Source organism: Melozone crissalis, unplaced genomic scaffold (assembly GCF_028551555.1).
Source record: "Melozone crissalis strain CALT ecotype California unplaced genomic scaffold, PUWL_Pcris_2 ptg000004l_1, whole genome shotgun sequence".
Classification (NCBI taxonomy): Eukaryota; Metazoa; Chordata; class Aves; order Passeriformes; family Passerellidae; genus Melozone; species Melozone crissalis.
This window is the reverse complement of record NW_026535782.1, coordinates 27,814,813-27,958,991: the sequence shown is the minus strand read 5'-3', so window position 1 is coordinate 27,958,991 and position 144,179 is coordinate 27,814,813. Positions and strand designations below refer to the sequence as shown.

At 39.2% G+C, this 144,179-nt stretch overlaps 3 protein-coding genes across 3 annotated transcripts in view; all 3 read right to left on the bottom strand.

The window, feature by feature from the left end:
• Positions 1-27,868: 27,868 nt before the first annotated feature.
• Positions 27,869-77,542, bottom strand: TPH2 (tryptophan hydroxylase 2). Its single transcript, XM_054277033.1, has 11 exons — positions 77,438-77,542; positions 74,496-74,648; positions 72,126-72,309; positions 71,917-72,017; positions 68,958-69,025; positions 63,019-63,215; positions 61,117-61,252; positions 56,468-56,594; positions 36,596-36,691; positions 28,343-28,476; positions 27,869-28,251 (listed from the first exon to the last, which is right to left on the bottom strand). The coding sequence occupies exons 1-11, from the start codon at positions 77,540-77,542 to the stop codon at positions 28,077-28,079; spliced, it is 1,476 nt and encodes a 491-aa protein (XP_054133008.1). The 3' UTR covers positions 27,869-28,076.
• Positions 77,543-86,776: 9,234 nt separating this feature from the next.
• TBC1D15 (TBC1 domain family member 15) lies at positions 86,777-122,581 on the bottom strand. The gene is made up of 17 exons (XM_054278326.1): positions 122,504-122,581; positions 111,363-111,461; positions 111,049-111,123; positions 110,254-110,392; positions 108,263-108,473; positions 104,107-104,206; positions 102,912-103,109; positions 101,318-101,446; positions 99,706-99,809; positions 99,339-99,433; positions 97,826-97,942; positions 94,912-95,012; positions 94,116-94,215; positions 93,677-93,774; positions 89,580-89,696; positions 88,866-88,952; positions 86,777-88,183 (listed from the first exon to the last, which is right to left on the bottom strand). The coding sequence occupies exons 1-17, from the start codon at positions 122,525-122,527 to the stop codon at positions 87,977-87,979; spliced, it is 2,001 nt and encodes a 666-aa protein (XP_054134301.1). The 5' UTR covers positions 122,528-122,581; the 3' UTR covers positions 86,777-87,976.
• A 13,101-nt stretch (positions 122,582-135,682) lies between these two features.
• The window catches only part of RAB21 (RAB21, member RAS oncogene family), an 11,783-nt gene continuing 3,286 nt past the window's right edge, over positions 135,683-144,179 (bottom strand). Inside the window, exons 2-7 of the mRNA XM_054277923.1 lie at positions 140,609-140,668; positions 140,332-140,439; positions 138,617-138,680; positions 137,794-137,848; positions 137,270-137,358; positions 135,683-136,370 (exon numbers count right to left, since the gene is read on the bottom strand). Coding sequence (XP_054133898.1) covers positions 136,231-136,370; positions 137,270-137,358; positions 137,794-137,848; positions 138,617-138,680; positions 140,332-140,439; positions 140,609-140,668 — 516 coding nt within the window. The 3' untranslated portion in view covers positions 135,683-136,230. The remainder of the gene's footprint in view (positions 136,371-137,269; positions 137,359-137,793; positions 137,849-138,616; positions 138,681-140,331; positions 140,440-140,608; positions 140,669-144,179) is intronic.

Genomic DNA, 144,179 nt, shown 5'->3' with positions numbered 1-144,179 from the left:
ACACTTGATTGTGTCCGACCGACCAGGCTATTTTAGGCTTTAATTATATGAGTTGTCCTTGCTCATTAGCCATATACTACTGAAGTGCAACAAAAATAAGTGATTCATTGCTGACACATGGCATTTCATGAGCAGTCATTAATTAGCAAAGTAGCACTTGTATATAAATTGGTGAAGAGCATCAGCAAATGGAACTTTAATCAGAGATCACCCTTAACCCTCCTCTTCGTGTGCACCTCCGTGGCATCCAGAGGCTGATCTCCAGCGGAAGCACAGCACAGCCCCCAGCAGCAGAGCAGTCCTTGCAAATCATCACCAGTGCTGTGAGCTCCAGCTGCAGCTATGTTCACAGACACCAGTCAGCGCCAACACCTGCTGGAATGGGGCAAGCCCACCAAGCAGGAAAGGGAGTGTTTTCTTTCTGAAATCAAGAAGAAAGGAAATTTGCTCCTAGTCAAGGGCTTGCCTGCTGCATGCAGTCCTTTCCTTCTCTGCAATCCTTCTGAAGACTGGCAAACATGTTCATTCAGCATTGATGTATTTGCATTTTTGACATAAAGTGCATTGAGTGTAATGGAAAAGAAGCAGCAGAAGGCATCACAGTAAACCACTCTAGGTTCTTTACAGGATACACAAAGCAGGCTCCTCTGCCTAAGTGGGGGTAAAACAGCTCAAACTTTACCCTATTTGCATCAGTGGACATAGAAGGGAGGTCATGCTGCTTTTGCTGTTGAAGAATGCTGAGGCCAGACTGAAAACAACCCCAAAGTTAAACACTTTGAGAATGTGAAAAACAATGTATCCTGACAGGAACTTTCACTGGTGAGGATGTGGCAGAAAAAGTTCCTGATAAAGGAACCAACAAGTGATAGTAGTGATAACTTATCTAAAGCTGCTGAGCTAAAGGCTGCAGAGCTGATGTAGCTGGCCAAGAAATACATGAATGACGGTCAATCACTTCATATAATTAAGGCACAGTCCCACTTTTTAACAGCAAGGACTTCTAGCATACTCCTGTTAGGAGTGCATGTGGAGATTGCTCCCTTGGGAGGGGATGTTCCTCAAGGTTACACCTCGAGGCTGAATGAAAGATATTTGACCACAGTCATTGGTCGTGGTAAATCAGTCTCTCTTAATAATTATTTTGCTAGCTTAGAAATTATTTATTTAATTAATAGTTTACTATTACTATCTATACTGTGGTAACTTATTCAGACTAAAGTCTTTTAGTCAAATCATTATTATCATCAATTTAAATAAACAATTCATTGGTTTGCCATCCTTAATCCTGAAGGATGAAGTAGTATAAAGGCTCAGTTATGCCTATATAATCCTTTAGACATAAATCATTGACCAAGTCTGGGACTAGAACTGGATCCAGCCACACATAGATTCCACTCTGAGAAGGAGTTCAGAAAGCCAGGGGGTGCTTTCTGCACCTCATGACTCAACAGGAGTTTCTCACTGATAATCTATGTCTGAAGCTTCTGTGAACAAGACAATATGTAACAGTGCTTTAAAAAGAACAAATAAATAAAGTGAAAGTATAAAAGCAAAAGCATGAGAAGAGACCTTTCAATGCCATGGCTTTGCTAATACAAATGGACTTCTGTCTGATAAATTTCACTACCATGGAATTAATGCTTCGTCAATTCTGCCAGAAGGCTAGGACAAGTCTCTATTCTATTTTCCAGTCCCAAGAATTGGAAAATCAAACCTTTACAACACCAGAGCTTTGTCGTCCCCTCACAGTTAGTGAAAGAGGCATTTATCCAGATGACATTACAAAACTGGAGAATGCAGTTTACTCAAAATAACTATACTTTCAGAGTTTGTAAGTTCATGCAGTGATTTGGTGTATTGCAGTTGGGCAACCAGCCTTTGTAGGAATTGTATTTACAAGAGAGATATGAAAACTGTGCTGGTTTCAGCGTAGGCTGATTATGTATTCAGGATATATTTGCAGATACCTAAGGCTACTGGGTATTGAACCAGAAGAGTATAAAAATCAAATCCTCTTCTAAAAGTTACTGTTATTTTTCTCAGCTGGAACATCAATTTAAAATTTATGGGGAACTGCTTTCTTTTTAAAGTGATGCTGCGAAGAGAAATTTCCACTGGTAGGTGACTGAGAACAATTTATTCATCCTGTTGTAGCTATGCTAAGTTCTATCATAGATGAAGAGTTATTAGACAGCAGAACAAGGCAACCCCCTTCCTGCAATGGTCCTAGTCTCTCTGCAGGAACTTATCACATAGAAAACCTCAGGGAGATTTTTTAGAGGAGCTGTGAGGAGCAGGCATTCCTTTAGAAAAAACTATAGGTTCCACTAAAACAACTACAAAACAAGGAGAGATCTTATAATGTAAGTAGGGAATTTTGGTGGTTCCTGCCCTGAGCTGACTTTTAAAGTGTTAATCTGGACTAACAGAGGAGAGAAGATGTTTACAGATGCCACAGCCTACTAAGTCTACAGGTAAACAGTTTGTTATTTGAGAATTCATACTTGTAACATCATGACTATATACATGAACAGTGGAATCTAAAGCAGAGACACCTGAAAAGGATCCATGCAGTAGGCACTGGCTCATGGGTTTCAACCAAGGCAGCCCCAGGTGCAGTTTGGAGAATAGCCAGTCTATCCTGACAGGGAGGACCAGGAAAGGTCAGAGGCATGAGGTCCAGCTCCCTCAGCTACATCAATTCAGATCCATAGCAAAGTTTACCCATCACAATGAGATGTGGCTCAGCTGGGGGGATCAGGGGATCAATAAGCAAATGCAAACCCCTTTACTCTCAAACAACCAGTTAAATTCTTTTTCTAAACATTGTCATCACTTGACCCAAGCCTTTCATTTGCTTTCTGAGCCAGAGTGAGGGTGTTTTGAATTCAGTTTCACAGACAGATGCAATGCCATGGCTGCAGACCCTGAATGGCAATAGTAAGACCGAGACCAATGATTTAACAAGCACAAAAACACTTCACTTTCTGTGGTGGATAATGAAAAATAAAGGTGATGCTTATAGAGTCAGGCATGGATTCAAATTTGGCTTCCTTGCACAGACACCCTTCTTTTCCAAACTGCCTCACAGTACAATTCCTCTTTTACAAATGTGGAGAACAAACAGACCTGCATTTCCAACTCTCCAGTATTCCCTACAAAAGCCAAAGCTATACAAGAAACACTGGTATGGAACTCTGCAATATTTTTATTCAAAACAAACTGCCTGAGGAGTGAAATTTAATTGCTGCACTTGCGGCAATGATTCATCAAATGGTTGCTACTTACTTCTGTGCAAGAAAAAAATCTTTTTACTGTGTGTTATTATCCTTTAAAACTAAATAGCTTGCAAGAAAAAGATACTTTTTTTTTTCTCCAACATAATGATCAATCCTGTAAAAACCCAGGGAGGGCTACTATTGAAGTTTCACACTAAATGAAAAGTATACTGTCTTTTGATACAACTTGAGGCACATTTACCTCACCATTAAAATGGACCAGGAGTACTATCAGGTCAGTAATTATTTAGACAAAATAATAAGCAGTATAGAACTTAGTAGCCATTAGGTCAGTTCTAAATTTTGCACTAAAATTTTAGCATACAGCTAAGTTCAACCCTTGTGTTTCCTGAAGACATAGGTCAGCCTCTGCAAATTAATAAGAAATACACTTCATACTCAGTACATTTTTGTGCATATAAAGTTTGTTAGTTTATGAATGTCTCATTTAAAATCATGCTTAGAACACCTCTAAGAACATTACTATTATTCTGACAAACAAATCAATTCCAGGCCTTCTAGAGGTATCAACTGACCTACCTAGTTTGTATGGGCTTCTAATGCATGCTGCTTAATTGTATTTGTGATTTGGTTTATGATCTAGGTATTTCCGTGTAACAAGAAATTGAAGACATTTTATAAAATGAAGACCAGGGAAATTCAGCGCCTCAACCTGTAATTGAGGCTAAGCAAATATCACAATTCAAAACTTATTTCTCTGTGAGTTTTTAAGGGTGTTACTTTAAGATCATGTAGATCTCTATTTGAGACTCAGATGCAATATCACATGGAAGCCAAGTCCTGCACATGTTTGATACAGAATTGCTTCACCTGCTTTTAAAGCACAAAAGACAGGACATAGGACTGTAAATCTATATTTAGATATATTCTTATATATCTATATTTTCCTATATTATTATGATTCTCGGAAACTCATTAATGGTTTCCGTAAATGCATTGTATTACCATGTTGTAAACTAGTGTTCAAACACACACATGCTAAACCGCAAGTACCCTCAAATTTTGTTCTGGTTGGTTGCTGGCAATCACAGACATATATCTAAAAATCTACCAAAGAAATTCACTGCAGCTCCTGTGCCTGCTGAAATACCACATATGACTTTAGAGAACTCACTTACTGCATCTCAGTTATCGTGGACTTTTGTGAGACTGAGCAGAACACCCCACCCAGATGCCTGGAGACTGCACTCACTCACATGCTGTGCTTATTGTGAGTATAACCAAGAAACAGGGAATGGATAGATTTCAGTATGACAGCTTGTCCAGATCTAAGCATGACACTTAGGTGAGTACCTAAGCCATTGCAGCCACACTCCTGAGCTTTGCTGCTCACAAACAGGCAGGCAGACAACAGGCAGGCAGAACGAGTGCACCTGAACAGGCAGATGGACTGATACACTTGTAAGAGCCACAAACAGTTTAAAACAACAACCTCTTAAAAAAACTTTGAGAACCATGACACACATCTTTGTTGAAGAAATGGGCCAAACTCCTTGTACTCTGTGTCACCATGCCCCCCCCCCCCCCCACCACCTCATGGAGGATGGAATTATATATTATCTTAGCACTTGTCATGTCTCAAACGCGGTGAACTCTGCAGCTGCTCAGCCACAAAACACAGCAGGCAGAGGAGGAGACTGAAATTGTGAAACAGGACAAAAATACAACATGAGCAAAAATTGTGCCAAGAGCTCTGACTCTGAAATGCTCCTTGTCCCTGCATCTGAGCTAACAATGGTGAGTTTCAAAGAGAACAGCATGGCTACTATGGAATGACATCAAACCCCAGAGAAAGGAAATATGAGACCAATGCTGATACATCCTAGATATATCTATTTTATTTCTCTGATGGAAAGCTGTATTCCCTGAATGTATGAAGTATTTTCTAACTCTCTTCAGACAACTGATTTGAATTATACAGAGGTCTCAGGGGTATATGTATTGTTTCTCTTCTTTATTTTTGATGCATATATCCTTATTTTCATCTGTGATATAGGATCTATTGTTCCAAGAAGGCAGATTTGCCACTAAGTCTCTACATATTTACTAGTCATATCCTAAGAAACTAGCATACATTCCCCCAGTTGCATATTTAAGAGAGATTGAGTGTGTATTGTTATTCATTGGTCCATTTTAGATTTTTTTCTTTTGCCTATTTTTATGACATTTCATTGTTAAAAGAAAAAGAAAAAAAGATACAACTACCAGTAAATCATCTGTTACCATTTACATATACATAGCATAGCTGCAGATAAGTCTTTCTTTTCCTTCTGGATTTCAGATTTTATCTTTCTATAACATCTGTACATCCTGAATTCAAAATATAACATGACCTTTATTTTCTTAGTCAGCTCCAACCTCTGGGATAGAACCAATAGCCTTTTTTTTATAAAAGCCAATTCAGATGTTAATTGAGCTGGATCCAGCAATTGGCTGATTCATATTAGTGAAGTGAACATACAAAGCTCTCAGTCAGACCCATTTTATGAGTTTACAAAAGAAAAAAATACTGAAAAAATTATACACATCTATTATTGAAACCAGAACTGCATTCATGAAAATGAGTACAGTTAACAGATTGGATCCTAGGTTTAAGAAGAATCCAGATCTAGACCCACCAGACATGACAATCTGGAAGCTCTCACCACTGCCCCACAAAAAAACTGACAGATGCTCATCAGAATCGTTACAAAATGTTCTGGCTAATCCCTAACAATTTCAAAACAGATGCTTAAGTCCCTACTTTAACTCAAGCTGAATCCAGCAACTGAGGACATAATGAAACTGGATCAGGTGGGTTTTTAAAAGTATAAATCATAAAATGGTATGTCAAAGGGCTGTTTTCCTAGTGATAAGAGAGTAGGGAAATATAATAGTGGATAAATGGTCTGTGTGGGAAGAAGATATAATACATTGTAGCCAGCTTCGCGTTGATGTTAAAAATGAAGGGCATTGAATTTAAAGGAGAGGCAGGAGAAAATACATCTTACAGGATTTAAATGGCACATTCCAGAGACCATTTCATTAGCAGTTTTGAATAATATGACACTCATTTGCCAAAGTTTATGACTAAAAAAAATCAAAATAATTTATGAAACCATTATTAAAACATTTCAGCTTCTGAAAGCTTCTTTTACAGGGTATCTCTTTTTCTTTTATTAAACCATAAATATGTCAATGCAATTTCATTAAAGCCATAATGAAAGACATTACTAGCAACGGTGGGAAATGGATTCATTTGACAATTTGCAAAACAAGAACTGTCAGTATTCCTCTTGCTTTTCCTAATGACACTTAAGGTATTTGGACTACTTTTCCAGGGGAAAAAGCAGATAAAATGAATAAATGGCTTCCCCCAAGTACTGTGAGAGTGTGTTGAATGGCTTTGTGACTGGGCGCTTTCTAGGAGCAGGCATTTGGCACTGTGGAAGGCAACAACCTCTTCTGAAATAAATCAGGCCAGATTCAGGCCCCAAAAGGGGCTTAAAACCTGCCTTCTCTCCATGTGGCTCCCCTTCAAGGGGGAAGCACAGCAGCTCATTTCCAAAGGCACAAGGAGCTCTTGGGTAGAGGAGTTCCACGTGGGCAGAGGAAAGAGGGGTTGGTGAGTGACAAAGGACACAAAAGGCCAACACGCACCCCCAGATCAGCTCCCCAGGGAGGAGAGGGGCTCCCCCCAGAGAGGCTGAGCACCAGGAGCTGGGCCACCAGAGCTGCGTGCTGGCAAGCTCTCTAGGGGTCTGCCCAGCTTCTTTTGCTCTCTCCCTGAGGTCTCACTGACAGCCAACAGCAGGAACAAGCTATTTAGCACTCTTCATTTCTCACAGGACCATGGCTTGGTAAGGCAAACTGTTAATTTTTCCATCCCCGAATCCAGAAACTGTAGGACATGGCAAAAGCAGCACAGAATTGCTAGAAAACATTTTTTAAATAATCTCTACTGAATCCAGTGCATTTTAGGGGTCTTGTTTTGACCAAAATGCTCTTAAAATCTTGACAAACCATCTCCTTTTCTAAATATACTTCTTCTTCCCACTTCCCCTACATCCCAAGGGGGAAACAGTCTAGGATATTAAATGACATGGACTGAAGCTACATTATAGATATAATTTTTCCTACCAGCAGAGAGAAATTAGAGGAAAAGAGAGGAACACATATTAATTCACGATTCCCTTAGGAGAAATAGCTCCAGCCTCAGCCTCCCCCATATATACTATTACTCCAAGGGTTGCCTTCATTAAAGAATATTCCAAGGGTAAACAAGTCTCTATTTCCTCAATATTGAAAAAACACATTTTAGCTCTGATTCATCTGAATTCTTCTGGCCTCTTCTAACCTAAGGAAAATCAAGCAAGAAAGCAGCAAACAAACACACCATACTTCTGCCATCTTCACACTGTGCATTTTAATCTTACAATCACTAAATACTTGAAACCTGTCACATCATGAAGCACTACAAAAAGCCCAGCAGAATGAAAATACTGTGTCACTAGAGATACACAGCTCAAGCTCAGGCTCATGAAGGAAAATATTTTTACGTCTTTTCCTGAAAAATTAGACTTAATTGGATAGCCCCTATAGTGGAGTTGCCTCTTTCTCTGCTGGGACTGAACAAACCACTTGCTGCAAGGGATGACTTAGTGTCTGGCAGTGGGATTAGCAATACCCTCTCTGTGTGCTGTGACTGAGATTGGAAATGGCCTTTGTGTTAACACATCCTGTGTTTGAGCTCCTGCAGTCCACATGCAGGCAGTTTTTGTGATGGAATTCATTCACAGGAAAGCATAGTCTGGGACAGTTAAGGGTTTGCTTTATGAAAGTTCTCTATTACCACTTACTATGAAATATATAGAAATTGCCTCAGTGCTGGTCAGACCATTTAAGAATTGACTGTTCTTTTTCCATGAATTCAAGAGTGGAACCATTTTTGAAAGGTTTTCTGATCACATACAGGCAAGATATTAAATTAAATTGGAGAATACTCCAAAGGGCCAGCAAGGAGGTAACATGAGCACTTAGATTGTGGGAAATCTTCAGAATTGTTTGAAGACATTGTCAAAACACATATTAGTCCAAAAATACCACCCTCTGCAACCCAAAATGTGCCAGACACACATTTCAAGCTATTGCTTAATCCAAGGCAGTCCTCAGAGATCAGTCATCCTGACTACTGGCACACCTGCCCCAGAATGGAGATGCTGGAAGCTGTGTGGTCCCTCAGCTGGAGTCAGTCTGCTGGTGGATTCCCTCAGAGTCCCTTTTGGAGGCAGATGCCAGCAGCTGCAGAGGGAAATTGGCATTGCTGCCCATTTGTGCTGGAGGTGGCAGTAAAAATGACAAGAACATCAGTCTCAGTGAGCCGAAATGCCCTGTCCTGGGAGCTTGTCATTTGGCACAAGTTTCAAAATCAGAAAATTGCTTCTACCCCAAATAATACTCAGATTAAACTCAGAGGGGGAGGGAAGGGGAGGTTATTTCATATTATGGAAGCTTCTCTTTTAGGTTAGAACCTCTCAGAGGTCGCAAATATCTCTACAGTACCTGTAGTTTGCAAACACACCCTTTACCTGGCTCCAAAACTGCCACGCCATCTTTCAGTTCCCCCCTGCTTGCCTCCTCCAAGGAGTAAAGAGCTTTCCAACTCATCCCAATTAATTTGGACGCGATGAATTTCTATCAAAAAAAGCTTCCAAAAATACATTTTTAACACTTCTGATTGAACAATGCAATGAGTAGAAATGGTCAGGAGGACTGACAGAGACCTACTTGGGGAATTTCTCCTGCAAAGGAAATAACTAGAAGGTTGTTAGGTACTTTTGAAGTGCATAACCAGTTTGCAATGCTAGCATCCCCAGACAGTGATATGTGTACAGAGGGTGCTGCATTTGGGATCATTACTCCTCGCTGGCAAAAGCTGCAGCAGCATCTTTCTGACACCAGTTTCCTGCAAGAGACCCAGAGGACGGAACAGCAGTAGATTATAAAATTGCTGTGAGCATACAGTTATTGTCCTCTCTCCAGAGTCTGACCTCCACAAGCAAAAGGTCCTGAAGGTGTAGTTAATAAACTTCAGATCTCTGTCCTGCCAGTGAGAATGCTGTCCTGGAAAAGAAGACTTGGATCCTACTCCAACTCCAAGGATCATCCACACATTTTACATTAAACAGTCATTGGGTAAAACAAACAGAATGACAAGGTGCTGCCAGCCAGGAATTCCCAGAAGTCCACTCTCTTCTCTGTGCATCTCCCTCCTGCCCTGCAGAGTCCCCAGTGCACTCTCCTTATTTTAGTACCAGATTGTAGCCTTCTCCACTCTGGAAAGGTCTCTCCTGATATTGCACCCTGTTGTGCTGGGCTCCTCCAGGAGGAGAATGAGGCACTCACTGTGAATATGCTGAGTAGGAAAAGAATTTTTTTGCTGTAGCACAGCCTGAGATTTCAAAACAGAACCTCGTTCTGTAGCAGAGTTAAAGCAAAGACTGGAGGATTTTTGTGGTGCAAGTTCCTCTACGAAGTGGAAAGCACAGAATGGGTAGGAGCTGGGTCCAAGTCTTTCACCATCATGCAGAAAAATAAAACCTCCACAACAATATTCCAGATCTATGATGTCATTTTCCTACATTTGCAAACTGCTCCCACTTCATGGCATTTGAACCATGTCTGTCTTCATTACAGAGACTTCCAATCTTCCACATCAATACATTTAATTGTATTGTGTTCTGGTGTCAGCAAGGACATTGTTTAGAACTGTTATGAAACAAGTCAGTAAAACATATGCCCATTACATAAATTTCTATGAATGCAGCAGAACTAAAACTGTGCCATTATGCCAATACATTATGCTAATAGAAAACATCTATCTATATGTATATGAATAGATATATGTATGTGTGAATAGCTATAAAGTGTATGTGTGAAATCCAGCCTACTGCTTCCAGTAGCAAAATTCCTGGTGGATCCAAATTGCATAGAATTTCATCTTACTTCTAATAAATACATTTACAGGTATCCTAGCTGAGATTTTGAAGACCACTGGGAGGAACTGGCATCCAAATTCCATATGGAATTTCAATAGTCTTTTCTTTGCTTTAAAAATTTGTGTCTGTGTAGTCAACTGCAAAGATCAGTTGTCCTATTCAACTCCAGGTTGCTGTCAAATTATTGTTCAGTAGCTGCAAAGAATTTCATGTGCACATTTGTATGAATTTTACTTATGAACATGTTTTCCCAAGAAGCACAGCTGTGAGTGCAAATGTGCACATCCTGTCCTGACAATTTGGTCCTCATCTTGGACCTGCAATTTAGCCCCTCAAAAAAAAACCACAGCAAACAAACAAAAAAGAATTTAAAAGCCTTTCCTCAGAGTTCCCCTGGAGTAATATCCAAAATGTACTGTTGGGTTTATCTCTGATGAAATCTCAAAACAAAACAAGAAAATCCCTTAGATGAACTCCCTGGGCCTGAGCAGATTTAGTTTAATTTGCCACAGTCCTTTGTGGAGCTGCTGTTCCCAGGGAAGCAGCAGGTCTTGATCTTGGCCTCTAACAGATGGCCCCAGCAATATGACAGTAATAGCATCTGACATGTGTTGTTCCAATGATCTCCCTAACTCTCGGAGAAGTATGCAAGCGTTACATACCGTGTGCTGCTTCAGATTGCTATTTTTGGCATGCTTCTGCTGGCATATGTTATGATGAACCATTCACAACATCTTACATTTCCATCATAAAATAAAGGGGAAATAAGAGAGTAGGTCCATAAGCCTATCATTTAACCTTGTTCCCAAGGTAACCTTTCCTTCACATAAGGATCAGCGCCACCAAAGCAAAACCTAAACTGCATTTTGAGGGGTTACCTGTATTGCAGAAGTGGAATCTGGGGGGTGGAAGAGACAGAGGTTGATGGAAATATTTATGGCCCAGCTCTTTCAGCATTTCACAGTGAAATATAATCAGAGTTTCCTACAACACATATTAAATAGTGACAATCTACAATCTGAATGGCACCTAGTGATTAAGGAGCTGTGAGGAAGGTAACTAGAGGGGACTGAGTACCCTGTCAAGATTAAGTCTTCCTGCTAATTACAAGGGTAATGAACACATCCCTTTAAAAGCCTAGAGGATTTTCTTAAGGAACTTTTGATTTTACTGATTGCCAGGTTTAACAAAATAGGATTTAAGACAGGGAAATTCTTTCAGCTCTGAGCAGAAAAACCTAGCTAAAGGAGAAATATCAAGTATTTTCACTGAGTGTAAGTCACTGAAATGTCTTAGCATCATAAACTACTCTTCAGTGCTTTTTTCACAAATGAGCTGCTGCCAAATAGAGGACAGACGGCAACAGGGAAACCCATCTCAGCTGCTTTCCTCCTCAATTTGCAGTTACACCCCCTACCATTTTTCTCCTTAAAAGCATATCTAACTCCTCATAAAATTATTTATTGTTATTGCCATGTGGGTTATTTATTGGGTCAATGAAGGACAGGTTCCAATAGCCCTCCCTTCCCTATTCCTCCAGGCCCTTACCTCTCCTTGACTTCAGCTGATGCTGCCTCTTCGTCTGCTTTGAGTCAGCCTTGCTCAGCTCCATAGCCCCATCTCCCCCTCATAGTCCTGTGCCTTTTTAACAACCTCTTATCCAAAGAAGTAGGAACTCCTTTTAGTGCTTCTGAAGGAGTTCTTCAGTGGAGAGGTGTGAAAAAGCTACAGCACAGAGGGAGAGGAGGAAAAAATCATGGGGTTTGGTTGTTAGCCTTAAAAGAAGAAAGAAAAACAGTTTGTAGCATAGCCTTGAATTTTTCTGTCATGCATCCAGAACAAAGTACCAAAGCTGGAGCACACAAAGTTACAATATTCACCACCTGAAGCATTAGAGAAGAGACTAGATTATGTAGTCACTTTTATAATTCTGGGTATAGCCCAAGTGAACAGCTTAGAAAAAAGTGGAAACTAAAAGCAAAGGATCCCATTCAAGTGACATGGAGAAGATTGTCTGACTGCCGTGTATTGAAAACTCTCAGGAAAAAGGTGAGGGCAAACTCAGAGGAGAGTGGGGAAGGGGAGGTTTTCTGTAGAAGAACCCGGGCAGGAAAGGAGCCACTGTGATGGAGACACTGGCAAATGCAGACTGCTCTTTGGATACAGGGAAGACTGAAGACTTGAGCCTCCAGGGAGCTGCTGGGTGTCACTACCAACACCTCTGGTTAACAGCACTCAGGGTATTCACAATACTCACTGATGCTACTTTCTATGATGGCTCAAATTACAGCAGCAGAAAGAGTGGGACAAGGCAGAAGGGCAAGAGACAACCAGCCCAGATTGCAGGAAGGATGATCTCAGCTGATGTTGGGGAAAGATTTCTACCTTTAACAGCAGTGGAATATGTGAAGGGGCTGCTCTGAGGGGAGGTTGTGATGGATGAGCTGGTCAGAGCTCCAGCCCCCATTTGTTCTACTGTCACCAGAGGGGCTTAATCCATCAACCACATGTGGAGGATGGCTGCATGGATGGTCTTCCTTTCCATGGCATTGCTCTTCTTTCCCTCCCTGCATGCCCCTCTAAACCATCAGATAAAACACCCAGCAATACAAGTGGCACAGATACTGAGTGAAACCAGTTGAGTGAGAGGTTGATACTCCACTGAGATGAATGGTCAGGAAAGGTTCGCCCTTTTCTGATGAGGCTGTCTGCAGACTCAGACAGCATTATGTTAGAATACGGGAAGATTATCTTGGCAAACAAAATGGTTAGAAATTCACTTGTTTTAACAGAAACTTAGGTTTGGTGCTCTGATGCAGTCATGTCAGCCTTGCTAACTCGTCAAATGGCTGATGGACACATTGGAGTTAGAACATCCAGAAATTGTTAATTTTTTTAATCAGGGAAAGATAATGTCCATGTTAATTCAAATTCCCACTGTACTTCTGGGAGGAATATTCACTCTAAACAGTGATAGTTAAGGTCAAGCAGAAGTAAAATTCAAGTAACTCTGTCCGTACATCAGAATTCAACTTGCTCCCTCCAGTTCTTAATCCACAGAGCCCAAGTGCAGGGCAGAGATTGGTGGCTGGGATCCCCAGCCCAGATACGCAGAGCTGGGTTCTCCTCCTTTAGGCAGAAAGCTTCTTATGCCTTTGGTCAATTCTGCTTCCAGACTGCTACTGTATTCAGAGGAGGAGGGAGATTTTTCCTCACCTGAGTTTTAAAAAGGAACACATTCCTAATTTTGTGAAGTTGGTACTCCTGTTCCAATCAAGTCATTCATGACTTTCAGGAGACTTGCTAAGGGAGAAGCCTGACTGGAAACCCCACTTGAACCTAAGCAATTTCCTAGTCCTAATAATGAGACTTCTGGGTTTTTCCAGAGATTTAGGCATTGGAAAATACCTAAAGAGTCAAGCCTTAGGACCCTTAGGGAATTCAAACACCTTCAGTGGGTAAATTTGAAAGGAGGTGGCATTTTCCATGCTTTTTGACTTAGGTGTCTACACTTCACTTAAACTACACTTTTGCATCCTCTGTTTTGACATTGATGAGTAAGTTCAGGGAAAGTCCTGTTGAAGAAACAGCTGTTCTCCTACAAATGGGCTGCCACTTTAACTCTTACATGAACAGAACATTGACAGCCTGAGATGTCAATGCTATTGATATTAAGTATGTGTTTCCCTGTTCCATAATGAGATTGGAACTTCACTGCCTCATAAAAGCAATGACCAGCAAGATTGGGCTGATGGAAGATGAAAATTTATTGGTAGAAGCAATCAAGAAACATTATACACAGTCTTTGAGTAGCAGGAAGATTACTTTGGTTTGCAACTGAAAGGCCTGGTTAGCTGCTCAGCCAGCACCTGACAATCATGTAAGTGTATTAGCTAGCATGGGGTCTTTCTACTCCAGCTGGTCAGGAGCTTGCAAAACTACTGTCCATTACAATTATTATCTCCTGATTATTCTATTTACAAGATGCTCTCCCCAGGGGCCCCCTGGACAAGCTGCTGCAGAAGCACTGAATGCAGCAGTTGTGCTGGGAAGGCTCCTACTGTAAGCACACGCCTTGGGCACTCAAGAATCTGCACTGGCAAGCTGTTAGTTTTCACCTATAATTACTAAAATGGCTTGGGATCTGCCTGTCTGTAAGACACTACTCTCCCCAGGTGATGAGACTGTCACAGTGGCACTCAGAGGATGAGCTCAAGCTGTCACCATACCAATTTAAGAAAGGGCAGGACCTGCTTGCAATGATTTTGCTGAAAAGGGCTGCAAGCTTTGATATATTTTACCTTAGCTTGAATAGAAAGGTAAAATTCTCTGGAATCTCTTGACTTTTACAAATACCCCATAAAATCTAACAAAGCTTTTGTCAAGAAGTTCTAAAGAGCAGCAGCAGTAAAGAGGAGGCATGCAAAACAGTACCTGTGTGTTGGGCAGATTATTGTTTACCTACATTTCTCTAGTCAACACCTAGTCTGTAAATAAAAAGAACATCACTGGATTAGGCACCCAAATTGGTGAAACTGAAGGCCTAAATCTTTTTGCAGAATTTGAGGGAGAGTTGATAAGGAAGGAAAAAGAGAGCGTTGAAAGAAATAAATCTAATCAATGGTAAGACTTGCACAGGCAAAGATTTTACATTTAAGAGTGGGACAAAAGAGGCCTCCACATTTTCATTAACAAAAGAACTCATCATCTACTATTTCCAAACAATCTGCCCACATGCAGACACAGACCAAACACTCAAACTATCAACACAATGAGAAGAAAAAAATTAGCTTGAGCTTAATTTGGTTCAATTTTTTCCTTTGTAAATCACCACACATCTTAGCCTGATATTCGTTTTGCCTACAGCTCTCTACCTAATTTACAGTCACATGCCAATATACCTGCTATCAAATTTGCTCACACCATTTCCTTGCAGACCCCAAGAGCTGAGCACAGAAAGTTAATGTTGGTAGTTTAATACCCTGAGAAGGGGAATTAAAAGCTGTTCTCCTGTTCTCCAAATTAACCCCAGGTTGTTTGAATATAAGCAAGGGGTGTGTCCCTTGATCCTTATCAGATGGATGAAATATGCCCACATTTAGAGAGATTGAGATTAGCATGAATTTACATAAACCAATATGGCCCTCTGTGGAAGTGTGGGCTGTAGGAGGGAATATAAGCACACACACACTACCCACAGGCAGTTGCTATTCAGTGGGAGCAGTCACATTCCTGCCATGTGATCCATGAACAGCAGAGGGACTGGCTTGTTCCAAAAACTGTGTTTTGAAACAGACTGGCTTTGGAACAGACTTTTGAAATTAGCTGAAGTCTAAATAATGGGGTTAAACAGATTGAGGATATATGAACTTACTGACTTCAGATAATAATTTTTTCATCAATAAAGCCATATCCTTGCTGTATGTCCTGCTTCACCACCTCCAGAACTTCAGGAGAATGAGGTTCCATCTCTGGCTTTCTGGAAGCTCTGCTTATCCAAGAGATTTGAACTATCTCAGAGCAGGACAAAGTGACCTGGCCTTTGGACTTCGGGCTTTAACACACAAAGCACTAAGAAAATTCTTCTGAACTTTTTCACAGTGGGAGAATTTTCACAGGATATCCTTGCTAAGCTGAAGGGGTTGTTAGACTCTCAACTCAAAGCTGCAGTGCACTCTTAGGAATAAACTAGCACCAGCCCTATAAACTTAATGAGCTCTGACTTGCTGTTTTCTTCTGCAAAATTTTACTGTTCCACACAAAATTTTGTTTCAAATAAATTTAAGTTTTCCCACATCCCCATGAGAAGGAGGAAAGAAGAGAGATGTCCTGGCACCACCTTGAGCTGTAGCATCTCCTGCCCACTCCTGCCCAAGCAGACCAGACAGGGAGCAGGAATTAAAAGGCCACCCACCCTTTGTGCAGTTATGGTTGTATTTGATGGTTTCACAATAGCAAAATACAGCCTCCTTACACCTTCACACATGCATCAGCCCTGTTCAGTCAGCTAAATATTTTCCTCTGAGGATTCCCATGGGGAGAGCTCCCTGTACACAACCCAAGGACATGAGCCGCTCTCTGTCATCAGTGGTTCCCTCAGGTTAATTACCTCCTTTAACATAGAGCTCTAAGATCTTCAGGATTATATAAACAATGCCTCTCTCCTTATCTATTGAAGTTCCAATCTAGCCTCTCATCACCGTACTTTCCCAGGCTGTAATTGTAACACTATTATTGGTTATCGCTCCTCTGTGAAGTAAAGTAATCTTGACTGCACCAGTTAATCAATACTTGGACCAATGAGCTGAGCCTTTTCTCTGGGCTAGGACAGCAATTGTAATTATGACACAATCAGCTGGCAAAGAATGGTTACCAACACTTGCATCTGACAGAGAAGTGCAGTTTTAAATATCTGTCTGAAGACTCTGGTTTCACAGAGACAGTATTTCTTTAAGTCTAGTTAACTACTTGTCAGAAACCATTAGCTTTAGCTGATCAGTTACCATCCTTCTGAGGAATGACAAGCACAGTCTAGTGGGTTGGCTCTTGAGATTCCTTGTTGGCACCACCGTCCATCTGTCCAAGAGCACTGAGCAGAAGGCATTGCATTTGCAGTGAGGTCACAGGGCATCAAAGGGAAAAGCATCAGAAGGCAGAGTGGAGACAGACCAAAGAAAACTGTATTTTACTACAAGTCTTGAACACTTTGAGGCATCTGGTAGTCAATATGGGTTAGTTACATTATGTTTGCTCTGTTTTCTGCACGAGAACCACGCGTGCAGCTTCTTAGAACCCTGCACAGCAATTGAGACATAGGAGAACATGGAAAAATCTACTCAGAAATAATCTGGCCTCTTTTTATTTTACATGTACATACATACACACACTGAAAAAATATATTGCCTAGCCAAGGAGCCACACACAAGATTAATTAGGGCAAATGGCAATTTAAACACTGAAGGAAAAGAGATCAGCAAAATATCAGCTTGTTTGTTTGCTTTAATCTTCTGAAAAGACCAAAATAGATTAGTTTTGTTGAGGATTTTACATGTCCCAGAACTGTGAAATGTCCGAGAATGAAGCACTTAGGCAAATGTGTGAAAGTAGATGTACTGGTATCTTACCAAACAACTTTTTTACAAATCTGTGAGAAAGAAAGGCCCTTTCTGCAGTACCAAAATGAAACCATCTTTTGAAAAGGAAACACAAGTCACCTTGCACCACGCTCCAGGCAACTGAAAATAAGGTTGCTACAGGGAATCACAGGAAACAAGTGCTGTCTACACCAGCTTCTGAGGTGAGAGTGCCAGGGAAGTGGAGCAGTCAGTCTCTTGAACTTGCTGATGCTGAAAAGGGAAGTTTTCTGTTTGCACCAGTTGCTTACCAAGAGAGGGGAAACATTTTTTCCCCAGTTTGTGATTTCTGGCCTTATACCATGCTCAGTAGAAAGCCGACACTCAGGAATTCAAGCGAATCCAGAGAAATCTGCTGTAGCTCCTAAGTCACAGCAATGGTTTTGTGCAAATTCTGCCCAGACAGCTTCAGAGTCACCATAATATATGCTTTTAGCCTCAAAGAGTTACTGCCAAAGACTACCACAGATTTCTTTGGGCAGATTTCTCCTGCTCCTCCATATATGTGATTTATTTCAGAGCTAACCAAATGGCTGATTTCACTTAAATTCAGACAACTGCCAAGCTTTGCCTGGAACCTGATAAAGTCAGAAAGATACAGAGTGAGAGCCAACCAACTGAATGGAGGCACAAACTAATGTTACATTTGCAGGAGCTGTACCCAGGACTAACTTTACAGAGAAAAACACTCACAGGTTACGTTCCTTTTCACCCTGTAGTAAACATCTAATTCAAATTTGTTCCTGTTGCCCCATATTCAATCCTGTAATTCAAGAAGAGTGCTGAATTTCTCTGTTTTGCAGGGAGCAGATTATTGTGCAGTGCAAATCTCACCCATGAAGCCAGCACTGCTGGCTTGCCCAGCAAACCCAGACCCAGAGCAGTGCTTCCAGAAAGAACAGCAGAAAACTCACACAGAGACTCAGCAGACATTGAACCCAACACCTCTCTCCCCTCTTGCCCAGTGTCATTGAGGGAGCTCTGGAACTGGGGATACTCACTCCTCCTGTGCATAGACACTGGTACTCACAGCTTAGGACTTGCAAGGAATTTTTAAGGATTTATAAGGATTTTTTAAATGAGGATTTTCTTTTCCTTAATAGGCTAGGATTAGGGAACTCTTCTGCTATTGATAATCTTAAATTTCTCTCCCCTACCAAAGTTATGCAGGACTGTCTGTCCCTTTTCTGTTATACCCAAAAAGCAGATACTTTCTGCCTTGTTGTAGTGTGTTCGGTTAGTTTATTCAATTGCTCCCCCATGTTTTCTAATGGTTCTGCCCTCAATTGTTTTTCCCGCCACTGTTATGTCAGTTATAATGTTGCCTTAGTTACCCCCGCCTCATGTTATGTCAATCCCCTGGTTATGTAAGCTCTCCTCCCCTTGCTTCCCTATATGGGAGCATACTCCTCCCTCCCTGGGCCCAGTCAGTCACTCCCTCTTCCACCCTTCTTTCCAGAGAGTTCTCCACTCTGGGGGCTATGATTGGCTGTGGTGCCGGGGCCCCTCCCTGACTGTGTAACTATTGGCTTTCCTTGTATGTCTGTTAGTCCAAGTTCACTCCCTCACCTCCCTTGATTGGTCCTTTGTGGACCCCACCCCTGGATTCCTCCCTCCTTTATAATTCTCTGTAACTTGTTACTCTTGGTCACTCCCTGTTGGATATATGTTGAGTTCAGGCTGGGATCACTCCCTGGCTGACCTCCACCAATAAACCTGACAGTCCCCAGAGGGTGTCTGGCTCTTTCCTCGTCTTCCCTAGCAGCGATCTCTGCAGCCCGAGGCCACTGCTGCCAAGGGGCATTCGTAGGAGCAACCCTGGGGCCCTGCCACCGCTGCAGCTGCCCGCTGGCCGCCTTCAGCTAGCCGGACGAACCACCTACAAAGGCCGCCTCGCTGCACTCCCTGTTATACAAAGTTCCCTCCTGAGTCTCCAGGAACACTGTGCAAAACAGTAGTATGAAATTCCTGCACTTTAGGGGCTCTGAAAGCACTAGTGGAGATGCCATTCCCAACAAAGGCAGCTGCCCACTGCTACCCACCCTACATCTTCAGCCAGATCCCAGACTTCAGCCCCCATGTTAACTGCTGCTGCTGCCACCAATTTAAGTGGCTCTCAGACTAACAGCATTTTTAGCATCAACTTTCTATTCATATTTTATGCTAAGCAAAAGCCACAGACTCAGGTTCTTCCATGAAGTGACAGTCTCGTCACCATCTGTCCAAAGGGACTACAATAGGTAATTGCTGCTACTGACGTCTAATTTTTCTCTATTTTACCTATGCAATTTGAAATAAGACTCCTAAATCCTCAAATTTTCATCCTGTAATCCTTATTAATAGCTTTTATACTCATTTTTATGGCCATTATCTTTTTTTCACCAACCCCTTTTCACTGACTAGATTTTAAAAGCTCTACTGAATTGGTATTTTGGGACTTTGAAAATATATTTCTCCAGAATATCCTTCCAAATAGCCTTGATAAACACTGATAGATCATAAATAATCAAACTTAACAAGTAACTAATTATGCTCTTCTGGAGGCTGCTCCATTCAAACACATTGATCCCATGAGCAAGAGGTGTGCAGCCAGGGCTGGCTCACAAACATTTTGAGATTAAAAACTGAAACTCCTCATAGTCCAAGTGATTTCTATTCTCAATAAAACTGGGGTTAAAGGCAGAAAAATGTCATCCTGTCTTGTAAAGCAGCTTAGCACATTTACTAAATGCCTCTGGGAGAAGCATCCCTTTTTCACCAGAGTTTTATGTGACCAATTCAGCTGTAACAGTTCTGGCTACTTTACTATCGACAATTTGACAAGTGGACTCAAACGAGAAATATTTTGTGATTTCCTTTCACAAACCTAGATGGGGGAAACATTAAATAGAAATTGAAAACCAAGTTCCATTGGCATTTTTCTTTTGGACCTATTTTCCCTGGGAATTTAACTTTATTTTTAGAGGAATGTTCCAATAGACTGCAGGAAAGATAACACTTGCTTCATTTCCCTTCCCTCCAGCCTTAAACATTCAGGATTTATACAGTTATTTTTATTCTTTTCAGATCCTGAAGCCTTGCCTGCTTACAAAGTGTAAGAGGTAGACAGATAATTGTACTATTTCACTAGTAAACAGGGAGCTGAACATGAAACTGAGCTCAGAATTGGAAACCCTGTCAAAGTGTTGGTGAATCATTGTATGAAATAAATTGTTCACTTTCTGTTCAGTCCATTAGCTACAAGGATGGAAAGAATTGCTCTCACAACGCATAATGCTGCAATTTCCTATATTCACTTAGCACTTCCCCTTTCTCTTCTGCAAATCAGAGGCATTACATTTGAGGTTTAATTTGCTGCCTCTAACCATGTTTTCATTCCTAACTTTGACAGACCAAGCTATCACTCAGGGAAAATGCTCCAGCTTTTACATAGCATTCATGAGTACAGTGCTCTTCCTCCCCACTGGAAATAAGGTAATGGCAAGAAAACAGAGAATTAAATAGAGGTCCCTGTGCCTGTCCAGCTGCAAACAGACTGCCTTTTGTTTCTCCTGAGCTTTTTGAGAGACAGTGTAACAAAACTGAATCCACATGAATCCCACATCATCTGTATGCCAGATTTTGTGATGGCATTCTGATGAGAAAATCAATACTTGCCTATAGGTACCACACAGTTGCCCATGCCCTTTTGTTATAAGTCTGAGGACGCCACTGGCTTTTTTTTAACAGTCCCAAGTGTTAGGCTTCCTAAGCAACTGCTTATTTAAAGCAGTTCTGCCTTTGAAATGGGGCAAGGGAGATTGTGTTGGCCCCACTGAGCATCCTGAGTACCCTGGAAAGCTTCACTCCAGCAGTGAGGCTGGGCTTAGCACCTCAGAGCTGTGCACCACCACACTGTGCTCATGTAACTCCCCCATGGAGCCGCACAAGGCTGCCTAGCTCCGCACAGCTGATGAGAAGGGACAGTCAAGAATGATGCCCTTCAGAACACCTGCCCAAGGACCACAGTGGGAAGGGGGCATAGATGGATGATGCTGGTGGGCCTCTATTTCGCTTGTTTTTTTAAAAAGCATTAGCCAGGTATGAGATTATTTGAAAAGAAGAGCTATGGAATAAAATTTTTGGAACTTCCCAACCTCTCTCTACTACTTTCCCTGTACATATGACAGTATGTGTTAAGCGATCCCGCTACAGAGACACCCACAGACAAAGCCTGAGGAGCTACTCTGTACAAACAAGTCACAGAAGACAAGCAGTGGCCTTCTGAGGCCTCAGGAGCAGCTCAGAGCAGGAACTCTTCTCTGGGATTAAGACAGCTTCGTAACTCCTGCCCCTGTCAATTAGCTCAGGCCAAGACTTCCCTTGGGTGCATGAACTGTGATGACCAGCATTGGGAAGGAGCAGTGAATGACATCTCAGAAAACAGCAGACTGTGTTGCCTCTTCACCTTCTGTCCACTGCATTTTTATTCTGAAGACAACATTTTCTTTTTAAAAAATGTCTGCAAATTAAGTAAGGAACAGGCTTTGCATGTTTGACTTAACAGCTCTAGCTCCTGTTCCAGCAGACATGGATCTGTCTCAGAAAACAGTGGCTGGATTGAGACCTGCAGGTAAAATGTAGCTTTTCAGTTCAGCAACTAGAAAATCTATTTTGAGCAAATTCCAATTGAACTGACTGATGCTGGCACTAAAACATCGCTTGGAACATGTGCTGGCTTTGCAGCAGTTGAGATTTTGGTTCCTATCTGATGAGAGACGCTTGCTTTTTCAAAACTCCACCTTCAAATGATCTAGAGGGGTAATCATTAAAAGGGAACTCAACCAAATAGTTCCTCCTGAGAAATTCTGCTGGAGTGGCAAATCCACTGTGTGTATAACCTTAAACTCATTTACCATTAACTGACCTTATTCACATCTCTGAGGTTTGCAATTCACTGCAAGGAGGGTGCTGAAGGAGGGTAGCACTAGGCGTAGCCATCAATTGTAAAGCCCTGGGAAATGCAGCATCACATCTTCAGCATTACTCTACTTTCACATAAAGGAGCAAGACTGGGTAGGGAGTTTGGTGACAGCTAGAAAAGTTCAAGGCAGAAAAGAGCATCAACCATTTCATAATTAACATATCTCTTTATAATTCTTATCAAAAATGAAATAGTACCATATTCTAAAACATTTTATAAGAAATAAAAGTGATTTTATTTGTGTCATGCTGGTCTTAAATCACCCACATTTTCTCCTGTGGGAAAACAGGGCTGTTTGGCTCTAGGGTGCTTTATTGCAGTTCTGTTACCAGGATTGTATTCACACAGGAGCTCACACACAGCCAGTGATGTAGGCACATTTGGGTTGTGTTTCAGGTCATGGGCCAGTTTAACGTGGACTGAAATCTCCCTCCTGCTGCTTCACAAACTCAACTCCTTACCTCCAAAGATGGAGTGTGGCAAGGGCAGCTTCCTCTCCATTATTTTTTCTGGACATTTGAGATTTCTGACTACATTAAAAAAATGTCCACCAGAATATCCATCACCCACTTACATCTCAAAATATGGGACTGTATAACCCATTTCACACTTATTCCACCTGAATAGTCCCATGTGGCCCAAATTCCAAGTAGATGCCAGCACTTATTTTCAGTCTTACCTTAACATCTCAGCAGTTGGCAAGGAAACATGAATTCTTACTCTAAGGTGTTGGAGGGTCTTTTTAAACTAAATATAGTTGTTTTGAATAGATATTACTAAATTCTGATTTTTTTTTTGTCTACGTACCTTTTCTAGAGAACCACAAACAAAATATATCAACAGAGATTTCATAGAGCATTTCAATTGAGGATTTCATTGTTTAGCCTTTAAGATCATTTAAATTACAGGAAATTACCAATAAGAATGCCATGGACATCTCTACAGCCTTTGGTATGACAACTGGAGGTACTCATTTTTAGTAACTTATTTCCTGAGATGTATATTTTTAATAGCTAATAATTTCTAGTATAACCAAGACTTTTCTCTTAGAATCCTGTCTCAAACACACTTTGAAGCCCACAAGAGGAATCTGTCATTGTTGTCCAACTCTTCACTGAGAAGGCAAGAATTTGTCCATGAAATATCTCCAGAGCTGGAGTGACTGATACCACGGAGCATGGCCATTATATAAATATTGCAGAATTACTCCCTTCACAAATGATCTGGAAACATGATCATGGGTCCTACTGAGATACAAGGGAAGCTGTCATAATTCTAAAAAGACATAGACTGTTCTGATAAAACAAGAAGAAAAGTTTCCAGGCTGAGAAAGCTCGTTTCCTGAGTAGAAGAGCATTGCACTGATCCTTACCTAGCTCTTAATGAGACACTAGGCTGGACAGCAGGTGCAATCCCCAAGTTTCCTGGGAAACTACAGCAGGGGCCTAGACCAAAGTTCCCTTCTGGACTAGAGCAGTGGGTTTCTTTTCCTTGGCAATCAGGTACTTAGGGAGAGCAGCCTGCTCTGTGTCCAGCTTCCACCAAGACACAAGGCTGATATCTGGCTAGAGCACTCAAGTTCAGCAGCTTGGGAGAGCTCCAAGTTTGCTAGTGTTCAAGGGAACACAGTGTTCCTGACAAATTCAGGCACAGACAGAATGAAATACAATATTCTATTTTGCTTATGAAGATGAGCAGCTTTAAGCCTTGTTTGTAAAAACTACAAATGTTGGTTGCTCACTCTTGGTCTTCTGCCTCTGGCAGCTGTAACTAGCAGGTGAGTCACACACAGAGCTCTCCCAAATGGCTGATGAACTTGAAATAGAGTACTACAGTGATCATATATAGGGCTACACTCAGACCATGGATCCTATTCATTCTCTAAGGAAAGACAGAAAGATGAAGAGCCACTCTTTAGGGTTGGTGAAAGACTGAAGTAGGAGGCAAAAGTGTGGTTGACATATAAATACTCCACAGTGGTGGCTGTTGGTCATTACTGCTGTTCTGAGCTGTCTGAAACCTTTTCCAGGCTGGGACTTCAAGATATTGTATGGCCTCTCCTCTGGTCTCAAGATGGGACTGAGTGTGCCAGTCTCTCTCCTGAGAGACAGCAGCCTGAACTGTTCTCTTGAAAAATTATGGAGGCTCTGCAGCTTCCCCAGGCAATGTCCCCCACATTTCACTGTTACATAACTGAATGCTCCTTTCCTGCAAGTTAAGTCCATTAGTTCTTGAAGTTGGAGAACAGCTTGTCCCTTCCATTTTGCAGCTATTTCTATGTGTTTGAAAAAGGTTATTGCATCTCCCCTCAGCCTCCTCGACTCCAAACTATGCAATCACAGCCTCCCAGTTGATCACACAGAAGCCAAGCTGCTGCTGGCTGGTGATAGCTTTCAGTAACTGCTGACTGGACTGGATTTGTACCAGCAGCCTGTAGGTGAAAGCCTTCAGCATCTTAAGCCCTCTGAGCCAGGCTGTCCTTTCAAAGATGTGAAACTTTTTTCCGCAATCCATTATAGCACGTCACTAAATACTTACTACAGTACAATAAATTTCTGGAATTTTTTCCATCACATTAGGATATCCTAACAAGAGGAAAGGAAAAGACACCTTATTTCATGAAAGCACATTTTAGGGCCAAACTTAAAACAGGATTCCCAACAGGTCTTGAAGAGTGGAGAGGGAAAACACAATATTTTATGTTAACACCTTCTGCATTCCACCCCCTTTACTGAGCAAATTAAATGAAACGCATGAACCATGTCTTGGTTTGCAATTGAAACTTGGTATTTGTATTTGCTGTCATGTCTCAGAGTGTTGTTTTTCATTTTAGGCTTTGCATGGTAGTAAACACTGCAACGGTTTACATTCATTAAGCTCGGGCCCATTTACTCTGTGCAGGCAAAGCAAGTGCATATATCTCAGACCCATAAAGCATCAGTTCAGAATTACACAGGAAATAAATGAGACTAAGCCAGAAGTCCAATTTCCAGAGTCCAGCTCACTAAAGCTAAACAAGTATCATATATAAATACGGCCTTTTCCAAATAAAATGTTAGTGTAATTTGATAACTGTCAATAATTCCCTCATTATGCCTAAATGAGCTTGTCATCCAAGGAGATTGCTGCATGGCTGATCTTAATTTGCTAATAAAAACCACAGAGAAGAATTTCAGCTAAGCTGAAACTATGTGATTCATAAAAGTGCAACAGTGCACTTTTTAAAGCATTCCTTCCTAGTCCTGGCTCCTGACTGGCTGAAGCCCAAAGCCAGTTTGCTCTGCAGCCTGTAAGATGGCAGCTTTGCTATGTAACAACAATGAGTGATTGTCTCTCTAAATCACTATTATTCCTTGGCCCATTATAGTTAATTTATTTTTAATCATGTTGTATAATAGAAATAAAATCATTGGATTAAGCATATATCTAGCAGTGGGAGCCCATTATCTTTTGACAATGTTCTGTGTCATTGACATTATATCTTCACTGTAGACAGTTTCCTTGCCATCATTAGTCCTAGAATGACTATTGGATTTCAAGGGTTTCTCCCTAATCCATAATGAGATTTACTTGCTAACAGCACAAAACAAAACAAAGATATGCTTCTGTTGTTTTACTGCTATGGAATCCTTATTTTAAGCTATTCAGAAAAGTCAAATATAAATCCAGATATTATAAGTATTTAAAGTTTTCTTGCATAATTCTGATTCAAGGGAAAGCCTTGGTAACTTTGCAAGCTTTGAATCTTTGTTGCTTATTGTGGCTTTATTTTACTTAAGCAAGCAACAATACCTTGCCAGTTCTTGAACTAAGTAAGAGTTACTATTTCTTGCAGAATGATTTTTTCAGACTGGTTAAAGCAAATCTCAGTACAGTCCATTTTCTACAGAAGGGGCTACAAGGGGTTCATCTGATTCCATGGAAAGAAAGAGGGAGAAAGTTTCCTGCTAAGGTTGTCAGCAATTCCTCTGTGTTAAGGGCTAGCTAACAGTCAGCACTAATGTTGGGAGGTTAAAAACTCCTCCAGCATGCTGATCCCCATGGGATAACTCATCAGCTCTTCGTTTGTACCAACGCAGTCACTGTTGAATCTAAAAGTAGATTTTTCCACACCCTATTAACAGCAGCATTAGAATGCAGCAGGGACCATCCACAGAAAAAAGCCTTTTCTGTTATCTCACAGTTATCTTTGAGGAGGTGGCAGACATCCCTGTGAAAATTATCCTTATAGCTTGCCTCTTATTTAAGGATATGCTGGTACTATCAAGTGGTGCCTTTTTAATGCTGAAATTGCTAGCAATATTTAAGAGTCTCTGCACGACTCTTTCAGCTGGGAGAGCAGCTTCAATAGTTACCTATTTTCCATATATGTAGACAAGCTGTGACACTTTCACCCTTATTGACATGATCTGCATAAGCCATGTGGTTTCCATTAAGAAGGGTCCACACAATATAGTCAACTCTCCATTATCTTGGCTAATAGGAGAATAGAATAACCCAGATAAAGGAAAGACATGCATAATTATTACTTCCAGATAAGAACAGAAATATTTCTGCACTGTGCTCCCCAGACAGAGCTTGTACTTCTGTCAGAGCTTGCCAGCTTAGAGTTTATTAAGTCAGGCATTACCTGCATCCATCTGATACAAGCAAGGCAGCTTGGGTGTTCCTGTGATTTAATCACACCACAAATACTCTAGTAACTGAAAATCATCTCAGCCATAATTAAATAACAACTTCCTTATTCACCCTTTTATATGTTCTGATACTGGCACAGTGCAGACCCAGTCAAGCATGGCCAAGTCAAGGTTGACTGTAGAATAATGAGGGAAGGCAAACTATGCCTGAAACACAAGAGGAGTTAAGTTCAGGACACAAGGGAATGCAGAAGACATACAAGGATGTAGAAGGACTTTGGATTCACATGTAACAGTGACATTAAAACAAGTGCTTAATCTCTTATTTGCAGATAGCAATCTCAGAGGAAGCACTCTCGGGACTGTCACAGGTAACACATGTGAACTACAACTACCTTTCTACATGAACTGTCAGAGGTTTCTCTTTTTAGTGTCTTGCAATTGCTCAGCCACATTGAACATTTGTGGGTTCTAATTATGTATAATCTTCACAGACCTCTTGATATGTACCAATACATATCCTTCCTGATCTCTGGTAACTACTGGCACACAAATTGTATTGTTCAGTCACAAGAGACAAAGTTCTGTAACAGATATAGGGACAACAGAGTGTCTTTACCATTAGAGAAAGAAATAATGTTTTCTTACAGAGAAAATTAAAATCAGGCAAACAATTTTTTTCCGGATTCTTATGGAAGGGAAGGGATAATGAAGGGATAATGAAGAAATAAACTCAGGCCTAATGAAATCAGCAACACCATTTCTTAAACATTGAAGTGAATCATTTTGTGGAAACCAAACTGTTGCCAGGAAAGTTTTTTAATGGTATACTTGTACATGACATTGTGCTGAAGAATTGATGATTACATTCTGCCACATTCCATGTTTCATTACAAATTAGCATTGCCTTGGTTTGTCTGCACATTACAGTTAGACAGAGCTACACAATAATGCAAGCCACAGGCCAAGCTGTAAAGGGAAAACTGATGGCTCTGATAAATTAGCCATCTCATGTAACTGGTTACAGAAAGAGCAACTGACAGCAAATCACAGTGCCAAACATATCAAATCCCTAAATATCTGTTCATTTTGCTTAAAGCATCACATACAGTGTTTAGATCACTGCGGAGGTCCTGGACAACATTTTCTATACTCCTGGTATCCTTCAGAATCTCAATGCTTTGCGTATATGGATTGAAATACACAGAGAAGGGACGATTGATTGATTTGGCGAAGTCCCTGAAAGGAAAAAGAGAAAATTAACCCCTTTTTTTTCCCCAGCTACTAAAGAAGAGAAAATCAGATTTTTGAGTCAGGGAAAATAATTTACCTCATCTTTTCTTTGGCCTCTTCAAAACTCTCTGAAACAAAGTAAACTTCCTGGAAAGTAGTGATAAGGCATTCTTGCAAACAGGTTGTCTTTGGATCAAATGTTTTCACATTGGCCTTGTCAGAGAGAGCATGCTGCAAAATATACCACAGAATCTGTTAAACTGGATTTTGATTATGCTGTGTATCTACATCAGCTGCTCACATATACAGCTTTTATATCACTGTCCTGTATGTTTCCCACTAATTGGTAGCTCATCTTATTTTACATATAGCATTTTTTCCGTTTGAACAGTCAACAGAATTTGTTATTTAAAAGGCTCTTACTATGGGAGATGGTTTTTCCCCTTAATAATAAAATAATAAAGAGGGTGTTAGAAATGCACCTGCCATGAACATATACAAATATAAATGTTCAGATGGAAAAAGAAAAATCATCAAATAACCATTTTTGAAAAATTATCTATACAATTACAAACATATATTGTCCCCAAAATCTCATTTAACTAGCAAAATTCATCTTCTTCTTGGTGGGTAAATTGGGTCTGACTAAACCATTCATGTAATTTGTACTTAACATTTTCAAGTTAAAATCATATAGTATTTTCCTGACAGCAAAAGTGAAACTACATATCTGAAAACCCATTCAATAATGGCAATGTATTGCAAGACAATGAAATACATTACTCTTCTGCCACACAACCTGAGCAATAATGCTTCACATAGTACTGCAAAGAAAAAATAACTAAACAGATATAGATAAGTACAAGAGACATTGGGCAGATAAGGCAAATGCTACACAAAGTAGAGATTTCTGATCAGCCTTTCTCTTTATATGACTTTCACAAGTCACTAGAAAAGAGAGGTTCAGAACTGAAAATCAGGTACCATTTTTCCAGGAAACATTTTTCCAGAGACATTTTTCCAGGAAAATGTTTTCTTACTCCCCTTTCAAGTTGAATACTTGGGTTGGCTTTTGCATCTATCTTATCTTCTAGAACACACATATTTTCATTCTCAGTCCTCTGTTACAGTAGTATAAGGTAAGAAAGCAGAGCATATTTAGGTCACCTTTCAACCTTCTTTAGTCCCCTGATACCTATATAGAGTGAAGATGTGAAAAGCATAAAGAAATGACAGGGAGGAAGAAGATCCCTGAGGTCCGAAGGTGTCTCTGATTTCTTTACTTTCCATCTGCATGGACGTTCTTTATAGTGGAGTAAAGTACTAACCTTAAGGTATTCACAACTTTTACCCTTGCTCTTGCTTATACTCATTCCTAAATCCCTTTGAAAGGCTCTGAAAATATCACACTAACTCTCAACCTGAAGTCTCCAAATAGCAGGACAGAAAACTGGAACAAGAGCCTCTTCCTCCCACCTCCTCTCTCTCCAAAAATAAATACATGAAAAATTAATGCATGGAATCTTAAAATGTCAGGGAATTAACTTTCTTTAGTACATGTATATTTTCCTTCTCTCAAAACACAAGGTTTGCTGTTTCTAGCCAGCCATAAGTCAAACAGGTTTGAAAACAAATATAAACAATAGTCTCTCAACCATCATCTTCTTCTAAAAGGACTGCAGGAACAGACTCACCTTATTAGGTCCCTGTCTATATCCCTGTTGTCACTTTCTCTTTGCAGAACCATGGCGTGGTTGAATGCTTATAAATTAAGGCATTTACCTCCTTTTCTTGAAATGAATTTGCCTTTTCTCACTTGGAATTATAATAGATTCCCTGGGAGGGTATCTATAGATAAAAATCTCCTCTTAAGGTGCCTTTGTGCTTCCAGGTGAGACTTGGTGGCTTAGATGTCTAAAGCACAAAGTTTCAAAACTCTGAGTGGACTGAGTGAGGTTGATTCCTTGCAGGGAATGAAGATGATGATAGAGGCCATGATTCCATAGGAACTGACTACTTCTGGCTCATGGATTCTTTGCTGTACTGTGAAAGGTTCAACAGAAAGGGGGATGCTGTTAACTTCTCTACTTACTAATGGCCTCTGATGGGCCAGGTCTAGTCCTTGGGACTGAAGTTATCAGCATCAAGAAGGGATCCAGCCTGTGGATCCAACATTGTGAACAACTGTTCTAGTCACTGAACCCTAATTCTATAAAAGGAGAAACTTTAAAGAGAAGGAAAGGCTTATGCTATCACAGGGGATGGCCCCTGAGAAAGCCTTTCTAGTTATTCTCCTTAGATAATCCATATGAAATGACTGATTCTTTCTGGATCCCAGTTTAGTTATACATTAACAGAGCTGCTGTTTCACAAAGCAACTCTGCAGAGAGTGGAATGTGAGGACAGCAGCACATGTGCACTCTGGAAACCAAGGGTAAAGTATTCAGACATGCCTACAAAATTAGGTGACAACAGATCAGTTATTCTTAGGATTACAGTTTGGAAACAAAAGATGTAAATTCTGGTGAATTCCCACCCAAGATCCCTGTCTCTGTCTCCCCTCCAAGTTCTTTTGGCTCTTAGATCAAGTAGGAATTGTCTTGGCTACCAAAGCAATGTTTCCATCTTTGCAAGTCTGGATGGCGTCTTCAAATTGCACAGCCTGGCATCTGTAACATCTGCAATTGAGGTGATATTCTGATGCCAGTAATGCCAGAGATCAGCAATTGAAATGAGCCTACAGACAAACCTTCAGAGAGACCATAATCTCATGTGAAATAGCATGGTCAAGACACTGACTCAAAGCTGACCAGAGCATTTATCAGAAACTTTACAGTGCTGTAAAATGCTGGTCCTGGCAATGTCAACATTTTGAAGTACATAAAAAAACAAAAAAAAATTGTCTGGTGAGTCCAAAAGCTTTCAGCTTCCAGCCTGTGTTTTTTAAATACATGCTATTCACTTATGGTTTGGTTGGACATTCAGTTCTTTAGTGAACTCAAATGAATAAGTACCCAATATGTATTTCGCCATGAGAGACCTCTATGTTATCCACCTCCAATGAGATGTTAGGGCTAGCACTCATGGAAAATAGCTTTTGGTAAAATAGGGCATCTCACCATCATGTGGATCTGTGGTAATGGTCTCTAACAGCCCATTCATACAGACTGTACTGCTAATGCTTGTAGTATTGGTGAGTCTTCTTCAGTTCAAGAAATAAAAATTTGGAGTGAAACTTTGAAATGAATCATCACTGATTCTCAGGCAAAGTAGCACTATCAGACAGATTAAGAAGTAGACAATCATTTGTACTGAAAATAAGCATAACAATAAAGAAATGCCTCCACTTCCTGCCAGATGAAAGCTTCAAAGAGTGATTGAGGTGCCTAACAACAGGTGCTTAAGGCCTAGGCTGCCTGATGTATTATACTGAGAATGGAAGATACAGCACAGGATCTAAAGAAGCCTTTTACACATTTCTGTGGTGGCGGCTGGTCAGAAATACTAGGGCATGTCAGATGGCAGATATGCATTTACACTGCACAACTGTGAATCATTTCCTAAGTGACCACTATCACTGACACATGAAAAAAGAGTTTGGTCTTGTAATTCCTCCTTTGAGTATAAAAATGGATTGCAATAATACAACTCAGACCTTTTCAGGTTTGAGAAAGAAAATAAATGAAACAAAACCCAAAAAGTAAAATCTTCAGCTAGCAAGGGGAAAACTTGAGATGAGTTATAAATACTGCACTGTCTGAGAAGTACAGGAGGGCAGAATAGGAACACAGGTGAGAAGCTGTGTGAGTGCCAGTACTGATTTTATCACCTTGTTTTCCCAGGGGGAGTGCATAGAGTCTTGAAAAACCTGCTCTTAAATGTTTTCCTGCTTGTCTGCAAAATGTGTTGTGAATCTGACAGTGTCCTGTATTACCAGAAAATTTTGTTCAATTGTGTAATTTTATAGAAATTCTAGAAAAATATGGAAAATCTCTCTATTGAAAGATTCTAAAAATTAACACCTGGGATCCAGCAGTTGTCTTCTTCATCCTCTTCAGAAAACAGAGCCAAATTTTTTTTTTAAATTTTTTTTTTATGAAGTCCAATGCCGGCACTTCTTAAATTATCATTAAAAAAATACAATTGGATACTGTACTTGACTTTAAAAATTTATAGAGAGATTTTAAGTCTACCTCTCTGTTCAGTATAGAAGCATACAACAGGGATGTATGACTTGATCTACAGCCAACTGAAGTTGATAGGAGACTCCTTTAATGAAAGAGTTCAAGAGAGCATCATACAAATTAAATGGATTAAAGTTTCCAAAGACATTTGAACTGCTTTTTAGAAACAGTTTTAATAATTGAAATGTACATTATTTCCGCCTTATCTCTAAGCCCCAAATACATACTGTGTAATAGTGTTAGCTAGAGTTAACCTGACTATATTAGGCAGAACATTTTATAACTACTTACTGTATTATTCTATTCCCCCCAGGCTTCATTTTTAATCTTCTCTTTCTCGTTATTTTGTTGTGCTTTTAATTTTTATTTTTTTTTTACTTGATGCTTTCATAGCATGCACATAAGGAGAGGCATTTTTCATTATCTGAAATTTTAGGTCTAAATACTGAGTGGGGAAAAAGATTTTATGGGAATCCTATAGCGATGGGCTGCTGCACACATTTCTCTAGCTGTTTTTTTTTTTATTTGTTACTAGAATTGTTGACCAGATTTGTGAAGTGGAGCAGTGTAATACAGAAACAGGGATGACTGAACAAGCCATTCAGTCCTCCAAACAACCCAAATATTGCTTGCCATTTCTGCCCTGCAAACAGACTCATGTACTTCTAGAAATTTATACAAATTATACGTAAAATTGGCCACCATTTTATTTCCTGTGCATACTGCCGCATTGAAAAGAGAGCTGATAGGGACAGAAGCTGGAGAAAGGCTTTTCTTCTTGCTCGCAAAAGGACATTAATAAAATATGCCAGTGCAGTCTCAAGGGCACCCTCAGTAAATTTGCTGAGAACACCAATTTGGGCAGGAGCACTGTTCTAATGGAGAACAGGAAGGCTCTGCAGAGGATCTGGACAGGATGGATCAATGGACGGAGGCCAGTGGTTGAGGTTCAACAAGCCCAAGTGCCAGGTTCTGCACTTGGGTGCCATCAAGCCCAAGCAGCAAGGAGTGGCTGGAAAGTATCACATCAGAAAAGGACACAAGGGTGCTAGTCAACAGCAGAACATGAGCCAGCAGTGTGCCCAAGTGGCCAAGAAGGCCAATGGCATCCTGGTCTGTATCTGCAATGGTGTGGCCAGCAGGAGCAGGGCAGTGACCCTCAGTGCTGGTGAGGCTATACCTCAAATCCTTGTCCAGTTTTGGGCCTCTCAGTCAAAGAAAAACATTGAGGCTCTGGAGGGTGTCCAGAGAAGGGTAGTGGAGCTGGGGAAGGGTCTGGAGCACAATGATGAGGAGCAGCTGAGGGAACTGGGTTTGTTTGGCCTGGAGAAAAGGGATCTCAGGGGAGACCTTTTCACTCCCTATAGTTACCTACAAGGAGATTGTAGCCAGGTGGGGGTTGGTCTCTTGTCCCAAGTGAAAAGTGGCAGGAGAAGTAGAAATGTCTTCAAGTTGTGCCAGGGGAGGTTTAGATGGGACATTAAGAAACATTTCTTCACCAAAATGGTTGCCAAACATTGGAGTAGGCTGCCCAGGAAAGTGGTTGAGTTACCATCCCTGGAAGTATTTAAATGATGTGTGGATATGGCACTTGAGGGCATAACCTAGTGGCATATGTGGCAGTGCTGGGTTAACAATTGGACTTGGTCATCTTAGAGAACTTTTCCAACCTAAACTAGTCTATGACTCTAAACTCAAGTTAGCAAAACTCAACATTTCAAGATCTGCCTTCCTAGTGGGAGGGATACATAAGTATTTGAGCTTCTATGGACCACAGCCATCCCCATCTAAAGCATGGCAGAAGTTATTTCTGAAAGGATGTCTTCACTCTGACGCCTGTGAGAAGTATGAGTGTTGCACACATGACAGGGACGTGTCATGGCCATGCACACTGAGTCTCCTCCTCCTCCCCACTCACCAATGCTGAAATAGCCAGCATTGTTCTCATCATTTTCAGAGCAATTGCTGCCATCAATAAGGATTTCAGTTACAATCAGGATCTCAACAACAGTCTATTAGCATGACCTTCCTTCAGGTCAAGGAAGAAAATTGCCCTCCCAGTAGAAGCTAGCAGGGAGATTGTTTTCTCAAAAAACAGGAGAAAGTGACAATGGCTTGATGCAAGGCTGTGCACCAAAGTCATGGGTGCCCAGACATTCTCCTTCCCAAACACCTCCCTGATAATATTTTGTTGGCAAGAAGCACATTCATGCCAGGATTACAGTCCAGAAATGGCTTCTCCCATGGTCATTTTATCAGAAAACTTAGTCATTTTTTAAATTTTTTTCCTTAACTTTTACCTTGCTTTCTACCCTGGAGCATATTTCCACAGACTTTTCAATATTTTTCACCTTATCAGTCCCTTCATGGAGACTATGTCTACTTTTGGTATGCTGCTGTTGTGTTCACACAGCACAAAAGTGCTTAGTTTATCAGTAACTGAAATTTCTAACTTAAGATCAGTATATGCAAGATCTAGTGAAATTTAGTACCTTATGATACACAAGAGGTCAAATCAGATGATCTAGTAGTCCCTTCTGGCATCATATCTACAAAATATATATGTAGTGTAACAGAAAATTGTATAATATTATTGACTTAGAGCAAAATTATTATGATATATATCTGGCCATAACACTGTGCAGATCAATATAGTCCGTTAATGTGCAGATTATTTAGCTTTTAGCATTGCTTTTCAAAGTGATTATTTTTTGTGTTTATACTCTGAGTTTACTGCTGAGCAAAGAACCCAGATCTGGGGTCACAAATGTGTGGTACCAAATATGCACACTTGACAAGAATAATGCATTTGTTTATGACATTGATGGTAGAAGATTTATTATGTTCTAGACTATCCATTTCTTCTTTTTATGCCCTTAGATTTTGTAAATGATATGGTAGGTATTTTCAGGGTCATCACATAGCAACCTTAACTGTTAGTTTAAATAAAAGGTCTGATTCTTTAGAGAATCCTGCAGAGTTTGGGGCATAGCACTGAAAGTTGCTGAGCCAAAGCAAAACACGTGGGGCATCTTCATCTCTTTTCATTCAAACAACTTTGCACTGTGAGTATAAAATATTGCCAGGCAGATATGGAATGTTTCAGTGGCTGGAGTATGCACAGAACTGAGAGCAACTCTAATGCAATCAAAGAAAAAGCACTAGAGAAGGTAAATTTCTTCAACATTGTTTACTACTGGAAGTATAGCAGTTTCACTAATGAGCTTCACCCCAAATATTCACAGTTACAAGCAAAACAAATAGCAGAAAGAGACTGAGATACTTCTATTAAACTGCCAAGTAGCTCACTGAAAGCCAGCCGTGGAGGGTGGGAAGATGTGGAAACCCAAATAAACAATGCTGCAAAATAGTTTTCAATACTCTTCCATATGTGCCTTCTAAGTCCAAATGTTTACCTGCAAAGCCACTGAGAGTTCATTTGGGTCTCTGAAGGTGGTACTCCTCCCTCTCTTTACCCTTCCCTTCCCCCTTGCTGAGAGATGTATTATGTCCCAAAATACTACAGCTGTGACAAAATACCTTTTGCCCATTCCCCGTGTTTTCTAGGCATTAAAAGAGGCAATAAATTATCCACTTCAACTACTCACACCATGCAAGGTTAAACACTTTCACCCTTAAAAGAATAGGGCTCTAGGTATTGTGACATAGGCAAGTTCAATGTGAGTTCATATGCATTCCTTAATTTTAAATATGACTAATCATATCAGGACCTTAATGAATGCTGTTCTTTTCATATCAATAATGAATCCACTCAAGTACACTGGATTACTTAGACCAGAATCATGTCTGATTTCTAGCACTTTTTTGTGGGTATTAAAAATACGTGCTCCACATCCAAACAAAGCTTTTAGAGCCCAAGGCACTCTTACCTGCTAGAACCCTTGAGCCCCCTTTGACAAGAAATAAAAATTCAAACAGAAATCAGTTTTTTAGTTTATGGTTGCTTTGGTACTTTGGGCCTTACAAGTCCATTTCATGCTTCAAGTGCCAGCTGATATTTCAAACAAAGCTTTTAGGTCAATACTGTATTTTAAATACAAGCTTTTTATCTTGAGAATTTTAACTGTTATTTGAAAGTCAATATATTTATATACACCTATTTTTTTGTTAAGATTAAAATTTTACTATGCTTTAAGGATACATACCTTTAACTCTCCAATAGAAGACAGAAGTCCTGCCCCATAAGCACGCAGTTGTCCTTCTTGCTTGCAAAGGCCAAATTCAATGGTAAAGAAATAGCACTGTAAAATATACAGATATTCAGTACAAATAGTATAGTTGCAAACAGGCACTTCAGCAATAACAATCATACCATATTCACTTGCCTGTCCCACTTCTTTAGAATTACCTACTTTGAACATAATCTCAGATAACGTGTATTGTTGCTGCTAAGTAATTTAAATGTCATGTTCAGCAGTAAGGAAGCTTTGCACAAAAATTTGGGATTTTGTTCTTTGTCTGGGTACACAAGCAGTTCACAGGAATGGCCAGTTAGGAACAGACAAGCAAGATCATTTTTAGGTATCAAAGGTACTGACAGTAACCTACAGAGGTTTTTGAAACCTTCAGAAATAAATGAGATGCCTCAAAACAGAATCCTGCAAGGCAGTTGGTCTGACTGTCTAGGAGCATTTGAAGATCTCTAAGATGTAGTTCAGAGCACTTAGTTTTAAGCTCAAGGTGATATCACTTTAAAGTCTGAAACATACTTGAGTTGAATTAAAATTAATTTACTTATATGTATGTGCTTAAGAGCATTCCTGAGTTGAGGCCTTAGTCTTCACTAGATTTTATTCTGTCATAACTAAAGAATGAATATGGCATTTGGCTTCTTAAATTCCAGAAAGAAAATTATATTCAGTCAAATGAATTCACTTGATCAATGAATTCATTTGAACAATAACATAGTTTTTTAGGTCTGCATTCCATCTGGTAATGTATCTGACCTGTAAAAGTGATGACAAGCTGCAAAAAGAGATCTGTTAAATCAATATCGTACAGTATCGTATCTAATTTTGCTGTACCCACCTAACAAAGTTAAATGTTAGGAAGACCATAAGAAGTACTGACAGCCTACTGTCCACTAAATGCTAAAGATCACAGTCACTTCTGCTCTTAGGGTACTGGATTTTACTTTGTTTTTTACAACACATCACATGCTTTTTGATATTGGATCAAACATTTGAGATTAAGATGGTAACTATTCCATATTGTAAACATATGAAGGTTTTAGGAAGTTGAGATCTAAGTTATGCAAAAATATTGCACGTATATATACACATATCCCTATATATATTTGTTTTTATTACATCATCTGACAATTTCAAGCTTTGCACAAAGAGGCATAACTCCGCTGTACCTAGAAGATTTATATGTCTTTGCAGGAGATATAAATTTAGGATAAGAAATTATCCAATATTTTGTAGTAAATTTTAATCTTTTTAAGTAACTTCAGAATACATTCTAATACAATGTTGGTTTTTTTCCATTCACTTCCTCCTTAATCCCAACTGGTTTTCATATTAAATATAGAAGACTCCAAATTAACAGCTCTTTTAAGTTCAACCAATCTTTAGAAATTCAAAAATTATTAGTTGCTTAGCCTCATAAAAGTTTCTGTACAGCTAGTGATTCATACAGCATAGCACTATGCAGAAGGGTATAATAAAAAAAAGAATAAAAACTGATGAGCCCCATGTCTGATCCAAACCTGTTCAGTCAGCTGAGAAGAAGGAACCAGCGGCAGAGACTTCAAACATCTCAAGTCTGATTCCATCACAGTAGTCAAATGCAGAGATATCCATAAAGGAAGGTGAAAGCACATCATCATCAAATAAAACAAAACAAAGAAACAAACCCAAAAAAATCAAATTTCCACCTCTGGCTTTGGTATTGACTCAGGGAAATCAAGCTGGCATAAAATTTTTCAGTACATCAATTGATATCACCACTTAGAAGGTAGGTGATATCAGACAACTGGTTTCTAAAAATATTGTGTCAGGGACAAACAGCCAATAAGACAAAATGACAAAGGCATCACAGAAGTAATGAGAGAAGCTGAGAGACCTATCACAAAGAGTACCAATTTTGCTTCCCTGCCTGAATATTTTGCCAAAGCAGCTATCAGTAAGCCACAGTCCTGCTTGTATACATGCTGACACAGCTAGAAACTAACTACTCAGCTTTACACTTAATTCCTGCTAGTATCTTTGAATTTGTCCCCTCTCCCTCAGGGTTCCATAGAGGAATCTATCAGGTAGTAGTTCTTATGCTACAAACATTAACATTCTGACAGACATACAGCAGGATTAGACTCCTGATAAAACACAGTGATCATGCTCATTTTCGTTTTTAAAGCCAACAGCAGCTAAACAGGAGTCTGGTGTTTGTATGTTTTAGATCCGTAAGAGCTGCACTTAGTGCCCACATGTGGGGCACCTCTACTGTTGACCTTTCTTAGGCTGAAGACGACCAAACCAATGTCATGCTGCTCCCAGGAGAAAGTCAAATGCCCATTTAGCAATCTATAGGGCCAGCAGAGGGAAGGAGCAGAAACGTTCTCCACTCCTCCGAGGATGTGCACTCTGGGGGCTGGGAAGCACAGAAGGCAGAGGAGCCAACACAGGCACTGGACAGAGCAATCCCTGCTGTCCAGGGTGAGCAGTACCCACAAGATAGGTAGGACTTGATTCCACTTCCTCCCTGATGGATAGACAATACTTAAAGAAGGAGCTTCTTTTGCATTGGTTCAAAAAATATTATAATTGTTACTGTAATAAAAGGGAGTCATATTTATGAGCTAGGGCTTGCTGGTGAGAGCCAATCTTTACTAAGACTTGTACTCTCAGTATAACTAAATAAAACACAGAAATGGCAATGTGTCTGCCTACTACTAACTTGTGATATCTAACTGCAGCATTAAGAAAAGCCTTTCAAATTAGAAGCTGATTTATAAATTTGCCACATGCAACAACTACAATTTAGTATTTAAGAGTGCCCTGCTTAGCCAAGAAAGTGCAAAGCTCACCCAATGCTGCCATCTTCAGATCGGTACTCAGCAATACACGATTCCCCCCACAGGTCTACTCACACCTGAAAGGTGGCTCAGTGCACTAGAGTTTGCAGGCTTTGGTAAGTTGTGTTCTCAAGCCTACAAACATCGAGGCAAACTGATAAGGAGTTTAAATATTAACTGTAAAGCGACACTTTTTATTGACCAGACACATAGATACCCCAGTAAATGTCTCTTTGTATGGTAAACTACAATTGTGATATTCTATATTTCACACAGGATAAGTGCCCTGGAGTGGGAATGACTGAACAAAGCAATGGCTGTTGAGATGAATATATCTTTTGAAGCCTCACCTGAAGACAAATTTGATTATTACACTGCTGTTACATGTAGGCTGGTGCAGGCACAAACAGGATGGTCCAGGCTCTCCTGGTCTGATTTGAAATCTTGGACTTGTCTCTGGCATACTCCCTAGACCGTGGCCCCAGATATTTGGTTCCTCTACAAACCACAGCAATATCTGTACTTTACTTTCAGCTCCACTTCACCTTTGGGGTGAAGTGTGTGTTTGCTACAATTATAGATAGGCTCTTGAAGTAGAAAATGTGGCTTTCCATGTTGTATAAATGCTGAAGTTCTCAAAGACACTTACAGTAAAACGCTGCTCTGTTAGTCAAATCAGCAAAATGAGACGAAAAATCAAAATGCCAAATGAGGGATTAGAAATAATTTTTATACCAAGTGACATCAATCAACACTGTGCCAGGAGCACAAGACTGTCTTTAGTATCATTTAATTATATTTCTCTTATTTATTCAAAAATATATGAGATACTTTACAGACATGCTCATGAAACATTATCTAATGGGTTCAAAATTATTCAACAGATGCATGGAAGAAAACCCAATTAAGGGCTATAAAATACTAATATAGCAGATTTCTTCTTTCAAAGCCCTTGAATCAAAAGTCATTGGCAAGTAAAGCAGCATATCAGGAAAATACCACAATATGGCTTTGGACATATGCTGTCCTACAGACGTCTGCAATTGCCTGGGTCACAGACAAGATACTGGGGTACCTCGTCTGGCCAAGTGTATATGTGATTTAAGGAGTCAGATCAGTTGTCCTGCTATTGATAGGAAAGATATAAAGAACGTCAAGCCCTGGCAAACTCCAAACCTGGTCTCCAGGGTAAACATAGTGTCTCTTCTTTGTATTCAGATACTGCCCTGCATTATAAACTGGACTACCATAAGAAAAAGAAAAAATCAGTGACAGCTATGACAGCTAACAGAAAAAATCGTTATTTGAGGATGCTTAGATATTTTCAAAGGCAGGAAAAAAGGTCTGATAGGCTCAATTCTCCTCACCTGTCTGGTTTCTAAGCCTTTGAAAATCCCTTCTCACACCACATCCTTTTGCATTTGAGAATCTCCCTCTTGGGATCTGTGCAAAAAACTTGTGCATAGTGTTGAGTCCTAGTGTCCCAGAGTCAGTAGAAAATCTGACTTGTTCATAAAAAGGCCTTTCAAGCCATTCCACTTTGCTTCATTTTCTTATGGTATAGCTGGAGACTGATACTTACATCACTTGGCAATTTTCAGCACAAAGTATAGCATGAGATTTTATCTGTTTTCTGAAAGTACCTTATAAAAATGTTGCCAGGATGAGTCCTGAGAACACCAAGCATGTAAAGAGCTAATTCACTTGTGCTCCCTTGTGCCACAAGTGGGGAAGAATGAGAAATTCGTGTAATTGCACGACTGCAGTCCTGGTACATGGGCAGAAGACTCACCACTGCATGAACTGCCAACATCATGGGCCTACAGCTCCAAACTGATGTGTAATAGCACAAGCAATCATTTTATATGTGTATAAAATTAGTTGCCCTGAAGACAATACAACTTTTAATACATGTAAGTACTTGAAAGACCAGCGCCAAATAAATACCCTTAAGAAAATATATTTACCTTGTTTCTACAGGATGTCAGATTTCAAAGGATATTTGACTGTACCACTCAATTCAAATGCATGTGATATGTTCACAATATGCAGAGATTAATTCCTTTTTCTTTAGGAGTCCTTTGGTATTTTTGCTCTAAAAATATTCACCTAGAGATTAAATCTCTCATATAGCTGTAATTATCTCATAAATAAATAATTATATACCACTGAAAGACTTTTAAATATCCCATTGTTAGAAATTAATCCTAAGAATTAATGAAATAAAAGTGTTTTCATTCCCCCTGTGAAAGGTGCTCAAATTGCAAGCAACTCTCAACTCAGAAATATATGTGACTCTCATTTGTGCTTTCTTTCTTCATTCAGAGCTGATGCAAATAAATTTTTGAATAGTTGTTTATTTTTCAATCTCAAAAATATCAATAGTCACAAAAAAATAAACCAAAACACAGCTGGCATTTCACATTTGACTGAATTATTCAAAATTCAGTGTGTTGACTAGTATCAGGAATGCTCTACTACAAGAAACAGATAGATGTAACAAAGGTAACCCAGGCAACTGGCCAATACAGCCCAGTGTTGGAGCCCAGACCTCAAGCAATAGCAGCTATTTGACAGCTATTCATGCGGGAACATTACTGAGCAGAAATGCAGGGAGATTTTTGAACAACAAATAAATCTCATTATGAGCTTGTGAATAGATCAAAAGCAGAGGAGTAAAATTCGATAGCCAAGTCTCATTATAGGTGATTCACTTACCTCCAACAAAGGCAGTGACCCTATTCACAACCAACAGCATTTCTAAATAAAAAAACAAAGTTTAATTCTTCAGATTTACCTTCTTGAAGAATTTTTTTTTAGTCTGCCACTTTGAAAAGCATTTAGGCTCAGTGAAATGAGGTTTCCTTGAGGGATTGCAAAGTGAATATATTTAACAATGGCCTTCCTTTTCCCCTCATCTCGCTTCTTCGCATTCAGACCTTTCACTAAGGGTGAATGCTTGGAACAATTTCTTTCTAAACAATAGTTTGAGTGGATGTGGTGCTGCTCATTAGAGCACTCTGGGACACACACACCAGCCTTCGCATTTCTGACAGTCACAGCACACAGCATCACTACATGCAAATTCCTCTAATGCAAGGCTTGACATACTCAGAGAAAGCATGGCCTATAGTGAGCTCTGGGAGGCTTAACCGCTCGTGAATATTTTGAAATTATGCTTGTTTTTTCAGGAGTTTCTGCAGAAAAACTCATAATGGTACCCAAAATAAAATCACCATCATGCATTGTTTAGGGAGCAGAAAATGTACTGACCTCAAGCAGCACAAGTAAAGAGGTAACACTATACTTCCAACACTGGGGAGCCCAGCCAAGACAAGACAATGTGTATGGCAGCTGCCAACTTTACAGGTGCAATATGACTTCCAGAATAAGACCTGGAGAACACTCCTACTAACAATTTTGTGTCTCTTGAGAGAATATTTCTGTTGTTCATTCTCACATGAAGGAGGCCCTCTTGCTGCTCTAAAGAGCAAGCAGAGAGAGAGGAGGAGGATGAAGCACTTCTGGGATTTTTCTGCTGTTGCAAAAGTTACTTCCCACATAGCTGAAGTCACATAATATCCCACTCCATGTTTGAATTACTTCAGAATAATCTGAACTTAGGTTTGCTCTGTGCAAAGATGATGTCTGTCCAGCCCACTCATTTTATCTCAGTCAAAAACTCTGGAGCTCTTTGAGGGTGAAGAATCAGGAACTTATGCAGAAAATCTGGTGTTTCCTGGCAAGGCAGCAATTCCCTTTCACCAAAGCTAGTGGTCACAGAGATGGTGCAAAAAACCAATCCCACAAAAAGCACACTTGCTCAACACTGCCAGAAAAAGAACTCCTAGGTTTTTTCAACATAATTAACTAACAGTGCTGAAGCTTAGTATGCAGCTAAGAAGATGAGATCACTGAAACTAGAAACTGCTGCTTAGATAATTGTTAAACATAAGTCATTGAAGCCCTAATGCTTTGCCCTTCCTATTTCTCCTTCCCTGTCATTAGATTCTTATCTAGAACAACTTCTAAAACATGGGGGTTTAAGGTTTATTAATTTCATGTGGAGTTATTAAGAAAAAATGATGTGCAATAATGAGCCATTTCCTTTCCACTGTATTTTACAACATATAACATGAATTCACATTCAGTGCTCCTATTTTAGCTGAAGAGAGTATTTGCTCATTTCTTTTTCAAGCTGCTGGTTCAAATTTCAGTCATCCAGAGATTTCACACAGGTAACATAACAGGGACAGTGAGGGGTTTTGACATGTTAGCTGGGACTACATGAGATGGGGTCCTCTGAAAGTGGATTTAAAAAATAAAAAGCTGAGCATATCACAGCTGTTCACACTCTTCAGTCTGTGCTGCCTCATATGACACATTGGTTCATTAAGATCCTTCAAAATTCACAGGCTGCAAGAAGGGACTGTCTTTACCGCTTTTCCATTCCTATTTTACCCCTCTTTTTCCTGCTACTCTTACAGATGAGGACTTGGCACTAACACAAACAAAGCAAGTACGGCCCTGATTTGTTAGGATGCAGGGGCCAGGGCTAGCACTCCACAGTGTTCTCCTCAGCCTTGTGGCTTATGCTACAGCTTGGGGAGTATGATTCCTCCAGCAAAGAGCCAGGGACTTGAACAGTGACAGGAGGCATCACAAAAGTGAGAGAAAATTTGAAACAAATACACATACAAAGAGATTTGTTAGGATGCAGGGGCCAGGGCTAGCACTCCACAGTGTTCTCCTCAGCCTTGTGGCTTATGCTACAGCTTGGGGAGTATGATTCCTCCAGCAAAGAGCCAGGGACTTGAACAGTGACAGGAGGCATCACAAAAGTGAGAGAAAATTTGAAACAAATACACATACAAAGAGATCATTTGTCAGTCCTTTGCCTGACAGCATACTCATTTTATGGGCCAATGACCCTAGGACTGTTACCCCAAATTGTGAACTGCCTTGCTTAGAAGAATATCCAGAGAATACACAAGAACCACCTCAGACATTTTTCTTCCCCCAGCATCCAGAGCCAGAAGCTCTACAGAAGCTTAGCTCAGTTCTCAGGACATATTTACCACAGTTACTTGTAGACCTCAGCCCCAGTCCAACATTTTTTGTCCTTCTCTAAAAAGGCCATTTTCCACTCCACAGCAAGCATGCTAAGCAGGCAACTCAGAAGAGAAAGCATAAACTTGCAGCACTCCATGAAATACTCTTCAGGATGGGGAGGGAGAGTTCATCCTTTTGAAAATGCTGCAATGCTCCAAGGAAACCACAAAAGGGGAAAACTGGCAGAGGATTCTCTTGTGCTTATCCTGGGAGAAGCTTTAGACAGACTGGCAAAGTAAATCCAGAGATTATCAAGTCGCAAAGGTGAAGCAACTAATCACAGCACAGGCTACCCTCACTTTTTTTATAAGCAGAGAGTTTACTGAACCACTGCCCTGTGCCAGTGCACTGTCAGAATGCATTACTCTGAGCTGTGAGGCCTCTTTAGAAGCCACCCTGGGCCAGCCCAGAGACAGAGCCCCGGTGTCCCCCCTAACAGGCGTCCCCCTGGGGAGGGCACCGGGCTCGTGTGGGGCTTCTCCCGATGCCATCCCCTGAAGCAGGCTGTGTCCTCGCTAATTGCCAGCCCAATTACTGCCTGTGACAGTTGTGCTGCAGGGAGTGATGCAGGAGAGCCACTGAGCCTCCCATGTCATTTTGGCCAAGGAGGGGTATGGGCTTCTTGGGTACAGGAACAGCTGCAAAACTCCTAATGTACCTACTAATGAGGGGAGGCTGTATCTTCAGAAAGGGGAGCAGCCTCCTGGGGCTGAAAGGATGTCAGACCTTTTTCAAGTTCTGTAACTGGGGGGCGCAAAAATGTATTGAGAGAAGAAACAGGAACAACTGACCAGTGAAGTTTTAAAATTCTAATTTCAAGGGGAAAATGCACTATTTCTTCACAGTCATTAATTTCAAATTTATTTCTGAAAAGCAAAAAAGAGGTAGGATTTCATTCCAAAATTACCACCATCCACATTAATTTTCTAAACATTTTAAAAAGAAAATTAAGTTATTGTACCTATTTACTGAAAACTGATTTAATAGCTGACTTGTTTTCAAACATCACAGTTTCTAACAGCAACACTGCATTTGAACTCAGTGTTCTTTTAATCACATAAATGCTAAGGGACTCCCAAAAGCTTTTGTGACTCTTACTGCATTAACTCAACTTGCTTTGCAAAAAAGAAGCAAAAAAGATAGTAGGCATAAGCACAAAAGTGTAAGTTCTATTCATGTCAAGCTGACAGACAGATCAAAGAAGAAAAGTAGCTCAGGAAATTTTAAATATCTATTAATTTTGCTACTAAAAATATATCCAAATTGAAGATGTTTTTCACAGCCCCAAACAAAATCTTTTTCAAGTATAGTTGAGCACCTTCTTGCAGAACTCTGATTTTCAGTGGTGAGGGCATATAAAATGAATCTATCATAACCACAGAGTAGTCAACTGAGTCACCACTGACTTACTTGCCATCAGTGTGTAAACACAAAGCAAATCACATGAACATATATTCAGCAAGGTGGAAAAAATATACTGAGCCAATACCTGTGAGCAGAGAGGTTGTTGCTATTCACTGTACCAAAATCAAAGTAATTTGCAGTAGTTTTTGGTCTGGAAGTGACTTACCAAATGTGAAGATCACTCCAAAATTGTCACTAGTGATCAGATTCCCATGGATATGGAAGAATTCTATGCTGTTATAGATCCTAAATTAATTGCAGACATATAGTATATAGCTGTCTATAAGCTAATACGCTTATTCAAAGATGAAAAATTAATCCTATAAAGGTGTTTACATTTGAGAGATGGAAAATGTCTTGTTAAACTGTAATTTTAGCTACTTTTATGTAGTCAAACTATATAATTATTACAATTACAGCCCACTGATTCAAGGTAGAGAACAAAAATCTCTAGGGGAAAAAGAAGAGTAGTACACTTTACAGGGAAAAAAATCATAATCTGTGAGTACCTACTCTTTCGAGCATGTCTTGAAAAAGCACTGAGCTCAAACTGCTTTATCTAATGCTATTAGATGCCATCTTTATGAATGTCTATAAGGTAAAAATATATAAAACTTACAGCTGACAACAAGGTTCTTCAGTCTAAACTAAAGCTATGTCTGATGCAAAAGCAAATTAAGAGAATAAGACAGTGCAGGGTTTGTTCAAAGGTGCCTGAGTGAGCACCACCATGTTGAAATTCTGTTGACCTTGCACTGCAACAATTGCAGCCACAGCTGGAATCAAACCAAAACAACCAGAATTGACAGTCACAAGGCCCTTCTCTGTAACCTTGTCTTTGGCTTCAACAATGCTTTCAGGTTTACAGTACTTGCTTTAACTTTCAAAAATCATCCACAAGTAAAGTAAAAACCTTTATGCAATAAGCTCAGAAGGCCTGCTAGCTCTAAGAAGTAGCTAACAGAATTTGTTGCATGCTGTACCACACAAGTTTGGACAAAGGAAGAGACACAACTGCAAAATCATGTGTCCTGCAGAATCAATTCAATCCTCGCAGAAACCCTCATTTCTAAATAAGATGTTTTGGAAAGTAAATGATAAAAATTTATTTTACAGCAGCAAATTCTACTTTCATTTGCATGTGCACAACTCTACATCTTCTAAGAGATAGTACATGTGGAAATGAGGTTAACATTTAGCTCACAGACCTAGCTTATTGAAAGCAATGGCAAACTTGCCCCCCGGCCCTCTGTAGCAGCAACATTGGACTTATAAATATAAAATTAAGCTATACTTGCAAAATTATTTTGGTAGATCACCCAAAAGTATACCAAAATTAAAAATTTATGGGACCATATTCCATCCAGCACTTTGATGCCATTTGATAGAAAGGTGATGACAGCCATAAGAGCCGCTTCCGAAGTTGCAGCATTAAGGAATAAAGCCTCTGGCATAGTTATGGATGCCAGAAATATTTTGTCTTACTTCCATGCTTTAATCTGTGCGTACAAAGAAAGCACTCAAACATGCTGGGTGAGATAATTAGACTGAACACATGAGGTATGTCCAGTCCTGTGGTTGTGAACATTAAGCTGGCATCTGTTCAGCTCTGTCCAGGTATGTAGTTTAAGACTCTTTCCGTATGGTACTATTTGGGTTATGCATAACAGCTACATGTATGAATATCCTTTTGGAAGCAAAATTACTTACTGAAATATCCCAGAAAATAAAAAGAATAGTTTGAGGACATCAGTGAGGCAGCTCCTGGAGTGCTGTGTCCAGTTTTGGGTTCCCAGCATGAGAGAGAGATGGAGTTCCTGGAGCAAGTTCAGCAAAGGCTTTGAAGATAACTCAGGGGCTCAAGTGCATCTCTGTTACGAGGAGAGACTGAGGGAGCTGGGCCTGTTCAGCCTTGAAAGGAAATGGCTGAGATGGGACCTCATCAATGTCTGTCAGTATCTGAAGGCAGGGTGTCAAGAGGAGCTTTCCAGGCTCCTCTCAGTGGTGCCCAGCACTAGGAGAAGAGGCAATGGGCAGAAACTGATGCATAGGAAGCTCCATCTGAATATGAGGAAGAACTTCACTGTGGAGTTAACTGGGCACTGAACCACATTGCCTAGAGAGGTCATGGAGTCTCCCTCCATGGGACACATTCAAAAACCATCTAGAACACAACTTTGTGCAATGTGATCCAGGATGACCCCTCTTGAGCAGGGAGGTTGGACCAGATGATCCATTGTGGTCCCTCCCAACCCAACACATTCTGTGATACTTTGGCTCTGTGATTACACATAACTGTTTTGGTTTCTACCTGAGTGCAGAATCTCCCGGCTTCCTTCTCCTGATGGTGTCACTGACCCCTGAAATGAGGGTTGGGTATGCAGGGCAGCAGCCATGGTTGCATAGCACAATGCACAGGATGCACATATCCCTGAGCTAAGGGAGCCTGGAGCTGTGGGTCCCAGCACCACTGTGGGTCCCAGCCAGGTAACCAGAGAGCTGCATTCAGGGAGCTGCTCCTAAGAGAGCCCTCCCTGCAATCACCAAAGCTATTTTTGCCCAGCACTCCTCCACAGCTCTGGCTCCATGGAAAGCATGGGTAAAGCCACATGCCAGTGTTGAACCCACATTCCCTCAGTCCTAAGCAAGACCTAGACATGGCTGAAAGGAGCTGCCACACGCTGAGCTCCTTTACTTCCCCATATACCTGTGTGCTGCTGCTAGAGGGTGTCCATGTCTTGTACTAATGCCTTAAATAATGTGTTACAGTGTGAACAATGCCTACACAGAGCCCAGGATTCTCGCTTTCCTTCTGCATACTGGTGAAAGCACAGGGACAGTCAGGAACAGCAGCCGCAATATATTCCAAACCTTTCCTTTATTGCTCCTTTCCCCCCGATATTTAAACCTTTATTCCTGTAACTTATGATTTATTTGCTAGTAGTTGTTATCCAAAATGTTTGTCTTATTGTTGCTCACTGGAAGCTTATGCTGGATACTTCCCTTTTTCCTGGTTACATATGTTCTATAAAGGACACTTTTTATCTTTTTGCCAATACATTATCAACTCTGGGTCAAAAGAGAAAACAAATATGCAAAAAATCTTATCAAAATTCATAGACTCCTTTCAACCATTCCTCAGCCTTTCTCAACTGGATCCAACACTGAATTGGAAGATGCTCGCCACATGCGTGCACTCCTAAATTCCACCATTTTTTCTAAGCTATTTTTCAGGCTCACTTTCATTACTACTGTAGCAGAGCAAATGTTCAGAGTGTGAGCTATTGAACTACTGGCAAAGATTACTATTGCAGAATCTGCAATTTCTTAATGAAAATGAAGTTGCTTCTGAAAATAAACAAACGTAATTAGCAAGCCAGTGCTGTGTGAAATTTGCACCATTCTCTTGTTAACCTCTATGTCAAAATGTATTACTTGTGTGCATGAAAATTTGCATTTGCAGTTCAGTAACCTCACAGATTATGATCTAACCACTTTTGGAAACAAAATGCTACAAGAAATAAAAGCAAACCCAATCTCTGGGTGCAATTTGTTATTTTAATAGAGCCTTTATCTTAAGCGTTTCTAACTGCTTAGGGCTTGATCTTCATAAATCACATCCTGTCTAAAATGAACTATATTATTTCTACAGTAAAGTTTCTAATTTCTTCCCTGCTCCCAATTAAGTCAAATTAGCTCTCTCGTACATCTAGCTTCCTCATTACAGGGCTGGGTCCAAGGATACATATTTATTAGTACTTTACAGAACAACACTATTTCTAGTTATTTGTGAGCACAAAATTTTGTCTGTCAGGGCAACATGAGATCCTTTCAAGAAAAAGGTTCCTGAGTTGACCAACTGAGCACCCTTGTAACAACAAGTGAGCCCTCTCTCATCTTCTCAGCTTTGAGGGACTCAGCATAAAGCATGAGATGTTTCTTTCCAAGAGTAACACATCCTATGTTAACCTACTCCTTTCTGATCACATGCTGGAGGGATTCATATCCTTGTACAGTGATGCAAGATGGATCCACTGAATCCTACTTTCCTTCTGCATCCAGCCTATTTCTTTCATCCCTAAGCAACAACTTGTGTCAACTCTACAACACCAGGTCCAGCCTTCCTATCATACAAAAGGTCCCCACTTCTACAGCAAGCACGCCCAAAACTGACTTGACTCCACAGCGCTACTCCTAATCAAAACTCTAGTAACTGATGTATCCTTTCCCTTTTCCAGTTCCAGCTGGAAAGGATTCAGGGGAGGAATAACACCCTCAATAGCATGAGGAGTGACTAAACAAACAATTGGTTTCCTATCCAGGAAAAGAGAGACCTAAGCAAGAAAATATGTTCTGTAGTCATGATGGCATACAGAAAACCTCCAGGGATGATTTGACCATTCTCTCTTCATATACAAAAAACCTAGTAGGAATCAGGTTAAAAGCAACAAAATGAGACAGCTCACCAGACAGCTCACCAGTAGAGCCATAGAGCTCATTGACAAAGTTACTGCAAATGGTACTAAAAATGTGTGTGTCTTCAAACATAAACAGCTGTCTCTGGACAAAAATCCTTTCAAGATAATTAGATACATAGAAGCCACATTTGTGATAACAAGAGCTCTTCAAGTTCCTGATTGGTGAGAGTCTTGGAAAACACTGAAAAATAATCAGATGTGCTCATCCTGTTCTTCCATCACCCCTAAGCAGCTATTTATGATGGGCACCAGTCACCAGCCATGGCCCTGACCAGCACAGCAATTCCTACAGACACAAACCTGGAAACAGACGCTCCATACCCAGAAAAAAGGCCTTAGCAGACTGCCACAAATCCTGCAGAAAATATTGAGCATTAGCTCCCAATTCCAGGAATAGAAGTCTTCAATCTGGAGTGCTAGTTTAAAGCTAGTTAAGTATCTCTGCTGATATTTTTCTTCTTGGGCCACAAATGTCTGACAGAATCACTGTAAAAATGCACTCCAAGAGACCACTGCAGTATTCTAAAATATTAAATATTGATCCCTGGGATCTACAGTTGTTTTTTTTCCCCCTTAGTCCTCTTTTGTAACATATGTACTATCTTCTCTGCTCACCTTTTTGATTATGCATAACGTAGGAAGCACTTCAATTCAGTGCTTCAGCTACTTTATTGAAAAGCATTGCTGAAACAAATCCTTAAAAATGGAGAGCATTACTTTGTATTAATTCCTTTAGAACATTTTTCAGAGCGAGCCCACAAATTACGGAATGGTTTTAGAGCAGCAGTCAGTGAGACCAGCAGCACCTCACCAAAGAAAGTAATTCATTAATAAGTTATCCTTTACTCCTTATTCAAACACACCTCTCTGACTTTATAATGGTCAAGAAAGCCACAAAATTTCATCTGCTTCTGTTTCTTGTTAAAGTTTCAGGTTTCACACTTGGGCGATTTCCAAATGCATCTCTATACAGGTGGTTTTGCCTGGTTGAAGTCAGGAACAGAAACATTGTCCAGGCCACCTACTGATGAACAGTACAGATCATAGCATAATAGGACAATGTCTGTCTACATGTAATCTATCATATCTGATTTCAGCTTTATTGTCCTAGCTTTTACCCTGGGAATTGATTCATCTCCCTTAAGTGACATGCAGCCCAAATCAGAGTAATTTTATGTGTCTCCTGTAAGCACATCAAAATTTACTCAAGCAGTTTTAAGTTGTATTCAATCCCAGCCACTCTTCTGCTCCTTTATTCACTAAGTACAGGTATGGCTGGAAGTAACACTTTTGCAAGAAACTCCATTATGCCATCACTGGATTTAAGGTACTCACTGTGCCCACTCTTGGCATCTGTCACACATACAGGGCATGCAACTGGGATACAGAAAAGACTAAGCAAAGATTTGAATGTTAAATTTCAATATGCTCAGTGACTGCCATAGCTTCTGGGTTATTATACCAGGTTTCAGTTGGCCAATGCATAACTGTTTTTATATGTCAGAATAGCTTCAGCAGGGGAACTGGTCACAGAATTACAATGATGGTTAGTTCCCTATGAATCATTTCACAACTACAAATGAGAAACACACAGGCGGCCTTGATTTTTTAGATGTACAGTGGAAATGTTCGAAATCTCAAATTTTCCTCTCAGCTCCACTTGCTCATCCATGGAGGAAGACAGCAAGCCAGTTCACAAAATGTACTTTCAGCCTAGCAGTACTAAATAGCCCCTATGGGAAATCTAATCTGTTATTTGTGAAGACAAGAGGCTATTCTATCTAGTGAGACCACGAATGTTGAGTCTTCCCTAAGTTACCAAATACTATTCAGCCTTTATCTGAAATGCTCCCGTTTCTTCCATTCTGGTTATCTCCTCAGCAAACATAATGGAGAATTGTTCTGAATTATGTGTCAGATCTTCAGTGTAGGAAAAGGACTTGAATGATGTCAACAAGACCAGAAAATTCTGAGGGAAGACAGGCAGGTAAAGTCACAAGAATTACCACAACCCAGAGAGGTGGTTCTGAATGCTGTTTTTAAGCCAGTATATAATTTTAAAACAATTTTTTTTGTGATACATACGCTGATAAATTAAATTTAGCTTTAGAAATGAACTGTTGGTCTGAGTCACCATCCAGGCAAGGTAAAATTTTTAGATTCATAACAAGCCTGAAATACATTTATAAGATCTCATCACATAAAATTCCTTCAAATTTAAAAGCAATTTTTGTGGCTCTCCATGTAAAGGACAGCCAGAAGTAAAGAAATATCTTGATTTCTACTCTCCCATGCTGTTAAAATACAAGATCAAATATTATCAAGAAAGATGAAAAGGTGGAAGTTTTACAGTTCTAAAGAACTGAATGTTTAAATGTAACTTCCAGTGAGAAATTACTGGGAAAAAACTTAGTGCACCTAATTAGGCCCTAATGACCAAATTCTTAGGCGGAAAGATTTGGTGATGAACCGCATGAAAATGACACTCTGCTAACTCCTTTTCTGAACTGCCACCCACTGAATTTCACCTGCACGAGGACATCCTATACATATTGCATCTTGAAAGGGCAACCTGAGCTGTGTTGAAACAACTTAGCAGGAGTCAGGAGTGATTTCTGCCATTAGCAAGACAGGCAGGCTCCTGCTTAGCAACTTGCAGCTTTACAAAGACAGCTCCCAAGTCCACAAATTACAAGTTAACACTAAAATGTAAATTTTTTGGTATTATTTTCCTGAAAAAATCTTATTTTATGTGCTGTTAAATGTTGTAAATTATATGCTATATAAATTAGTTGAAACACCTCATGTCAAGTCCTTTCTACAGTTTATGGTTTGATAGGTAAGCAGAAAAGACAGCCTTTTTTATTTCTGTACTATGTGAAAATACAAAGACCAGACATGCTGAAAAATCAGCTCAAAAGCAGTTTTAGAAAATCAATCAGAACAGGACAAGATATGAGTAACAATGATGATAATAATTAGAACCAAGACATGTATGGCCAATATTGTATTTCCTCAACCAGGAACTGCATCATACAACACCCCATGAAAAGAAGTGGCTGGTGCAAATATTTTGCCTGGTTTCAGTAACATAATCTCCATCAGCTTTTTTTGTCTGTGTCTTTCCTCTTTCTTACTCTGCTAAAAGATTGTAAATAAAAATGGAATCTCTCACCAAACCGCTACAAAGACAGTCTTTCGGCTCTTTCAGTATTCCACTCTCATGACAAAGCAGAAACAATTCCTTTATTCTTTCCCACATCTGACTACAAGACCCCAAGAGGATGAAGGGGACTTGCATGCTGCCTTTTCAGCTCTCTTCCCCTGCAGCCACTCTCCTCCCTCCAGCTGGCCAGCACCAGGGCCCCTGCAATGCTCTCCCATTTAATTCCTACCCTCAATGGGGCTGCACAGACATGACTAATTGCAATTTACAAAACACTTCTAGTCTGCCCAGGCACCAGGCTCCAGCTTGCTCTACATCCAGCGTGTCAGCCCTGCAGAGACAAAAATATCAGACATTTCCTTTGCAGCTCATGGCAGGGCACAAAGAGCAGATCTATCAAAGCTGATACACGGTGTTTTTTGAGAGCAGAATGGAGCAAAAGATTATGAAATCACCTGTAATAATTCTTCTCTTTCTGGTCTGAATTCCTAAGAGGTGTTTTCCTCTCTTCCTAATGCAATTGTCCTCCCTGTAATGGCTCAGCACTTAATGTCACTATCTTTTGAAACAGGTCAGGCTAATGGCAAGCTTGCTTTGGGCATATTGATTCAAGCTCATTAATATGCATACTCTCTCTCCATTCGTTTCTCTATTTACTTTGAAGTCTCCTCTCTGGAACCTGCAATGCTTTTCTGTGTTAAGACTCTTGGTTGGCATTTCTCAGCTTGCTGCGTCTGGTTTTTATCTAGGATGGAAATGAGACTGAATGCTGCAAAAGTTAGTCAATGGCACCTCAGGTGACATTTGGTGCCCAGCTGAATGAATTTCTTGGCCTCCTCACCCTCACCACTGAGAGGTATTCTTTCTACTTGCTCTCAAGTTGGCTGTTTACATTGCACATTTTAGGGCAAGTAACATCTCCCCATTTGTCAAGCATCTGCCCGAGGGGAGCACAGCCCCTCACTGTGCTCCTACAAAGAGAAACACCGCCAGACTCTTTCTAAATGTTTCTTCCACCTGAAAGAGCTATTTCCAGCATGGGGGGAGAAATCAGCTTTCACTCAGATATCAGATTCTCAGTGTGATAAGGGAAAGTGATTCAGCTGTCTTCTTTTATTTTTTGCTTTATGATTCAGAAGCAGCTCATTGTTCAGATGACACAGTCAGTCATAACTGGGAACTTCTGTGAGGGGGAGGAGTACAAGCATTTATATAATATTCAGAGGCCACTTTATATTAATATCTCTACCCAAACAGGCCAGTACCAACATTTTCCACTGCAACAGGCCCATGTCATCCGAGGTTATTTGGGGCTGAAATATTTGGGCATACCACTTTCTTCAAAATACTTACAGGGACAGCCAGCTAGGTAGCTTCTCCTGAGACTGCATGGCAAGGTGGGTCAGTTTCCTACTAAGGCCCACCCAAGTACATGTGGAAATACACACTCAGCTTTCATGATTCCTCCATACAAACAACAGTGTCTTCTCCACAGACATCCATTAGAAAAACAAGGAACACACACGGAATTGTATGAGAGGTGCTGGCCATGATCAAGACACAGAGGCTGTCTAACTAAGGACTGAACACAGTTTGATTAAATTTAGTGGCTTCTTCTGGAAGGACCGAGAAGATTCAAATCAAACAGGATTCAAATCAAACAGGATTCAAATCAAACAAAGGGGTACAAACACCTTTTTTAGCAGATAGGACTGCAAGCCTCTTCTAAGACTGTGCACCAAAACTTCTGCAGTTTAATTGAACCTAATTTGACTCCATATCCAACAATTCTTTCCAAGCCTTTAAATCCCCACTGTACTTGTATAGAAGAGCAGCAGTATGCTGCAAGATTTTAAAGTAACCAATTCCCCTGCTCAATCTCTCAGAATTTTTCAGAAGATAAAATGTTTAAATGTGGAGCATTATAGATATGGAGTTTTTTAATCCAATGTAGTTCTTTAAATTATTTGCCACATTCATTTTAACAGGAACCACCAAAGGAAATATGCAGTAAGTCAAAACAACTGAACAAAGCAAGTGGTAAAGACCAGTGGTCACTAATCCATGTCACGATGCAAAGAATTACATGCCAGTTACTGGAATATGGCAATAGAGCAGGGCTGACAGGTGCTCAGGGGCAGAGAGTCATCACAGCTTGACAGGGTTCCTCTCACAAAGGTCATGAAGGCTCCAGTCTCAGCAGCACCTAACAGCTTTAGCACACAGACAGCTCACACTGTCTGCTGGCTTGTGGCTCACTTGATGCAAGAGAGAATCCATCTCCCAGCTGCTGGCTGAGGCACTTGGTCTTGATCTAGATCTACTGCTGCACAACCTTGGCTCAGTAACTACATATTCTCCAAGGGGAGCAGCAGGCAAGGATGCAATGTCATCTTAAAATCCATCACACACTGGAATACAATTAAGAGCTGCATAACTGAACAGTGAGTACAGAAATATCAGTGCCAAGAGCCAGAGTGGCCACCTGTGGAGGAGCTAACAGTCTAGAGATCAGAGTGCACATCAAAATGTTTTATGGTTTGTTTTTTTTCCAAGTTTACCTTTCTTACTCATTTCCAGCACCTTAAAGCAGAAAAAATTCATCTCAGCTAGACCTGAAAATTGGTGATTATGGAAAATAAAAATTGAAACGGATTACTTAGTGTGATCAGCTTTGGTCTTCTTAAAAGTAGTGGGAAAACACCTAAAGCTCTGTGATTGTCAAACCACAGTCATCTGGAACCTGAAAATGTAGTCAGCTCTAATGTGACAATGCAGATCAGTTCATTGGCTAAAAAGGAGGAGAGATGAGAGACCATGGCACAAAAAGATTTTGACTCACAGTGGCTAATTTCTGAACATCTTCATCAGATGCTCCCAGTGAAGCAAGTCCTATCTCTTGTGAAAACTGTGCAAATTTGGGATCAGCAAGTAGAGGCACATGTCCCAAGAGTTCATGGCATGTATCCCTAAGGGAATGGAAATGAAAAGAGAGTCATTACAGAAATTAATACCATAATAATTCCATAATTAATTTAACATAAGGCATTTTACAGGGGTCTGACTCCTACCTTACAATGAAACATGGTTTTTACAGTGTAGTTCTTCCCTGTGTATACAGTTTCTATGTGTAGGTAGAAACACACACATTTGCTTCTGTTAAATAGATTATACATCATTTAACCCCAGCTGTTCTGTGATTTGCTCATCATTTCCAGATTGAGTGGAAGAGCCTGATCACTACAATCTTTCAGACTTGGTGACATGAAGACTGAACTGCCCACAGGAAAGCCAGCTGTCCCACAAGTACAGTTTTCAGCTTTTCTGTCTACATTAATCAAAATCCAACACATTCCCTCTTCCTCTTGTCCATTCCTCTTTCTGTAATTGGGTAGCACTCCACATCAAACATTTTGCCACTTGTCCTCAGAAATATGGCGCAGTATTTACAGAGGTTTCTGTGTGCCTAATTTCTCACTTAGTCATGAAATCCTTCTGCAATTACTGGGTACTTTTGTTATGCAGTCTACTTTTCAGCAAGCAGATTTCAGAAAAAGCAGAGAATGCAAGTCATTTCAAAAAGAACAGCTGTTCACATCTGTAAGTGCATTGTTAGTCATGACAAAGTGCAGACATAAGTGTACAAAAAACTGCTAACGGAAGTGCACATGCATCATCTACAAAAGCTTTCAAACAATTTTGAAAGTTTTGCTGCGTTTGTTCACAGGAAATAATGGACTTGGTAGTAAAGTTCACTTTAAAAATCCAATCTGACATTTCCTTTGCTTTTGTCTCTTTCAAGACATACCTCTGGTTTTTGTTTTGTTTTTTTTTATCCTAAGCTGTAAACAAATGCTTTAAAGGCAGGGAGAAAACATCAAGTTTTCTGCCTTCTACCCAAAATCATCCAGTTTGTCTTTTATAAACTATTTTTGTTTGAAAAGTCACAGAATATGACATTTCAGATAAATCATGAACAGAAAAACAACCCTCTATATAATTTAAAGTCTTCTTACTCAGTATCGTCACCAAGAAGTCTGAACCAATAATAGTAGTAAATAGAAGTTGGTGGTTTGCATCACTTGACTGGATAATCATCAAAGCTAATTAATTAATTCTTTAATCAATTCCATTCCAATCACAACAATTTTTTCTGTATTCTCCTACAAGATTTAGGTCATTAACAATGCAAAGGGCAGCTGGGAAACGTAGTTTGCAGTCTGACAGACACACCACTTCACAGCACCAAGCAATTCACTGGCGGAACCTGATTTCTCCTACCATCAACTTCCAACATAAAAACGGGTCACAAAGCCCATTCTGTGGAAGCCCAGCGCACCAATTCTTACTTCCACCAAGCAGGCTGACACTGATTGCTGAGCATCTGTGCTACACTCCACCAGTTCAGCTATACTTAGCTTTGTATCAGTAGTTCAAGCAGAAGCAAACAATGAAGCTGGCTCCAAGTTCCTGGCTCCAGGTAAGCACACTCATCTGCCGGCAGGTTTCTACAGCAGCACCACTACTAGTGACACCTGAGCTAGTGCCTACCTCTCTATTTTCCTGTGCTGAAGCCACAAGTCCCAGAAAGAAATAAGCAAAGATGACTTATTCCCAGTTCTGCACTGGGACACATGGCCTTTGTTATGTCCACTCTTGCAGACAAAATGAGAACAGACAAAGCCTAATCCCATTAACTTGTCTCTCTTGGCAAGGGGAAAGGAATGAGGAGGCAGAAGATATTTCTCTCATGCCTTTAGTTTGTAGATTCTTCCATTAAAGCTATGCAAAGTAGTATTTTGAATGTGTAGTTACAAAGAGGGGAGCTTAAAGCAAAAAGAATATGAACAAAAAAACCCCAAAACCACAAAATCTCTCAGGCAGAAACATGAACCAGTACTTGGGATTGTCATTGGAGTCTTTTAGACTTCCCTGCCAGTCTGGTCCTTTATAGATAGTCTAAACAATATAATTCTTTGCTTAACTACCAAAGCTGATTCTTTTATTTTGTCTTATTCTGAAAATAATTAAGTTCCTTTAATTTATTCACACACATTGCTCAGAGAAAATAAGATATTTGTAATGCACTTTTCACAGCAAAAGATTTTTCTTGAAGTAAATTAGTTAGTAAAGCAGAAGAAATCTACATAGCTCTGTGAATGTAGTAGAAACATAATTAAAATCAGGAAGAAATATGTCTTAAAATGCACATGGTAGTGATACAGATCAAACCAAATGAACTCTCTTAATTTGTATCTAGCTCTGTAGCCCAGGTGTTAAATCTGATGGAAAGCCCACTGAAGTCAAAGGGAGCCTTTTTACCTGGTTTATATCATTGAAATGCAACATTCACCAGCCAGGACCGGCAGCAAAGCTCATTATGGCCCCATATATCAACCAGAAGATCTCAGGGCATTGCAGCTACTGCAGAAGATGAAGAGCTGTCCCCACTCAAGTCAATTTAATTTTGGCATTGATTTAAAAAAGCACTACACTTTCACTCTACACTTCTGGTAACACTGTGTGTTCTATGTTATGTAAAGAAACCTAAACACATTTTAAAAGGGATTGTCAATATTTTCCTATGGAGTTCCTGGTAGTCAGTACACATTACTCAACTAATGTGAACCCGTAGGTTGAGACTATAACCTGTATTTTTAAGTTCAGCCCAAATAAGGAATAAAAATCTTCATTCTAATTCAACTGTTATTATTACTCAGTGACTTCCCAGACAGTATGACCAGAAAGGCTACCCAAGAAGCAGCTGCCATTACTACTAAGGATCAGCTATGATCTACTGCATAATTCTGAGCGTAAGCAGCATCCTGAAAATTGCAGGGCTCTCAAATACACAAATCAATGAACCAGGGAACATCACAAAAAGCACAGACACAAGTAATTGCTTCCTGGAAGATGTTATTGCCTTTATCCTGTTGAAGTTATGTACCTAAATCTCTTATCAGTAGACGAAAATGTTCTTCTAGTTTGTACTAAGTTAATAAACATCATCATTCTTTTGCTGAACACTGGTACATGCTGCAGCCTGAAACACTGGCTTCCCACAGAAAGGAAATCATCGATGCAAAGCCTGGTACTTCCCTTGCATCATTTTTTTTTTAAATATCTACAGATATTTTTAAACAGACCCGAAGAAGTTCAGCCCTTCCTTCCATCCAAGCCCTCCTTTCAAAATTTTCCATTCTATCAATTTTCCTACAAATTTAAGAGATTTAAGTTCTAATTACAGAGGTTATAGAAGTGACTGAATTCCTTCAGGGATCACCAGCTCCTTTCCAAAAGGAACACGCACACAAAGCTAGCCTCAGAGCACTTCTGCAAGGCAAGTACTTTGCCACGTTCAGATGCTGAGGAGAAAGGTAGAGAAGTGTCTAACAGCACCATCTGGTGACTCCTGCCAGAATAAAGCTACCACGTTTTTAGATACAGCTTAGTATGCAGCACCATTAAACCTTTTATGTCCAAAAATATTACTCCATGGTTTTGGCAGTCAATTCATGAAATCAAACTTAGGCACGAGTCCAAATGTTTACAGTACTGGAGCTGAATATATATGTATTAATCCTTTGTGTAAATTTGGAAAAAATCAAACAAGTAGTCCAAGCGGAATAAACCAGAGCTACAATCTCATGCTAACTGCCTGATGAATGATTCACTGCAAAAAATGTCACTCCTGTGGTTACAGGATCAGAAGATACCTTTGGTAAAACTACCTCCATATTATCTAAATTACAGGTATTGTTCTGCTATTACTGCACAGAACAACATATATAACACAAGACAAGAGCTACAATCTCTTTGATCTTCTTTTTCCCCACTTCTAATCAAAAGACCATATACCAAAATATTTCATACTAACTTGCAATGTTGTGTTTTGGAAAAGCTGCAATGCTGTTCCATAAAAGTCATAATTAAAGTGTTTCTTATTTCTGTCATAATTTCCCTGTAACATATCTAATATTCTCTCTTGGTAAAAGAATAGTGCTCCATGTCTTGCTTGTGTTGTGTTATAGGAGAGAAATGAAGTTCAGCTGTGCAACCTGCTCCAAAGAAATAAAAATGGGAAGACAGAAGATCAAATTAAAATTCTGAAAGCAGATTTTTTGCAAAATATTCAGGGTTTTGGGTTTTTTCACTACTTCTTTCTAGCTGTCCCAGCAGAAAATAAAATTGTAGAAACTTTTTAAAAATTTTTAGGTGAAAACTCCATTTTCCACTGAAATTTAATTGAAATAGTATTTCTGACCCACTGTATAAATAATCCAGTTATTTAAGACCCTTGTAAAAAGTCAACAAAAAAGTCTTTGAACTAAATTCTGACTCGCCGATGTGCAGGATTTTGTCATCAACAGTGTAAGAAGAATTTCACATTTTGTAAAAAGGTTCCTCTTTTCAATCTTGCCAGATTGAGTTGGTTCCTTTAAGAAAGTGGTGAGTATATTTTTTCAGTGCTAGAGCAAAGGCAGCACTTACGGTTCCGGTGTGTAGAGGGGATCGGAGCCGTGCCGGATGTACTGCGTGCAGTGAAACACTCGGTAGGCTAAGCCAGCTAAAAAGTCCCGGGGAGACAGATATCCAGCAACTGGTCTCACTGTGAAGCCAGACCTCTCTAAAGGGAGAGAGATAATAAAAGGCCACATTACATTGATCTCTGTATCACTTTCTGGTGACAGATCTGTTGCTAATTATTCTACCAGAAGCATGACACAAAGAATCTTGATGATCATCACACATAATTTTCAATTATTACATGCAAGAAGTATTTTGCATTGCTAGCATATGTATAATGAAAACAGCTTGAGTTATTTCAAAGCTGGTGTGAATAGCTTTGTCTAGAAAAAAATGCTAAAGTACCATAAGTGATGTCCTTAAAATTTTAAGAACAAAAATTTTTGTCTGGTACCAAATGGGAGAGAAGTTTGCATATTGGAAAATATGTAAAATACGTTTAAAAACTAACAGAACAGAATAGGATTAAAACAAATCTGTCCTTATTTTTTACACATAAAACATTATTTGTGTCAATAAAACATTGATTTTTATAGTTAAGATCCTCATTGAGATATTAAACTGTGTTCTTTTTTCAGATTAGTCCCAGAGTGAAACAGTTTCAGATTCAGTGACTTCAAAAAGTATGTTTCTCTCAAAGATTAATTCTTTATTCTTTCAAAGTTTTTACAGGACAATGTTTCAAATTTTTCTGCAACAGGTACTACTACCTGCTTTATGTAGTCTGAAAACATATTTCTGAAACAAGTGTGAGATTTTGAATTTCTAGCTAGGGAGAAAAAATCTGTACAATTTGGTATCATTCCTTAGCAACTGTAACACAATACATGAGAGACCCAGAAGGACACAATCAAATTCAAAGAATGATGAGTCAGCTATTAGCAAATGCAGGTTTTCACAGACAAGAATTATGGACGAAGTGCAGGCTGAGGAAAGTAAGCTTGTCGTTATAAATTCTTTATTTCCTTTAGCTTGTCCATATATATATATATTTGGATAAAATGCTTGGCTAATTATTCTCTAACCAGCACATAAGTTGGTTTATTTTTTTTTCAAACACCTGCCTTTATAATATTTTAGTTCCTGAGTAAAAAGTTTAAGAAACAAATATATGTAGCTGAAGGGACCTTTGAGGAGAAATTAAACTCTTAAATTAACTCTTTGGTGGCTTTTCCTCCAGAGCTAAAAACATCTCCATGTCTACCACGTTGTCCATATGGGCTGCATTTCCATTACAAATTTACATTTACATTCCAATTTACAAATTAAAAATAAGAATTTATTTTTGAACTTAAACATACAATACACTGATCCTTAAAAAATGAAAGAGAAGCACCACATCACTTACTGTGTCCAACACATCTTTTTCACATACAAATAAAAGGATTAGCTTCATGAGGTCTCGAGCACTCAGGAAAGCTTCATATTCATCAGGCTACACAACAGTGTGTCAAACCTGCCCTCCTCTTTAAACTCAGTTATCTTGGCATTTGGCTCCCCCTTTTTTCCTGCCTAGATTTTTGGGGGATGCCCAGTGCAGTTATGAGAAGCCCCCATCTGTCACTAACTCAGATTTTCTTTCCACCAAACCAAAGGGGTTTTGCCCTGTACAAGATAACATCATGCTTTCACATGTGCAGCTGATTAATTTCTCTCCGTTTCATACTTGCAAATATCTACATAAAACTGTCTTGACTCCAAAAACACTGCCACAGAGAACACCAAAACCAGAATGATACTTCAGTCTAAACTGAAGGCCACTGACAGTGCTCCGAGTCTTTTCGCTCAATGTGCTTTGTACTCCATACTAACAAAAAAGTGTTTTCATGAAACCATATCTATTGATAAACCAAATATGAATCTTACCTTTAAGAAAAATAGAAACATCTTCCAACTGAGGCACATTATCTTCTCTGTATCCACAGTACTTGCTCAGCAGAGGAAAGTTTTTTAAATATTCACGACAAGCATGGGTGGGATAGAGTTTACTGAGTTCCCTAAATACCACTCCCCAAGTTTTAACTTCTTCAGCTGTGTACTCCACTCTTGGAATGGGTTGACCACTATTGGAAAAAAAAATACAAAATACATCCGAATACAAGCAGACTGTAGGCAGATTGTAAATAGCAATATTTCCACAAAAAGTATTATTTAAATAAAGGCAAATGACACTATTAAAACTATTTGAATTATTTTTAATTGACATCTTGGCGCTTCTTCCTTAGAATTATTTCTTCATGTTACAATGTACGTATTCTATCATTTCCTTAAGAATTGTTTCTCTCTAAGCAATCTCATTGCTTCTTAATCTTTTTACGTGTCATAGTAGAAAGATGGATTTCTTATATACCATGCTCCTATACCAGACTAATATTTCTCCACTTACTGCCACTGGTACCTTTGCAAGTGGATGGCTGTAGATCCTGATTCAGTCTAACACGTAGATTGAGTAAGACCTTCAACAGACTGCATTTTCTATCCATTCCTTAAAATACGTAATATTCACAGGGCATCAAATGTTGGGTCAAAATTAGGCAATTACATAGATGCTTAGAAATGTATGGATCCAATTTTAAAAATGTGTATTTATTGCTTAGACAGTTGCTTACATATCCAGATATGTTTAGAACCCTAAATTCATGCAGGATTATATTAGGAGAAAGCTCATCTCAGAGCCAGCAGCTCAGCCTAGAGGAAAACTTTAAATACATCTCTCCTTTTGTTTTGATTCTGCCTTGTTCTTCTGCCTCCTCTTGCTTGCACAGATGTACAGACATTGGAAAGCAGGAGCCTTCCAGGATACCTGCAAATCTGACAGCCAAGATTTGCCTTGAATAGCTACAGTTAATTCAAAACTGACTGATAGTGTGAACATTGCTAAGAGATCCTTCCAACTTGCACTGCCTTGTATTTAGCTGTAAGGAATTTCCCATTACATGCCATGGGCCATCACCTCATGTCACTGATTGCCCCTTGAAATGTTTTAGTGCTCCTCTGGAATTAATATTCACAATCTAGAATGTGTAATCTCCGCAGTCTGCCTTGTCCTCAGGCATCTTCTCTGGCACTGTAACAACAAATAGATTGGCAGAGGGATTCACAGCATCTGCCTCCACTCCATCAGTCATTATCTCTCACTCTCCTGCCACAGGGTTGGCAATGCGGGCACTCCCTGCCCAGTGCTGCAGCTCCCCCAGTACCACAGACAGCTGCCCCAGTGCCACAGACAGCTCCCCCAGTGCCACAGACAGCTGCCCCAGCGCCACAGACAGCTGCCCCAGCGCCACAGACAGCAGCTGAACAGGCACATCAGGCACGGGCAGCTCCATTGCAGCAGGAGAACCGCAGTGCTGGCCTCTTGCTGGCAGCTGCTGCGCAATTCATAATCCTGTCTCCACTGTACGAGGTAACAAGGAATAAGCCCTCATGTCACATTTGATTGCTGCTATGCAGTCCCTACATGCACAAGAGAGGATCATCTGCCCTACATTCATTGTGGTTGTCCCCTCATCTTTATTGAAAACTTACCATTTAATCCCCTTGCCTTTCATGATATCAAAGGATTTTGATCCATGGCAGTTATCTGTCAGTCAAAGGCGACTTTGTATGAGGTGCTTGTACTTGGTAGGGACTGCTGAATATCCAATACATGCCCTAGTTCCCTGTCAGCCACTTTTGCAGACATGACAAGAATTGCAACACTTTTAGTGAAGTATTTCTCATCCACAGGAGCTGCACCGGGTCTGTGCCCATCCTGCAGTGGGAGAGAGTCCTTCAGGTCTAGTGTCTGTCTTCCCCCTTAACAGTTCATCAGCCTTAAGCTGCCTGCTAGCGCGTGGAAAACATAGCATAGCTATTCTGAATTGCACTGTACACAACAGATACAAGCAGGTTGCTACTCCATGCATTTGCTTCTGCCAGAATACCCAGCCTCATCCCTTCTCCTTGTGGGAGGATCTATGCATTTTTCCCTCACCTCTGCAAACTTGATGTTTCTTACCTTCTTATTTCAACATGCAAGACCCACCTCGCACTCACACATTTCAATAAATCATGGAAATGGCCAATCTGCATAGCCAGTTTCCTTGTGGTTAAGATGACTCTACAAGCTAACCTAATCTGAATTTTTATTTCTCCTTATTAAAATAGGGTCCTTCCATTTTGCCACGGTCATGAGCTATCAACTCATATTATTAATTCCCTCTTAAACATCGTATGTTTCCTACAGATTTAATTTTTGCAACACTTTTTCAAACCTTAATCAGTCTCAAAGGACTAATTAGCAAGATTAACACATTTTCACTCTCTTTAGGATAGAAGCTAAGTGAAGGAGGGAGGAATATGTTTTTTTATGGCTTTTTTGGTCCATTTATTTCACACAACTGATCTTCACTGCTGTACTCTATTAACATGTCTTTTCCCTTAACAGCCAGCTCCAGCAAACACCTGCTCCTTCAAGTTCACTTGGTAATGCTTTTCTCTCTCTCTCTCTTCATTAGGGACACCCCTTCATGTTCAAGCAAAGCAAAGTATCTACCACTATAGAACAGTAGAAATTCAAAAAGGAAATGCTGATCTGGGATTTTCAACTCAACTTTTTATGGAGCCAGTTCCTTGCAGCCAGATCTCTGGGGTTTTTTAAGGAAACAAAAGTGGGTTGTTGGTTTTTTTAAAATGGAAAATGAAAAGCAGAAACATATCGAGCCTCAGTAAGTGATTAGGAAAGTCACTTGCCTGGAAGACACTGAGAGATGTTTATCCACAAGGAGGGCAGCCTTTGTAAAAGAGAGTGTCACAAGACTTTGATGTAGTGTCAAGACACCTATAGTAACTCTCAGCTCCCCAGTGTGGGTAGCAGAAACAGCCCAGCTGTAGCAGCACAGCTTTCCCTGAGCTGATTTGCCTTTCCTCAGCATGGTTTGGGCTGTGCTGCAACAGGATACTGAGGCTGTGTCCCTGGGCTGCCTCTCCATGGATACCCAGAGACAGACTGACTGTACAGACCAGTAGACACAGCACATCCCTGGGGGTGAGGAAAACCAGTACAGGAGACCTGAAGTATGAATGAGATTTTGACACATGTTAGATAACTGCCCTAAGCACTGGTCTCCCAGTTTTTCTGGTGCCTGTCTAAGAGTATTTGAAGCCTCTTCTTCTCTTTCTTCTTATAATAATAGGACAAGTTTGCAATCTTTTAAAGGTTTGAAAAGATGAGTGGAATGAAGGAGTATATTTGACAAGTTTTGCTGAAGTACAAGATCTGGTCCTCAAATAACCTCTGGTTTGGACTCTGTCATTTTTGTAACGTGCCTGCAAAAATTTTCTTAAGCCTTCAAAATCTAAAGAAGGAAAAGGTTTTCCTTTCCTTGATTTGTTTTATTTTCTGGAAATAGGCAGGATTACTTTCTGTTATTTTGCAAAAAGGTGTTTCTCTTCTGGTTTCAGGGTGGAAAAAAAGGCCACACTTTGAAGCAAAAGACCAACTACTGCTTAGTAAGCCAGCTGCATCACCTTTCCAGCACTTAGGCAGCTGAGAGGGAGAAGGAAGGAAGATCTTACCAGCAAGTTAGCAGCTGTGAAATGCCCAGCAGTACTGCCACCATCATGGATAAATGGAGAGCTATGCCACTTACTGAAAGAGCCTAAGAGCACACACAGCCTGCCCTCACCCACAGGGATCCACTTGACATTTCACACTGCAGTAAATGACAAGAAGCACTGACTTCACTGCAAGCATTAGACTAAAAGAAAGATAATAAATCAATCAGCTTTAAACAAACATTCTAAGAAAAAAGCTATCTCAATTTACATTTGAAAGCTGGCTAGACTCAGGGCTTACCTGGGCAGCCTGGAGAGCTTCTCTACTAATAAACACCTGCCCCACAGCTCAGTGTGCTGGATGGATGCTGTGAGCACCCAGCTAAACAAATACCACTGTGGGCAGAAAGAAAGGGGAAAGAACACTGGCACCTACACGTGTGTAAGACTGGTCATAGCTTAATTACTGCCTCGGGACAACAGTAGAGGAAAAATATAATCAGAATTATATGGTCAAAAGCAGACTTAATCCTTCTGTCTCCCCAGCCTCCAGCAGGATGTATAATAGCCTTATACTGAAAAACCTTCAGAAATTCAGTTTTGACTTGATTCCTGACAGGATGTGCCTCCTATAAGTGGGGAAAAAATTGCACGTTTCATATTCTTAAACCACGTAGGTAGAAATCTCAAAGGAGAAAAAATGAAAAACCTAAAGAAGTGTAGAAAAGAAAATGGAAAAGAGCATGAAATTAATATGTTCTTTCCCTTGAGAATGAGGGTTTAAACCTGTTGCAAATAAAACCTAAAGTAGGATTAGAACTAGTTGAGTGCTTCTGTGACAAGAAAATTGCAACACAGTAGGTGTTTGTAGGTAGAACAGCAAGTTTCCTAACTTCCAGAGACTGTAGCAAATTGAAAATACTGACTTGAAATGGGGGGGAAAAAAACAGAATGAGAAAACACTTGCAGTGTACTTGTGCAGACAAGCCACCAGCTTCTCTAACTACACAGAAATGCACTGACTAAATTCAAAGAAATTTAGAGCTATATTGGCAAAACCGATAAATGGCATTTTGCAGCATCCAGTAGAATCATAGAATGACAAAATTCTAAGGTTGGAAAAGACCTGTAAGATTGCCAAGTCCAACTGTTAACTCAATGCTACTATGTTCACCACTAAACCTTGTCCCAAAATGCCACATCCAAACACCTTTTGAACACTTCCAGGGGTGGTAATCCCACCGCTTCCCTGGGCAGCCTACTCCAATGCCCAACCACCCTTTCAATAAAAAAGTTTCCTAATAACCAGTCTAAACCCCTGTGCAGCTTGATGCCATTTCTTCTCATCCTGTCACTTGTTATCTGAGAGAAGAGGCCAGCCCCCACCTCACACAACCTTCTTACAGGCACTTGTAGAGTAATAAGGTCTTCCTTGAGCCTCCTTTTCTCCAGGCTAAACAACCACAGCTCCCTCAGCCACTCCTCATCAGACCTGAGTTCCAGCCCCTTCACCATCTCTATTGCCATTCTCTGGATACACTCCAGCACCTCAGTGTCCTTTTTACAGTGAGGGGCCAAAAACTGGACACAGGACTGAAGGTGTGGCTGCACCAGTGCTGAGTACACGGGGAGAATCCCTGCCCTGGTCCTGCTGAACACACCATTTCTGATAAAGGCCAGGATGCCATTGGCCTTCTTGGCCCCCTGGATACGCTGCTGGCTCATGGTCAGAGGCTGCTGACCAGCACCTCCAGATCCTTTTCCACTGAGCAGCTTTCAGCCAATTTTCTCCCAGCCTGCAGCACTGCAGGTTGTTGAGACCAAAGTGCAGGACCTGGCACCTGGTCTGTTGAACCTCATGCAATTGTCCTCAGCCCAATATAGTACATGCATCAAAAAAAAAAAATTATTTTGGGGTTTAGTGAGCTCTTCCAACTATGTAGGGATGCTAGATATGTGTGATTTAGCAGTGCATCAGCTTGTCAGTAAGGCATGCAAATATCCGTAAAATATTTTCCGAAGTTTGAGCTGCTGGGAATAAAATGCTAAAAGAGAGAGTGCTTGCTTTTCAAATGCTTCGTTTGCCTGTAGCTGTATCAAAAATAAAAGGGGATTCTAAGCATCAGGTTCATAATTTATAGCCTACACTAAACTAGTCAAAGTTTAGAGGATGACTTTTTCTACTGTTAAACTTCATCCTACAGAATTAAGTAGAGCATGAATTCTAACTAGTCAGCAGCATAGGGAAGAATTATGCCAGTACTTACTATTTATAGCTCATGGCAACATCCACAAAGTACTTTCTTCTCTGTCGATAGACATTGTCTTTAAATCCCTTAAGCAAGGAAGAAGAGAGTAATTTACAATAAGAACATAAAATTAGCTGTAAGAATTATAAAATAAATCATTGAAATGTTTCTTTAGTACTTAATTGCATTGTATTTTGATTTACACTGTCTACTGGACTGCAAGAGAAAATAAGGATTTTTCTTTTCTTTCTTTTCTTTTTTTCTTTTTTTCTTTTTTTTTCTTCACCAGAGTTCCACAGGAGTTCTTTCAAGAGAGTTTTGTGCATAAGTACAGTCATTCATTCATTCAAGATGTTGAAAAGCAGAACTTTTTTCCTGTCATTTTATCTCACTCATGTTTTCTATGACCTGAACTGAGATCTACACACAGGTGGATAGCACAATAATCTACATGCACTCTATAATCTTTCTTCACTAGAATCAAGCATCTAAAGATCATATGCAACTCATTTTGAAGATTCTTTTTTCAGCAGTTGCCATCTTAACCAACACATTGGGAACTGAACCATCAGCTCCCAGCACCAGTTTGAGTTACAAAGGGAGGGCTCTACCTCATGGACTATGGTAGGTTCACACCTTTTCCACATTAAGAGCAAAAAGAGCTGTATAACACATACATGCTGACCAGTTACAGCTCTTTGAGCTACTCAAAATTAGAACAAGATCTCTTCTATATCCATAAAATATAAAGATACTTCAGGTTTGAACTACAAGAAGAATAAACTATTTTCAAAGTAGAACTGCCAACCCCTTGAAGACAAAAAAGAATTAGAGTTATCTATGTTACCCAGTTAGTAGCCCAGAAAGTGCATTTAAGATTCCCCCTGAAAATTAAAATGCTGAAAATTAAAATGTCTTTCTTCCTTAGTGCTCACATAGACATGCAAAACACCGAAACAAATTAAAAGATAGCATTGCTTGATTTGAAATACTTGTATGAGCTTCCATAAAACTCAGGAGACATTTTATTGTCCCATAACCAAAGCTGTGCTGCTGGGACAGAGTATGAGAGGGTTTCACAGGACTACAGAAAGCCTTCAAACCTCCACTCCTGCACAGAAAAGCTTCTTTGACTTGCAAAACGTTGCTGTAATCTGGGGGAGCCTCTTTGTCTCCTTAATACCTATTGAGGCAAATGTTGAGTTACTCAGCTGAAGACCATTCAAGAGACCTGGGAAGTGATGGAAGACAGCACAGGGGACTTAAAAACCTGTCAAGTGTAATGAAACTGAGATTGAAATCATTAACAATTATCGAGTGAGTTAAGGCTAAGCTGTTGAATTGGTGCTATCCTTACAGGTTCTGTAACAGGATAATTCTCTTTGGTCCCCTGGCACATCCATGCCGCTGCTAAGGAACAGGGCAGGAAACTGGAGTGGCCTTTCAAAGGCCAGTCACAGATTTAAGGGTCTTACCCCATTTCTAACATCTAGCATGCTGCATTGGCTAACAAATGGTGTGTAAATTATTGTGTTTGTAAGAGTCCTCCCAAGTATAAAATATATATTCATATAATGCAAATGTCTTTTTTTGTTTTCTGTAAAACAGTAGGCAAATTTTCAGCAGAGTGCTCAAGTATTTAATAAAGGTACCAGCTCAGAACATAAAACAGCATCTAATGGCCTGTCAGAGCCATAAACTCAAAGCTGGAATGAGCTGTCTCTACAGTGTCTGTTTGAACCAAATTATGGTAAATGGTTGAAGATAATCAACAGTCTTTTCCTTTTGGAGAAAATGTGAATTAAATCCCAGTTTGTCATCAAAAAGTACAGGGCAGAAACCAGGATTCAGGAAGGTGCTCCCTGACTATGGGCCCTCAGTATGGGAAGGGCTACCACGTGATAGAGGAGGCTGAGAACCAGCAAGGTGATGGTGGTGATGATGATGATGATTATGATCATGGCTGGTATGTGGACAGGTGACACCATGGCAGTGGGGCTGCCATGGATCTTTGTGATGATTTCCATTTGGCTTGTGTGCACAGGGGTGAGGATCTGTGCCTGAGCTCCCACCAGAGCACAAAATGTGTGCAACAAAAAACAAAGGAAACTAACATCTACAGCTAGAGTTTAATCTGGTTCTATTACAAGACATTCTTATGGTCAGATATCTTAGTTTGCTGCCTACTTCCTTTTAGCTGGAAATTTCTGACAGTACCAGTTTAATCAAGCCTATTTTAGGAATTAATATAACTGTCTACCACCAGTATCTTTCAGTCAAGTCATTCAGAGGTAGAAACTTGGATTTTTAGAAAGGGAAAGTATTTTAACACAAATGCTTGCAATCATCTGCCATCTAAAGACTCAGAGGTTAAACATTTATAGCCATTAGCGAAAAGAAATAAAACAATGACAAACCCCTTTTTTCTGTCTTTTTCATTGAGCATTTGACACTACTACAGATACCATTTGTGCATGCAGGCTTGTCTCCTGCCACCAAAGTCAGGAGATTTTGAGAAACAATGAGAGACACCTTTCCATTTGCTGCATTCACCAAAAACAGGAACATGTTTCTCTGTTTTATCTTGTAATTACCGCCTGAGTGCCAAATAATTCCTTCATAATTCTTTCTTCTCTATTGACAATAGCAATTCTTACCCAAGAGCTACTTCTGGCAGAACTGAAGGTCATATTGATCTAAATTCTAAAGTTTGAAATCTTTCTATCAACCAATTACATCTTTTTGTTTTTAAATGCAAGCAGTACAAAAGGGGATATACTTGCTAAACAATGAATAAGTTTAGTGGAGGACCTGAATTTTGTGTATCTTTCTACAGAAAAGGAAAATTAATTCACTGAAACTACCAAAGAGAAACCAGTCCTCATCTTCTGAAAAAAATCAGCACTCAATAGGCTTTTTAATGGACTGGCAAATAACCCGACAAATCATCTGCAGGACAGTTTTGTGTTACACTTACAGGGTGATCAGCATCCAGCTCAGATCCATACATCAAAACTCTCTGAGAGCATTTGTCTAACTCAGAGATCTTCCTGGGGAACCAAGGGACACAATCGAGATCTGCAGGAGACAGAATGCAAATTGAATGCACTGGAGTGTAAGATCATGGAGATACCTGTGCAAAACATCTGTCAGCATCTAAACCAAGTGGCACACAAACAGCCTTGCCTTCTTCATCAGTCCAGATGTTTTCCGGTGGATTGAGAGATACTATATTAGTTTGAAACTTGAGCAACTGTATCAGTTCATTAAATTCTTTCTTACTGCAGTCACAGTCCACAAAAATTTCCACCTCTGAATTCCTTCTCTTTGATTTTCGTGATTCAATATGAACCATACTCACGTGTTTTTCCTGTGGAAAGATGAAACAGCAAATGAAATACAGACATACATAGAAGAGCAATACTGGCACATTCCTCAGGAAAGTTTTTCCAGTTATTAAAAGGCCTTATTATTGAAAGTACTCCCTTTTTCTATTTACAGGATTAGTTAGTGACACATACTAAATATTGATGACAAAAAACTTAACATGGAAAGTAAAAATAAAATTATTATTTTTAATGAAGAAAACCAAGTAATGATTTCATTTTGTCTACAAAAACAATCTCTTACAGAGGACAGTATAACACTTTTTTTTTATTTAATGCAAATTTATATTTATCTTTGCTATAAATATTAAATTCTAATGCAATTTTAATTAGAAATTTGCATAATAATAATGTTAATTTAAATACAATTGAATGTTCTTCTTTAAACAGATGTTATTAAACATACTACTTGATGTACCTAACTACATGAGGAAGAAAATATTTTTATGAGAATAGACACATATCAATCCTCACCTATCTACTATGCAATTATCAATAACAGCAAGTGTTAACAGCACTATAATTAAAATCTAACTCAATTTATTCTCTATTTCAATGTCCTTATCAAACACAAATCATGCAACAAACATCACAGTGTAAATACTTCTAGCATGAAAATTTTCCTATGGGGTCTCTTTCTCACCACAACTACTGGTCTGCCAAGGGTATCATGCAGAGACAGATAACCATGATGTGCCATGGCTGACCTGATCTAGAGCGACAGCCTTGCTTCAAAACAGGAGGTTGGATTAGATGGCTGTTCTTAACATTAGTGACCTCCTATGGACTCTGATTTTTCCTTTTCCTTGCTAGACAGAAACTATCTGTTACTTTTCACAATTATTCCTGCGCTTACTCAGTGAAGCCAATAAAACATTTGTTGACTTCCAAATGGGAAGAAATTCATGTCTGTATTTCCAATTGCCTGCTGTATTTTACATAAATGTCCATTGCAGGTGGAGGGGTCCTCTGGCAGAGCCAACAAGCAGTGTCTGTTTTTACACTTCTGGATATACAGACATAGTTCTTTCACTAGCATGCTCCATAAATGTGTATGCAGTGTAGCAACTCAAGCACATAACAAATTCAATTTTGTTTTCCCTAAGTTAAGTTGAGAACAAAACCTGCACTGCCTCGCGCAATACTGAAATCATTAAGTGACTACATGGATGGGGGTGGAGATCCTTGCCACATCTTCCAGAGTGCATTCTATGCTTATTCCCAGGAAGCAGATGTTTAAATCCAGAATTTCAGCTATGAACCCATACCAGCATTTTAGCCAGAGCTGCACCTGGACACTTAATCCTTAGAGAACAGCTGCATTGAAAACACAGCTGCTACTACAATTTCTGTTGACTCACTTAGGTTTCCCCTCTTTTTGTCAAACACCCTGCTTCCTGGCAGGCTCCCTCCTGTGGGTCAAACTCACCTCTTTTTCTTGGCTGGAGAATCTATGTGTGTAACCTACAGCAGCCTTGGGAACCTGTTCCCAGAGCCAGCTGCTGTGAGTGAGGGTGGTAGCACCCAGTGGTCCCACACTCACATGCCTCTGATGGTTTGGCCTGAGAGGCAGGCTCCTAGCCACCTCCTAACGTTCTCTTCACTGCACAGACTGAACAACTTACGACTTTTATCATGCTCAGACACATCTCCAAGCATTCTGACCAGGAGTCTGACTGACAAGCACTGATTGCATGGAGATGTATGTGGGAACCAACACCTCACACTTTGCATCCCAGTTAGACACATAAAACCCTGACCCTGCAAACACTTAAAGGTCTCTCTAATTTCAAAACCAAGCAAGGCTGCCACCAGCATCACCTGGTTGTATTAGATTCCAAACTGCTCTCTGAGCGTGTCTCCTTTCATTGTGGCCTGCACAGACAACTTCAAATCTAATTTACAGTGTTGAGAACCACGTCAGAAACCTAAAGTGAACCATGTGAAAATCAGCATCACTGTCAAATTTTATTTCAGAAAATCCTTCACAAGCCCAAAATCCTTTGTTCAATGATCCATAAAATTTGAAGTTACTTTTATTCAGTTCTGCAGAGCGAGTGTAGCTGCGCTCCATTCCTCCTGCCACGGTCCATTAGATTGATATCAACAAAGAGCCTGACCTCAGTAGCTGTCCTCAGTCCAGCCAGCATAAATGATTTGTGAGCGTTACCTGGAAGAGTCTGAGAGCTTTCACCAATCCACCAACTTCATTCTTCAAGGAAAACACCACAGCTGTCTTTCCACCTTCAGATGCAGATTCACCTTTCCCATTTCCCTTATTCCCTTTCTTCTCCTCATGTTTCCCAGAACTCGATCTGTTTAGCTACAAACAGATACAAAACACGGTCATCTCAAATGAAAATAAGCAAGAGAAATTTCCCACAAGAGAAATTTTTGTTTAAAAATAGCTGAACAGAACTCATCCTGGCTTCATTTGAAGGAAAAGGTTGTGCGTTTACTTGAAGTCAGAATCAGGTTAAAGGCAGCTGCTAGAGAAGATTGTATAAGAGGCCATACAAAAAAGTTTTTAAAAGCCTAAGAAAAAGCATAAATGGGATACATATATAATGGCATTATTTGGGCAATGCTATCATTAGAAGTAAATGTGAAGCAAATGAGGACAGTCTGAATTACTGGCAAAGCCTGCAGATCAGTTATTGAAACCTGAATATTGCTGCAAAATCCCAGGGATGCTATCCTACCTAACCTGTACCAGTCAATTTATGAAGATGTGCACTGGTCTGTACTTTTGTATTGACCATTGTTATATTTAAAGCCAAAATTTCACATTCTCCGTCATAGTACAATTAATGTTATCATGTAATGCAATTCATCCTGAGAAAACAAAATTTCTGCTGCTTATACAAACAGTAACAGAAATGCTTAGACTGCAACACAGACTACCAAGTTGGAAGGGACCTCAAGGATCAGCTGGTCCAACTTTTCTTGGCAAAAGCATCGTCTGGTCAAGATGACCCTTGTCACGCCACATCTTATAACTGTCCAGTGCTGGGGAATCCACTCCTTCTTTCAGGAGATTATTCCAATGGCTGATTGCTCTCATTGTGAAAAAGATGAGTTAGCTGAGGAGCTCAAAAAATACAGAAAATTGCAACATCCTTGGCCACTCTTACATTCTTAGAATTTGTGAGTCCAAGACTGTTTTAAGTGAAATTTCAGTCATCATTTTCAAAAAAATGTTATTTTATCAGCTTAAATCTTGTTGAAATTCCAACAGTACAGCCTTTATAGACAATTTTTATATCATTGACCATGATTTTCAAAAAGCACCCTGCATTTTCCAATACTTAGGCTGTTACTCCTGAAGAAATTAAGTCTCCAGTGAGATGCTAACTGCTTTGTTATAATCCATAAAAAATATGCAGATACACATTAAAAACATATACTATTTCAATGTTTCAACTGGATTAAATCGTACTTCAGTAAATTCTAAAGCAGCTTACAGAAAATAACCAGAAAATTCAGCTTTTTAAACAGATCTTTAACACTATTTAATGGCACAGGTGAAATCAGCCACATTTAAACCAGGTACAGGACATGCTAAGTCCCTGTGGTCTTTTCTCACCATTTAATAGAACACAAGGAAACAATCTGGAAAGCAAATTTGTCTGCAGAATGATATATGAATGGCTTCACACATGTTTATTTTTTGGCAATTGAACTTATATGAGTCTGCTCCTACCTGATATGGTAGGAAGGTTGCCCAGGGGTAGTTATGGGGAAGGTCACTTTTGTTTTAACTTCAGTAATATCTAGGATTTGGATACAATCTTTTCACATACATCAAGCACACAACCTCCAGATGAAGTGACAAAGGTGCTGCTTTTACAGCATCTGTGGTTTTTCCAGAATCTCAATACTGTCAGTTCCTCTGGAAAGCAAAGGCACTCAGCACTTTCCAAGCCCGTCACAGGTTCCCTGATACTCTCAAGAGAGCATTACCCAAAGTGATGGCTGAATGACCCTCTCAAGCATTTGAAAACTAAAATGAACACCTATTTGTTATGAGCCCAGTAGAAGACGATGAACTTGAATTTTATTAGCCACGTTCATTAGTACACTTTTAGTACACTTCATAATTAAACAATGACTAACAGACCAACTTTCCTAATGAAAATTAATTATCTGGAGCAAGTGGAAGTCCTCAGGAAAAGAAATCATTTACAGTAGAACTCAGTGAAGAAAGTAAACATAAACATAAATACAGTAAAACAAATTTATTTCCTTTACTTCAATGTATTTAATAGAAACTGAGCATGTAGAAATAGGGATATTTCACATTTTACTATGGAGAGTCAGCCAATTTTAAACTGGTACAAACCCCTGTACTCTGCTGGTTTTACCCAAGTGATAAAAATCGTCATCTGTTGCAAAATTTTATTGGAGTCACAGTCTTTATAATCCTAAATACTTCGTGTATTCAGAGCAGGTTGCTTTATTTAATCACACATACGTTTACCTGTTAGCATACAGAAGTTTGTACCATGCTTGAAACCACCCAAGCACCTGTTGCACCCATGTCATCGCCTTGCAGGGAACCATTTCCGTCTCCTGACACGGCGATTCCACCTCACGCAGTGCCCTGGCACGATGTCCCCACGTGTCCCTGCACCCCTGCCCGCCGGCAGAAGCGGGAGCACAGCAGCAAATCCACCGGCACCAGCGCAGAGTGGGTGCACGGCATTCGTGTCTTGCCAAAGACGCTTCACAGACCGTGCTGTGAGCCCTACGAGCGCCCTGAAAAGGCAGTCCCTGCTGATGTGTACAAGGGCTTTCAAAAATCCAAGCATTTAAAACCATCTGAGCTGGACCCGATGCTTTTTTCTACTATTCCAGTAGCAATACGGTTCATTTCTGCAGTAAGGCTTCTATCGGTCATGAAACTTTTTCTGTTACTAATGACACTTTTAAGGCAACGTTTAGAACGGGGCCCGATTCGACAGCAAAGTTAGTTTCACAGGCCCCTGCAGCTGCCGAGGGACCGCTGACCGGTCCGTGAAGCGAGGGGCATGCACGGCTGCCCAGCAGCGGCCCCGGCGGAACCCGACCCCCCGGCGGAACCCGACCCCCCAGCCCGGCCCCGGCACTTACGGCGAGGCTGCCGGCGCCGGGGCGCTCCTCCGGCAGGGCCGAGTCCAGCGAGAAGCCCCGGCGCGCCCAGTACTTGCTGGAGAACATCATCATGGCGGGCTGCATGGGGCCGGCCGCGGCGGGGGCAGCGCCGCGCTCTGCCCGCCTCGCCGCGCCCGCTGCCTTTATACGCCCCCGCCGGGCTGATGGAAGCACGATATAGGGACACCCGTCTCCGGGTGACGAGAGCCGCCGGCAGGCGGACGCCCACGGTCCCCGCTCACCTCAGCAGCCGGGGCGGGACAGCGCAGCGCGGGGAGCGACCCCGCCGCCTCACGCCGGCAGCAGCCCGGGCAGGTCCCGCTCGGAGCCGCCGTCCCCACCCGCCCTGGGGCTGCTCCTGCGCCCTCCCCTCACACCCGCGCCTGCCGGGCCGGCCTGCGTCCCCGCCGCGGCACCAAGGCACGGCACGGCACGGCTCGCGGCCCCGGGAGCAACAGGCTCGAGAGCGTGGGGACAGCACGGCAGAGAACTGCAGGAGCTGAGCTTCAGCACAGGGGAGTTGTGCAGAGATAGCGAGAAATGCTCTGGTGTACAAATCCATCTCTCTCCGTTTAAGTGAGCAGAAGGAAACTGCTGAAACTGTAACTTGACCGCAGGGTCAGGAACCCCAAGGAACCCCATCTCCCAAATCTACTTGCGAAATTTAGGATTTCTAACTTCTCTTTCATTGTAACATTCATTTTGTGACGTGCCACCGTCACCTGCCATCCCAGCTCCTCCTCATTCTTTCATCTTCCAAAACCTCTCCACGACATCCTTAGAATACATAGGTTACCTAACAGCATGTAGCACTGAACAGCACATCTGAATTGGGAGAACTATGTCAGTTTCCCTCAAATACCTACTCAGCTTTTCTCAGTTCCAACATGCCAGGCAGGGGAAACTTACCACTTCCCCTTGAAAAGCACCATGAGTGACTTGCCCTGAGCCTCCCAAAAGAGAGGCAAGCTAGCTGAGTGCAACAGCTGGCTGCACATGGCCGCACGTGTTATTAGCTCAGTCTCATATCCTAAGTTATCAAGAGATGTTCCCTGTCCTGTTTTCTCATTACTTTTGATAATAGAAGAGCAAGCTGGTGTCTTTGGACTTTGATATTCCTATCTGCTGTGCGTGAGACACACAGACACAGTTCTTGCAGTTGAACAATTTATGAGGGAGGTTGCTTAGCACTTTCTGAATGCTCCAGTGACAAAACCAAACATGACTGGGCTGCCTTCCCACCTACAGGCAGGACAGAGCATGATTTTATCTGGTGTTAGATCCTGGCTCTGCAGCTGGGACATCACACGAATCAATGACCCTGCTGCTCTGGAGCCTTGTTATTGTTGCCCCTCCGTGCAGTAACCAGAGCACAGCAAAGGTTTAGTCCCTCATAACCTCTTCAGCAAGACTCCTGAATGCAAAACAACCAAAGGTGCATTGTGTTAATATCTGTTAATAACAGACAGGAGGACTCCAGCTGTTTTACCCATGCTGTCTGCCCATGTGTCCCACAGAGAGATTCTTCTCCCTAGAAGGGAGCTCTTCTTTGGCAACTTGTACTTTGCAGGTGGACTTTGCCATACCAGCACCAGATTAAAAGACATTTATGGACTGAAAATGTTTATTTCTTCTTTGTTCTGGTATATGGCTCTGGGTATATTGCTAAACTAGAAATTTTGTTAAAGTAACTATTCAAAAGTACCTGTTCTAGAGCATGTCAGTGTCACTCAGCAGCACTATTTCATCTTGGAAAACAGAGTTAATGCTGACAGTAAGAAATGGATAAGCTTTCTCTTGTTACTAAAAGGTACCTCATCACCTATAATCAGAATTCAGAAACTGCAAAGTCCTCTTTACTTTATACACACTTTCTTTTTTTCTCTCGTGAGATAGCAGAGTCACTGTTGCCTGAAGTCCTCAGCTATGCACTTTTTAAGCTTAAAAATTTGCAGAATTCTCAAGTGGAAATTGAAATCTGAAGAAAATCTGTGAGATGTTTTCAATGTTTGAGCCATTTTATCCCCAGTTCAGGGGGATATCAACTGCCATATTTCAGCATATTTTCCTGAAAAATATCTGTAACATTTACCATAGCTTGATTTAACTGGAGGGTGAAATTAACAGGGCAGAGCAGCTAGTATTGGCCAAAAAACTATTCAAATTTAGCCCTGGCTCTCCCAGATCACCAAGTGTTTGTCTCAAGGCACACTACAGCAGGAAAAAGAACTCTCAAGTCATCATGGGGCAGAACAGAAAGAAATGAAATTATGAAAAGGTATCAAAAAAGCATAGAGAAAAATGGCCTCCACAAGGATCTAAAATGTAAATATTATTCACTGACAGGTCAAAAAGGCAGGGCAGAGAACAGATGTGCTGATTATTAATGTAAGAGATGTTGACACAAGCAGAAAATAGAAGTCCCAATACCCTTTCAAATCACAATTTTGTTGGTAAAACAAGGACTTTGTGAAACAACTGACAAGTGGACTAACCAAAGGAGACTTTCCAACAAAGAAAGATGTACAATCTCTCTGTTTACTAGAGATACACACACACACACACATATACACAGTCTCCTAAGTCCAACTCTCTGAGCAATCTAGGTCTGCTGAAAAATCTATGATGACAATGTACACTTAATTTTTAAGTCATGAAGATATGGATTTTCAAGCAACCATCAAAACTATCCTCTTTTAACACTGAGGGGATTTTAACCAACTATCAACCATTGGGCAAGGATATCTACCAAAAGATAAACTGGCTAGGAAGACCTGGGAACATAGGTGATATAATGAACATGAAACAAATTCACAATTTTCAGCAAAAAAAGGTTCTGAGAAAAAGGCAGAAACTATTTCAGGAGAAAAAATGAAAAGGATTTCAATAAATTCAGTTATTACAAGAACCAAGAAGAGGGAACCTAGAGCAGAAAGACAGTTCTTTCCCTGTTCCAGTGAAAACATGGTTTAATCAGGAAACTATTTCATTACAGAGGAAGTGCCATCTTCTACTACACTTTTACTAGTAGTAGCATAAGTCCTTAGTTCATCATTAGCTTTAATTCAGAAGAGGAACTTATAGGAGATGCAAACAAGGACCAAGCTACCAAATACAGGTAGAATAGCACATAGATGAAAGCTGTGGTACAAAATTCAAAGTCATTAATATAGGACATCAAAAGCAACTTTTAAAAAAATTACTGCATATAATAAGAAGTGAACTATCAGACCAGTGAACACAAGGAAAGGACAAAACAAAGAAAGCCCTTAAAATTAGCTAGGTATTCAAGGTACTTTTTTTACATCAGTCTTTGTTAAAGAATCAACTGTGACCAGATGTCTATCGTAACTAATAGCAAGGGCAGAGAGATAAGCTCTTTGCTTTTAACAGCATGAAACAATGTTGAAGAATACTCATGATGAGTCCGATCATAGCAAATGAGAGCACAGAAACCACTTACAGAGGAGACTCATTAAACCTCTGCCATCAATAACTGTTTTAAGAACTATGGGGAAGAACAAGTGACAAAAGACTGGGAAAAGGCCAAAATTATGTCAATCTCCAAGAAGATAATGGGGAGGAAGAAGGGCTGAAGAATTACAGACCAGTCTGTTTTCTCAAACAAATGAAATTAGAAGTAACAAAATTATTTGTAAAGATCCAGAAGATAACAGATGATTAAACAGTCAGGACAGATTTGCTGAGAACAAATTGAGTCAAGCAAATTTCATTTCCTCTTATGACAGTCCTGTAGACAAGGCAAAACAATGCACGTCATTCATCTTGATGGTAGCACAGCATTTGGCATAATTTCTCATAACATTCTCACAAGAGAGATAAGGAAAACAGGTGCAGATGAAAGTAACAAATCATACAAAGGGGTGGGTTCAGTTAAATGGAAGGGTGCAGAGAACAGGAGAGCTTCAAGTACCTACCTTCACACCTAAACTATTTAGTAGAAGCCTTACATGAGCACTTAGAGTCCAGCTGTAAATTCCCAGACTGTACCTACCTCAGAAATGCTGTAATGGTTACAAATTTTAAACAGATGCTGGGGCAGAGAGGGCTGCTTGCAGATAAGCAGCTGCACAGTCACCAGGGGAGGCTGACCTCATGTGAGGGAAGTCAGAAGTTACAGAAAGTCTCCAGCTGCATGCAATCACTCTATCTGCACTGGAAATCCACAAACACCTGAAACTTGTTTGCATGATAGAGTGCAGGATCTCCAAAGGTGTCCTGCAAATGGATTAGACAGGCATCCAGCACAAGACATACCTTCCAACAGGAGATACTGTAGCTAGTCAATTATTGACAAGTTTTTAAAAATGCCTTGCAATATGACAAATCAGGAATTTTAACAAACTTGTTGTATGCATATATACAGGCATTCACCACATGATGATAAAACATGGTATGATTTATCTGGCTAAGATAATTTTGGCCTGAAATTTATCAGCTCCTTTATGTTGTTCACCATATGCTGCACAAGTTAATCACAATGGCATAAAAAGTGCAGCAGCCCAGGGCAGAGCACAAAGAGCTGGGATTGCCGCTTTTGGTCACAATAGTAGTACTGTTTGTTGCTTGAGGAATTATTAAGTCCCTGAACCCAATATTTTGGACTTTAAAGACTTCCTTGTTCTCCTGCATCACTTACTGGAGCAGTAAAACCAGAGGAGTGGGTAGAAGCTCTCCCAGACCAATGCCCAAAAGTAGCATGTACTGTTGGAACCTAAAGGTCATCTGGACCAATTCATACACCAAGAGTGCTTTGGAAAAAATCTAGTGTTGCATCTCACAGAGTTTTGGCAAGCAAAACAGAACATCTCCACACCAGTCATATGTAGTACAACTTTTTTGCACCAGATCTGGATGGGTGCTTAAAAAGTGTCCTCTTCAATATAGCAAGGAGTTTTTCCTAACATGATCTCACTCATCATCAAGAATCATCACACCCAAGGGGTCAGGCCAGGATGGAGTTCACTCTCCTCATAGCAGCCTGTATGGTGATGTGTTTGGTTTGTGCCTGGGTCAGTGTGGTAACACAGCAGGGTTTAGCTGCTGCTGAACACTGCACAGTGCTGAGGTTCTCTGGCTGCTTCCCAGGGGTGGGCACGAGCCCCAGAGCAGTCACAGCCAGGACAGCTGACCCAAAGGCACATCCCACACCACATGCCATTGTGCTCTGTAATAACAGCTCAGGGAAGGGAGGAGGAAGCAGGTCATGGCATTTCATTTATGATCATGGCCTTTATCTTTCCAAGGAATCTGTGATGAGATCTTGCTCTCCAGGAGGTGCATCAACACCTGCCTGCTGATGGCCAGTAGTGCATGAAATCCTCTTTGTGCTTTCCTTGTGGGAGCAGCATTTGCTTTTCCTGTTACACTTTCATTGCCTCAGTCCATGAGCCTTCCTGCCTTCCTTTTATTTTCTCCCCATCCCATGGAAGAGGGACAAGGCAAGGGGCTGGGTGAGTGCATGGCTGCTGGCCAGGGTCAGCTGCAACACTCTGAGAGGACACAAGTGACCAGCCTTTGCTGAACTGCTCTAGCCTGGGCAGCAGTTTCAGCCCTGCACACAGGGCTCTGCAGGGGTTGGTTATTAAAAATAAACACCTGCAGAAACAGTCTAAGAGGCAATGTTAAGGTAGGGTATGAGGCATGAGCCTGTATAATCAAAATATATACTATAATTGAATTCTTTCAAAAAATAACCCCATCTAGAAGAATGGAAGAATGGAATTACTAGAATTCATCTATTTGAATTACACAGAAAGTCTGAAATATATATTTGATTCAATAGTGAAATTGATTTTGGATGAGGTAAAAATTGACATCCTACAATATATCTTTTGTTTGCAATTCATCAGAAAAATTCGATTTTGGCCAAAGATATTGTGATTTAACATGAAAAAATAGCACATTCTCTAAAAATGTTTAAGAATAAAATCCTCAGTTGAATGAAAATTTAAATTCAAGCTTCGTTTATACAAGGCCTGCATTGCAATAATATCACTTATTTGAATAGCACATTTTGAAGACCCACTAAACATGAAGCACATCTTATCTTTTAACACCATGAAAAAACCCCAAAACCATTTGAAAGCTTTTTAAAATCAAATATAGTATCACACATATATGAAATCTGTCTGTTAAGTGCTCAGTTATGTATCTGTGTCTCATCACCTTATCAGTGCTCACATACAAAGCTCATGGTCACACCAACTACCAAGCTAGACGTAATTGCATAGATAGAACCAAGGGTTAGGATTTCCAGCTTTAAACTCAGCTACCATACAGCAGCTCATGGAATTTTTCTTGTAAGAACAAGCACTGACTTCTGTCACCATGCTTCTTTCACACAGAGATGGCACTGGCCACTGAACAAATACTCAGAAAAAAAAATTGAAAAATATATTTTAAGATATTTAGCCAGCCACAGGTAAAACTTTTATCAGTCACTCTTCTGCAGCCCAAACTTCAGTTTTAAATTGCATCAATGCAATTACTAAAATCGAGTCAGAGGCACATTTAACATATAAGCAAATTATTAATCCTTACTCAGCCCACTTAATTGCTTTTTTCCAATTATATTTGTAACATTAATCAATTCACAGATGCACTTTTAAAACAATGCTAACCTCTTCAGCATTGTCATCTCTGCTGTCCAACAGGGAATGTTTTGAGGAAAACATAGCTTCCACCTACAGAAATTCAGCTCCATACTTGGTATGGCTTCATTAACATCACAGTAGTATACACAAATCATGCTAGTCATACCAAAACTAGTTCATAATCCAAATTCTTAATGCTAAATTATTTAAAATTAAATCTTTTTTTCAAGTTAGGCACTGTCTTGTAACAAAAAATGATTTAGACAAGTGAGGAACAAGTGCCTCACATATTTTGAACAAAAATATTATCTCAACAAGTTGAAGCTAGAAGAACACTTACAGGTTTCTGAAAAGTTTCAACAGTGGAGCTTTAATTTGGCATTCAAGAATGTATTTGAAAGTAATGAGGAAACCAGTTCCTCACTGTTTGGCTGACTGGGGCCAAGGAATTTTGTCAAGTAATGTGTAAGGAAAAACTAAAGAGAATAATTAATGAGGCACCAGCAGCATTTTAAAACTGTCCACTATAAAAATTTAAAGGTTTTAAGAAAAATCTTGTTAGCAACAAAACTGGGCTCCGTTGAACACTAACACCTTAATTTGAATTAAACTATGGATCAAAACAAAAACATTGCTAATACAATGTATTAGCAGTGATTTTGTTTTGACCTGTAGCTAAATTATCACAGTATTTCTACATCTGATTCTCAAAGCAATCAGGACCTGTTGTAACATATATATAGCTTTGAATTCCTTATGAAGATTACCTGCAACAACCAAAACAAAACCTCCAAACCCAACACAGGATTGAAGGCCAATGGTTACAACATTCACTGAGTGCCAACAGTCACTAGCTGAACAGGACAGGCACTATTCAATATAACTGAAGCTTTAAGTGATAACTGTGGGTAACTTAGGGTCATCTTTTTACAGTTTTTAACTTCCCAGTATCAAAACCATTTCATAAACATTCACATCAGTCCACATTTCCAAGAAACTTCCACCTCCATTTTGTAAGCTATTTCCATTTCTCTGTTTTGTAAGCTACCATCTTTCCCACAAATAGTAGAAAATAACTTCAAGAATGTAATTTCAAAATGAATAAGATTTCCCAAAAAGGTAAAATAAGAAAAAATGTATTTAAAGAACTTCATCAATATAATTTTACCTTGGAACAGATAACACTGGAAAACTGCCGTGACTAAAAAATATGAACCTCATCCACTGAAGATAATTATCTTCAAGTGTCAAGCATTAAAAAACAAAACAGGTTTGCAAGAATTAAACCAGTATTGCCTCTTTTATGGTCTGACAACTGTGGCCAAACTGTGTTCTGGTTTAGTTCACATTTATTAATTCTAAGCAATCCAAGTTATTCAAATACAAAATAAATTTAAACATTCTGAGCTGTCAACCCAAAGCATTTTAGCCATCATGATCCCGATTAAATCTTCTCACAATGTTTTTGAAGTCTCCACTAAGACTAAAACAATCAGGAATAGCTTGGTGAAGGATGAGGTTCCTCCTGCAACTCTTTGCAAGGCTGCCTGTCAGCAGGAGGGAAACTACAGATAATGAATACTGCAAGGGGCCTTTTATCTTATTGCTGGGAAGCTGAGCAAGCCTACCTACCCTGAGCCCTCCACAGCAGCTGCTCACTGTTAGCACACAAGCAACCTTCTCATCTTTGACATCCAAGTGCTGAATACAAAGGGAAAAGATGAACAATTATACCCAAAAAGGAAAGGCAAACTTTACTTTATGGGCTGGTAGATTTTCTGAGCAGCCATAGCTATAATTCTAAGAAATCACAGAATTCCACTTAAATATGTCTTTCCCAAACATTTGACTATTCGTGTTCAGTCAGTTATGGCATTCTTCAAGATCTTAGTATCTTGAATAGTTTTCTTGTGGCTGCACATCCTAAATAACTAAGAACCACGCACAGTTAACTGACAGCTTGCCCACTGCATTCCTGTCCTAGACATTTTCTCTCCTCCTACCATAGCTGCACTGAACATAATTTTTGATGAAAAACATGTTGCAAGTACACTTCAAAGTGAACTAGGTGCTCCAAAAAATACTGAAACTAACTTGCTTAATATCTTTGAACCAAAGTGTTGAATATCTAAGTTCTAATGCCTTTCTGTATTCTATGTCACATTAAATTAGCTGCCAAGAAGTACAATGCTCACCAAGGAACAAAGGCATGATGCTTCACAGTAATTTCCTGGGCAGGAAATGAAAGGCTACAGATAACACTGAGCTGTGCATCCTTGACTTTCATGGCATAGGACTCAAGTTCTTATTAACTGATGAAAGATAGCACATTGACAATATTAAAACCAAAATCTGAACTGATTCAGCTGTCCAGTGTTTGCTGACAACTGGTGAGAGAAGTTGAATCAACTTCCAAATTATTTTAACAACTTGATTTATCTATGAAAGCCTATTGTATTACTTGTATTTGCTTAAGATGGCACAAATAACATTTGTAAAAGTAAACTGCTCCACAAGAAAAGAAAGCCTGCTATACCCCACACTTCAACTACCTAGAGAGGAAAGGCGTGTTTTGCTCTGTACTAACAAGCAGAAACCCCACAGCCCTCCATTACCAACAAAATATGCCATATCCATGGACTAAGCACTAGCTCTCCCCTCTGTCTCATGTTCTTACATTAACAACCAGACAAATAGATTTTTTCTCTAAATATGATTTAATTAAAAACACTAAATCAGCTTTGACTTTTATTTTATATATGTACAATAGTTACCAAATAATGAATACACTTAATCAGTTATGTTAAATTTCACATAATGTCAAAGGACATCAGCATGGCATGGAATAAACTCACTGCCTTTTGCAGATACAAAAAAATGCATAAATGTTAATTGTGATTACTATTTTAGTGTGTGATTTGTTGGTTGGCTTTTTTATAACCTGCTTATCAATTCTCCAAATAATGTTGCCATAAAAACAGTGTAAGTGGTTAATTGATCAGTTAATATATTAACAAGTATGAAGATTAGTAAAGTTTGCAAGGTATCGATTGCAAAATTACATCGAGTGTAGGACAGAATGTATTCACATGAAAGTTAGCTTCAGTTAGAAAAGTTTTGAAAAAGAGCCCAGGTTGGAGCTGTGCATTAATTTGGTCAAACTGATTCATATGAATGAACAGTCAAGTTTATTTAGATATTGAAAATACAACTATCCTTTTTAGTATTCACAAACAATTGTGTATATAGTGTGTGTATGTGTGTAAATATATATATGTATATATAAAGTGAAGATATGTTAATGTAAAAATATACTGTTCATCCACTCCCAATTACACAAAATTCAGTATTTGGACATTAAACTGTGCAAGTATGAATGTCCATTTCAAATCTACATTCAACCAGCAACAAATACTTGGAAGTATTTTGTAAACATTTGAGATAGGGAAAATCCATTTACAAAAGAATCCTCCTTTAGCACATCAGCATCACTTCAGCTTGAAAATTTTGTACAGCAGCTTCAGCTGGCATATTGTGAATCTGCTTAAATCAAAGAGCTCACACTGTCTTAAATCAGTATGTGTGAAAGCTCAGTAAAAGCAGAAATTTCTTTCATTCTTAATCACCATCCATTTCCAGTTTACCAGCAAAAAGAAAATGCACTTGGCTACAAAAATATTAAGGAATGTTATTGAAAACAAAAGGCTATTTTGGTAGAAGAAACTACAAAAATAGTTAAGTTGAGTCATGTTGTAAAGCTTTAATGCAAAAGCATTACAGTACAGATTTTCTTTACAACTTTCTTTAAAGCTTAATCAACACCAAATTTAAATATCCATCTCTCAAGTGCTTGAACAAAATGTGCTCAGTGAAAGTCTCTCTCCAAGGGGACCAAGGGTAATTAGGCAGGTGCCAGGCCCTGGGTCTCAGCCACCTGTTGAGCGCTGTCCCTCGTCCCGTTGGCAGCAATCATAGGGGTTGAGATACTCTGATACAGTGACGGTGGACAACTCAACTCAGCTGCACTTTCATCCTCTCCAGTATCTGAATCCGGTGTTACCGAACTGTTCTCTATCCCCAGGATCTCACTGACTGTTTGAGGCAATTCCTAGAAAGGGAGCAGCAGGGGAAATGTTAAAAATCATTGTAATTAAATGCAAAAAGTTAACAGGTTAACAACAAAGTCCCCTCTGTCCATCCTGCATTCCCAGGACTCATTCATGTGAGAAATCATTCATCTGAATTTAGCTGCACTGAAAGCATCTCTCTCAGCAATACTTCCATTAGAGTTAACATTTTCTGTAGCTGCTCTTCAAGAAGACAGCAAAGGGAAAACACTCAGGAATTGATTCCTGATTAATACAATCTTCATTACAAAAGTTAAAGTCTAATCAACTATTACAATTACACTTCATGTTATTGAAATTAGTTTTATTGAATGATCCACTAGTTTTTGCCTAACAAGTCTGGCATGCTTTCAATGCAATGCACCTTTCAACTAGTTTTTGTCAAGCGCACCAAACATCAAATTTCTTGGAGTGAGGTTACCTTGTGAGAGTTGAGAAATCACAACCAAAAAGCACAATTCAACTTTCTCCCAGTGAACAGTATTACTCTATAAATTCAATTATTCTTGCTTACAGACTTCTCAAATATAGGCACTGCACAGCTACACAACACGCTTTACTGTACCCAGACATTCAGTTCTTTCACAGGTCATACATGAACACTTACACCTAACTACATACTTTTCCTGTCTATAAACATTCACAGTAGATTGATATCTTTACCTTGCAATTCATCATCTGCATAGAAATTGCTTCTGCTTTGCAGAGTATATATTCCACATCGATTTTCATAGACAGTTCATTGATATGCTAAAAATAGATTCACAAGTTATAGTGAGATAAATTATAACTTTGTTTCACCCAAAATACATTAATACTGCACTGCACTGCTAGTAAGTATCACCTTATTAACCTGCCTCTCAAGCTATGAAATGCTAGACATAGTCTATAAGCTTTGAGAAATGGCTACTCAAAGATACAGTATGGGACAGCTGCTTTTCACCAGCATCCAAGGTCTGCAAGAGGAATCCACAGTGCCTCTAAATGTGACAAACTATCTGGCCCTCCTACATACTTCCCCCTGCAGCTCACATTTTCAGAGATGACAAAGTAGATCATAGAAGATAAAGCAAAGCTTAGTATTAAATATAATAACTCATCTGAGGAGAGAACAATTTCTGATCTATTAATGATCTTATCACTAAACACAGACATCCAATAAACCATTTTGAAAGCCTGCAGGATAGACACTTAACCCTTCAGAAAATGGTATGCATCTTTCCCTCCCCCAGTACAAACCACAATCATACTGCACAATTAACTAAAAAGTTAACTAATATTTTAACTTAGTGCCCATAAGACAGCCCCATACTAGCCACTGGGAAGATAATTCTACTGCAGCCAAAACCAGCACAATAATGCATAAGAATTTGGTACCTTTAATATTTCATTAAAGCCATAGTGCTTGTCCATTATTTGCTGTTTTTCAGATTCTAGGATAGCACAACAAAGGAGAAGATGAAAATTCTGACAAGGCAATTCCGTCCACATGACCTGTTAAAATATAAAAGCCCCACATTTTAAATGCTCATATTTTTCTGCAAAAAAGAAAAGCAGTTCTTAAAATATAAGTCCTCCAGCCAAATCATTTAACTAACAATAAGCTGGTTTTGAAAGCAACTAAGTATTTGTAAAATTATTTGGAATTTTACTTTTGGCCCTTTAGAGATAACTGCAAGTCTGAGTCACCAAATGTTTATCTGCTTCTTAAGCCACTGTCCACTATATCCTACTAAACTGCTTGAGCTTGTGGTCTTGTGAATGTTGGCTCTGCCTCGCTCGTGTGAAACAGAAGTAAGTGAAGCTAACAAATTATCTGCTTAGAGTATCTGCATTAAGTGTGAATTGGCAGAAGAGTGTCATGCCCAGCAACAGCTAAAAAGGCTCTAGTGTTTATAAATAAGGTGCTAAAGTTATTCCCTTACAACTGCAGACACATCAGCTTTTGGTCCCATGGAGGACACAATTATTCCTGAGTTCACTGGGACTGAAATGGGTAACCTCAGTACTAATACCCTATTTTAGTACATTCACAAAAACCTTTAAAAAAAAGTATTTGAAAAGAACATGTATGGTGGGCAGAAAGCTGGAGAACAATTTTGCCAACAAAATCAGAAAGAAGCAAAAGTCTGCTTGCACAAATGCCCTGACAGATAAATGGATTTAAAACAATGGATTTACTCTCAAAAAAGGCAGGCAAGAAATCAGACTACTGAAAATTTTTTACTTCATTAGAAAAAAATTGTTTTCATCATTATTGATGGAATAAAGCCTTACAGCTGAGCAAGAGCTTATACTTGAACTTTCATTACTAGTACATGTAACCTGTAAACTGAGTTGCATAAATCCCAAAGATACCCAAAGAAAGTTCACCCAAAATAGAGTGCAATTAAACTTGAATCTTTCAATTAAGATCCAGTTCATAAATTAAATTTTGCATCTTTATCAGACAACCAATATTCTGTTAAAGCATTCTCTCACTCCAGTAGAAAGACTGGAATGCAAGTAAGCTGATAAAAAATAACAATTGAATGAAAATGCCTGTAATCTACCAATCACAGTCTGCCTACACAGTTGTGCACTGATTTGCTTTAACATCAAGTTGCTGCCAAAAAAAATCCATACAGTTTGCTACCGTTTCTGATAAACCTTTCCAAGTCTGGAGCAGAGCATGCACTGAAGGTTATGTATGTAAATGTGTAACAGCAGCATCACAACATGCTGCAAGGATGGAAGAAAAAGCGGCATTTAAACTTAAACTATAAGTAGGAAACTAAAACTATAAAAATAAGGAGCAGTAACTTTTTTTCTTTCTGATACAGCTACACAAATAAAGCTCGTTTGTCCCAGCACTACCTCAGCAGCCATGAATATTTGTAACCAAGGTATGTAAAGTAACTTATTACCAACTCATACTGGCTTTATGTAACGGACTGATACTAGAATAACACTAAAGCTAGATATGAATTAGTTGTAATTTTGTTACAAAATCTTTCTTCTGGGTTCCTTCTAAACCACCCACTGTGCAAACAAAAGATGAAGAACTGGCTGGAATTACCAGGTGATATTGCCTGTCTCTCCAGTGTCAAGGAGGGACTGAACTACTTTCAGTTTTGGGGCAGCTAGGAAGTGGGTCAATAGGCTATCTGGGTTGTGTTTAAGAGGCTCTACTAAAATGTGCTAAAGTTAACCCAGAGCAGTTTAACCCACACACAAAAGCCATTGCATGTAACAGGAAATAACTGCACTCACATAACATGTCTCAGCTTATCCACACATGGTGGAATGTCACCTCTCTATCACACACAACTCTGTCACACAGCAATGAAACAATCACATTTTCTACCACAATGGTTATGGCTCTTACTCAGGAAGTGCAAAGGCTGGGAGTTAGCCTCTACTCCAGATTATAAGAACCAATATCTCTCATTTCCAAGGTGAATGGAGATGGGAGAAACCAGACAAGTGAAGAATCTTTTGATTCCTTTTTTTTGTGATAAAACACTACAAATCATGAAGCCAGTGGGAACAGGGAAAAAGTGTCTGATGCTTACTAAGTGGTTCATACGAGTCACAGGACAGAAACAGAGATTCAGAAATATCCTGAAATTAACAGATTAGACAGAAAAAGTCCCAGAATTCCTGGAACCTTGGACTAGAATTTCAGATGGTACCTCTCCTTCATCCCATCCTACGCTCTGCAAGAGTATGTTATAGGGTAATGTTGCCTTCAAATGGATTTCCTCAATTCATGTGCTACTACAAAACTGAACATGAGGTTTGCTCAGCCAAATACCCAGAAAAGTAGTTAATTTCTCTATAAAGGGAAAAGGCCTCCTCTGCCTATAGCTTGCCTTTGTAAATCCCACATACTTCACTGATACCAGTGGAGCTGCATGGCTATGCACTGGAGAAAAAACAACCCACTGTAAGATGGACTGATCAAAGGTGACTCTAGCCTGCACATAAAAACATTAACATAATGCCTGAATTACTTTGTTTTAAAAAGGAAAACAAGATATTCCCTTTCCCATTCCCTATCTCCTAGCAAGGAAATTGAATACTTGTAGTAAACTTACATTATGATGTGCTATAAGAAACCTACAAGACTATCATATATCAAAAAGTTTCCACCATCTTTCTAAGAGAGGAAAAAAAATACTTGAGAGAGAAATATAGTGTGTTTCTTTCCTGTATGTACACATATATATATGCCTTAAAGTAGAGGTGATAAAAACATGCTAGCCAGGGACTATAAACTATAAATAAAAATACTGTTGTCATCTACTTAAAAAGAAAAATTAGTCTTTAAAAAATACTGAGAAAACAGCACAATACTGAGGGGAAGAGATGAGTGCATCTCCCCTCCCAAATCATTATCATTTATACCTTTGAATAAGAGAATTCTTATAGCTTTTTACATATTGGTTTCCTTATTTATGGATGTTATCCATAAACTTTTTTGTCCTCTGGTTGAAATACCACCTCAATACTCTATGCTAGTGAATTCCACCAACTGATGATAAAAAGCTAAAAAGATTTACTTTAGACAGTTTAAATACTGGTCCTCCTCTTTATGTGACTCCTTTTTCATTAGTGGAAAAAGTGAATAAAAGTATCAACATTATTTTTCATCACACCAGAAACAACATTATTTTTCATTATAGTACAAACTTTATGCATCTCAGCCCTGTTCTTTTCATTACCCCTCTGTTCCTCAGCACATATGCTGTTATGTCCTATAAAATACTCCCTCCATTCATCTGAACGTTTATTCTGTTCTTCTGAGTTCTCAGTGAATATTGTGCCCACATTTTCAACAATAAACCTGAACTGTTGACAGACTTCTCAATTTTCCCAGAACGAAAAATTAAATATAAAATATTGGTAAATCTTAATTATTTCATCTGATCCCAAGATCACCTAAATCAAAAAAACATCTCATTAACCCAGAAAGTTCAGAACTTCAACATTTTGATTTACATAATGTTGTGTGGCATCACAAGGCCTTATCATCAAGATTAACAATCTTCTGACATCATCCTCTTCATGGCTTTGGCTAACACAAACTACCCTGACAGTGCTTCATTCAACCTAATCTACAAAGAATCACCAATACCACGAATTAATCAAACAAATGCTCTTTCTTTTATCATGAGTTGTTTTCCATTAACAGTTAACTGCTACCCTCCACTTACTACTTTCACTTAAGAGTATCAGTTGAAGGCTCCTGTCCTAGAATTTTTTACAGCCAATTTATCCAAACCAGCTCTAATAAGTATTTTTTCATGAATTTCACAAGTTGTTCTTTAGGCTAAAAAGACAAGAAATGCTCACTTGTCCTCAGGTCATTGTACAAAATCCTTTTTTTTTTTAAAATTTATCAGAGTATTAAACATTTTGCAAAATGATCCATGCTTTTTGTTCTAAAGTCCAAAAACTGCTGGAGTTTGTATGATGAAATATTTCCTTACCTCCCAGAGTCGAAGAATATCTTGAAAACTAAATTCCCTTTTAAATCTGATAAGAAGCCACCGGAAGCAAAAATAAAGGTAGCCTGAGTCTTGAGATTCTAGGAATAAGAATGTGACATTTCAGAAGCATCAAATTTGGTTCAGACAACAGGTGAAAAAAAAAACCCTACACTTTACAGGTACATGCTTACACCACTAACTTTTAAGATGGTGGGACCTTTTTAGAATCAAGATATTTGTAAGAGTACAGCATATTTTTAAAATTGGTAACAGGATGACCCTGTCTTTTCAATAAGCATGGAGTAATTACTTAAAAATTTTAGGCATTATAAAGTTACAAGTCCTATATTCACATAGTATTGGAATTATATTTACACTTGTGAGGAAATATAGAATGCAGGAAGCTGTTTCAGTTACTGTGCATAAATAATACACCTACCTAAATAACTGCAAAATCCACTGTCTAGTAAACGAAGCAAGTGACTCAGCTGAATAAGTTGTGTCTTCATACCCTGCATCTGTTCTTCAAAATTCTGATGCTGTATGGAATAAAACATTAGCACTGTCACTTTTATTAACTCAATTTTGAGATTTGCAGCTATTTTAAAAGAAGTTTTGTTATTTCAACAGTGGTTCTCTCCCTTTAGGTATTTAATATATAGGCATTTAACTGTACTTCTGTCTAATGAAATGTCTGCCTTTTACTGAGAAGTTTAACTGAAGCACTGAACTGTATTTCTTTGCTAACATTTTCGTATGCAGTAAATGACAGTTTAAATCTGATTAAGCTCTGTACTTCCCAGCAGCATGACTGCACTCAAACAAAAAAATATTGTCTTTTACTTTCCTATCTGTCACACAGTCTTTTGCCACATGCACAACTCATAAAAGCTTCAGTTTGTGGGAAGTCTAAACTGCATTTAACAAAACCCAAAAGGCAGGTATATAATGAAATCATTATTGTGAACAAAATCATGCTTGAGGACTCCTGATAAATACAAATTTGTCTGTGATGGTAACTCTGGAATTCTTAAGGAGCCAAATATGCCTGTACTGTACAACAATACTATTGCAAACCCACCACAACATCAATCAACAAAAGCAATTGACTTCAAACATAAAATGACTGCTTTATAAGAATTCAAAAAACCCAGTGAACTTTATAAAGTAAAATTAACCCCAAATACTATCTGTAGCTTATCTGTTTATGTGAGCTAAAAAAAGCCTTATTTTACCATTTGATCCATGTATGATACAAAGCACCAAAAGGCATCTACTTCATTCTCCATAACATACAAGACAGGTGACAGCAAGTCGCTCATCCCCTGCACATAACCTTGATGGAGAAAAACCAGAGGGGGGAAAAAGCAAAAAGAAATTTCAACTCAGCAGTTAAACAGTAATTTTTCAAGTGTGATGAATGACTGAGTGAAACAAATACTAGCACATGCAGATACTATAATTCTCCAATTCAACCAGTAAAGATAAATTTGTATTAATAGGCACCAACATCCTGTAGATCTGATAAGATTTACAAGCCATTTCTGCCAAACTAAAGAGAACATAAAGCAAACACATTGTTCCAGTAGCTGTTAAAAGATGTACAAACTGAGTTTGTACACAACTTATTTTTAGTAAAAATGCTCCTATTTAGAATTCAGGAGCATATATAGATATTTTTAAGATTAAGTCTCTACCTTGCACTATCACAAATACAAACTTGTATATAATTTCCTTTCTATTTGTACTTGATTACTTTCTTCTACACATTTAAAAATTCTGAGTATCTTTGCACTGCCCCACTCACTCCCTTAATGAAGATTTTCTACTCAAATTCAATAAATTCATTTAAAGAGATATTGAGTTGCAATTCCAGAAAAACATAATGCAACAGTCCTTATGAAGACAATTTGCATTTTACACTTCTTTTTTTTCTGTCACTGAATATGCTTTAAGATTCCTTAATTTAAGGAAGTTGGGACTGTTCTGCTTGGACAGTACTTTAAATACACCCAAGCCTAAGACCATCTGTGTAACCAAGCAGACAACAATAAAGAATTTAGCTTATCAAAGTGAGAATTAATAGTAATTAATTAGTAAAGTATTGCTTGCAAGAAGCACAAAAGCAACACATGTCTAGATCTGATTCAAGGACGTCCTTTTATGTTTTGTGCCTAGAACTGGTGAATAAAGTTCATACCACCTAAGAAATACTCACACGATTTCAAGAAAAGCTTTCATTTAACTGGAGAACGAAATGCCCACTAAAGCATATCATTTTTACAAACAGCTATACAATTTTAGTTGTATAAAAAAAGTTTTTCAAGTTTTTAGGTTTTAAATGGTTCTTCCAGCTTTCTTGTTTGTAATTGACAGTCCGCTTAAGCAGAGCATAATGATTTCTACAGGTAATTTTTCCCCTTCTTCCCAACTCTTCCAAATACCAATGATGCTAGTGTCAGCTTATCTATTGCCCAATTGTTGCTGACCTCCCTTAATAAGAGAACACAATTAATGTGTGTATCTATCATCAATGATTGGTTCAACATAACATTTCTCAGTTGGCTGACTTTATTTCATAATGATGTAATTGTAACTCTGTAACTGAAAAGAGGTTTAGAGTCAGTAACTGAAAATATGGAGCAGCTGTGAGAAGAAAAATAAAATAAGTAATAGCAAACAGGTAAATAATTAAAAGGTCAAAAGAAAAAAGTTTTGTTCCCCACATATTAAATACTACAGCTAACTAAAAATAAATGCAGAGAAAATTCTGTCTAAGACAGTTTAAAAGTCCATTTAATAATAAAGCGAATTTCATTAATGCAGACTTAAGGAATTAATTCAGAAAAATATTCTATTAACAGCTGTTCTGTCCCCTCCCTCATATGGCAGCTTGTGGCATTATTCAGACCCCTCTAAAGCTGCTGTCAAAAGATTAAGAGCAGCACTGCACCAATGTGTTGAAGCCTTGGACAGTTACTATGTCAAATTTACTGTATTTCCATTATTCCTGCTTGTTTATAAAACAAAAGACTTATGCAGCATGCACATTTAAGCCATCTCAACCATGTTTTTAACAGAGTGGGTGGTGAATCTGGTTTACGGTCACCTATAATGTCACTGTGCATTAATGACTGTTGAAATGTGGAAAGAGATGAAACAGAGCTACATGTTTTAACTATCAGTTTCAGTTTTCTCTTATTTCAAGCCAAAGATCAAGACTCTCTTTCAGAGAGAATGAAAACTGACAAGAACTATAGCCCTGCAGCATGTTTACTACAGGTTAAAGATTTAATCTTACTTTTTGTTTTCAAAATCTGGCACAAAGTGGGCTTTTAGAATCCCAAAACTTTTCTGATACAGAATACGCAAAAAAAACTCCAAAGTATACAACAGCCAAATGTCATGCCAGGGGTGAAGGGGGAACCAACTGCAAGTATCTTTTCCCTTCCTCCCAAGACAATTAACAAGAAAACAAGACTTAGCCATCACATTAACAGTGCAATTAAAGAAAGATGTTATATGCTCTTCTCTCTGCAGCAGATGCATGCACTAAAATGTAATTTTTGACAGATTGCTAAGTGCACTTCTCAAGAACCAGCTTTTAACATATTCACAAGAACACCATGTTTACAAACAGCTGGTTCAGCACACTGAGCTTTAATTACAGCAGTGGCAGCTGGCTTATCATTTTTATGATATTATCAGTCTTAAAAACATATATAACACTCAAGCTGCAAAGACCCAAACCCATTTAAAACTCTGAAAAGCAAGACTGCTTCAATTCTTTTTAAAAAGTTAAGTCACAAAAACCTAAACCACAAAAACCTAAACCACAAAAACCCCAAAAACAACAAAAGAGCCCCACAACAGTAGGTCTGTAGTGAAGACAAACTACCACTTAATTTCCAATCCCACCACAATTGATGAGTTCAGATGCCTAAGACGGACACCAAATTGAAAAGAGAAAGAAAAACTGAACAAAGTTATCTACATTATTGAACACTACAAACTATTAAATCTTTTCTAAAACATGTACAAAAAGCACTGCAATCAATACAAGTTCAATTCTATTAACAGGACTTTGCATAAGCAAAGCTGCATATCAGAAGCCAAGAAGGCTTTTACATTCAGAGGGACACAACTTACCTAAGTCAAAGTCATACATGCAATAGGTCATCAAAATATCATGAAGTAAAATCAGTCCTGGATTATCTTCACCTTCATAGAACTTATTTGTTCGATCTGTCCTGTTAACATCTTTTTCTAAGAAAACAGTCCAGATTTAAAAACGCTTTCAAAACCAGTTGTACAAAGACAGTATCAAATTAATTCAGAATATCTAAGCTGATGATTTCTTCCTCAAACACTGTTGCAAAGCTTTGAAGTGTTTAGGCATAACTGAATGTCATTTCAAATAAAGAATGTTTTAAAATAAATAAAATCCTTCCTATCTCCAATGAAAGTATTTGCTTACAAACACATTTTAAAGCTTTCTGCCTCTTCTTTGATAATACATTTTATGGAAAAAATCCTGATTATAATTCAGCAAAAATGTTTTTGATTTAAGAGGATTAAAAACAATTTTATGTGAGCTAACTCTACAATGCCATTTATGAATACTGATGCGACACAGCATAATCCATAGCTGGAAAGTTCCCACATGACCATCTCAAAGACACTGTGACAGTTCATAACAGCATTTTATAAATACTGTGTAACAAGCTCCTGTAACTCAGAGCAGATGAAACTGCCTCTTTCATCAGGTAGTTTTGATGTCTGAAACACACCAAGCACACAGCATATTCCATAATAAGGTGACATTCAAGACCAATATATTTCGAAATTTTGCAAAATTTTTGAATGCAATTTGATAAAAGGAGTATTTTGTAGATTTGAATCCATTTTACTACATAACTCTAATACTGCCACATACATTTCAAATGCTTAAAAATTAAAATAATTGTCTCAACAGAAACAAACACCTGGCCTTTTTTAAACTCAGAATATATTTTTTTCTGTTATCATTCTCTAAAAATATAGTTTATTAGACTACCAAGAAAAAGACTACTTTGACCCTTTCAGCTTGCTTGTTGAATAACTGCCTGAAATAAGTTTAGTCTTTCTCTCAGAATAACAAAGAAATCTTGGCCTGACTCCTGAAAAAATATTTAGTAATCCACAACACTGGTGCCCAAATCTCACTACCAAATGAAATGAGAATACAAACTGCTAATACTCAGCATAATTTGATGAAATTTTTAGAAGTAGGTGTAAAACCCCAGAAATGAGAATCCACATACACAAATCCCTATAAGAAATTATAAAATATGAACAGACACATTTTCACATTCTTATTGTATGTCATTATTTTAACATTTCCAGCAGAAACACATTATGATATAACACAAAATGAAGAGTCTTTTGTTATTGAGTAAAGGAAGTTTAAAAATCCAGCCAAAAATCAGTTTGTAACACTAACACGTAAAGCTCTGAGTCACTCTACTTGAGAAAGTTTTAATATTAAGTATATAACCAAGTTTAGACACCTCTGAAAAGAGTAACATTTCATTTTTAGTGCCTCTTCATGCAGGCTCTTCAATTTCACATAAGCTTTTAAAAGTATGTGTGCATTTAGGTATGTGTCTAAACATGAATTTACCTATAAGACTCCGGTAATCTCTTAATCTTGAGTTTCGCTTTTCCTGTTCCTCACTGACAGATTTCCACTGCAGTTTCATCCTGAAATATTCATCCCTGAAGAAGAATGACAATTTTGAAACCAAACTTCCACATTTCCCTTTTTTCAATTTAAGCATTCATTCATTCCATGTATTCTTTGAGATAAATGGAATAACAACACCCTGTTTATGTAATGTTTTTAGTAAAACAATTTTTAAGAAAATGTCACAGGTTCTTGCATTCAACAGTTTTAGCAGCTGTCTTTCAAAGGGCTTTCTACATCACTATGTCTTAAAAAAGATGCACCTTTAAAATTTCTTTTGTAAGAAAAAAGTCACTGTACTCACGTTTTCCTTTTTTGCAGATTTGCTCTCTCTTCTTTAGTGCTATTCCAAGGAAAATATCCCAAAAGAAATTTCCATGCCTCTTTTCTTAAAGTATGGCAGAGACCCTAAGGAAAAATGGGTATGATGCATCAACAAAACTATTATCACACTGTGAGGAAACATTCCTAGATTGATATAACACTTCCCAAAGTAGCAACTTCAAGTTGGTTTCTTTTTACATTGTAGCCAAGTCTCATGTGCTACCTAGGTCTCACACTGGGAGGAAGCAGGAGGAAAAGAGAATGACTTAGCAGAATACTGTGGAAGCACTGGATCCACACTTAGGTAAGAAAAGAAACTTTAGAAAATAATTTTCTTCCTATATTTTTGCTTCACTGCTAAAAATAAAGAACTTACAAGGCATCACAAACTTTAAGAAGTAAAAAAAGTACCTTTAAAAATGTATAAAAATATAATGCTGGTTCTGGTTACAGTTGCCAAATTTCTGGTCTTGCCATAAAGTGACCTTGAGGACTAGTCTTCCATTTATTTCTTTTTTTTAAACAAATATTTTCATCTCACAAGACATAGCCAACCTTCAATTAATCTTTCAGTCAAAAATACTAGTATCCATTCAAGAAACCTGCTTATCAAAAATCTTCCCAAGTAATGCTCAACATTTTTAGATGACAAAATATATGGAGCTGAATCATATCCTGCTCTCATCAAGAGTTTCTTGTAACTCCTGTAGTACAGTCATAAGAATAAGGAACTTTTGCTATCAGAGTCCCCACTTTGGGGAATCTTGAGTCATAAATAAAATTGAGCACTCAGTCCCCTGGTAATGGGCAGAGATTGACAGGAAAGTAGGCTACAGAAGAAAAGGTTTGTAGTCATTTTCATGATTGTGGAAGGGTCCTTAACTGAGCACATCAGGCACAAAAACATTAAGGAACAGTGCTATCATTCCCTACTTCTGCTTGCATCAAGAAACCTGCATCAGCAGGCACAAAATGAATGCATGAAGGGAGCTGCATTCCCACCAAAACATAGAAATACTGAAGTAACATTAGGTAGAAAAGCTACAGAACACAATTAGTTTTCAAAATTTCCATCACTAAGACTAAATTCACATTCATATTGCAAAACCCCTCAGTTCAATTAAAAATACCAGCAAAAGTGTTTAGCACTGCTCTGCTAGACAGGGTCAAATCCCAGCAAACAGCTGGGCAAAACCAGAAGCTTCTGCTAGAGATGGATAGGAAAAAACATTGTAAGAGAAAAGAATAAACCAAATATCCTAACACTGAAATACTGGTCTTTTCCTGAAAGTCACTTTCATTTGTTTTGTCACTTAAGCTTCTGTATTTCCAACTCATTTCCTTTAGTCAGCCACAACAAGATCTCTCTCCTTTTAGAGCACTTCATATAGCACTTCAGCAAGACTGCTGAGGGATTTGACTGGCATGAAACCATGCTTTATGAAGTCTCCCAATAAAGACAGTCTGGGTCATGCTCAAAGTTCTGCATGAAACATTACAAGTTAATGAAAACAGCATATCCACAGTTTGGGAAGGAAAGAAAAAGCCAGAATCAAGCCATAGGTCTTGCTGAATTTAGAAAAACTATTTACCCCTTTGAATATCAATCGTTTTATGTAGTCAACATCTAAAATTCTTCCTTCAGAGTCCATATTCTTAGCCCATTCTTCAGCTGACACAGGCTCTCTTCTACTAACTTCAGGCTGTTTCCCTAGGTCGATCTGAAACACACACAAATGCCTTATATGAATCCCAATGAAGTGCTTCAGTAGTTGCAAACAACTGCACAAATGGTACTAAGCCTGCCAGTTTCTAATAGTCAGTGCAATTACATTTCCACATGCACATACCTCAGCAGCTCTAAGGATCTAAGGCTGCACCCATGTGAGCAAGTCAAGTGGGCCAACACAAGCAGATCTTTAGAGTAAGACACTCAGTGCTGAGGACCTGACTATACATGTTAATATTTCAGATTTTGGAGGATGTATGTGTGTTTTAAACAACCTTCTAATTCCACAAACACCTCTGAGCTAGCATCCTATGAATTAATGCAACACAGCAAACAAGGACAATTGTGAGCTTCACCTCAAAAACACATTCCTGATACACGAGTGCATCTTACAAGAGAACTGACCACCAGCTTGGGTTTAGAGATACTATCCCTACATAGACTGTACAATGTGACTGGAAAGATCAGTTTTGGTACACAGCCTCTTAAAAATACCAAGTATGTATGAACTTTCAGAATTTATAACACCCATGAAAAGTTTCAGTTTGTACTTAGTCTCAGTTCAGAAATTCCATGTACAGGAGAATTCAGCAGAAAGCAAATTGTTACTTTCTAAAAACATTTGTATGATAGCAACGCCCAAATCAATTTGTATTTCAACTCTTTATAAGTCCAAGGCATTTGTCAGATTAAGACATATAGGTCAATGTCAATTTCTATATATAGCATTGGTTACACTTTTTCTCATTGACAAATTAATTAAGTGCTAGGCAGCAACTTCTTAGAATTATATTGTTCATGCAGCTACTGCTGAGATATTAACACTAGCTTGAACTCAAAAAATCCCCCATATAAAACAGTTTAATATTTTAAAAATATGTAAGCTTCTCAAATAATAATCACAAGCATTTAAAAATAAGCCTTTTCCATATATCTGTAAAAGACTCCAACAGGTGTCCACAGTGATTCATGATCCAATTATAAGTTCATTCTAGCTTTCATTCAAATCATGCATATATCTGTAATTTAAACACCCTAGACATTAATCATCCAATTAAATAGTTTTTTTAATCTCAAAAGAAACTGAGATGTTAGGAGCGATTAGCCAAGACAGTTGGTTATTAGCCTGCATGCTCCAATTTTACTTAACGGAGCTCTAATTGACCTCAGAGGAAACACTGAACATAAAATCAGTCACCTTTTAAGGTAGTGCCTCTAACATAACTATAGTCACCATTTCATTAATTACAAACTTCCCTTCAAAGAAAACTCGCATTTGCAGGCATAAAAATGAAATATTCAAAAGTAACCGATGATGATCTTAACTCCTGAGAATAAATGGTAATATGCCGCAATTGCATAAACAGTATAACTCATCACGCTTCAAGTCCTACCATTCTTCTGAAGGAGCACATAAAAACAAACAGCGCATCCATATCATTAATTTATAGACTCACTCGTGTAATGACTTCAAATCCTGGCTCTTCCTGCTGATTTATCTTCAGCCCTGGAATGGTGTCATTGAAAAAGTCTGCCATTTCTGACGGTGGTCGCCTCTGATTTGACTGATCGCTTGAACGTAAAGTACCAACAATATAGTTTGTGACTTTGGAAAATTTTCCCATTGTTACTACATATGGATCTTTCTTCCATTTCTGTTATAACATGGAAAACAAGAAAAACACAAATATCTGTGTTTATAATATATTTGTTTTATATATATACATACACTTGTAATTTTTGTACTCAAAGGAAAACATCAGGAAAGGTACTGTAGATCTCAAAATTATTTAAGTTTCATGTATTGGTAGTAATACAGAACAGTCATCACACGATCAAAAAACACATCTTAAGTATGAAGATAATACTGCTAATTGATTTGAAAGATTGGATTGCAGTGTTCTCAGTAAGCCTGACCTACACATAGAAGTGGATCAGATCCACTGTTTGCTGTCAGTGATTCATGGCACAAAAGAGAAACCTTACACCCAGTTTCCCTACCCTCACAGTAAAAACAGTCTGAACAATCATGTACTCTGCTAGGAATTTCACACAAATTTTTATTTGACAACTAAATCCAGAAACTAACGCAATTAATTAATGAAGAATTTCTTTAAATCAACACATCAGTGGATCAACCCTCTGGCCTCATTTTAGTCACCCAAGTTTTGCTCCTGACTTTCACAAGTCCATAAGCGCCACCAAATGATAAGCCATTGTAGGATTAAAAACCCCATATTTTTAGCCAACACTGTCCTCTTTGCTGCTGTATTTCCATTATCTCTTCAAAAGCCTCAGAAAATATCAATGAAAAGAATACTTAGTCAAGGAAAACTTAGAAAATTATCATTAATATGTTGTGATAACCCCTAAAGTATTTCCTTTCCCCACTAATACTAAGGCAAATGTCTGAATCACAGAGAACATGAACTTGAATAGGTTTGAAATAACACCACAGGAAAGTTAATAAGTTATTACATCACAGAAAACATACAATTAAGTATACTTTCTACAGTAAGCATTTAGTTTAGGATATAGTTAATGCTTCTACAATGGCATTAAATCATTACTCAGCAAATGTTCCTGCGACATGGAAGGGTGCATTTTTTCAATATATGTCTTCAGAATAAAAAATTTGAAGATAATACATACTTGTAATAAGCCATATGATGGTTCATCAAAGAGATTTTCAAAAGACTGAGACAGTGACTTCTGAGTCTTCACAAGAAGAACCCGTTCATCATGTGGAGATCTGCAATAAAATTAAAAAAGGGTGTCTGGGTGCAAATGTTTTTTCTGTTAAGTCCTCAGAACATTTACTGGTTTTATGAAGTGACATTTCAGGTTTTGTGCAAAAAATAAAAGATTTCATGCAAGACCATTTATATGATGCAAGATCAGTCCTTAACACGAGGTAGACAACTAATGGTACATAAAACAAAACCTTCATGTTTCAAAAGATTGTGTTATTTTCATATTAATTCTGAATTGTACTATTTCATTCCCTGAAAAATGAAGCTTTAGAAAACTTTTTGAGAAATTATTCTGGAAGATAACTCCATTTACATGTATGTAAGTGACAAAATTCTCTTCAGTACATTTTTCTAGTTTTGACAATGGACAAAAAAATGTGACACAGGAAATGTAGTGAGACACAGCCAGCCTCAACACAATATATGCTGAAACTCCCTTAACATAATAGAGGAAATGAAAAGAGCCTATGTCACCCATACAGTTAAGGAATTCTTTCTACCAGTTAGTAAATCTTACATTATGGCACCCTGTAAAACATTACATTAAGGAATACAAACTGCTTTTCAATGTATGAAAGCACATCGACAAATTTCTAACCAATAGTACTACAAGAGATCCTGTCAGAATAATTCTAAGATTCATACTGATAGGAGCTTAAATGACACCAGAGCCATTGTACTGCAAAACAGAACCATCTCAGTACAGCCCTGCAAATATATTTCTGTGTAGACTCCAGAAGCTTAATGAATACAAACCTGACTTGGTCTAACTCACTGTATTTGTACACTCCTGCTCAACACATTTGCTACTCAATAGGGTTCCACAGGCAGATGAAAATAGTGACAACAAAGGCACTGAAACCATGCTGCTCCCAGTAATGAATCTGTTCTTTTGCTCTAACACCTACCCCCCCTGCAACATCCCATTTTGCCCCCTTCTTCAGCACAGGCACCCCATTACTTCCTTAAGCAGCTGCTGAATCACCAATTTACTGCTCAGTAGGTGACAGAAGAGAGAAGAGCTCAGAAAGCAGGCTGACATTCAAGCCTCAGTTTGTATCCAGGCAAGAGAAAGCCAAGCACTTTGCCATCTGACCCTAATCCATTGCACAGACTTACATTTATAAAATACCTCTCTATTGCTCTGTCACGAAGTTTAAATCCACTATTTCTAGTTTTTGAAAGAAAAATTACTTTTCTTTTTATTAGCACCTGCATCATCTGCCATGTTATTAAAGTCAAAGATAAGAACTTTAATAAGCCTTATCTCTTTCCCATTCCAACAGGACAGGACACTGTAAACACTGACGGATATGAAATGCAACAAGAGATCTTCTTTTGAGACAGCCAGACATCACAGTCATAGTTCTGAGGCACCAACAGTTAATGAAGCTCAACTGGCTTTTTCTAAAGAGCAGCACAGGGGCAAAGGCTGAGTCATGTATTATGTTTCTCTTAACTAAAAGAATTAAAACTTTGTACCACACCTCCCTTTTAATTAAACACACTTTCTGGACAGTCAGGGGGACTGATATGTAATTTTTGAACATTACCTGATGTGCATCAACACATTAGGTAATGTTCAAAAATTTGTGAGCTACACATTTTCTGAAACTTCCTCATAGTCCTGTGACTTAGAACGTGTCATCTGTGCACATGATATTTTCTCACTATTAGACTAGTGCAATTAAACTAGAAGGCACCTAATCCTAAGGACAACAAATTACAACTACTTTGTATAACTTTAGCTGCTTCATGCTGATTTCAGCAATGATGTGGTATTTATAAAGAATGGTGTTAGAGAAGAACAAAATCTTTTGAGGTAATAGGAACATAAAAAAATGCCAATAATATAAAGATAATATATACATAAGATAAAATTTCTGCCTTAATATCAATATCAATATCCCATGTTTATGAAATACAAGTTGTGATAACAAGTAATTACACTGACAAATATTTGCTTGTGGCATCCAGACAGCTGAGTAAACATCTTTTACTAAATGAGGTTGTGAGCTGAGATACATTATGTACTAAAGAATGAATAATCATTAGGAAACAACAAAAACATACAGATTGACTCTGTCATTTCCATAACTTGGATGGCCTATTTGTTCTTTTCTCTTTCCTTAGAAAAAAATAATGGTCATAATTCAAGACCAAGGAACAGAAGAGAATTTGGTGACAGAAGACACCTTAACTGAATAAGAAAACTAAAACTTGAAATTCCTGCTCAGGTCAATGCTTAAGGCCATCCAAACTGAATTTCTGTAGCTATCATTGCTTTTTACTTTAAAGTTCCTGAAGTATCTGCTCTTGCATTCGTTAATGCTTACAACTGTTCAAGGTGGCAATACAATACAGCAATATAGCTCACCCTCCAAGCTTGAACATCACCTCAAGTTTTGATGTTTTATCCTAGAAATCAGTTAGAAAATTTCAAATATGTTGCTGCAGTCCATAGGTAACAGATTACATAGATCTGATATAAAGCTTTCTGTAACTCACCATAGAACACAGTCTTTTTCCAGAGTTTGCTACATCAGTTGCTCCTAAAACCTGCTCCAGCTTACCAGCAGCTAGTCAGAAGGTATCCACAAATAACTAAACACAGTATGCTCAAAAAGGAACAGTTTCTTTGGGGAAAAAGGAAGAGAGGGGGATGGCAGGACAACAATGTTTCCCTATTCCTGCAGAGGCTGGGAAATTATGAAACTAAATGAGGATGTTTAAGGAAGGGAACCTAGAGAAAAAAAACCCTCAGGATTTAAGATGAAGTTTTGATTCAGGATTTTCTTATCTATAGTTTTACAGAGAATATTCCTATTTACAAGTTCATCTTGTCCCCCTGCTAGCCCTTCCTTTGCTCTTCCTGACTTTTCCCTTTACAAAGCTCACATACAATGCTACAGCCAGTGGCATTCCACCAACTGGACACACTGACCATGCTACCTTCTCCAAGCAGGTGAAAATTTCTGATTATCACAAAGCCTCTCACAAATCAATTCCATAAATATACAACCACTCTTGTCCTACTGACTTGCTCTCCAGTAAAATTTTCCTTAGTATTACTCAGCATCAGCCTGCTCTAGTTGTTGAAGGCATCTCTGGCCCCAGTGATGCTACTAATGTAAGAAGAGCCCTCTGTAAGAATTCCTACAGCCATTTCACTATCCACCTTCAAATCTGTCATCACACTATTATGCTGCAAGTGACAACAGCAAAACACTTTTGAAAACAGATTACATGCTACACTAATATTACAGCTGTTATAGGTATCATGTTATATCACTTTTTTTTCTTCATATTCTATCTAACCTTATTTACCTGTTGGCTTCTTCAACTATATTTATGCCTACATGGTGAGTGCAGAAAATTTTATTTTATTCTACACTCATGCATGCTGATCAAAAAGGCTATCCAAGTAAAAACCTTGGGAGGTAGCACAATATAACTACACAACAACACCAAATTATTTAACAGAATGATAGGATCTTAACTATATTTACACTCAGATAGTGGATTTGTGTGGTAAAGATCAAGAGTGAAAAGTGAAACACTGACCAGGCAAGAAATTACAAGGGAATAGAACTGTGGGGGAAAACATTTATATACTAATTGATTTAGCTGACAGTACTGTAAGTTACCTTGCACACTCACATAAAAACTCATGCATATTTTGCACAAAGGAGAGCATCTCAAATTGTAACACAAATTATCCCATTTTATAGGAGTAGCTCATGAAGGATTTAACTTTTAACACTGCATGTTCGTAACAAGCTTCTGCATCCACTAGAGGGAGCAACTGAGGCATTTGGAGCTGGTAACACTTCAGATTCTAAAATACTTTATAAATCAATCCAATAATTTTTAAACTTCAGCTTACATCCCAAATGCATATGTGAAACCACAGTTTCAGTCACCTTGAAAACTATTTCTACTAATAAAAAAAGGAATGGAATAACAATCAGGAAGTATTACTCTGAAATTCATTATGTGGTTTAAGTAAACCAATAATCTGTATTTTACAGAACTAAGAGTTGTCTGATACTTACTCATTCAGTGCAACATGCTTTTCAAGACATTTAATCAATGATTTGCTATCTCCATGATGAAAGTGAAGAGCTGGAAGTTTCACATCATCCTTCAGACAGAACACCAAATAAGACCATCCCATGCCTTCTTTGTTTTGTTTGATTGATTTCAGATCTGTCAAACTGAACAGGAACGACCACTTGCTTTCTCTGTTTGCATGAGTTGTAGCATCTTAAAAACAAAATTAGCACATTATTTCAGTTTGACTTTCAGTGTTAGCAACTATAAATACATCATATCTGTCACTGTTCCTAAAAAAACAAACTCAAAACATAAACACCAGCATTGGTTCTAATAATAAAACACACACTGTAACTACTATTTCTGCATTTTCCTTTGAGTCTCCTTGTCTTCTATGGACTGGTAAAACAATCAACAAGTCCATCAGGCTACTCCCCTAAAACTGTACCTACAGTTTATAGAAAAAGGTTTTTCACCCAGAGGATGGCTGGGCACCGGAACAGGCTCCCAGGGAAGCTAAATGTTTAAGTTTAAGCATTAAACTTAACCAGAGTTCAAGAAGCATTTTTGACAATACTCTCAGGTACATGGTGGGATTCTTGGGGTTGGCCTGTGCAGGACCAAGAGCTGGACTTTATTTATCCCTGTGGGTTAGCCGCAACTCAAGTTGAACTGTGATCCTACAACAGAAGTGATCAAGCAGTTAAATGTACATCTGATGTATCAAATTCCAGCAGTAAGCTAAACCCAACCTTAACCTCCACCAGGTAGGGCTAGTTACCCAAACTAAACATCATATGTGCTACAATCCTGTAACCTATATATTACCCACAGTTACTAGCCACATGCCATGTAAGGCTGCTGCTGAAGTAAGGGTAAAGGATTTGGAAATCTCCCCCTCACCCTTTCCTCCCGTAGCGTGCCAGCTTGCATACATGCTGTGCAAAACTCCATATATTCAAGGAGAAGGGATTAAAGTGTACTTTACCAGAGGGCACAAAATTGCCAGCATGTCCAGAAGGAATTTGAGACACCCCCTGGCTTGCTCCCATCAAATTACAGCAATTGGAAATAATCAAGAAGTGGCAAAGAGCATAATCAAAGTAATCCTCAGCGACAATCACTATGGATGAAGGCATGCCCTGCTGACTGGAGATGAAAATTCAATATAAACTAGTGATGTGGTAAACCATATTTACCCAACAGAGATGCTGTGTGTGTGTGTATGTGTGTGTATATATAAAAGCCAAGGACTGTGTTTTACTCAAAAGCATTCGTAATCTGACATCCAAACCCTGTAGATGACAGACATGACATTTAAAACCATTATAAAGATGGTAAAACAAGCACAATAATCCCCAGTTACAGGATGTGAAATACTACATGGAAAACAAGTATTATTAAAGAAGAAACACTATGTGAGAATCAGAGAAAAAAAGATTACTCAAGAATCACTGTTCTTTCATCACAACTTGTTTTTCAACATCTCTACTGCGACACTATAACAAAAATGTTGTAGCTATAGAATTATTTTGCCCACGTAAAAAAGACCATATTAAAGACCCATGTATGTCATAACTGCACATTCCATCTCCCCCTGCTGCTGCAGTATGGAAAGACATTTGAGTAGCAAACCACTTATTTTTCCATTTTCATTTCTATCATGACACCTAGTTTGAATTCCACTTGTTTTAAAGAATGCAAGTGCAGATAAAACTGCTACTACATCTAATGATGAAGCAAGAAGTTAGATTTAATGTTCTTTTTCAATAGAATTCTCTACCAAATTAAGGAAAAAAACAGAGGCAGATGACAGCTATTCCACTTGTGAATTTTTTTCCACACCCAGAGATTCATCTCTTACCACAAATGAATCCCAGCCTTTCAAAAAAGCTATTCTTAAAGGCAATTCTTTAGTTAGAAGTTACCATCATGGAAGAAAACCAAAACACTGTACACATAAAAAGCCCTCCATATTGTTTTTAAGTACCTCCATTTGAATGAGGTCTCTTCTTAAAAGAGACTGTGGTGACCATGTCCCATTCTGCTTCATAACTACTCGGACGATCTGCTCCTCGGGAACATTTTTCTTTCGGAGTTTGAGTCCACTCCACAACAGAACTGGAATCCTGAGATAAAACAACAAAAGCAACTATTAAAAAACACAAGACATGAAAATTGACGTCGTTTCTCAGATACAGTTCAACACAGGAAATTTGGACTTATGACTAAGACTATGTGGTTTTACTTAGTAAATTCCAATATCCTAAAATATCTTTGCCTCTCTTGCAGACTTTATGAGCATAACAATTCATTTAAGTGTAAAACTTGATTCTTTTTTAGTCACATACTCTTAGTACTGATTAAATACCACATATCACTGCATCTTGGAACCCCCACAGACTTCTATTTTTATTTTGCATTAGAACAGCACCTCTCACTTTTGTATCTAACTATGAAGAGTGAATCACCAAACTACAACACAGTAGATGCAGAGGGACTGGTGACTGTGATATATTTACACTCATTTGGTCTTTACTATTCATAGTTAGTCCTCTACTATTTTATTTGTGAACCAAGTAAAAACTGAACACAGTCAGCCTACACATGTATTCTAATAACCTGAACTGGCCTGCAGTCTGCAAATAAGATTCCTACATATAGCTATTACTACCAATAATAAATAAGCTTTGCTTCCAGTTACGAAATCACCTATACATTAGTTAACACAAAATAAAATCCCTAGAGAAACATAATGAAGAACACTGATAACTAACAAACAAACCTTTCCAGCACAGAGGATATTAGAAGTATCCAAAGTCTCATCCAGTGGTCTCCAGTCTACTACCACTTCATTTTCCTACAATACAAATCACAAAAAATTCAACACTACACAGCAAGGTATTTATTGCCATATATAGTCACCGTGTGTCTACGTTAAAACTTACATATACATATAGATGATGACAATGTCAAACACAATGTGATGTTTGTTCATGTACAAAATCCTACACTTTAAAAAGGCATTTAAGATTTGCCAAACTTGTTATGTGTTTTGCCAACAAATACAGAAGTTCAGTAAGTGTATTATGTACATACCTTTTCTATGACACGCAGTATTCCTGCTATTAAGTTGTCCTGGTCATCATTTTTTCCACAGGAGGAGTGAATGAAAACTCCTTCTTGCTCATATACAACCTATAACAAAATGAGTAATGAAATTTAAGAAACAATGTTTTAAAATCCTTAAAATTGTTTATCCCCCTATGGTACTTATTATCATTTTGACTCACTGAGAGAAGTTGAAATAAACACTTCTATCTTGTTAGGGATTTTGTTACAAAGAGTCCAAGATCCCAGTCTTTCACTTACCTAAATCAATAAACATTAGGAAATGGAACTAATCAAAGTTACTCTCTAAGCAACATGCTGATTAGTACTACTTTGTTAAAACACCACAAGAAAATGCATTCAATACTAATTATTTTTAAATCAGCAGGTACAGGTTCAGTGAAAGTCCTAAACAGCTTTTAAAACATTAAAAGGCTTTCTTAAATAGCCTGCCTTTCTGCCACCTGCCATTAAGCATGTTGAAATTATAAAACTAATTTAAATTAGTGCAAAATACTGTAAAAATATGAACTCCAGAGAAATAAAAAACTATACCCTGAAATTAAATTCAGGGCCAGTGGCAAAGATTCTATCTGAAAGGCAGAATATGTAACAGTTGGATAAGAAGGGCTTGTAGGAGTGCACATGGCCCACATAACTTTTGCATTCAAGCATTTGCAAAACCCTTCACAGTATTCTGATCATGCTCTCAAAAAAAAAATTAAAAGAAAATCAAAGAACCCTTGGCTGTCAAAATTTAGCAGGCTTTTGAAAGCTACATACACAGACTCTTAAAAGCTCTGTAATGACTGTAAATGGGTCCTATTTTACACATGTCTAAGAGTGAAAAGTCCCTTCAATTCTGTGAAAGTGAAATAAATCAAACAGTAACAGTAATTGTTTGAGAACCATTTTCATTTTCACACCAAACTGCAAACACTGCCTTAAGAAACATATTTTTAAAGGCAAAGCTTAGAAATGTTTAGCTATTCAGAGACAGATAATGTATTTCTTTGGTTCTAAAATAACAGGAGCTATTTTTCTCATTTATCTGCTTTCTAAAATCATGACACTTGTAGTCAGGCCAGTAAACTAAAAGGTTAGTTTTGCCTGTCTGTTTCAAAAGGTTAGGTGTGCAAGCTTAACTAGCTAGATGAGAAAACATGGCTTAAAAAGAGCCATAAAATTCACTTAATTCATCCTTTCTGTTTTAGTTTTGCTGCAATTTCTCTATCTTTAACACAAGGAAGAAATTTCAGAAGTGCTCTAGTTAAGCAGAAATATCACTTGGAAGAAATCTCTAAAGGTCACTTAGCACATCTCCTGCTTGAAGGACTATTAACATCATTGCCTTTCAAACACTGGAAGTCTTCTTTCCTGTTCTCTATTAAAGTTTTTTTCTCTTTTCTATCAAAAAACCCCACCCTAATTACTCTCCAACATGATACAAAAGAAATAACCAGAATTCTGCAAAGAATAAAACAAAATGCAGATCATCACTGGTGCAATTATCTGTTTTCAAATTCAGTTCTGTTCAAACAAGGCAACCTTGATGCTTATTTAAATTTTACCTTCTAGCTATTTGGACCTGATCTATCATGAAAACTGTCAGAAATATTAATCAATCATCACCCCTTTGGACAGCTGCTCCAGAAAAAAAAAAAATAAAATCTATTTGTATCAGAGTTATACTGGTAGAAGTGCACTTCTGCCAAAAATGTATCATAAAGTATACCTTCTCAGCCTAGAAGGTACGCCATCTAATAACTGGTTTTATTTTTCTTCTCTCCATTAATCTCTCAGAAGGACAAACACTTCCTTTCATGGAAAAAGAAAATGTGTTTCTAATGCCACAGTTGTCATGCAACTGAAAAATCTTACACTGCTCTTTGTAACACCTCCAGCTCCCTGTGCCATGCTCCACCAAAAAACCCAAAGCACACACTCAGAACTTCAGAGAGTGTCTGCAAAACAGAGCACTGGTCACAAAGCACCTTATTCCCCTCATACTGTTATTTAAGAGAAAATCTTCTACAAGTTTGAAAGGCCAGAAGGCCAAGCTGCTGAGATTGTTCTTTTCCAATCACAAGCATGATGTACTTACAGATTTTTTCCAACTGCTAACTAGAACTGTAACTAATTTGAAGAAAGAGATAACATTATTGTACAAAAGAGAATCTAGATGTTTTTTCACAGTTAATTCCTTTGCAAAACATTTTGGGAGTTACCATATTGAATTCTTAAAAATACTGAGCCACTCTATTCAGCAGTACTTTATAAGGTAACTCCATAAATGCATTTGAAGAAACTGAGTTTGGGAATGTAATTCTATAGTGGTAGCACCTGAAAATTAGCTACATTGAGTGGCTATATTTCACACAGTGTTCTTAGCAAGCTGAAAATTCAAAAATGTTATTAGGCATTCTTACAGTACTTTACAGTAAAACATAGTTTGTTACAGATTTTTGTTTTCTGGTACTGCAACACTGACAAGCTATTCAAAATCAATTTAAAGAAGAAAAGTAATGTTAAATTACATGTACATGTAATTAGTACTAAGGAAAGTATCAAACCAAAAGACAGTATACCAATACTTAGATTTGAACAAAACCCCATCCATCACTACAACCACTAGATGTGGTTGTAGTAGTAGACAACCACTACTACACTTAGCAGCTCAATCTCACACACCATGTGGCCTACAAAGGTTTTTGCCCAGGGCCTCTGCAGCCCAGCACTCAGGGAAATGCCTGGTGAGTCAGCACACTTGGACCTCTTAAGCATTCAGGAAAACAGATTGCAAAACTAAATAATGGCCTCACACACTGACTCTTGCCTAAGCAGTAGGTTACTGCAGAACATGCAAAAAGACAGCAGATGTTAGAGGATTACCTGAAGCATCAGTAAAATACCAGGGACTTGTGTAAGGTCTGCATGCAACAACTGCATAGTGAGATCCTGCTACATATGGAGAGAGCAGAAGGAACTATATACAGGCAGGGCAAGATAATGAGACTGATGCCCCTCATTAGCTGTTGAAGTAACTATAACCCCTCCAAACCCAACCCAAACCTGCTTCTGTACTACCTGTCAACGCCCTCAGCACAGGAAAGCAACCTAAGCTCCTTGAAATCTTGATAATCTTTAGCCTTTAGTGAACTAGGAAGGCCTCATTACCCACTGTGTGAAAGAATTCAAGAGTTTTAAAGAATTATTGAAAGAATTATCTGCTCAGTTAGTCCATTATGCTTTTTGTATTACAAGACAGGAAAATACACTGCTGGCTCACCTTGGTTTTGCACTATTTATTATTTTACATATGGGCTCCTCCATATTTCACATGGGCTCCTTTACAGAAGTAAGAAGGTGGAGACAAGCTCAATCTTTTGGTTTGTTTTCATATGATTAGAGCCATCACTCTTCCCCTAAATCTACACAAAATCACTAAGCCCATCATAAAAAAAAGACAAGTTGATGTTAATAAGTGCATACCACAGGTCACTAGATAAGTTGACATGTCCCTAGGATTACAATAAAATCCCAAAAGTATCCCCCACCCCAGTATTACAGCCCTTCCACCCACCCAGCTAATAAGAATTCTGTGTTCTGCAGCCCATCCACTGGTCCCTGAAACAGAACCTCAGGGAAGAAAAGCCGCCTGTGTTGCTCAGATGCTCGAGGCCAAAACAGCTGTCCAGCAATGACAGACCTCACTACAGATTTAAACAGTGATTGTTCTGTTCTCTTCTGTACCTGTTTGCAAACATCTGCTGAACTGCCCACAGAGAAGCATATGTCACAGGTTTAGATGTTATTACCTACATGAAAGCCAGACTCTGTTGGTTCCACAACAAAAACACAAATTAAAAAAAAGAAGAGCGTTTATCAAAAGCACACACCAATGCAACCAAAGCAAATGAAGATGTAATGTGACAGGAGCTGAACAACTTTGAAAATAACTTGACTTCAAACAAATTTTAATTATATCTTGTGGCTATACATTGGAATTACTGAAAGATTTTCAGACATTTTACTAGCTTAAAGCTAGTTCTGTGCAGACCAGATTTATCCATCCTTGGTATCCTTAAGTTCCTAGAATACTTCAAATCATAAGCATTACTTAAGGCAACTTAAGACTGTAAAAGGATTCAGCTGGCAACTTTTTTCTCTAGGAAAATCATGGAGACAGTAGGAAAAAAGTTAGTATGATTTAAGTATCACTTGTTAATAATCCTAAAGTTTCAAGTTTGAAATAAGATGTACCTGAGAAGCTTATTGGCATAAAGTCTTTCCTGCTTATCAAGCAGCCCGTGCTGGCAGCGTACAAGCACAATTCACAGCATATTTATTTGTCCAGTTCTACTGAATGAAAACTACACCCATTGCCTGACTGTTTCAGAATCCCACCAAAAGCTGAAAGTTGATGCAAGTTCCCAAATGCTAGTGAGCCATTCTGACCTGATTCTTTTTTTCCATGGGTGCTACAGAGGTTAAAGGCAAATTCACAATTCATCTGATCAGTCATTGAAAGCACTGTACCACACAGACAACAGCTATTCCTACTCGTATCCTGAGTGAGGGTCTACAGAAACAGGGAACCACAGCAGAAAATTCAGGAAAGCTGCACAAAGCAATAGCTGCCTACCCACCTACTATTAAAAAAACCAGATGGAAGCAGCAGGATGTAGGCTCAGTTTACATGTCATGGCATATGCTAGTTAAGGTTCTGGAAAACTCTTCAAGTATTTATAGTCTGTGTCCAGCAAAAAATAGGTTTCTGCAGTCCCACCATTGCCCCAGTAACATTTTCTGAGAAATAAATGGTATCATTCTTAATAACATAAGGACACAGCATGGACAATGCATATCTCCATATTTCTATTGTTCTGCTTACACTGAGCAGCAAACAGGCAATGTCTGCAGCATTTTTATTGCTAAAGACATGTGTGACCAGGAGGCCTTGGGATGCTACAGCACCACCAACAATATATGAGAGAATACAAGCAAAGCCTTGTGATTTAATGCTTGCCATTTGATAGCGATTTACAGCCCTGTGCTACCCGCTAGTGAAAGATGACAACATTGCACCCTAAAACAATGAAGTACAGACAACAAATAAAAGGAGAGCTAAGATCTGGGGCTGCCACAGAACAGGATGGTCCTGCCATCCTCACCCATGTATTTTCCACCCTGCCTGTGCTGAGCACCTAAGTATTGGCTGTCACCAGGTGTACTGATTGTTGTATCTCCTGTTCCTAGGTCTGTACCATACCAACAACCTGTCAAACACAGAACAGCTGACAGAAGGAGAAGCTGCAACTCTCCCAGGCAGTTTGTCCCATGTTTCAGACGCTTCATATTCTCACCCTGTGTTCCTGGAGAGTGTGTTCCACTCACTCCCCTTTTCTGCCACCGAGTACAGCTCAAGGCCAGCACTGCTCTGCCAAAATGCCATCCAGCATCTCATAACAGAGTCTGAAGCTCTTACATAGTCAATGAGCCACTGCTCTGGAGTAAGTAACTAATTATGGTATGTGTAAATACTGGTATTAACAACTTTTCAATAGCAGTTACTTCATTTTTTGCCTCATGTTAGGGAATCAGGTAGAGGACCTCACCAAGGGTTCAACAGCTGAAACAGCAAGTGGGAATGCTCACAGAAAGTGACTGAGTAGAAAAGTCTGAATGTTCTGAAAACTTCAAATTAAGGAAAAATGACTGTCCACAAACATCAACAACAGATATAGCAGCTGTGCAGCACTTTATTTTCAGATTCTGATGGAAACAGAACAAAAATGTTACACTGTAAGGAAACAATTACAGGCCAATAAAATTAATTCAATTCAGAGAATGGTTGGCCTAAGTGACCTCACACCCACAAAAGAAAGCATCTTAGTTTAGAACTATGCTTTAAGTAAAAAGAAATATAATTCAATATAAAAGTCTGTACTACATTGCTTGAATTTCCATGTTCCTCTTTGGAATAGCTGATGTTTGCCCAAAGCTTACTCACATATCCACTGCTAAGGTGCCACTGGGCACAGTGAAGTACCTACAACATCTAGAGTCTGTTTCCAAGGACTAGGTGCCAATACTCAGTGTTGCACAAAGCATCAAGCCAACATTAACTTGGTCAACATACTCTTCTGCTCCACAGAAGACATGCTACAATATCTGGCATTCAGCTTGTAATAAAATGCAAATCACAGAATGGTTTGGGTTGGAGGGGACCCTAAAGATCACCTAGCTGCAAGCCCCCCACAATGGGCAGGCAACATTCCATTAGACCAGGTTACTCACAGCCCCATCCAGCCTGGTCTTGAACACCTCCAGAGACAGGGAGCGGCAACCTCTCTGGGCAATCTGCTTCAGGGTCTCACCACACTCAGAGCAAAGAACTTCTTCCTGACACCCAATGTAAACCTATGCTCCCCTTTCAGCTGAAGGCTATGACCCCTCATCCTATCACTACATTCCTCTGGAAAAAATCCCTCTCCAGCTCTCTTGTAAGCCCCCTTTACGTACTGGAGGGTGCTCCAGGGTGTCCCTGGAGCCTTCTCTTCTCCAGACTGAAAAACCCCCAACTCTCAGCCTTCCTTCATAGGAGAGGTGCTCCAGCTCTCTGACCATCTTCATAGCCCTCTTTAATACATTGGATCTATGCCTATGGTGGGGACTCCAGAGATGGACACAGTGTCCACGTGGTGTCCTATGAGGGCACAGGAGAGGGGGAAAATCCTCTCCCATGATCTGCTGACCACACTGCCTTTGATATGGCCCAAAACAGAGTTGGCCGAGCTGCAGGAGGACATTTGAGTGATACTGAGCTCTTCACGCGCAAACACCCTCACGTTTTTCTCCCTGAGCTCATCTCAATCCATTCTCCACTCAGACTGTACTTGTGCTTGGGACTGCCCCACATTTGGCCTTGTTGAACCTTATATGCCTTTTGCTTGCTGGGCCTGTGGCTCAACTTTTTTCCCAAGAAAGTAAAATTTCACACCTGCTAGTCTTAAAGATGCCCAATTTCTAAGTAGGGAAGGGGTGGAGAGGGACAGAACCCCACAAATGTTGCTCATGTTGTGACATATATGAGAAAGCTCTCAACACCTACTACATAAGGAACTACATAAGAAAAGTCTCCTACTTGACCACAGTACATATTTCAAGCTCTGCCTCGCGCTCTGAAGATTTCTTGAACCACAAGTATTTCTGCTACTCATGCAACAACACCAGGGTATCAGTGAAATTGTAAGTCTGTTCAGGGTACTGAGAACAAAAGCTTCAGGTAGTAACCCACTGGTCCCATTGTAAGCACTTCTGCAAAGAGAAATCCTTAATGAATAGAAAAAAGAAAGACAATATAGAAATTTCAGAAATATTACTGAACTCCTATACCTTCAAGCATAATAAAGCCTTAAATAAATTCAAGAGAGATAGTTTTCTGTTCACAAAGAAAACCCACAAAGTACAGTATAATAAAAAAGAATTGTGATTGCATTCATAGTAAATTATAAAGGCAGAAAAAGATATAACAAATGTTTTAAATCAAATGCTTAATAAAGTGGCACAACAATGCACAGTACAGGAGTTTTGTGCACTTACATTTAACTAGTAGAAGGTGGAGCAAGACACTGCCTATCCCACAGAATAGATATACACCTAAAATAATTCACTGTATCTATGCCAACAAAATACCTAAAGGATGCAAAGTTAATTTGAACATACCAAATTTAAAAAAAAAAACAAAAAAAAACCTTCCACTGCAAACACAAATCCCCTCCCCAAACATACAGCACTAACACCACTATTTAGCAATAGCTGCAGTGCTCCTTGGACACTTCTAGTTGCTGAACTGGCCAGACATCTGAGCTTAGAGATAAAGCTCAGATGTTTGGCCAGTTAACACTCTGAAACTTTAACTCCAAGAGCAAGAGCACAAGCAAGTGAAAAATAACTTATCTGACAGCCCATGTGTCAATTGGTAACCTGAGAAAGATTTAATAGCCCATGTGCTGAAGGTACTCTGAACTCCAAGAACATGAAAGAAGTATCATTACTGTCTTTAGATCAGCTGCAATAGTCAGCTGTATACTGACAGACTGAAATTGAAGCTTGTACTTCTCCCCATACACAACTTTCTAGCTCATTTTCTGACATGGTTTTCTGTTGTAAGGGTGAATCCAGAGTAGGTTCTCCAAATACAATAAGCGAACTGCCATTTGCTAAGCAACAAAAAGACAGAAAATGTACCAGTTTTCATAAAGTATAATATATAAATATACCTGTTTGCATAAAGTCAAAAGCTCTGAAAACAAATGACCTTATTACCAAGTTACTTCTAGGGAAAAACTGGCAACTCTAAGAAAGGGCAAAAATCTGAAGCTCACAGTGTTCTAGGGCAGACAGTCATTTATAAAGAATGAGTCATGACTCCAGAATTCAACAGCAGTAACTTTTCCTGAACAGAGTTAACTATCCATATAGAGAAAAACACTGATAAGAACCTCGTGAGAAGTTCCAGCAAGAAAAAAAAAAAATCACAGGACAAAAGTCCGAGTAAAGTAGTACATAAGATAACCACATTTATAATTCATATCCCATTATTGTATGGAGCAGAAACCAGAGACTACATGAAATAGCAGGATTCTGAATCTACTGATATTAATAAGGTCTGGGAAATAAAATTAAAAATAAAAACAAACACAACAAAAAACAAACACAACAACAACAAAAAAAACAAAACAAAAAACAAACAAAAGCCCCCCCCAAAAGCCCAAAAATAGAGAAGAGAAAGGCAAACAGGGTAAAAATGCAATAGAAACCACAATCTTTTATGGTTTGCTGAAACAAATTTTTGTAAAAGCTGAAACAATGCAGGTTATCCCAGCTGCTTAATCCACTGGCACGAGCTTTCCATGGGAATCACTTTGTGTAATATTTTGCAGAAAAGAACACATACATTAAAATACATTACTTTCATGTGGTAAGATCTGCCACATGAGAATAAAGTACTCCACAAACTAATGCCTACTGATCCTTCAGAAGGCCCCCACCTGAAACACCCCATTACAACAAATTGCAGAGCCAGAAGGAACACTGCAGTTAACTTATGACATCTACAGCTTGTGCAGACACAGAAGTGCAAAAGGCCTGAAGCGAGAATGCTGGGTCTGTACCAACCTACACTGCATTTATTCTACCTGGAGTGAAATTTCATTAGTTTGTAAGCCCTCCCAAAATCCTGCAGCCACTCAAAGGAACAATTTGTGGTCCAATGTGCTCCCAACAGAAAACTAACCCAGACAAAAGTAAGCACAGTTGTATGTATTATTTCAGCTTGCTAGATCTAATTACTGACAGATCAAATGAGTACAGTATCCAAGAAAGCAACAGTGCAACACACAGGTGGGGAAATACAGAGAAGGATGGAACTGCTCCTGAGAGCAGTGAAACGTCAAACCAGCCCAGCCACTTCATGAAATTTGAGAAAACACAACTGTCATTTTTCCTCTGTGTTAAAAGAGACACAGCAAAGAATGTTACTGAATTAGAGGTTGCATTAACAAATTGCATTAGGACTGTGGACGTGGCATAACTGAAACAGTTTTGCAACATCTTGGAGATTTAATCTCAGGCAAACATGGCTCTTGGAAAGGAACAATGAATACACAGCAAATTTACAAACAACTAATCGACAATCATTCTAGCATCTCATATAATCCATCATAATACAGCTGCTTTCACAAGAGACATCCTGAAGAAGATCCTGATAAAAACCTAAGTGGAAAACCAAAAACAACCTGAAAAATTAAAATATTCAAATATTTACCAAAAAAATTAAAATATTTCCCTTCATCCAATAAACTTCTGTATTGATACTAAAATGGGTAAAACTAAAAAAGGAACTTTTCTGTATACATAAAAATTGGATGTGCATAGCTAGAAACAGCTGGGAGAACACTACGGCTATCTTTATATTTACACACCTAACAACAGTAAAGAACATAAAAATAAAATTGCAAAAACTCGAGCTGCACAAATTGCCTGCTCCAACAATTCTGGTTGAAACGGATTTGCTTTCAACACCTGGACGGAATTTCGGTGCTATAGCTAAGGGCACTCCTCAGCACCCGCGGGGAAGCGCAGACGTGGCTAATTACGGGTGTTCTCTCGCGCCGAGATCAGCATGAACTGAAACCATCATCCTCCGGCCCGGGCTGGAACAGTGAAACCCCACACTATCACACGCTCACCATGGCTGCTACATACAATCGGACACCGCACCGAGATTTTAAATCCTAAAGAAAGGATCCACGTGCTCGAGAACACCGCGCTGCAAAGCAACGCTTTCATAAGAAAGAGTAATGAAATAAAACTATTTTTAAAAAAAAACCAATACGGACACAATTCGTATGTGTTGGCGGGGGCGGAGGGAAACAGTGGGTGTTGCTTGTACCTCCCCCTCCTGCGAGCTCAGTCCCTGTCAAGCAATAATGTTTCGCTCCGGAACGTTCGGCAAGAATCCGCGGCGCAACAAAATTTTTAAACTACTAAACTATGGGACTGACAGGGCTTTGTACGCACGCCGGGGGCAGCTTCCCACACGCTACCAGCGCGCAAGCCCGGGGAAAGGCCGCTACCGTCCCTGAGGGCCTCCGGGACGTTCGGACACGTAGACGGGACAAGCGGCGTTCCTCAGCCTCAGCCTGAGGCGGGGAGCCAGCGCGGCCGCGGGGCCGCCCGCCCCTGCGGAGAGCGGCCTCCCGCCACCCCGGGGCCGGGGCCGAGCTGCCGCGGAGGCGCGGGGCGCTGCCCGGCCGGCAGGTGCGGGAAGGGCCCGAGTCCCACCCGAGGCCGAGACCGCCTCCGGCGCAGAGGGTCCGCGGCCGCTGCCAGCACCCGGCGCGGCGCGCCCGGGGCCAGGACGGCACCCGGAGACGCGGCCCCGGGAGGCGACACCCGCAGGCTGCGGAAAAGGCGCCCGGCCATTCAGCGGCCCAACCGCCCTTCCCCCCCTTCCCCGCGACTCCCGCCAGCGGGGCCGACCCAGCGCCCGACACGGCGTGTCCCGCGGAGGGAGAGGACGGCCCCGCCGCCGCCCGCCGCCCGCCGCCCGCCCCCGTTACCTTGCCGCTCGGCGGCGCCGCCATGTTGCCCACGAGTGTTTATGGTGACGTCGCACTCCTCACGTGCTTCCCCGCCGCGCCACAACAACAGCGTCACTGCTGCGAGCCGCGCATGCGCATGGCGCGGGGCCCAGGCCCGGGAAAGGCTGCAGCCGGGAGCGGGAGCGGGGGCTGGCTGCGTTGTGCTGTGCCACAGGCTGCGGCCGGGACGTGGAGCGAGGGCTGGGGCTGCGCTGTGCTGTGCCACAGACTGCGGCCGGGACAGGGAGCGAGGGCTGGGGCTGCGCTGTGCTGTGCCACAGGCTGTGGCCGGGCCATGGATCGAGGGCTGGAGCTGCGCTGTGCCAAAGGCTGCCGCCGGGATAGGGAGCGAGGGCTGGGGCTGCGCTGTTCCACAGGTTGCGGCCCGGGACAGGGAGCGAGGGCTGGGGCTGCGCTGTTCCACAGGTTGCGGCCCGGGACAGGGAGCGAGGGCTGGGGCTGCGCTGTTCCACAGGTTGCGGCCCGGGACAGGGAGCGAGGGCTGGCCGCGCTGTGCTGCTCCCGACGGTGGCCGCGGTCCCGTCGCTTCTGTTGAATCCCTGTCCCGGCCGCAGCCCTCCGGGAGCTTGCCCAGTGTGCAGCCGCGGGCCCCGTGGCGGCCGGGGCAGCGGTGAGCGCTCCACAGCGCGGCGAGGAGGAAAGGGGATTGTTGTTCTTTTTATTTATTTTTTTTTTCTTTTAACCACTCTCACCCTTTTTCAGAGCTCCCTGAGATTGCAGTTGTAATTTGAGCAATGTTATATAGTTGATATAAAGCACACATCATACTCTCTCAAACTGTTTTCTTTTTCTTGACGCTGTTGTCCAGTCACAGAATCATAGAATAGTTTGGGTTGGAAGGGACCTTAAAGATCATTTAGTTCCAACCACCCTGCCATGGCCAGGGACACCTTCCACTGGACCAGGTTGGTCAAAGCCCCATCCCACCTGGCCTTGAGCACTGCCAGGAATGGTCATCCAGAACTCCTCTTTACAACTCGTCCCAGCGCCTCACCACCCACACAGCGAAGAATTTCTCTAATATCTGTTCTGAACACACCCTCTGCCTGCTTGAAGCCGTTCCCCCTTGTCTTACTGTTCCATTCCCTTGCAAACAGTCTCTCTCCAGCTGTCTTGCAGACCCCCTTTAGGTACTGGAAGGTTCTGTAAGATCTCAATGTCACAGCACCCACAGGCACTACTAAGCTGCCCCAATACTCATATACCAGATCTTTAATGTTAGTGAAAAATACACTGCTTTCAATATGGCAGTTTTTAACACATAAGGCATTCAACACATCAAGGGACAAAAGTAGATCTTAATTACAATCTCATCCATCTTAGCAAATATTCAGCTTTCATACATGTACAAATTTATAAAGCCTGAAAGAATTCTGCAAAAGTCAATGGATTTTGATTGGTCTTCTTTATCTGGAAAAGTATATTATGTGTGGTATTACTTTTAAAAAATTGGCTTTCACGTAATGTCTGAAACATAATGAAGATGGTTTTTAACACATTGGTTGGTTATATTCCAACAATATCATAAAATATTTTGAGCAAACAGTATATCCCCAAATAGTGTTTATTTGAAACAGACAAACGAGATGTGTGCAGGGAAGTGATTTGCTTCTCTGAACTAGCAAAGGTAATTTGAGTTCTGGAGTGGGTTGGTTGGGGGGTTTTATTTCTGTCATAAAGTGGCATTATAATTCCCTTCTGACTTTTTGAATTAAAACCCCATTTAGTTAGATTAATACCCATACCCTACTTACCTTGGAAAACCAGATTTCCAAATTTCAAGACAAATACTGATCTGCTTCAAAGTTGGAAAAGCCTGTTGTGACTCTCTGTATATAAACATGCATAAAGATGAGAAAATTAAATAAAAACACAGATCACAAGTTCTTGTAGTAATCTCTAGGTCTGGAAAGTGTAGCAAAAACGGACACCTTAACTTTGGGGGTCCTTTTGTTTAAGAACACAATGTCACGATGAGTACAAAGGAGAAGGCTACACTAAAAATGCATCACTCATCACCATAAATTAATTGCTTTGAGGGGTGCGAGTGTTTTACCTATTATCCATATTGGTTTAATCTCATTTGGTTGGAACACTTGGTATCCCATGTGTTCCTTTTAATCCTTTCCTTTTCCTACCCTTTTCCTTTATTTCTTACTCCTTGCAATATAACCATACATTACTTTCACACCATCTGTAATCCTGTTCCCTCTGCACTTCCTTTTCATCTCTAACCTCCCTGAAATTTGCAATGAACACTGAGGACTTCCTTTGATTGGTTCCGTTGCATCCCCTCGTTCTGGCTCTTCAATGAAACTGCTTTGTCAAGGTTTCTTTCCTAGGAGAAGCTCAAAATTGAGATTCAGATTTCAACTCTGTTAGTCAAGCCACAATCTACAGTGACTCCTCGAGGTCTGCTCTCTTTACTACCATGATTGCCAGTTTCTAGTTCTCCTGTCTCTTGAACTTGATCATTAGCATATTGAATCAAAGCCTCTGTTTCTTTGTAGGAAATTGTGTCAATAAATACATATTTATCTCATGACTCATTGCCATATTTCTACCATAGCCATCAATTCTGATCCAAATTAAAATCTGTTTTTATCATTGCAGATAGCTAACAGACAAAATGGTTTTATTTTCCTCCAGATTCTCTTGGCAGTCATCTCTCTCTCTTCAATATCAATAACCATATGTCTCCAGGGCCCACAGCTTGGTTGATGCCTTAATCTTAGACAACTCTCAGGACTCTGTCTTTACATGCTTTACCCAACTCCCTTGCTGGCATTTTCTAGTACAACAGCACTAAATCACAGCTTTCCCCATCTATCCACACAGCTGAATATTTTCTCTTGTAACATTCTGTTTGCTGACAGTGACCCACACCATTGTGATACATCCAGACTTCTGCAGAATGTTTTAGTCATTCATCCAGCCCATATTATTTTAATCCTCTCATCTTAATTCCTCCTGTTCATCTACCCACTCCCACCCTTCTACAGGGCCCAAGATAAAATGCCATTATTCATTTTGAGGGCAATTACCACCCACTCTTACTCACTGCCAAAGGTCCTGCTTCTGTCAAGTCAGCTCAGTGCTAGACTTTGCCTATTATTTGTAAAATTTGCACACAAGTTGTGTGAAAGGGTTTTTCCTCAAGCTGACATTCGTGGAGCTGTCCACTAAGTAAAAAATGAAAAGATAAATCCCATTTGTGCTGCTCTCAGCGTGCCAGTCACCATTACCTCAGTGTCAAGAAGGCCAGTATGTTTCAAAGAACTCAGTCACACAGACCAATCTACTCCATGAGATATATGTGACCATCTTCCAGCTACTTACCCAATCTTCTAGACATCCATCTTGGGCCTTCTCCCTTGTTCTTTAGCAAATTTTCATTGTATAACAATGTGTATATTGTTACTTGGGGAGCAGAATTACTGTTTGTTATCAGGCTGCTGTATCAAAGGACTGCTGAAAGGTTGAAGTTGGCAGGAATCTTTCGAGTTCATCTAATCCAACCCTTCTGCCCAGAGCAAACCCCAAATGATTGCTCAGAGCTTTATAAAGTTTGAGGTTTGAGAATCTTCAAGAATATACATACCACAACCTCCTCGGTCCAGCTCTTTCATCAGTGTTTAGTTGCTTTTGGAAAGCCAAAGGTTTTTCTTATGCTTAAATGGAATTTCTTGTATTTTGGTTTGAGTCCATTTTGTCATTGAATACCACTGAAGATACCAGTGCCTTCTTTACTTCCTCTCATAATCTATATTTAGATATTGAAAAGATCCTCTGAGCCTTCTAGAGACAACAGTCTCACATCTGTCAGCATCTCTTTGTGTGACAGATGGTCCAGTCTCCTAATTGCCTTTGATTGCCCTTCACAGGTCTCACTCCAGGCTGTCAGTGTCTCCATTCTACCAGGGAATCCAGCACTAGACCCAGCATTCCAGAACTCTCTCATGAGGGCTGAGGAAGCATCATCACTCCTCAGCTTGCTGGCAGTGTTCTTCCTGATGGAGCCCAGGATGGCTTTATTTTCTGGCTCAAGATTGATTATGTTGTGCAGAGTTTTTGACACTCAGATACCTTTGTGCAAGGCTGCTTCCCAGCCTACATTATTGGTGTGTTACATTATTGTACTTTGCAAACCTGAATGATACACAACAGCAAGTTCCATGGGCTGACATGGTGCTAGCAGGTTCCTCTCCCTCCTCCATAAGCCCCTTCAGGAAACAATGGGACACTCTGTAGCTCTGTGCTGAAGTCCAACCTTTCACACACTACACAGATGGGAGTCTAAGGAGGAGGGTATCTGTAGCCTGGGGGCCCACTCTTTGTTGGATTTTAATTAACCATCTGCTCTAACACTTCTGTCACATAAAAGGTGGTCACAGCACAGCAGCCAGCACTGAGTGTGCAGCCAGAGTGTTCCTGGCTTTCCCGTGGCTTCTGTTGCTGTCACAGCTGCAAGCATAGCTATTACTGCTGTGCCAAAAGCTGCAGCAGCTGCTATTGTTGTTGTTCACACAGCTATTTCAGCAGAGTTCCAAGATACTTTCCTGTATTCAGAAGTGTCAGCTGCCCACATGCTCAACCACATGAAAACCTGGCCCACACAAGACAAGTGCGGGTTCTGTCAAGTCCTTCCATCACAGGCTTAATTTGTACAAACAACCCCTCAGCAGAGGAACAAAGAAAAACAGTACCAAAAATAAAAATATCTTTCCCTTTGATCTTTATTTCTCCTCAAAGGAAATGGATGTATTCCAAGCCTTGCATGGACAGATGCAACCCACAATTTTTCTAGGCTATTCCAGTTTATCACAGACCACAATGAGATAGTAAATGGGGTGCTGTCCTGGACTCTGGATGCAGCAAGTCACCCAGGAGAGAGCTGCAGACTAGGCTTTTCAAGTTCCTCATATTTTAAGAGGTACCCTTCCTCGGCATTAGTTGTACTGTAGACAATAAATGAAATATCCAAGGATTTAGCTGTGAAATGCTCTTATTTTCCCCATGCAAGAGGAAAAGATTTTTTTAAAATTCCTCCCATTCCATTCCACAATTAGGAGAACAGGAGGGAGATCAGTCCCTGCCCACATCCATACAGGTCAACCAAGAAAGCCCCTGGGGTACACTCAGCCTTTGCATTTTATTATTAGTTTGCTCTTTTATGTAATTATGGACCATACCACTTACGGTTTCTCAGGCTAATACATAGAGATGAGGTTGGGGACAGCACAGCCACTGCAAGCTGGCAGCATGCAAATATGATTTAAAGGGCAGAAGAGGACTAAAGCACCTGGATTAAAGCTGCGTTGTGCCATCTGCTCTCAAGGCCAGAGCTCCTTATGCACTCTGGCCTAATTTATTTGCCAGAAAATGTAGCCTCTGGGACCACTTAGGACCTTCTCTACTTACCAATTGTTTCTACCTCAAAGCAGAAACTGAGAGATAAAGATAGGATAGCCTTTCTAACCTGTTCCTCAAAGAAAACATAAAAAGCCCACTAACCTGAACAAGTAGAGCATGCAGATAGAGCACTGTTCCATGCTTAGCTACCTTCTGCAACAAGGTTAGACAAGAATGGAGACAAGCTAAGTATACATAGACCAAAATTAAAAGGAAGGAAATGCCATACCCCAGTGGCATTTATTTGTATTTACAGTGTGAAGGCATGGAGATGTAACAAGACATGAAGGCATGTATGCAGGGTGATGAGATTTCTTGAAGCATTTGCAGCATCACATTTTGAATATCCTTAAGCACAGCACTGAGCTCATGTTTGTGAACTTGATTTTTTATCTGTGTATCAATACAATTCCAGAATATGAATCAACCCAAAACATATAGAAGTTGTCACATAAGAAAACATTGTGGTTGGTGTAACCGACCATCACTTTACAATAGCTTTTTTCTCTCAGTGGGGTATAAAACTGTGGGGCTTGTAAATACAAAAGAAGCAGAGCAGATACTAACATGAATGCTCTGCATTTGTCATGCAAGGAGAAATTCATGATTGCATCAGCCTCCACAGAGGGTAGCTGGAAGCTATCCGACAGCGATGACTAAACAGAAACTGATCTGTTGTTTGCCATTGGCACACCAGTATTGCCAGAGCTAGGAATGCAGCACGGGAGACAAATTGTTGTAACCCTATCACTTCTACATATACATCATAATAGCAACAAACAACATTTCCTGGAAAGAGCAGAGAAGTAAGAGAACAATTAAGGGCAGTCAATGTTTACTTCTTGATCTTAATTTGCTACCATTATCATCTCCAGAGATCACTTCATTACCCATACAGGCTGAAATCCCCAAGTATCTGAAAAAGAAAAGGTGCACATAGTGCTAAACACTGCAGTTTTCACATGCTGAAAGGATTCCTTGCAGGCCATTGATTGGAGCCATTTTAAGCCCCGATCCAACTTCAGGATGGACACAGCTTACAGCTGAGGATTGTTTTGCAATTACTCTACATCACAAAACAGTGGGAGAGTAGATGGACTTCAGAGGTATATCAGATACTGTGCTGCCTCTTGCTATTTGAAATATTCACCCTAGGACTCTGATTGCAGGGTGTAACTACAAGTAGTACACTTGCTCTTCACCACTTAACATAGCCCCTTTAGAGAAATGCTGACATATTTTGAAAAACAAATTGTGAAGGAACGTTTACTCTAAAAAACTCTGGATTTTAGTTTTTTGAACAACAACAAAAAAACTCTCACTTACTAGAAAATACACCTTTTTTGAGAGAGGTTGTGGAGACTCCCTTACTGGAGATACTAAAGAACTGCCTGGACAATTCCCTGTAATGTACTCTAGGATGATCCTGCTTGAGCAGGGAGGCTGGACCAGATGACCCACTGTGGTCCCTTCCAACCTGACCCATTCAGTGATTCTATGACAAGAAGATAGTAGGATAAAATTGCTGACTTAGAACTGCAAGTGAAAGGGCTAAGAACAGCTAAAGCAGAAACATGCCAATTGCTGTCATCTTGCTGTGCTTTTCCTGTTGCTTGCTGCTCTCACTCACAATGTCCACCCAGTTCAAATCCACAGCATCAGCCAGCCAGCAGTTTTCACTAGGGAAGCATGAACGAGCACTCATGGTGGAGACAGGACAGCAGCATGTTACAGCTCGTGGAAAATCCCCACCCTAGCCTTGGTTCCATGTTTGACTTTGTTTTGCTGCACAGAGGCAGCATCCCTGAGGCTACTATTAAACATAAATGTGGTTCAACAGCAACTGCTCCTTCCTCTGTTCTGAGATGCCAAAGACCAGTGTTGAGAGTCAAAGCTTTATTTTACTGGGATATGCTCACACTACAGTCTCTGGGGTATATGCTAGGATAATTTACAGTAACCTCAGTGAGCCTGGTTTGACATCTTAAAGCCATCTTTTGACAGATCATGCTCAGGTGAGTTCAGAAATATTATATGTGTAACATAAAAAAACCTCTGGTCTCAGTCACTGCCCCCAGTTTCCAATAACTTTCAGTGCCACTTTATTATACACTGTCATCAAATTTTAAATTCTGTAACATTCTGTAAATGTAAGAAGTGACAATATTTTCTTTCTGCATTGATTTTCAGTACACTTTTCCCCCCTATTGATCCATTTCCATGCATTTTCACTTTAATATGAGCATTGATCAAGCAGCAGTCATGACAAAAGAATCCTTGTTTTTATAGTTAATTGACCATTTGGCATTAATTTATCACAGGACTATCTTCTTGTAAATGCACTGGTATATAAAATATATCAAGATGTATTTAAGAACTCCAGAAATGCAGAAATGCACTGTGAAAGTTAACATTCGTGAAGCCTCTGCAAGATATTTTTAGTATATTTTAACAAAATTTCTTTTATCCACAAACGCCAAATAGATTATTCTTGTAACATCCGACAATGTTAAGTTACTCAACTTTAAAAATGCTACATCCTTTTCAGCATTGGATTTGCCCTGCTAATGTTTTCTTTCTATTTGAGTATGACTGATAAGCTTAATGAGCTTATCTGATGAGAAAAATCTAGTAAGACAATGATTATAATGCCTGTATGATCAAACAGCACTGACAGCACTTAAAGATTTAGGTATCAAATGGTTTTTCTCTTTTTACTAAAACAGGCCTGATTAGTCAGTTTAAAGTTTCCTATTCTGAAAAAGAAAATACTTGTTCTCTTCCACTGCAAGTCCCAAATTTGTTGACTTTTCAAAATGGAGCGATGGTTAACTTGAAGAAGGACCTGCAATTTAACAATTTCAACAGTTCAAAAAAACCATGAGTTTGGATCTGTCACATGATATCAATAATTTGCATCTGATGAGGAAGTCCTCGCTCTCTCAAATCCTCTCAACTGAGATTTCTTATAAGTCACTTCTAATATTCAAGAATCAGGAGTCAGATACAGAGCAAGGACTCACTATTAAACTTTGAATATTCTCTCTTTGTTGTTTTAGAGATGGGATATGGCAAATTGTCAGAGAAGACTGCTGCAAAATTGCTACTCATTATCCTTCCTTGTAATGCTTTCAAATTAAACATCTTTTAGGTAAATGACAATAAAGTATTAAAATCCTTTGAAGGGATCGGTGAGACTAGATACACAAAAAGAATGATTTGTCAAGATGTAAGAAAAGCTCCACTTGAGGAAAAAAAGGGTTATCCAACTGAGAGGAACTGGGTATAACTGCTATAGTGCCTATCACTGTCTACAGGAGCTAGAGAAGCAAGGAGCAAACCTGCACTTCCTTTCTTGCACAGCACTGTTTCCTGTAGGAGGAATTTAGCAACATAGATCAATGCAGCCAAGAAGCAGGAAAAGAAAGAGAAGTCCCCTTTTCACAGTGACCCTGCAGCTGCATCACATCCATGTTACTTGCCTGAATGCACAAAGCAGTGGAAATAGACTGAAAAATAGTTTAAATCTATATTTTAACATCCTGGTATTGAATAAACACAATCTTAGATCTAAACTGGCCAGTGGAACATGAACAAGTATGCTGTTCTTCCCAACAATCAAAGTTTAGTTTACAGCTGTATAAATGGCACTCAATTTAAGGCTTTGGCCAAGTTAAGTAAACCTAAAAAAAAATTAAGACTAGAGAGATCAGCTTGAAATAAGTTTTCACTTTAGAAGTAGAGCAATTTATCATTTTGAACATATTACAGCAAAAATTTATCTGAGCCAAACTATTTTCTGTTATCTTGGGCAGAATAATACTTCGTCATAATGTTGACTTTTTCATGGACTCTCACTTTTCAAGCCATCTCAAGACAAGAAACATTCCATATTCTCCACAACTCTCAAAATCATCTCCATCTCATTCTGATCACTACAGGGGCCAATGACAGCCCCAAAAAACGCAGGAGCAAAGAGTATACATTGTTATTTGATAGAAAAAGCCTAAATTTAATAGACAGCTACATCATTGAGATGCACAGGCTTGCCTGTATGGAGGGAAAAACCTGGTGTTGAGCAGAATCCTCCAAAGAATAGCAGAAGCAAGTGCCCAGCACTGTTAAGAGCTAGTGAGCTAGTTTGGGGACCTTGTTGAGCTTGCACAGCAAGTAATGCAAAGGATCTTGGTCATCATCTGCAACTCCTTGACACAACTGCAGTGAAAGTTATCCTCATGGCATAATGTACTTCCCAACTTCTCAAGAAAAACTCCTAGGATATGATGGATGCAGACTAAGATTAACAAAGTCAGTGAAATGTAAATAGTTAAAAAATTAGCATATTCTAATTTAAAGTATTTTAAGCATGTTAGTACTGTGCCTGAAAGCCTGCTCAAAGTTAGTTGCATTCTCTTTAATGAAGGAAGAAGAGTATTTCACAGAAGCAGGAACAACCCAAGTAGTGCTATCAGAAGTCCTGAGTACGATATTGCCATTCCTGAGACTCTCTAGCAACTCAAAGGTTAACTCGGCATCTTACTCAGCAGCCTACCACCACCAACCTCAGTTTTTCCAACATTCCTTTTTTTTCCTACTTCTCCTTTTCATTCCACTAAAAGCAGAAGAATGGGATGTGGCTGGCTCCAACTCTTATTCCCATACTCTACTATTCATATAACTTAACTGCTTTCAGCTTATGGAGATTCCTGACCTGCATTTTTACATTTTTCATTTTGAGAGCATCCAACATTTTTTGAGAACTCCATTTGGGATCTAACCACTTTCCATAATTCATACCTTTTTGCAAAGTCTTTTTCATCTTGTTTGGAAACTAAAGTAGAAATTTCATCACTAAGTTCTTTAAGAACTGCAGGCAGTTTTCTATGTGGTAGAATGCAAAAATACCTGTCCACAAAATGTGTGAACACTGAAGGAAAACATGTAATATAATCAAGGCAACACTCAATTACTTGACTGCTTCAAAGGACCATCTCATACAGTTAATCTGGCCATTGGATACCTCCATTCTGGAACCATGTGTAAGATCACTGTTAGCCAGATGAAGCCATCTCTCCCAGTCTTTGCAGCTAGTTACAGTCATGTCCAAATATGATACATCTGAATTTGTGTGTCCTTGTCTGAATCAGTCTATCCCATCTTTTATAGCTTCTGAAGTAAAGTCTAAGTGCAGTATACAGTGTCCATAAATAACAACCAGCAGAGAGACATACTGCTGCATTAAAGCTGTTGGACTTTGGCTTGTTGGATTTTATTTCAGCAAGTGATAAAGTTTCATAGGCAGCTCATGTATTCATAGTAGCAGCATCAAGACTGTGAGCAAGCACTTAAAAGTTGTTTTAGAAAGGTATTGTACAAAGTTACATTTTATTTTATTATGTATGTGAGTAATCTCTGTCAAGATACACCCTGAGAAGTGTGCTCAGTGTTGATTTACACATGCTATAGTGGGTGTCTGGCTATCTGCCCCACAACAGAGGTACTTCCCAAAGACAGGCAGCCTCTTCTCTTTCACTTCTCAGAAGAATGAAAAATAGCTTACTTGTTTACAGCCACAGAAATCAGCAACAAGAAAACAGTTCTCCTTCAGACGTACAAACCAGGCAATCTAGATCAAATGCAAGATTCAAGACTCTTGAAAAACAACTCACATACTAGTTACCAGGTTACTTGAGTAAGATTCTGCTCAAATATAGCAAACCAAGCTATTTGTGCTTTTCTGTATATCAAGTGCAAAGAACACTCTTGGTATCTTTGACAAAGATGCTTTCTCCTGGAACTGTTGTATTTTGTCTGCTAACAATGAATAGTTGAAGTCCTATGTAAATTAGTCCAAACAATTCACGTTTTCAACTTCTGTCTAGTCTTCAACCAGCTTCCCTGACTTCACAAAGCTATACTTTCATCCAGTTATACAATGATACCCTGCAAACACAGGTTTTAAGTTTCATAAATCAAGTCCAACCAAACCACAGCTTAGACAGGAAGGTTTCCAGTGAATATTTATGTTGTAGCTTAAGTAAGAAAAGTAACTTGAGAATTTTAAAAATATTTCACTAATAGCAACCAGAACCTTTTTAGTATTACAAAATTGTAGACTTCTTTATCCCCACCTAAGTTTTCAGTAGTAATAGTTTTAATTCTATAAGAGACGTAACAGCTAGTATCAACATGCCTTCATTAGTTTTGTAATTGACAGAAGTCACATGGGATGCCCCTACCACGCAATACACTAAAAAACTCCTTAGCTGCAGGCAGAAAGATACATTCTACACACTGCTTCAACTATGTCTAGTTGAAGTTGGGCTGTTCAGAGTTTTATTTGCAGAAATGGAAAAAAATTAAATTTGAATAAAAAAAACTGAAACTCCTATTCTGAGGCAATTCCATTTTTGAAGATCAAGACTTCACAATTTCACTCTTCATATATTGTATCACAAGGCTGATTGTCAGATACCAGCGTTAGACCAAACTGATCTGGTTTTCAACTTTGTCAGAGCTCACTGTTGTTAGATATGTGAAAGGTAACACATGTTGCTACATGTTGACACATATAATCACAGATTTTAGGCTCACACCAAAGCTCTGCACAGCCAAGAAACTTGATCTTCACTACCAGGAACAGACCACCTTTCTCCATCATGCACACAAACACGTCAGAAGAACACAGCAATGGTGGTCTAAGAAAAAGTATCTACACTACAGTTAAGGCAGAAAAGGAGAAAATGCACCGGGATCAGTCTGTATCAAAGCCCTCTAGTATTTCAGAGAAAATAAAAATCAGATTGAAGACAGCACACTTCTTACACAGACTAATTCATTACTACTACTTTTTTGTCTATCAGAACATACCCACACCATTCAGTGCATTCATATGCAATACTAAATCTACCTTTCAGAAAAAGGAAGGCCAAGGATATTCTACTTTGTCATAGACATCACCTTTACTGTTTTTCCAAGCATGACAACTTAAGTAAAAAAAGTCAGAGCACAAAACATTTCGAAATTTCAGCTACCACCACTTGTGGTTTTTTTGTGACAGTAGTTCACACTTTTTTTTTTTTCTGAAAACCCTCCCCCTGAAACTTAAATGGGCTTTTTCAAAACACTTTACAAGAGAAAGAGCAAGTTAGGAATAAGTTCAATTCTGCCTGGAATCCCCTTAGATACAGCTACATCTGGCAAGTTTCACATCTTCAATTTAATGACTCCAAATTAGAAGTTCTAGTTAATGTCAATTAATTGTTCACTCAAGCCCTACAGGGAAGAAAAATATGCTCATGAATAGTTTATAATGCTGTCTTTGGAAACAAATGTATTAGAGCAGCTAAAGAGTTTCCCATGCATCTGGTTTACTGGCTACCAGACAGATGAGGGCTAAGGTTGCTTTGACTTTCTGGGGATCTTCTGAGAGAACAAAGTAACTGCAGAGGCAAGGTATGTGCATGCACCAACTGTTTTAGCTGCAAGTCAAACACCTCAATGCATTCTCTTCCAGTAAGGGGATGCTCTAAATACTGCTGCTTGCCAGAAATGGATTAAAGAATTGCTGTAGCTATGGATGTACCCAAAACAAAGCTGTTTTCAGGTAGGGGAATAGAATGAGCAATTTAACAGTGCACATGAAAAGCTTGCATCTTTCACTGACTTATTCACTTCACGATCACAGACAAGACTGATGTACATATTTCTGCACCTGCAACTGTAAAAGCAGATAAAATATTTAATATGTAATTTACAATGTATTTTATCAGCTTGGCATACAGATGAACAGAATATATCAAAGTAGTTGAGTTATAGGCTTGTAGAGGCCCTGCAAAAATATTAATTCAGATATCTGCTAATTTAAAAAAAAATCAATTTGCATTTTAGAAGTGATACAATTCCATCTACCACAAAGTACAAAGAGCTGCAAAAACGTATACCATTCCAACAACAATGTATATAAGTTATTAAATAATGATCTGATTTAAAAGAATATAAATGAAGCCTTTAAGTAGGTCTTTTCTACATGCATATTATTCCTCATTAAAGAAAAATATGTAAAAAGGCCATTGGTAATTGCTTTGTTAACCACTGTAGAAAACGCCAATTCTCTGGTCACAGGCGCCACTAGTTTAGCACTTAAGGTCTCTGCAGTGTTACATGTGATTATTTTTAAATACTGTTAATTCTATTACTCCATTGGTAAAGAATGTGTGACTTGGAATATGGCAGTCTTCATATTGAGAGGGCAGTGATGCACAGTTTTATAATTATCCAGAAGAACAGCACCCTCCGCTGCTCTGTACTTGTGGCTCATCATCAATGATCTGTACACCTCGCCTTGCTGTTCCTGACTGACTGGAGCCATTGCCTCTTGCTCTTTCATCCACTTGAGCAGTTTCTATCATTCCTGTAAAGAAAGATGTATATGAGATGACATTCCATTGTACTTTTACATTAAGACTCTGCTATCTTAATCTCTCTGAACTATATGCACAGAGAGAAAAGTTCAGCAAGAGTGGTTCTCCTATTTGTTATGCAGAACTAAGTACTCAGGTATCACATGGTATAACAGCAAGAATATATTAAATCTGTTTTCTAAAGCACCCAACATACACAAGCTCCTGGTACCTAAGGGAGACCGTAGTGATCCTCAGGTGTCCTGGAGTTAGCGACTTGAAAAGCTAGATTTACACACCCTCATCAGTAACACTGTTAAAAAAAACCCAACCAAACAAGCAAGAAATTCCAGCCCCCCAAAACACCCCAAACAACTACTTCTTCAGAAATGCACAAGACCTCTTCCTTAAATTCTTTTATCTCATAAATACAACTAATAGGATGATTTGCTTATGTTGGATTTTCATCCCACATACCATGATCTTTACCATTTGTTGAGATTTCTGCGTAAAATCTGCATTGTTAGAGCTTTATGATTTGTAATTGACATAATTTAAGAAAATTTTTGAAAGAGTTTGAAACAGAGGATTTAAAGCAAGCAGTGGTGAGACCAGGAACATAAAGTTTGATTTGGGTTACTATTTATGCGTGGTAAGTAGAACAGCAGTCAGTGCTCCAACAACAGACCAAGACATTTTTGGAGTAGAGCAGGAATTTGCAGTATTGTAAGCATCCATACACAAAGCTTCCAGAGCTGTTACAGAACACAAGTGGTTTGGAGTAGACTGAAATGAAGTCAGTTGCAAGTAGCACTTACCACTCAAACTTTCTATATGGCCTGAAAAACATTTCTGAAGCCTGAAGCATTTTATGAATTAGCTCCTTACCAACAAACTACATAATACTTACTTTTGCAAAGGTCAAGAAACAGTTCTTCAATTCCTTTGTTCTGTTTAGCTGACGTATGATAATGTTTTGCTCCAACAGATTCAGCATACCTGTAGAAATTAAGTTATGGAGCCTCATTATAGTAAAGGACTCAATCTTTCTAAGCCACTTTACATGAAGGAATAAGATGATCACAAGAGGTTTTATTCTGACCTCAGAGTTAATGTACACATGCTTATTTAATACAAAAAAAGGAGTTGTGTTTAAAACTGCCACAACTGATGCAGCACACTAGTTGAAATTGAGAAAACTTCATGTCTAGAAAGGGATTTAAACTGTAAATGTTGACTTTAATCACAAACAACTCTCAAAGTACAGTTTGGCCAGCCAGGACACCCTGTGACTCAGTCACTAACAGAACACTCAACAACTGGCAGGCATAAGCCAGCAGTGCCTAGCTGGCTGCTATGTTAACAGCATCACGAGTTTATTACTCCAGCATAATTCTGCAATGACTGTTTCTGTTAGTAATAGGTGTGACTTACATTTCTGCTTCTTGCACTGAAACATGTCTCTCTTTTTCCAAGTCTATTTTGTTACCTGTTGGAAACAAGTTAATCTTTTAAGTCTTTGTACTCTAAAATTACCCAAAAAGAAAGACATGTAATCATGGTATTCCATTTTCTCAAGTAAGTCCCAGTAAAGAGCAGCTCTTACACAGGTCTCACTTTCAAGAACACTATGATTTGAGAATCTCCTTTCACCAAGCATTTGCATGCTATAAGGTGCTAGTTCTGTAGAGGAATCAGGACAGCAAAATGCCTCCACCCAATTCAGCCTTTTGCACTTTTTTGTGATTTATTAGTGCCTTCCACGTGCTGCAGAGGTAATTTTTGTAGAATGTCCAGATATGTAACCTCATGGAAGTGTTTTAATAATTAGATCAGATTTAAATCTAAACCCAGCACTTCTGTTGCATTCCATTTGCATTAAAATTTCCAATATTTAAGACTCACTCCAACCTGCAAGCACTTAATTATCAAAACAGACAAGCATCTAGTCTATGTCACTGAGAAAAGACATGAGTTAAAGTAATTGAAAGAAGGAAAATGTAAATTTTTTTGTTAAACTACAGTCTGCAGGTATCTGTACCATGCACTTCTAATAGTGTATAATTAAACAGGTTATTTTTTTCAATCAAACTCTTCTTTTCCTCCATATGATCTACTGAAACTTCTAGCTCCAGTTTAATTTTAAATATCTAACATAAGCTTCACCCCTTCACATGCACAAGCTGTCAAAGCAGCATTTGGAAGATGCTATTGATCAAGAGATGTTTCCATTTCAGTCATGTTGAAAAAGACTTACCTACTATACATAAACAGATTTCATTTCCCAACATTTTTCTTAATTCCTTAACCCAGTTTTTTACCTGCAAAAAGAACAGAGGTGAGTTTGTTTTCACTCAATATGCTATTATCTTGGGCAGTGTGGAACCACCCCATTTCCTTAACCATCTACTCTAAACTTAAAACAAAAATGTTTAGAGCAACACAGATGAGAAAATATTATTTAGATTGCTACATATGGCCCTTGTTCAGCAGGTTTTATTTCACAGCTGAAATTAATAGCAAATTACTTAGATAAAATGGTTCAATTACTCCAAAAATATAACTCACCACACTCAAAATAGCAAGTTCACTGCATGGGCCACTTTAGGTCAGACATGAGATCTTTTATCAACAGGCACTTACTGACAGACCACAAATGGTACTTTAGAGGTAGAGGCACCTAAAGTAAGTTTTTCAGGTTAGATTACAACAGATGTTTATTTCATGAGAGAGCAAATGGGACAAGCATGTTGAGTCAGCTGATGGTAAGGTATCTGTTAACAAATCTGTTGTCATGAAAAGTTTGAAAGTGGTATGATCACTGCATTGACTTAGGAACTGCTATTTTAAGGGAATAGTTGTGAAGAGAGACAGTCACTTCAAGAATCTAAAAATAAGTTAGGCTACATGATCCAGTAGTACTTCTGCAGTAACTTCTGTAAATCAGCTTTCCCTCTTTTTCTGCACATTTAAATGTTTTGGTATCACAGGGTTTTACTATGTAGGACTCAGCATGAAAAGGCACAAGTTGAAGTAGCACCCACAAGTCACCATCATTCTGCAGGTGGCCACAAATGTCAAACTGCTAGCACAAGTGTTTTACTTGCTCTATACCAGACTATTTAAATTAGATAAACTGTTGTGGATCTGCACCCTTACACTATTTCCATCACTGCTAACCCAAGCCCTGCCCATGCAACCACACTTTTTCACTTCTCTCTACACAGAACTCTGACTAGTTTTGCTGAAAATCAGAGACAAACTTGCTTAAAAGAGTGTCACCAGTTTTCAGCTGAAAAATCCTATAGAGGGGTAGCACAGAGTGACACAGGGTGGAAAAAGCTCACCTGATCAAACTGATCAACTAATAGAGCCATTAAATAACTAGCCATCAAATTAGAAATTTTGATGAGGATTTGACAACAAATAACTTATCACAGAGGAGATAATGGCTCCACTATCACGTATTGCAATTTCAAAGTTCTCAGATCTGTAAAAGGTCACGTCACTTAGTATCTTCTAGTAATTTGGTTTATACACTAAAGACCAGTATGACATACTATGACAACAGTCCATGTTTATGTTTACAGGTAACTTGCACAGCTACAGTCCAGGTTTATGTCATAGGTAACTTGCACAGCTACATCACAGATTATTTTGAGCTGAAGGGGATCCACAAGGATCATGAAGCGCAATTGTTGAATGAATGGCCCATACAGGGATCAAACCCACAACTTTGGCATTATTTGCACTGCGCTCCAAGAAACTGAGGTAATGCTTTGGTGTTCTTTGAATAACCTGATAGCAGGGAAGGCAGTCTTCAAAAGAACACCAATAAACTGTATACTTCCATTACATGATCTACATTTGCAAATATTATATATATTGCTGAAAACAGAAGAGTTCTGTTTACACAAATCACACATTAGCTTTCAAGCAGTTCACAGTTCAGATGTAAAAGCTGCCCAGTACCTTTTGAAAAGAGTCTTCATCTGTTATATCATATACTAGAATAGCGCCATTAGAGTCCCTGTAGTAGATAGGCCCCAATGCATGAAATCTTTCTTGCCCAGCTGTATCCTGCATTCAAAATACACTTGTTAGCATTTACGACAAAGCAAACAATACTTCAAAGAACTCCAAATACTTCATTAAGAAATGCTTAACACTTGTGATATAGTAAGCCCAAGTATCTTTTTTTTTAGAAAAACATTCTAATTAGCCAAGAAATAAAAAAACAGAAACATACCCATATTGCAAGGTTTACTCTTTTTCCACCAATATTCAGTTTCTTCGTAAGAAAAGATGCCTGGAAAGCAAAACAGATTAGAGTTAAGTTTTATGCACCAAACACATAATTTGACTTGAAAATAATTAATAAAGCATCAGAATCAATAAAAGACAAATTTCCAGATCAAAAAACTCCAAGCAAGAAGGCTAAGTCAATATTAAGCCGGTTAGTAATTTCACTGTAGTTTGCCAGCAGACTATTCTAAATAAATTTGAGTTAAGCCAATCATTTACTACATCTCTTTGCAGTTGTTCTGAATGATTTGGGAAGGATGAGCTGTGTGGAAAGACTCTGAACTCACAACACTGATAAATCTAAGCTGAACTCAAAGCATTTCACAAGAATCTGTGAAGTTCAGGTAGGAACAAGCCTAACAGAATTTTTAAGCTGTAGGAATTAAGGAAAGTAGTTCACTATTACTAAGATACTAGAACCATAAACAATTGTTTTATTTTAACAGTAAATATCTTGGAACATGAGAATTTCACAAGTTTCCTTGTCTGTAGCTTTTCCCTTTTTTTGCTGAAGTGAGCCTACAACTCACCCTCATCTGTTTTTTGGTTCTGTATTTCTGTTTGTTTGAGCTGAGATATCTCAGAATAAGCATAAAAGCTGCTTTAGAATTCTACTACTTTAACTTCTGGAAATATTTTACAGGACCAGAGCACATTGCAAGGTTAAATCTAATTTCAGTAACTTGAGTAGGTCTAGTTTCCTCCAAACTTACATGAACCACCCCTGTTACCAGGTTTGTAATTTGACAGCTAAAAAGGGAACATAATTTAACATAAGTTTAATGGACCAGAACAGGGTCTCAAGGTGTTGATGCATTAGGAACTTGCTCTCTACATTCTGAAGACCAGCAGTAACATGTTATTCAGTCACCAAGGGCTAACTTTTTTCTTCTGCCTTAAATTATAGTGAGTTTTCATTTCAGTTTTACCTCAGTTTGCATTTGGGTTCAAACAAGTACTCAGTGGTATTTTATGACCCATTCATCACAGATTATCTTAGGCTGGATTGCAGTAGCTCCAGAGGAGTTCTTGGTACAAGCACTGACCAGCCACAGAATCGAGTCACGTGTGTGCAAAGTGTCATGGGCCAGATGAGCTGCTTGAACCAGCTTGCTGCTTAACTACACAAGCAACCAGAATGCACACAGGAGACCACAGCAGTTCAATGCACACCAGCCTAAACCACTGTCAAAGTCTCTTTCTGGAGTGCTGCCTATGTTACAGTTAAGTCACTCAACATTCAGTTGTTGGAGCAGCTCCTGCTCTTCAGCTACTTCCCTGGCATCTGTATGACCCAAGATGAGATGATTAAAAAAATCCTTTCCATCTTTAAGTTGTACCTTCCCCCAAACCTTTCCACAAAGTCTGATAAAAAGAACAAAGACAGAGAGAGAACAAACCAGAAGAAAAACACTTTCCAAGAACAGATAGCAAAGAACTGATCACTACAACCCTTGTGTTCTACATACCTAAAGCATTATCACTACACTACCCTCTCAGTCTTGCAGTGAGGAGACTCACTGTAATGTCAAAAGTCTGGAAAATTTCCAGACAGCACATTAAATGGATTTGGCCCTCTAAGCAACCTGGAACAAACAGCTTAACAGAAGAGTAACGAATCTTCAACATCAGAAAACTTTTCATTCTTTAATTAAAAACCCTAGAGAAGGTAGTTGATGGCTTTCAAACAGCTGTCCCTGAGGATTAACTCATCAGTAGTCATCACTTGTTGTGTTACACCACAGTTTAAAAGCCAGAAGCTTGGAGGCAACGTCAGAAGTTTTAATTCACCAACACTTGGGCCACAGGGAGAGAAGCTATTGTAGGCACAATGAATCAAGCTTACCTGACAATATTTTATTGATCTGCTGTACTATAGTACTCAATATGCTACAGCAAATCTCAAAGGAAAAGCTCATCTGAGCAATGTTTGCTTTTGTCATAACACCAACAATCCAAACCCGCTTAGTTGATGTGAATTCCACATAAGTGTTTGAGAATCAATTTCTGAGCAGAAAAATCTTTCACAGAAAGGGGATTTACATTTAAAAACACAGAGAACTCAGTATCCATAAAGATATATCATTGTACCTTTAGACAACGACCCAGTTAATATCACAAGTATATCTCCTATCTGACAAAGCAAAAACTAAAGTAGGTTTATCTACATAGGTAAGTTTTGCTTCAGTATAACCTGTTCTTCAGGTACTACAGCTTTTGCTAGGAATACTGCCTTTTATCATTCAGATATAGATTTTCATTTTTTATATAGCCCAGCACTAAAATACTATTACATGCATGCTTTTTTGTACTGCAAAAACATCCACAACCACAGGAGACTGCGGCAAGGGCATTTACCATTGGGCTATCATACTTGCTCTTGTATTAAAATTTGATGAATTTGTAATGATTAAGTTTTAGTCTATCTAAAGTCTGAGGCCCATAATCAAAAAAGGAGAGACAGTATCCTCTATCAGATACCCTGATAACAATCAGGTTTGTCTGATAACAAGATTGGAACTTGGTATTTGAAGCAGTCATGTTTAGTAATGAGCAGAAAGCTTTGTGAACATGCTGGAGGAAGCCATCAATACTATACTACAGATTTAATTCTTCATTCTTCTTAATTGTCTTCATATACTTGAAGAATCCAGTTAGCAGGCTCTGCTCATTAATTAGTAGGTATGGGTAAGTTTGGTGCATTTACTATCAATAAAACATTTTTACATCCACAGTGGCAAAAACACAAAGACAAATCAACTAATATCTTTTAACCTTTCAACTCACATATAGCCCTCCCCAAGCCATTCTGAGGTTAGTGAGGGAGAAAAAAAAAACCAAAAATAAAGAATAGCAGGACTGTGCAGTTTTTAGAAATTTGGGAAAACCCAACACATAAGCAAGAGTCCCAGCTTCTATTTTGAGATACTTTTGAGAAAAAGTCAGTTGCCAAGATTTTAAAGTTTGTCAAGCTTCAAAATCAAAGCCTTTGACTACCTACAGGGCATTAGGTAATTACACATAGAAAAAGCTTCAACATTTTCTCTAATCTCCAAAAAAATTACTGAATTGAGTACTACAAGTACTCAAGTCTGAGCTGTGACTCAATTTACAATCAGTAGCTATTCTCCATATTACTTTAATTACTATGACAGTTCATTTTTGCTAGGACTTTCAAAAACTCACAGGAACATGGTTAATTCCAATATAAGTAATTTCAAACAACTCTTTGAAGCTTCTAATCTTCATATTTTGACTCTACTGTCTTATGACTGGTTTGAAAAATACTTAGGCGCTTAGAAAAGAATAATGCAATTATAAGAGCTAAAACTCCCATCTTTTGATGTGGCTGTAGGAAATATTTTCGTTCTTTTAATTTTCTTCTATGACCTCAGTTTTGTATGTGCACCAGGCCGTGCCAGGAGCTGAAAAAGGGGCTTGAGTAGAACACAAGGAAGACACAGCTGGAAGAGAGTCTCCCAAAAGTCACTGAACAAAAGCAGGTGTGTGGCACC

What these genes read in the sequence shown, in the direction of transcription:
- TPH2 (XM_054277033.1), bottom strand. Translation starts at nt 77,542, where the DNA reads ATGCAGCCCGCCATGATGATGTTCTCCAGCAAGTACTGGGCGCGCCGG. An exon ending in AAGCTCTCAGACTCTTCCAG is followed by an intron (nt 72,310 to 74,495) that starts GTAACGCTCACA and finishes ATCTTTCCACAG; the next exon opens with GAAAAACACGTGAGTATGGT. An exon ending in CCCCTCTACACACCGGAACC is followed by an intron (nt 56,595 to 61,116) that starts GTAAGTGCTGCC and finishes CCATTCCCTTAG; the next exon opens with GGATACATGCCATGAACTCT.
- TBC1D15 (XM_054278326.1), bottom strand. Translation starts at nt 122,527, where the DNA reads ATGGCGGCGCCGCCGAGCGGCAAG. An exon ending in ATATCCTCTGTGCTGGAAAG is followed by an intron (nt 110,393 to 111,048) that starts GTTTGTTTGTTA and finishes GTTTTATCTCAG; the next exon opens with GATTCCAGTTCTGTTGTGGA. An exon ending in CATGTATGACTTTGACTTAG is followed by an intron (nt 95,013 to 97,825) that starts GTAAGTTGTGTC and finishes TTCTCCATCAAG; the next exon opens with GTTATGTGCAGGGGATGAGC.